The 144,179-nt window shown below is 44.0% G+C and overlaps 6 protein-coding genes across 11 annotated transcripts in view; 4 read left to right on the forward strand and 2 right to left on the reverse strand.

Annotated features, from left to right (window-relative positions):
* Positions 1 to 19,182: 19,182 nt before the first annotated feature.
* Positions 19,183 to 30,774, reverse strand: LOC121586889 (DNA-binding protein RFX5-like). Of its 4 annotated transcripts, none has more exons than XM_041903924.2 (11): positions 30,692 to 30,774; positions 24,409 to 24,558; positions 24,185 to 24,218; positions 24,002 to 24,084; positions 23,462 to 23,545; positions 22,793 to 22,918; positions 22,494 to 22,610; positions 22,055 to 22,133; positions 21,738 to 21,936; positions 21,379 to 21,476; positions 19,183 to 21,228 (listed from the first exon to the last, which is right to left on the reverse strand). In XM_041903924.2, exons 2-11 carry the CDS (start codon positions 24,516 to 24,518, stop codon positions 20,188 to 20,190), a joined length of 1,971 nt encoding a protein of 656 aa, XP_041759858.2. In that variant the 5' UTR covers positions 24,519 to 24,558; positions 30,692 to 30,774; the 3' UTR covers positions 19,183 to 20,187. The 4 variants fall into 4 exon arrangements, with proteins under 4 accessions (XP_041759858.2, XP_041759859.2, XP_041759857.2 ...); XM_041903925.2 differs by lacking the exon at positions 30,692 to 30,774 and adding an exon at positions 29,388 to 29,921 and having other exon boundaries at positions 21,382 to 21,476; XM_041903923.2 differs by lacking the exon at positions 30,692 to 30,774 and adding an exon at positions 29,388 to 29,921.
* LOC121586890 (proteasome subunit beta type-4) lies at positions 30,019 to 34,146 on the forward strand. Its single transcript, XM_041903928.2, has 7 exons — positions 30,019 to 30,169; positions 30,733 to 30,939; positions 32,406 to 32,552; positions 32,844 to 32,925; positions 33,311 to 33,427; positions 33,563 to 33,651; positions 33,922 to 34,146. The coding sequence occupies exons 1-7, from the start codon at positions 30,054 to 30,056 to the stop codon at positions 33,932 to 33,934; spliced, it is 771 nt and encodes a 256-aa protein (XP_041759862.1). The 5' UTR covers positions 30,019 to 30,053; the 3' UTR covers positions 33,935 to 34,146.
* Positions 34,147 to 58,822: 24,676 nt separating this feature from the next.
* On the forward strand, positions 58,823 to 75,719 carry LOC121585697 (retinol dehydrogenase 12). Of its 2 annotated transcripts, none has more exons than XM_041902021.2 (7): positions 58,823 to 59,085; positions 60,371 to 60,526; positions 60,809 to 61,000; positions 61,177 to 61,338; positions 61,430 to 61,549; positions 72,578 to 72,782; positions 75,251 to 75,719. In XM_041902021.2, the coding sequence occupies exons 1-7, from the start codon at positions 59,019 to 59,021 to the stop codon at positions 75,354 to 75,356; spliced, it is 1,008 nt and encodes a 335-aa protein (XP_041757955.1). In that variant the 5' UTR covers positions 58,823 to 59,018; the 3' UTR covers positions 75,357 to 75,719. The 2 variants fall into 2 exon arrangements, with proteins under 2 accessions (XP_041757955.1, XP_041757956.1); XM_041902022.2 differs by having other exon boundaries at positions 58,824 to 59,085; positions 60,392 to 60,526.
* Positions 75,720 to 76,079: 360 nt separating this feature from the next.
* LOC121586891 (vacuolar protein sorting-associated protein 45) lies at positions 76,080 to 99,523 on the forward strand. Its single transcript, XM_041903929.2, has 15 exons — positions 76,080 to 76,353; positions 78,042 to 78,176; positions 79,130 to 79,190; positions 84,132 to 84,211; positions 84,499 to 84,567; positions 84,750 to 84,887; positions 84,963 to 85,073; positions 85,760 to 85,894; positions 86,428 to 86,541; positions 86,764 to 86,931; positions 87,830 to 87,988; positions 88,431 to 88,538; positions 88,656 to 88,777; positions 89,002 to 89,133; positions 98,811 to 99,523. The coding sequence occupies exons 1-15, from the start codon at positions 76,261 to 76,263 to the stop codon at positions 98,896 to 98,898; spliced, it is 1,713 nt and encodes a 570-aa protein (XP_041759863.2). The 5' UTR covers positions 76,080 to 76,260; the 3' UTR covers positions 98,899 to 99,523.
* Positions 99,524 to 101,033: 1,510 nt separating this feature from the next.
* On the forward strand, positions 101,034 to 120,891 carry LOC121586892 (pleckstrin homology domain-containing family O member 1-A). The gene is given in 7 exon segments (XM_041903930.2): positions 101,034 to 101,300; positions 101,940 to 102,086; positions 109,749 to 109,889; positions 114,908 to 115,012; positions 117,377 to 117,478; positions 117,629 to 117,843; positions 117,845 to 120,891. Coding segments are annotated over 7 exon segments (1,806 nt in total). The 5' UTR covers positions 101,034 to 101,273; the 3' UTR covers positions 118,914 to 120,891.
* Positions 120,892 to 133,754: 12,863 nt separating this feature from the next.
* LOC121586893 (acidic leucine-rich nuclear phosphoprotein 32 family member E) overlaps positions 133,755 to 144,179 on the reverse strand; it is a 21,425-nt gene continuing 11,000 nt past the window's right edge. Inside the window, exons 2-7 of one of the 2 annotated variants that reach the window (XM_041903932.2) lie at positions 140,830 to 140,979; positions 140,524 to 140,646; positions 136,041 to 136,203; positions 135,830 to 135,951; positions 135,676 to 135,718; positions 133,755 to 134,503 (exon numbers count right to left, since the gene is read on the reverse strand). In XM_041903932.2, coding sequence (XP_041759866.1) covers positions 134,415 to 134,503; positions 135,676 to 135,718; positions 135,830 to 135,951; positions 136,041 to 136,203; positions 140,524 to 140,646; positions 140,830 to 140,979 — 690 coding nt within the window. In that variant the 3' untranslated portion in view covers positions 133,755 to 134,414. Of the gene's footprint in view, positions 134,504 to 135,675; positions 135,719 to 135,829; positions 135,955 to 136,040; positions 136,204 to 140,523; positions 140,647 to 140,829; positions 140,980 to 144,179 lie in introns of both variants that reach the window. The other variant, XM_041903931.1, reaches the window with a different exon arrangement.

Consider the following 144,179-nt stretch of genomic DNA (forward strand, 5'->3'; position numbering starts at 1 on the left):
TGTGCGGGAGTCAGGGTTCCAGCTGCAGCTCATTCACCATAATCACCTCAGCCTTTAAGACCCGGTCAAACTTTCCACTCATCGTCAGATCATAGTCAAGACAACCATGTTAGTCTCGCTGCCGACTCAACCTGTCTGTTTTCGTTCTTGTGTTTTTTGGACTGTTTATTTACTTTTTCTCCTGTGCCACAGATATTTGGAACCTGACTCCTGCCTCCGCTTCACTCCTGCCACCACCATCCTGCTCTCCACTATCGGGCCTCTCCTTTGGACTCACCACGGACACTAGGACATTACGGTACCACACCTGCCCTGACCTGGATCTGTACCCTCCCTGTAACCTGGACTTGCTCTTCCCCATTTATTGGAAACCTGGACTATTGAACATTATAATAAACCTGTTAAAACTTCTCTGGCTTGGTGTACTTGTCTGCATTTGGGTTCTATCCAGTTAAATCATAACAGTATGATCTGACCAACATGAACCCAGCAGACAGTAGCTCGGATACCACCCCAGAGTGCACTCAAATTTGGACTGCCATAGCCAATCAGGGCATTCTACTTGGCCAACATGATACCCTGTTTAAGACGATTGCTGAGGACAGTCAGGTGCTGCTTAATCAGGTTCAATTACTCACCAATCAAGTGTCTGCCCTTACTACCCCTTCAGCCCAGATCAGAGAGCCTTTTGTTCCTGCTCCAGAGCGCTATGACGGGAACATGGGAACCTGTGGCGATTTTTTTGACTCAATGCTCGTTAGTGTTTGAACAACAGCCCCTCACCTACGCCTCAGAAAGAGCCCGTATTGCCTACCTTATCAACTCTACTAGCGGTTCCGCTCGTGCCTGGGGATCCGCGGTCTGGGAGAGTCAGTCGGACATTTGCAACGCTTACGTGGCCTTCACCACGGAGATGAGGAAGGTTTTTGACCACCCCGTACGAGGCAAGGAGGCTGCGAAACGGTTGTTTTCTCTTCGGCAGGGGGCTCGTAGTGTGGCGGAGATGGCAGTGGAGTTTCGGACTTTAGCAGCAGTGAGTGGTTGGAATGACGAGGCATTACAAGGAGTGTTCATCAATGCTTTGTCTGAGACTTTAAAAGATGAATTGGTGTCATATGATGAATCGCCTACGCTGGATAATCTTATTTCACTCACTATCAGGTTGGATAATCGGATTCGGGAGCGCCGCCGGGAGAGGAGTGTTAGTTCCAAGCAACCTGTCTGTCATCAACAAACTCCTCCTGCATCGTCCCTACGGAGAGAGCCGTGTCTTCCCGAGTCGATACGAGGAGCACTGAACCCGAAGCCATGGAGGTGGGTCGTGCACGGTTGTCCTCAGAGGAGCGTGCACGTTCGTATTCAGGCTCGGGTCTGCCTGTATTGTGGAGAAGCTGGTCATTTCGTTCCTTCCTGCCCAGTTCGTCCGGGGAAAAGGGCCGGCTCATCATTTATGGGAGAAGTTTTGGTGAGCCGAGCAGCGGATTCTTCCTCTTCTCCCCGCATTCTGCTCCAGGCATCCCTCCAGTGGCAGTCCCAGAATTTCTCTGTTAGTGCGCTGATTGACTCTGGTGCCGACGAAAGCTTTTTGGATAGAGAGTGGGCTCAACAAATGGATTTGGAGACTGTTCCTATGGACTGTCCGCTGCAGGCTAAGGGTCTAAATGGACAATTGTTGACCCGCATTACCCATCAGACTGTTCCTGTTTGTCTTAGAGTGTCGGGAAATCATCAGGAGAACATTCAATTCCATATTATCGACTGCCCACAGACTCCCCTGGTCCTTGGTATCCCCTGGCTCATAAAACACAATCCACACATTGATTGGGTGACAGGTAGCATTGTTTCATGGAGCACATTTTGTCATGTGAATTGTTTGTGTTCTGCTCAGACTCCTGCCAGTACTGTGCCTCAACCTCCACTGGAGTCCATGGATCTTTCTGCTGTTCCTGACGTGTATCATGACCTGGCATCCGTTTTCTGCAAACACAGAGCTACTTCTCTTCCTCCTCACCGGCCTTACGACTGCGCCATTGACCTCCAGCCAGGAGCCCCGCTCCCCAGCAGTCGCCTGTACAATCTCTCCCGGCCGGAGACGGAGGCTATGGAGAACTACATTCGGGACTCCTTGGCGGCAGGTATTATGCGTCCTTCCTCGTCACCTGTAGGAGCGGGATTCTTTTTTGTTGCTAAGAAGGATAAGACCCTCAGACCCTGTATTGATTACCGTGGACTTAACAACATCACCATTAAGAACAAGTATTCTCTGCCTTTGATTAATTCTGCTTTTCCCCTCCTTCATGGTGCTACCATCTTTACGAAACTGGATCTACGAAATGCGTATCACCTGGTGCGCATTCGTAAGGGTGATGAATGGAAGACTGCCTTCAACACACCCTTGGGACATTTTGAGTATCGGGTTATGCCTTTTGGGTTGTCTAATGCCCCTGCTGTTTTTCAGGCACTAGTCAATGATGTCCTTCGGGACATGTTGAATCGGTTTGTTTTTGTCTATCTGGATGATATCTTGATTTTCTCAGAGTCCTCCCAGGAACATGAACTGCATGTGCGCCAGGTGTTGCAAAGGTTGTTGGAGAACAAACTGTTTGTGAAGATGGAGAAATGTGAATTTCATGTGTCTGAGACCTCTTTTTTGGGTTACATCATAGCTCAGGGGGAGCTGCGGATGGACCCAGCTAAGATCTCTGCTGTCACGGACTGGCCAGCTCCCTCTACCCGCAAACAACTTCAACGATTCCTGGGGTTTGCGAACTTCTATAGGAGGTTCATCAAGGACTACAGCCGCATTGCGGCGCCACTCACCGCTCTCACCTCCATCTCACGACCGTTCGCTTGGAATGAAGGGGCCGAATCAGCGTTCGAAGAACTGAAACATCGCTTTGCCTCGGCTCCCATTCTGATGCAGCCGGACCCCCGACCGCCAGTTTGTCGTGGAGGTGGATGCATCCGACACTGGGGTAGGTGCAGTGTTGTCACAACGTTCTCCTGAAGATAACAAACTGCATCCCTGTGCTTTTCTCTCAAGGAAACTTTCTCAGGCAGAGAGGAATTATGATGTTGGAAATCGTGAACTGCTCGCCGTTAAGCTGGCTCTCGAGGAGTGGCGACATTGGTTGGAGGGGGCGGAACAACCCTTCATCGTTTGGACGGATCATAAGAATCTGGCTTACCTCCAGTCAGCGAAGCAGCTCAACCCCCGTCAAGCCAGGTGGGCACTATTTTTTGGGAGATTCAATTTTTCTCTGTCTTACCGTCCTGGGTCACGCAACGTCAAGCCTGACGCCCTGTCTCGTGTTCATTCGGCTGTTGATACTGGTAGTAACCCGGAACCCATTTTGCCTCCTACCTGCAGTATTGCAGTCATCACATGTGACATCGAGGGGATTGTTAGACAGGCTCAACATCATCAAGCTGACCCTGGGAGGGGTCCTCCTAACCGGATGTTTGTCCCTGAGTCTGCTCGCTCCCAGGTACTTCTGTGGGCTCACTCGTCTCCCCTTACCTGTCACCCTGGAGTTTCGCGGACCCTTGACTTTGTGCGACGGAAGTTCTGGTGGGCCACGATGGAGGCGGACACTCGAGCCTTCATTGCTGCTTGTACGGTATGTGCACGAAGTAAAAACTCCACCCAGGCCAGCGCTGGTCATCTACGACCTCTACCTATACCCAGCCGGCCCTGGTCGCATATCGCTATGGATTTTGTCACTGGACTTCCCCCTCATCTGGTAAGACTGTCATTCTTACGGTGATTGATCGTTTTTCTAAGTTCGCTCATTTTTGGCCCTACCTAAACTGCCCACTGCCAGAGAGACGGCTGATATTTTGGTTGAACATGTGTTCCGCTCTCATGGTCTACCCACGGATATTGTCTCTGACAGGGGTCCCCAGTTTGTCTCCCAGGTGTGGAAAGCTTTCTGTAAAGCTTTGGGCATTACATCCAGCCTGTCCTCTGGATATCACCCCCAGACCAACGGGCAAGCCGAGAGAGCGAACCAGGAGATGGAGACCGCACTTCGCTGTGTCACTGGGTCTAACCCTGGGTCATGGAGCTCCATGCTCCCCTGGGTGGAATATGCTCATAACACCTTGACTAACGCTTCCTCTGGTTTGTCTCCTTTTCTGTGTGCTCTGGGTTATCAACCTCCCCTGTTCCCTTCCCAAGAGAGGGAACTTGCGGTACCCTCGGTGCAGTCCCACATGCGCCGCTGCTGCAAGGTCTGGAGGAAGGCCAGGGTAGCTCTGTCCCGAGCTTCGGCGTACATGCAGAGGCAAGCCAACCGTCACCGGTCCCAGGCTCCCGGTTACTCTCCTGGTCAAGAGGTATGGCTGAAGTCACGGGACCTTCCATTGAAGGTGGAGTCGAAGAAGATGGCGCCTCGTTTTATAGGACCGTTCAAGATACTGTCTATTGTTAACCCCTGCGCGGTTAAGCTACAGCTTCCTGCCTCCCTACGGGTTCATTCCACCTTTCATGTTTCCCAGATTAAGCCTGTGTCGGTTAGCCCTTTGTGCCCGCCCTCTCGTCCCCCTCCTCCGCCCATGATCGTGGGTGGGGGTCCGGTCTACACTGTCCGGCGACTTCTGGATGTTCGCCGCCGGGGTCGTGGTTTCCAGTACCTGGTGGATTGGGAGGGTTATGGTCCTGAGGAACGTTCCTGGGTGCCCAGGAGCTTCATTGTGGATCCTGCTCTGGTTCGTGAGTTTCATAGGTTACATCCTGATAAACCCTGTCGGCCGCCAGGTGGCGTCCGTAGAGGGGGTACTGTTAGGCCTACTGCTGCTAGGTAGCTCTCTCTCTGCTCTCCCCCCCCCCTCTGTCTGTCCTTGATTGCAGGAGTGAAGTCTGGTGTGCGGGAGTCAGGGTTCCAGCTGCAGCTCATTCACCATAATCACCTCAGCCTTTAAGACCCGGTCAAACTTTCCACTCATCGTCAGATCATAGTCAAGACAACCATGTTAGTCTCGCTGCCGACTCAACCTGTCTGTTTTCGTTCTTGTGTTTTTTGGACTGTTTATTTACTTTTTCTCCTGTGCCACAGATATTTGGAACCTGACTCCTGCCTCCGCTTCACTCCTGCCACCACCATCCTGCTCTCCACTATCGGGCCTCTCCTTTGGACTCACCACGGACACTAGGACATTACGGTACCACACCTGCCCTGACCTGGATCTGTACCCTCCCTGTAACCTGGACTTGCTCTTCCCCATTTATTGGAAACCTGGACTATTGAACATTATAATAAACCTGTTAAAACTTCTCTGGCTTGGTGTACTTGTCTGCATTTGGGTTCTATCCAGTTAAATCATAACAAATATAGTATACTTGGATCGGTGAATGCATAGATTTCACTCCTTCACATGCACAGATTCAATCGTATTCAATCTGTAGTGTTACTATGCAATGAGCAATTAATGGTATGTGGTTTGTGTTGAATACCTTGTCGTGGAAATTCTTACACAGGGACACTCAAAGTCAATGTTAAATGAATCATTGTTTATTGTCAGCGCGCTGGAGTGGTTCCAACAAACTCAATGCACCATAGTGAACGTCTGTCAGAAGCTCTAACGGGGCAGTCCCGTTAGTTCTCTTATATACTGTCAAGTTATATTTGCATGATTTAGCTTATTCATCATTCATAATTAATGTTTGCTTCATTCATGTGATGACCAATACTGGGTCATGCATGTGAAAGACCAATACCTCACAAGTCTTCTTCTCTCTAAGCTGAGACCTTGAAACTGAGATATCCCCTTCTCTAAACAAGTTTCTGGGCGTACTGCCAAATTGCAGATACTGATAGTGAGGATTCGTTCAATCAGTCACTTGCATGAACACAGAAATTGGTTTATAGAAAAGCCCAAACATAGAAATTGGTAAATAGAAAAGCACAAACATAAACATTTCCATCACAACCTCATTTCAGAACCCAAGCAGTACACCATTGAGAAGACAAGATAAGTGGTTTTACGTTGCTTGATTAACTACCTGGCTGAAGATGAGCCCTGAATTACATAAATTACAGAAAATACACAAATAAAAATAAAAATACTAAATGCAAGCAGAAAGAAAAACACAGTCATAAAAAACAGACTTTCATCAGTAAAAAGGTCCTCAATCAGCATTCTGAATTGCCCTAGAGGCAACAAAACATCAAATTTCAGAACATTTTGAAGATTGTTCCACTAATAAGGTGCAAAAAAAACTAAAAGCTGATTTACCTAAGTCAATAGAGACCAAAGGTGTGGTAACTCGTATGTCTAAAGTTTAGTAATGATGTTAGGTACAGTGGGACTTTTTGTAAAAGGGCTTTATAAATTAAAAATAGCAATGTATCAACCTACGTGACATCAAAGAGGGCCAACCAACTTTCTGGTAGAAAATGCAGTGATGAGTGCTAAAACTTTTGCCCGTAATAAAGCGCAGTGCTCTGTGATAAACTGCATCTAACGGCTTTAATGAAGTAGCAGCTGCATTCATATAGATGATGTCACCATAGTCTAGGACCGATAGGAACGTCGACTGAATAATCTGCTTTCTACTATTTATCGAGAGGCATGACCTATTTCTATAGAAGAAGCCCATTTTCATTCTCAGCTTCTTAACTAACTCGTCAATATGCTTTTTAAAAGACAGCTTTTAATCTATTCCGACGCCTAGATACTTGTAAGCAGGGACACGATCAATATGGACACCATCCAAAGTACATATGCTTAAATCATCAGACTTATTTTTATGCGCTCTAGAGAACAACATATATTTAGTTTACCTGCATTCAATACTAATTTCAGGTCAATAAAGTTTTTCTGCAATACAATGAAAGCAGACTGTAGTTCAGATAGAGCCTGGCCAACAGTGGGGGCAATAGCATACACAACAGCGTGTAGCTCAGTTGGTAGAGCATTGCGCTTGCAACGCCAGGGTTGTGGGTTCGTTTCCCACGGGGGGCCAGTATGAAAATGTATGCACTCACTAACTGTAAGTCGCTCTGGATAAGAGCGTCTGCTAAATATGTAAAATGTAAACAACAGTATCATCGGTATACAAGTGCAGGTTACAATTCTTTACAGACAAGTCGATATTGTTAATGTAAACAGTAAAAAGTACAGGACTCAAAATCGACCCATGCTAGACACCTTTAATAATATCCAGGAATTCTGATTTAACACCATCAGTAGATATACATTGAGTTCTAGCTGTCAAGTAATTTTTAAACCAGTTACATGGAGTCTGGTCTAGGCCAATTGAGGAAAGCTTCTGAATTAGCAGTGTGATCAACAGTATCGAAAGCCAGGTCAATGAAGAGGGCAGCACAATGTTGCATTTTATCCATACAATGGACTAGGGATGCAGCAGAGATAGTGCTATGACCTGGTCTAAAACCTTACTGATGTACATTTAGAATACATTTCAAAAATAAGAAAGATCTTAGATGATAATTAATTAAGGATTCTAATATTTTAGCTAGGCAAGAGGGTTTAGAAATAGGGCAATAATTATTTAGGTCGCAAGGGTCACCACTTTTGTGAAGGGGGAGTAAATCGGCCGCCTTACAAACCTTGGGGATAGTACCAGATATAATCGTCAGGTTAAAAATATGGGTTAATGATTCTGCAATCAGGAGGGCAAAGAGCTGCAGCAAAAACAAATCAAGCATATAAACCCCAGTGGATATTTTTTTTTACATCAATCTTAAGCAAGGCATCTAGCACATCACAGATAGTATATTGCTGAAATGAAATTAAAGATTCACTAGAAGTTTGCAGGTTAACCGTCGAGTCAGCTAGAGTCTGGCAGAGGGAAGAGCAGTCGATTGACTGACCAGGATCAACTACACCACAGTTTCTCTCAAATAAAAAGCCTGCTGAGATAAAATGATGATTAAAAGCATCACTTATCCCCTTCTTCTCAGTTATGATGCCAGAGTCAGACAGAACTTGGTTAGGCAGGGAAGAAGAGGAATTTGTACGCTTCAGTGAATTTACTGTTTTCCAAAATTTTGAAGGATCACCAGCAGAGTCAGAGATTAAAGAGTAGCTTGATTTAGCTTTCTTAATCGAGATAGTATATATGTTTCTCAATTGTCAGAAAAATTGCCAGTCTACTTCAGAGTCAGTTTTCCTTGCTTTGGCCCAGGCCTGATTTCTCATCTGAATGAGCTCAGATAGCTCAGAAAACCAAGGGTTAGATCCATCTTTCACTCTGAATTGTTTAAAAGGGGTGTGTTTATCTGCCAGAGAAATAAATATGGAAGAGACATTTTCGAGAGCCAACTCATGGTCAGGAGACAGTGGCTAAATCAGAGTAGAACATGTCATGTAAAAACCCTTGAGGAGAGAACTTTAGAAAATGTATCTTAATTGAACAAGGATTCATATTTTGCTGTTTCTTATCTCTAATACATACTATGGGACAATGATCACTGAGATCATATGCAAATACTCCACTAGACAAATATTTATGGGGGTTATTAGCAGAGGTGTGGACTCGAGTCATGTGACTTGGACTCGAGTCAGACTCGAGTCATGAATTTGATGACTTCAGACTCGACTCGACAAAATGTACAAAGACTTGCAACTCGACTTGGACTTTAACATCAATGACTCGTGACTTGACTTGGACTTGCGCCTTATGACTCGAGAAGACTTGCTACGAGGACTTGTAATGACTTGCAAAGGCTTGCTAAGAGGACTTGAAATGACTCGAAACTAAAATGTAGGACTTTGGACTCGACTTGAGACTTGATGGCTTTGACTTTTGACTCGACTTGGGACTTGCCTCATCTTTGACTCGACTTGACTCGGGACTCGAGGGCAAAGACTTGAGACTTACTTGTGACTTGCATAACAATGACTTTGTCCCACCTCTGGTTATTAGTAAGAATTAAATCAATCAATGAGGAGTTGTCACGATCGTCGTAAGGAATAGACCAAGGCGCAGCGTGATGAACGAACATGGTTAAACTTTATTATCTTTAGTGATAATAGACCACAATAACCAAAACAAGAAACGACTCGTGAAGTCCACGGTAACAATGACCAACACGGAACAAAAACCCACAAACACAAAGGGAAAACAGACAGTTTAAATATGGCTCCCAATCAGAGACAACCAACGACAGCTGACACTCGTTGCCTCTGATTGGGAGTCACTCTAGCCAACATAGAAATAAACACAACAGAATGAACACACCCTGGCTCAACATATAGAGTCCCAGAGCCAGGGTGTGACAGTATCCCCCCCTAAAGGCGCGGACTGCGACCGCGCCTCAACTTGAACAAAACAGGGGAGGGCATACCTCCTTGCCACCCACCCTCCAATAAACCCCCCATAGCGCCCCTGGTCCAGTCTGGCCCCGCTGGCTGGAGCTGAACTGGACTTAGCAGGAGCGGTTAGCTTCAGCTCCAGTGGAGCAGTTGACCGGTACCTTACCAGGCACCGGTGACCCAGGCACGGGTTGTGCTGGACTGACGACGCACACCCCTGGCTTGGTGCGTGGAGGAGGAACGGGCCTTACCAGGCTGACGACGCGCACCCCTGGCTTGGTGCGTGGAGGAGGAACGGGCCGGACCAGGCTGACGACTCGCACCCCTGGCTTGGTGCGAGTGGCAGGAACAGGCCGGGCCGGGCTGGCAACGCGCACCGTAGACTTGGTGGGAGTGGCAGGAACAGGCCGGGCCGGGCTGACGATGCGCACCATAGGCTTGGTGCGTGGAGCAGGGACAGGCCGGGCCGGGCTGGCGACAGCGCACCGGTAGACTTGGTGCGAGTGGCAGGAACAGGCCGGGCCGGGCTGACGATGCGCACCATAGGCTTGGTGCGTGGAGCAGGGACAGGCCGGGCCGGGCTGGCGACGCGCACCGTAGACTTGGTGCGAGTGGCAGGAACAGGCCGGGCCGGGCTGACGATGCGCACCATAGGCTTGGTGCGTGGAGCAGGGACAGGCCGGACCGGGCTGGCGACGCACACCGTAGGCTTGGTGCGTGGAGCAGGGACAGGCCGGACTGGGCTGGCGACGCACACCGTAGGCTTGGTGCGTGGAGCAGGGACAGGCCGGACTGGGCTGGCGACGCACACCGTAGGCTTGGTGCGTGGAGCAGGGACAGGCCGGACTGGGCTGGTGACGCACACCGTAGGCTTGGTGCGTGGAGCAGGGACAGGCCGGACTGGGCTGGCGACGCACACCGTAGGCTTGGTGCGTGGAGCAGGGACAGGCCGAACCGGGCTGTGGAGACGGATAGGAGACCTGGAGTGAAGAGCGGCCACAACCCGTCCTGGCTGAATGCCTACCCTCACACACTCTGTGTGAGGCATCCGCACAGGACGTACAGGGCGGTGTACCCGTAACCTGGTGGCCTTCTGAATCTGCCCCTTTTCTGCCTCCGTCAGCCCCGTCGTCCATGCCGTGTGCCCCCCCCTAAAAATTTTCTGGGGTTGCCTCTCGCCTGTCCGACGTTGACCCGTTTGGCGCCGCTGCTCCTCTCTACGGCGCGCCTCCACCGTCCCTTCCCACGGACGCCGATCCATCCCGGCCTGTATCTCCTTCCAAGTCCAGGATCCTTTCCCGTCCAATATCTCCTCCCATGTCCAGGCTGCCTGCTCCTGGACACGCTGCTTGGTCCTTGTTTGGTGGGTTTTTCTGTCACGATCGTCGTAAGGAATAGACCAAGGCGCAGCGTGATGAACGAACATGGTTAAACTTTATTATCTTTAGTGATAATAGACCACAATAACCAAAACAAGAAACGACTCGTGAAGTCCACGGTAACAATGACCAACACGGAACAAAAACCCACAAACACAAAGGGAAAACAGACAGTTTAAATATGGCTCCCAATCAGAGACAACCAACGACAGCTGACACTCGTTGCCTCTGATTGGGAGTCACTCTAGCCAACATAGAAATAAACACAACAGAATGAACACACCCTGGCTCAACATATAGAGTCCCAGAGCCAGGGTGTGACAGGAGTTAACAGGGTTTTTCACATTTAGCTGTGTGTGTTTTGAGATCAATTGAGTCAGATTAAAATCAATGCATATACATATTTGCATAAATTAATCTGAGGCCGGGGATATACAGTGGCTTGCGAAAGTATTCACCCCCTTGGCATTTTTCCTATTTTGCTGCCTTACAACCTGGAATTATCGTATTGTATCATTTGATTTACACAACATGCCTACCACTTTGAAGATGCAAAACATTTTTGTGTGTGAAACAAACAAGAAATAAGACAAAAAAACAGAAAACTTGAGTGTGCATAACTATTCACCCCCCCAAAGTCAACACTTTGTATAGCCACCTTTTGCAGCAATTACAGCTGCAAGTCTCTTGGGGTATGTCTCTATAAGCTTGGCATATCTAACCGCTGAGATTTTTGCCCATTCTTCAAGGCTAAACTGCTCCAGCTCCTTCAAGATGGATGGGTTCCGCTGGTGTACAGCAATCTTTAAGTCATACCACAGATTCTTTCTTTAAACAATGGCTTTTTTCTGGCCACTCTTCCATAAAGCCCAGCTCTGTGGAACGTACGGCTTAAAGTGGTCCTATGGACAGATACTCCAATCTCCGCTGTGGAGCTTTGCAGCTCCTTCAGGGTTATCTTTGGTCACTTTGTTGCCTCTCTGTTAATGCCCTCCTTGCCTGGTCCGGGAGTTTTGGTGGGCGGCACTCTCTTGGCAGGTTTGTTGTGGTGCCATATTCTTTAAAAAAATTTAATAATGGATTTAATGGTGCTCCGTGGGATGTTCAAAGTTTAAGATATTTTTTTATAACCCAACCCTGATCTGTACTTCTCCACAACTTTGTCCCTGACCTGTTTGGAGAGCTCCTTGGTCTTCATGGTGCCTGTTACGAACCCCATGGCTTTACACGTCTAGGGTGGATGGACAAGAGACCCGTAACATAATTCATGCAAATTAGAATCGTGACATGGAAACAGTGAGAACAAAAACTAAACGACAACCATAAACTACCGTCAAACATAAAATGTTTATTCTGAACACACAGTAAAGGTTTGGGAAAAAGGGCTGAGCAGGACCCAAGAAATGAAACAATAGTGTAAAAAAAAACTAAACTGATCTTGCCTGCCTCAAGAACCGCTAAGCTACTGCTAATCATACAAAAATTACAGTGGGTGGTCCGCTCAGGTCTAACTAGTGTTTTTAGACAGTTTTCTTCCTACGGGTAATGTATGCCCAAGGGCAACTTGCTTAAATCCCCCTTTTCCCAGAAACACACAACAAAGTTACCAAACAGAGTAACCAGCAAATGAGTGAGTACACAAAACACAGGACACCACAGTATTAAAACAATGGGATGTGTAATTGAAAAACCAGAAACAGGTGGTGCAATGCAGAGGAATGTCCACTTATTGGTCCACCTCAGCAATCAGCAGACACTCCAACGACCACCAATCAGGAACATACAGGACACCTGTGATTAGGGCAGAAGGAGAGGAAAAACACAAAAACACACAGGATACCTACAGTGGGGAAAAAAAGTATTTAGTCAGCCACCAATTGTGCAAGTTCTCCCACTTAAAAAGATGAAAGAGGCCTGTAATTTTCATCATAGGTACACGTCAACTATGACAGACAAATTGAGAAGAAAAAAATCCAGAAAATCACATTGTAGGATTTTTAATGAATTTATTTGCAAATTATGGTGGAAAATAAGTATTTGGTCACCTACAAACAAGCAAGATTTCTGGCTCTCACAGACCTGTAACTTCTTTAAGAGGCTCCTCTGTCCTCCACTCGTTACCTGTATTAATGGCACCTGTTTGAACTTGTTATCAGTATAAAAGACCCCTGTCCACAACCTCAAACAGTCACACTCCAAACTCCACTATGGCCAAGACCAAAGAGCTGTCAAAGGACACCAGAAACAAAATTGTAGACCTGCACCAGGCTGGGAAGACTGAATCTGCAATAGGTAAGCAGCTTGGTTTGAAGAAATCAACTGTGGGAGCAATTATTAGGAAACGGAAGACATACAAGACCACTGATAATCTCCCTCGATCTGGGGCTCCACGCAAGATCTCACCCCGTGGGGTCAAAATGATCACAAGAACAGTGAGCAAAAATCCCAGAACCACACGGGGGGACCTAGTGAATGACCTGCAGAGAGCTGGGACCAAAGTAACAAAGCCTACCATCAGTAACACACTACGCCGCCAGGGACTCAAATCCTGCAGTGCCAGACGTGTCCCCCTGCTTAAGTCAGTACATGTCCAGGCCCGTCTGAAGTATGCTAGAGTGCATTTGGATGATCCAGAAGAGGATTGGGAGAATGTCATATGGTCAGATGAAACCAAAATATAACTTTTTGGTAAAAACTCAACTCGTCGTGTTTGGAGGACAAAGAATGCTGAGTTGCATCCAAAGAACACCATACCTACTGTGAAGCATGGGGGTGGAAACATCATGGCCAGACGGAAGCCACTCTTCAGTAAAGTCACATGACAGCCCGCTTGGAATTTGCCAAAAGGCACCTAAAGGACTCTCAGACCATGATCTGATGAAACCAAGATTGAACTCTTTGGCCTGAATTCCAAGCGTCACGTCTGGAGGAAACTTGGCACCGTCCCTGCGGTGAAGCATGGTGGTGGCAGCATCATGCTGTGGGGATATTTTTCAGTGGCAGGGACTGGGAGACTAGTCAGGATCGAGGGAAAGATGAACGGAGCAAAGTAGAGAGAGATCCTTGATGAAAACCTGCTCCAGAGCGCTCAGGACCTCAGAATGGGGTGAAGGTTTACCTTCCAACAGGACAACGACCCTAAGCACACAGCCAAGACAACGCAGGAGTGGCTTCGGGACAAGTCTCTGAATGTCCTTGAGTGGCCCAGCCAGAGGCCGGACTTGAACCCGATCGAACATCTCTGGAGAGACCTGAAAATAGCTGTGCAGCGACGCTCCCCATCCGACCTGACAGAGCTTGAGAGGATCTGCAGAGAAGAATGGGAGAAACTTCCCAAATACAGGTGTGCCAAGCTTGTAATGTCATACCCAAGAAGAATTGAGGCTGTAATTGCTGTCAAAGGTGCTTCAACAAAGTACTGAGTAAAGGGTCTGAATACTTATGTAAATGTGATATTTCAGTTTTTGCAAAAATTTGATTTCTAAAAACCTGTTTTTGCTTTTTCATTATGGGTTATTGTGTGTAGATTGATGATTTAAAAAGTATTTAATCAATTTTAGAATAAGGCTGTAACGTAACAAAATGGGGGAAAAGTCAAGGGGTCTGAATACTTGAATCTGGCATAGTTTGCATTCGCAGTCAGCTACTTTATGCTACGGTTACTTTCACATTGATGTTGGTATCTGAACTCGGCCTTGATAGCGTGTATTGTGCATCTATTTCATGTTGCACTGTATGCACTGTTCCACAAGTAGGCTAAATGAGTCAACGTAGCCTATGTATGATGAGATTGAGTAGTACATTGTACACGCCATTCCACATTGTACACTCCAAACCTAATATATACAGTTGAAGTCTGAAGTTTACATACACTTAGATTGGAGTCATTAAAACTCGTTTTTCAATCACTTCACAAATTTCTTGTTAACAAACTATAGTTTTGGCAAGTCGGTTAGGACATCTACTTTGTGCATGACACAAGTAATTTTTCCAACAATTGTTTACAGACAGATTATTTCACTTATAATTCACTGTATCACAATTCCAGTGGGTCAGAAGATTACATACAAAAGCCAGACTACGGTTTGCAACTGCACATTGGGACAAAGATCGTACTTTTTGGAGAAATGTCCTCTGGTCTGGTGAAACAAAAATAGAACTGTTTGGCCATAATGACCATCGTTATGTTTGGAGGAAAAAGGGGGTCGCTTGCAAGCCGAAGAACACCATCCCAACCGTGAAGCACGGGGGTGGCAGCATCATGCACGGGGGTGCTTTGCTGCAGGAGGGGCTGGTGCACTTCACAATATAGATGGCATCATGAGGAAGGATAATGATGTGGATATATTGAAGCAACATCTCAAGACATCAGTCAGGAAGTTAAAGCTTGGTCGCAAATGGGTCTTCCAAATGGACAATGACCCCAAGCATACTTCCAAAGTTGTGGCAAAATGGCTTAAGGACAACAAAGTCAAGGTATTGGAGTGGCCATCACAAAGCCATGACCTGAATCCTATAGAACATTTGTGGGCAGAACTTTAAAAGTGTGTGCGCGCAAGGAGGCCTACAAACCTGACTCAGTTACACCAACTCTGTCAGGAGGAATGGGCCAAAATTCACCCAACTTATTGTGGGAAGCGTGTGGAAGGCTACCCGAAACGTTTGACCCAAGTTAAACAATTTAAAGGCAATGCTACCAAATACTAATTGAGTGTATGTAAACTTCTGACCCATTGGGAATGTGATGAAATAAATAAAAGCTGAAATAAATCATTCTCTCTACTATTATTCTGACATTTCACATTCTTAAAATAAAGTGGTGATTCTAACTGACCTAAGACAGGGAATTTTTACTAGGATTAAATGTCAGGAATTGTGAAAAACTGAGTTTAAATGTATTTGGCTAAGATGTATGTAAACTTCCGACTTCAACTGTACCTAATATTGAGGTGATAATGTCTGGGGGACATTTTTGTTTGTTTTTGCTGTTCTTCAAATAGCATTTTAGAGTTTTAAAATTGTGTAGAAGTACAGTAAATGAGCTTCAACTGGTGGGTGTATTTCTAATCACCCCACTTTGACATACCCTTGTTTTTTTTTTTGACAGTCATTGACTGAGTTTGACTCTTATGACTGTAGGATCTCCTCACCCTCCAGTGATAGCATCTGGTCTGAAAGATCGTAATATTGGTTCTGAAATTAGGACGAGCTCAAAACAGCTCCATTACCACAATAGAGTCAAAACTCTTTCCCTCCTCTCCCTCCCTTAAAGTCCTATGCCAGTCTCCTTTTCAGCTAATTTATCACCTGATTTACTTCTCAAAAGGCACATCTCAATAGGTGGTCCAGGTGTACTCTGATATGGTACAAGTGTGTTTTTTTGTTTTGTTTTTTTTCACCTTTATTTGTGTGTGTGTGTCTGTGTGTCTGGAGGCTATCCTCGTTTGTTCTGTATTGTTCCTCAAGCAACTGGGGAGGCCGATGACATCAGAGGGCACCATCAGACCAACTCCTTGAATGGCCTACTCCACTCTCACTCAAAACATATTTTTTTACCCTGAAGTTTGTGTACATTACTGTATTTATATGTGGGATATTGTTTTTCAACAGGAAAAGTTTCAAAATAGCTGGAGTGTGTCTTTAAGAGAAGAGTATAATAATGACACAGAAATGATCAACACCCAACATCTCTCCAGTTACCTTTAACAACATTTATTACAGTCAGCATAGGAAAATATATTCACATTAGTTGTTGTTGGCATCATTTTGTTTAGCTCTGTTTTTTTTAAGGAAGCATAGATGTAAATGTCACAACTCTGAGACGATGATTTAGAAAAAACTACTCAAACAATTTCAAACAAGGGCATTCAGAGTTGCACGTATAAAATCACTAACATGTAAGGTGCAATTCTTCATTATCAAATCAGGATTCTGTTTTTTATGTGCACACCAATTATAAATTATTTAATCTTCAGATATAAATAAAGTGCAAAACACAACCTGGGGGAATATAATGTTAAACTAAAATGGATAACTTAACACATCCCATTTTTAAACCCTTAGTCAATACATTTTATGTTTTGACGTATGATTTCTAAGCTAGGAGAGTAACCGTTTTTTTAAATAGAATCTTAGAATAATAGAATTAGTCACATAAAACCATGCATGGACAGATTTTTTAAAACTGGAAGTGTCTTTGAAATTCAAAGACATTCATGTTAAAACTGCACTTCAAATGACCTGTACAATGAATGAAACTTTAATGACTCATATCAACAAAAGCACATTTGATAAATAATGTTTTCATAGATTTGATAAAACAACAATAGCAAAATGACTAATTTGCAATCTTCTTATTGCATGACTCAAACAAACCGCAAAGCAAAGCTATGAAGCTACTTAACCACTACATAGCTAGCTGGGCTAGTTTACAGAGGGTTACCACCATCATCAGAGCATCTACAGAGCTTGACCGTGGTCGTCATGGTGTGGTTTGACCGCCAGTTAAGGTCAAGGCACCGCTACCCGGATCCCGATCCTTATCTTTGATTCTCTGACCCGTTTCTTTTGAGCACCGTGGCTCCACAGTGAAAGTTCTCCCACGCATTCACTTACTGCAATACTAATTTGACTGCACACTAAAGGACATGTACTTATTTAGGGAAGAGGTTACCCATGTGTGTCCCCTGGGCCTACAGTTTATCAGTAGTTTTCATTCAAAGTCAAACCCACCTCTTACTGATATTAATTGTCTAATACATCTCTGAGATAATTGCTAGCTCATACTCCAATGTCATCAACGAGGATAAGGTGAGTTACTATAACTATGCACATGTAATTAACAATTAACAGACCAATAGAATATACCAGATGAGGGGTGGCCAACCCTCCTCACAGGGAGCTACATTCCAGCTCTGCTCGAACACAACTGATTTACCTAATCATGAGCAGCTGATTAGTAGAATAGAATCAGGTGTGTAAGAACAGGACTGGGACAAAAGCCTGCCAGCAAGAAGGTAGCCACATGTATGTCTATGGTTGGTCACCCCCGTACTACATACTGGTCGGGGGAGAAAATCTATTAACAGGGTTTGAAGACAGACATAGGGAATCCCTGTTTTCCCGGGAAATAGTGTAGTGTGTAGACAACCTTGAGTCCTCACCATTACAGTACCAAATGTATGCACCATGAATTTACATCCAGTTTGTCTCTTCATAAGCCCATAGCTTACAGAAGGACAATAACATGGCATAGGCTAATAATAAAGTCAAATTCTGTAGTGCTTATTCTCAATGAAGTCAAATTTGACCATCAACTCAATTGAAAAATAAAGCTAACATCGCTTCTTCATGTTTTTAATCATTGTTTAATTCCTAGTAAATCACTACTATTATCAGTTATAACTAACAGGCTTTTCCCTTTTTGCTTTCTTCATATCAGCGCAAATATTCTTGTGATTTAATTCCAAAAGGGCTGAGGCTGGGGATTACAAATTGAAATCTCCCATTGTCAAAGGACGGAAAGTATAATAAACAAAACAAATAACCAGCCTATTTAAGGTTGATCATACTTTGGATGATATGCTGGGTTTGGATAGAAGGGTATCAATATCTTACATTATCATGTACTGCTTATGTATTGCAATATACCTCAGTTTAGCACCAAAGATGTACAGTTGAAGTCGGAAGTTTACATACACCTTAGCCAAATACATTTAAACTCAGTTTTTCACAATTCCTGACATTTAATCCTAGTACAAATTCCCTGTTTTAGGTCAGTTAGGATCACCATTTTATTTTAATAATGTGAAATGTCCGAATAATAGCAGAGAGAATGATTTATTCCAGCTTTTATTTCTTTCTTCACATTCCCAGTGGGTCAGAAGTTTACATACACTCAATTAGTATTTGGTAGCATTGCCTTTAAATTGTTTAACTTGGGTCAAACGTTTTGGGTAGCCTTTCATAAGCTTCCCACAATAAATTGGGTGAATTTTGGCCCATTCCTCCTGACAGAGCTGGTGTAACTGAGTCAGGTTTGTAGGCCTCCTTGCTCGCACACGCCTTTTCAGTTCTGCCCACACATTTTCTATAGGATTGAGGTCAGGGCTTTGTGATGGCCACTCCAATACCTTGACTTTGTTGTCCTTAAGCCATTTTGCCACAACTTTGGAAGTATGCTTCCAGGCACTGAGTTTGAAGGTAGGCCTTGAAATACATCCACAGGTACACCTCCAATTGACTCAAATGATGTCAATTAGCCTATCAGAAGCTTCTAAAGCCATGACATCATTTTCTGGAATTTTCCAAGTTGTTTAAAAGGCACAGTCAACTTAGTGTATGTAAACTTCTGACCCACTGGAATTGTGATACAGTGAATTATAAGTGAAATAATCAATCTGTAAACAATTGTTGGAGAAATTACTTGTGTCATGCACAAAGTAGATAACCGACTTGCCAAAACTATAGTTTTTTAACAAGACATTTGTGGAGTGGTTGAAAAAAACGAGTTTTAATGATTCCAACCTAAGTGTATGTAAACTTCCGACTTCAACTGTATGCACCCCTAGGCTGAAAGTTTGGCAAAGGGTGGCTAAGCAATAGTTGTCTCTGCCAGACAGTTTGAAAATGGTACAGCATCCAAAACGTATAAAAAAGGGCTTGGCAACCTACATTAGCATCAGGCTAAATCATTTACAAAATCAACGCAAAAATTTCAAAAGTCTCTTTGCCGCACTCAAGGTTTTACACTAGGCTCGCAGGTTTGTGCTTTGATGCTTTCGCCTGAGGTGATGTAAGTTCAAAATACAAAGGCCTACTTAACTACTGTTTGTCATAGTCTAGCCTATATGGTGTCTATGTTTTGTAATCTACGCTAAGTCGCTAACAGGAAGTGCTGTAATAATGGCATCATGCCCAGGTAAGTGCTCGCGTTGCGTCACACTCCAGCTTAGTGGGTTTGGAGAAGGGGGGCAATCTCACAATCTTGTCACACAATTTTTTACAACACTGTGGCAGACCCAGTTCTGATGCTTGACGGGGGGATCATTTAAATGCAGCTCCACCAGCAGCGAGTCATGCCTTCTCCTTTACTCTGGAAGTCTATTTGAAAGCACAACTACAAACATCAACATAACACAACCAAAGATATATATATTTTTTAAATGCTTTGAGGGGAGATCCTCTCAGGGAGAGTAGCACTTAGAACCTCGTAAGGTCCGAACCCGTAAATACCCCCTTGTCGTCATCAGAACTACAAAAAATCTGATCTCAGGAGTACGGAACCACCTTTATCGCTCTCTTCGCTCACAATTACAAAGACAAACATGCAGTTAGAGTCACAGCAAAGAGTTATAAATGGAAGGTCAACAGGGGTTAATAGTGTTTTGGCTTCATCGATCCTTCTTGGCTCTCTGCGCTGCCCATCTCGGATTTCCACCAATCGGGGAGAAGATGCTACCTGGGAGAAGATGATTGGGGGTGGTTATCCTCACCCTGAGGGTAGTATAAAGTCCCTTAGTGCTCCCTAGTCTCTGGGACAAGGAGGGTGAGGCTCGAGACTGGAAGGGCCAGGACTAGGTTCTTTAGAGCTGTCATCGGGCGTGGGGTGGCCCTCCGAGCTAGCCTGGGCGGTGGGGGTTGGCAGATCGTCCGAAGGCTCCACGGGGGTGAGGGTGATCTCCACCTCCCCTCGATCCTCCAGCACAGTGGACAGGGGCAGGCGGTGGTGGGGGGTAGACTGGGAGTTGTTGTTCTTGGTGATTGGTCTCGGGGCCCTCTGGATGACCTCTACCATGGCCCTGCCCATGTCCCAGTTTGTGTGACTGGTCCCTGGCAGCAGCAGCAAGGGCCGTGGGTCAGTCTCGAGCACCACGCCCCGATGCGCTGGGTCGCCGGTGTCCGCTACCGAATGCAGCTGGCCTAGCACCAAGGCCTGCTGGTCCTGGAATACGACCTCCACCACCTGGGAGGAGGAGGAAGAGCAGGCTTTCTGGATCACCCCTCCAGTGAGGGACCTCATGATAGGGGCTTGGTTGACCGAGGGTAGGGGTGGAGGGGGCGGCTGCGGAGGGGCGGTGTCTTCTGGCCGTGGCTTCCTGGGTCGTCCTCGTTTCCGTTTGGCCGGTGTGCCTCCTGGCCCGGGGCCCCGGCTGACTGCAGCCGGAGCCTCGGGGGCCCGTTTGGTCGCGGCGCGGGCCCTCTGCACCACCGACGTTGGTGCCATGGTGACCGGCGGGGCTTTTTCCCTATCGGGGTAGGAGAGGCTGACGCTCTGGGGGAGGATCATGACTGGGAGAGCGCCCCCTTGCTGCTGGGGCAGGGCAGTCATTGTGATGACCTTCACGCCACCTGCGTCTTTGGGCGCCAGCGACGGGGGTGAAGAGCGCACCGAAAGCTGGGACTTTTCCGGGACAGAGCTGCGAGGCAGGATTCGGGGCAAGTGCTTCATCAGAGCCTCAACCTGCGATTCGCGACCCCCCGGGCGTACCGACTCCACCCCTTTAGTTGGCTTGTCACTGGACTGCAGTTTCCCTGGCAACAACTGATCCCCAACTTCTTTATCCCTCTGAGAGAAACAACATCATTGTGTTACATAAACCCAATATGAGTAGATATGGCTCATTTTTACTAGCTACTATGATTACAACTTCCAGCCCAGCAGTGTGTTCATGTACTTTGCATTTAGTCTTTGAAAGGGTATTGTTGATGCACTCACTACCTTCGCTTCAGAGCTGCTCCCTTCCGTCTCTGGCCCACCTCCTTTGGATGGTACTGGGTTCTTCTTGATCACCTTGTGGGGCTTTGCAGGACCTCCTGTGAGACAGAGAAAAATCACAGATGATTACAAGAAATTCCAACCATAAGATGGTTGCGGATGGTATTGGAGATGACTGAACACAGTGTAACGAGGACGACTGAACACAGTGTAACGAGGACGACTGAACACAGTGTAACGAGGACGACTGAACACAGTGTAACGAGGACGACTGAACACAGTGTAATGAGGACGACTGAACACAGTGTAATGAGGACGACTGAACACAGTATGATGGAGATGAGGACACTGAGACTCACCTGCCATCGCGGCAGAAGTGACGAGTTCAGCCTGGCTGCAGCGCGGGTTGACGATGTGTTCCTGCACTAGAAAACGGGCGATCTCGACCACTGTGTCAAAGGAACGCTTGAGGATCTTCTGGGCCCAATCACAGATGAGCTCACAAGCCGCCTCCGTCACCTCTTGCTTGTAGGTCTGCACCAGCTCCGTCAGCTCCGACTACATGGACGCACAGCCTTAATCACTACTGACAGTCATTTTTGCACTTAGCTATAGCAAAAGCAATGGTAGTGTGCTATCATAGAACCAGGAAGTGCAGTTGGCTAGTCATACATACCGGGTCGTTTTTCAGGTCCAGGTTTGGCAACAATGGCATGTTTAGCACCGTCTTCCTGCGGATTCCACTATAACAATACGTGTCAGCGGAGGAGTTAAGGAAGAACTGTAGACAGAAAGGGGAACCCCACCCTCTCCACTTATCAATAAACTATGGTAATACTTGTTTGAGCCTTTGTACTCCAAGGCATCATTCTATCCACATTTCCCGCATTGTGCAACAATATAAAAATAGGATACAAATAGGATGCATTGAAGTATAGGTGAATCCCTGAATTCCATCCAGCATTCAGGGAGCTGCTTGAATACTTAATTGCAGGTGTCAATGCAGTTGTGCTTAATTTGCAGGTGTCAATGCAGTTGTGGCACACAAAAGTAAAATTGTGTTAAAATGCTTAAAGGGCCTCCCAAAACAACCTCCTGACAGACTGAAAGGATATTTGGATTGTCCCCTTCCACCGAGCCTCCGGGCTTTGATGTTGGGGAAGATGTCACGGATGATCTTCCCAAAGTTGGCAGCACTCAGAGGCCGGTGCTGCAGGTTTTCACAGTATCTCCTGGGGGATTAGAGGGCAAGAGATCCTAACATTAGCTGGGTCGTTTTCATTACGGCACACCGTAGCAAAGTGTTTGCAACGGAAAATGAAAATGAGCATTTATTATTGATGTCCAGGTAGTCCGGGTTCACAAGTACATTTGTAATTCACAGTCACAGCTGTGTCTCATGACATGAACTTACTTGTATGTCTCGTAGACGTCTTGCTTGGGCAGGCAGGTGTCTGCGTGTTCCTCCAGGTGGCTACGGATCCAGTTGCAGGTGTGCAGCTGGTCAGCTGTGTTGAATGAGCTGGGGTCACTGCTGCTGCTGCTCAGGACAAACACAACAAAGCTATCAGTACATCTCAGCAGCCATGTTTTGCTGATAAAACAATATATTTTTCTTGTGGCGGAAAAAAAGGGACAGTTCAATGTAGATATTTTGAAACAAGTTAAGTCGGTGAACATTAAAAAAAATTCAAAGAAGGAGATATGCACATCCCAAATGTCTCAACCGGTGCTGGGCCCCCCTCCCGAAAAAGAAAGGTGAAAAGCCAGCACACGGTTCATGTTGCTGCTCAAACATGCATTGCTGCACTGGCAATAATAATAATAATCAATGTGCACTCACATTTTGGCAAGCAACTAAATAACAATCACACAATTTCAATCATTGTGTTATAAACATTTATAACAGATTTGTAAACTATTAACTAAATCATTTAGAGTTTATAAAGTATTTATAATAGCATTTATGAATCGTTTTAAGTGTAAAGCGTTACTGGGGAAAAAGTCAGTATGTGACTGGGTTATTGAGCTTTGTATAGATGTTGACAATAACGCCCATGAAAACGTGGACCTCTTTCCTTACCTTGGCAGTGTTCTCTCCTCCAAAGCTGACATCGATGCAGAAATACACCACCGCCTAAGTTGTGCCAGCGGGGCCATTGCCAGACTGAGAAAAAGAGTTTGGGGAATTTGGAGATGCGTGCAGGTTCGAGATACATAGATCTGCATGATCTGTTGAATCTTTGCATCTCAAACGCACACAATAACATCCAGATCAAAACTAAACTCCTTGTCTACAAACCTTAAACCGCCAGTAGGTAGGTACAGTACACCCCCTATCTCTAACGGACTGAATGGAAATCAAACTAATGGAGGAAGGCCATCCACGGTGGGGCTGCACATCATGAAAAAGACCTCCACCATGCCACTGAGGACAAGCGGCAACAACGAAAGAAGAGGCTGAACATCACCCACTATCACCACACACACTGGCCTCTTCAGTGGGATTTGTGGGTCATAAATCAGCCTCTTCAGTCATCTGAAGAGCCACAAATATGTCCCTCCAGGAGGACAATCATACAGTGCTAGACCCAGAGTGATTGCTAATGATAATGATGCTCACCTTTTCTCCCCTGAACTGGGGCCAGAAGGCAGCTGGAGGTAAAGGTAGAGTTTGTCGTTGTCAGAGAAGCGCTGCACATCTTGCTGTGGGTAGGAGAGACATATGATAAAATCTGGGTCTTAAACCATTCATAGACAAGGCAATTCATACACCGTGCAATCCCAAAGATGTCTTGGCACTCACCAGGATAATGTCCACTTTGCCCTGTACATTCTTACTGCGAAAAAAAAAAAACTATTACAGTTAGACACAAACAAATTTCTGAAGACTTTCTAATGACACTGATGGATGAGCTGTATGAGATAAATGGCAGGAAATGTTGGAGAGGGTGCTGATACTACACAATACTTTATTGTCCATTTTGATGATTTAAGCAGTGGCTGTGTGGACAGAGGGGTGGGACTTACGAGATGTTGCTCTTTAGTTTCTGCAGCAGCAGGCTAGGCTCTGTGTCTCCCTCTCCTGAGTCCAGCCCCTCCCGCTTGGAGGGGTCCGCCTTCAACCTGTCCTCAGTCATTGTTTGCTCACACAGCGGTGGCAAACACACCCTGAGGCCTCTGAAATTAGGAGAGGAAGGTAAATGTGATAACACTGTTCTAAGCACTGTGGGATTTGCTGGGGGCTGTCATTTGACATTTTAAAAGGAACTTTTAGATTTAGTTGACGATGGAAAATCTATCCCTCCACATCCAATAATGCTGGTTATTGGACATGCACAATGTTAGTGAATTTTCAACTGATAAGCTGCCCAACAAGACAGAAGAAGCCTTCATTTCATTCCATTTAAATCGAAATGGAAACTGACAATACCAGCTTTTTAGGAAGGTAACACCCGAGGATCATATCTGACTATGATGATGGTAGTACTAATAGGAGTTAGTTTCTGATGAAATTCACCAACGGAGTGGAGCAGAGACCATGCTTTGTGGAATTCAGCTCCAACTACATCGATTCGCCCAAGGTCAATACTTTTAAAAAACAAGGCTATTGGCTACCTGACGGGCTCACTTTGCCGTTGAACTCGTCATCTTTCTTCTCGAATCCGCAGGACATAAAACAATATAGAGTTAAGATGGATATTGATTTTGAGACATGACATGTAGTATTTTCATATTTTAGTATACACTTTTCATTTTAATTCAATATTCCTGTTCTTTTTCCAAGATTTCTCACAAAAACAAGCGTATCTCTGTGAAATGTCAATGGAGCACTGAGCGTACACCAATATTTTTTATTTTCAAAGCCTTTACATTTAATTCAGCTTGTGTCATGCTAATTTTGCTTTTTGCAACCAGGGGAAACAACTTTGAATATGACGACCACAAAATCTAAAATACCCAAATGGGGAAACCTGCACCGCTATGTCAACAGAGCTCTGTGCTTATTATCGGATGTATTAGGTTACGAAATCCTACTTTTTGGATACAATGTTAATGATATGTTACAGAAAGACCCCACTGAACGATTCAGAACATGAATAATCATTATTATCTTGGTAAAATTTATTTTATTACATAAGGAAGTGACATTTCCTCACTAAAGTGGCTGGACATCCTAAATCAGGGTTCCTCAATTGGCGGCCCGCGGGCCAATTTGGCCTTCGGCTGATTTTATTTGATCCCCAACCTTTCTGATAAAAAAGAAAAAGACTGTAAAGACACCAGAAAAGCAGCTCTAACATGATGTCCAAACCGACTCCACGCGTGTGTCTGCATGTTGAGTTTGTCTATCCCCACCAGACGCGATCAGGACACAGAGGTTGAAATATCAAAACGAACTCTGAACCAAGTATATTCATTTGGGGACAGGTCGAACCATATGAAACGTTAATGGATATTTAGCGAGCTAGCTAGCTTGCTGTTGCTAGCTAATTTGTCCTGCGATATAAACATGGGGTTGTTATTTTACATTAAATGTACAAGGTCCTTTTTTTTAGCTGGATCTTTGTATTATATCGACCCAGTTTGAGTCACACAAAATCGTGTGTTCTCTACTTAGACAATTAATCCACAGATTAACCTAGTTAGTTTCTAGTAATCTCTCCTAGTTCAGTCATCTTATTCTTCTGTGGATTTTATATGGCGGTTGGCAACCAACTTTAAGGTGCATTACTGCAACTAACTGGACTGGAGTGTGGACCGCGTTCATCTTTCAATCACCCATGTGGGTATATGCTCCTAAAAACCAATGAGGAGATGGGAGAGACTTGCAGCGCGTCTGGCTACGCAGACGCTTGTTGACGCGCACGAGCAGTTTGGATGAAATTATTGAATAACATGCATGTGTACATATATTTTGAAACGCTCAGGCATGCAATGCAGCCGGTGTGGTCAGCATGTAAGTGATTTTAATTTTGGAAATCTGTTCCAAAGTATTATAAAATATCATATTATATATTCCCACGCATAATAGAGAGATATACAGTGCGGTCCCAAATTATTGACACCCTTGATCAAAATGAGCAATAATGACTGTATAATATAAATAATTCAAATACTGAGCTATATTGTATACAAAAATAATAATTGGGAAATTACAGTGCCTTTAGAAATTATTCACACCCCTTGACTTTTTCCACACTTTTGTTGTGTTAGACTGAATTCAAAATGTGCTTAAAAAGTCCCTTAATAAGTTGCATGGACTCACTTTAGCATGATTTTTGAATGACTACCTCATCTCTGTACCCCACACATACAATTATTTGTAAGGTCCCTCAGTCGAGCAGTGAATTTCAAGCACAGATTCAACCACAAAGACCAGGGATGTTTTCCAATGCCTCGCAAAGAAGGGCACCTATTGGTAGATGGGTAAAAATGTTAAAAGGCAGACATTGAATATCCCTTTGAGCATGGTAAAGTTAATAATTACACTTTGGATGGTGTATCAATACACCCAATCACTACAAAGATACAGGGGTCCTTCCTAACTCAGTTGTAGGAGAGGAAGGAAACCACTCAGGGATTTCACCATGAAGCCAATGTTGACTTTAAAACAGTTACATAATTTTATGGCTATGATAGGAGAAAACTGAGGATGGATCAACAACATTGTAGTACCTCCACAATACTAACCTAATTGACCGAGTGAAAAGAAGGAAGCCTGTATATAATAAAAAACATTCCAAAACATGCATCCTGTTTGCAGTGGTGTAAAGTAGTTAAGTAAAAATACTTTAAAGTACTACTTAAGTCGTTTTTTGGGGTATCTGTACTTTACTTTACTATTTATATTTTTGCCAACTTTTACTTCACTACATTCCTAAAGAAAATAATGTACTTTTTACTCCATACATGTTCCCTAACACCCAAAAGTACTCGTTACATTTTGAATGCTTAGCAGGACAGGAAAAAGGTGCAATTCATGCGCCTATCAAGACAATATCCCTGGTCATCCCTACTGCCTCTGATCTGGCGGACTCACTAAACACACATGCTTCGTTTTGTTTGTGTTTCAGATTATTTTGTGCCCAATATAAATGAATGGTAAATGTATTGTGTCATTTTGGAGTCACTTTTATTGTAAATAAGTTCAGAATATGTTTCTAAACACTTCTACATTACCCTAATGTGGATGCTACCATGATTACGGATAGTCCTGAATAGTTAATAATGATGAGTGAGAAAGAAAGTTACAGAGGGTCGAAGATCATAACCCCAAGACATGCTAACCTCCCCTGTTATTGGTAATGGTGAGAGGTTAGCATGTCTTGGGGGTATGATCTTTGACCCTCTAACTTTCTCACTCATTATTATTCACCATTCAGGTCAGGATTATTAATGAAGAATTGTACTGCAAAAGTGAAATAGAAGTTATTTTCATGTCAATGTCGTATCAATATGAGCATTAAAAAATAAAATTAGGGGGGGAATCAAAGTCTGGTGTGTACCGTATAGCCAAGATCAAGTATAGGGATACGTGCTACAGCTACAGAGAAGGGTGCAATTCGGGGCATTCCTGCATCTGCATTCCCTCCTTTCTATTGCAACATTTTAAAGCAATGACAGGCAGGAGCGCTCCAGTACAGTAGGTGGTGTTAATGCACAATAACGTTGGATGCCAGCCGCCAATAAACCCCACAGAAGAAGGGGCGGGGGCGACAACGGTAGCTAACTAGCCGAACACCGGTAGACAGTGTCCTTCGTCCCCACCTGTCATGTACTGTTTTCCTGCAGTTCTGTTAACGACGGTGAGGGCAGGTGGGAGCGAAGGACACAGCAGGCGGGAGCGACACAGTGTGCTAGCTAACACACGGTGTCCCTACCTAGCAAGCTAGCTAACACATGGTGTCGCCCCAGCCTCCCGCCTGCTGTGCTAGCGGAGGTGGAGGCGACCGGTAGAAAGTGTTCTTCGCCACCGCCTGTCGGCACACAGCAGAAAGCTGGGGGTTGTTCATGAAGGAACCATTGGTATGCTTGAGGGGTGGCGTTCCTGTAGGAATGACAACATGCAGGAACACCCCGAATTGCGGGCTGCAGTTGCACACTATTGCAGTTACAAAGCTGTCACCAAAATAGAAAATAAGTCAATCAGTTGAACAGCCAGGGACACTCCCACCGCACTATCAGTGTCTGGGTAAATAATAATACATGGGAGTAAAACATGAACGATGCTGTCTGCATTTCCAAAACATGACAAACTGGCGATTAAGTAGGATAATTAAAACAGAAGTGTTCCTTATTATATAGCTTGATAGGTATAATACAATGGCGCATTGAGCAATGTCAGAGTGCAGCCGCTGCCAAGCTGGCCCCACGGCTGTCATTAGCACCGTACCGAAATACTATGAGGCATGGTTTTGGAGTACCACACTACCTGCCATGACATGGGTCTTTTTCTCACTAGCATTGCAAGCTACTCGCTTCCCTCTCAGCTAGCTAGCGACTTCCATTATTTGAGACGGTTAACAATGGCCTTTTCATGTCACGCCGTATGCTATTCTATGGTCATGCGCTTTCAATTTGCATACTTCCCGCTTTCTCGGTTTATCGACACAACATGTTTCAATTCACTCTAGCTAGCTAGCCAGCCATCTGTCTAGCCACACAGTGGTGGTCAGTTTTCTGGGAAATAGAAATGCACATATAACAATTTTTTTAAAGCTCGTTTGACAGGCATTTTACAAATGTAGATTCGCTGAATGGTATTATTTAATCTTAGCAAGTGACTAACGTTAGCTAGTTAGCTAAACTTGATAGCTAGCCAGCTGGGCTAGCTTGAAATGCTAACATTAGCAAGCAATGAAACACCTTTCGAAACATGAATTGTAACAGAATTCAAACTTTTTCAACAATATATCAAAGTAATGTTTAAATTGCGCATATTATTCGGTTATATATATGATACAAACCTATTTGACTATTTATTTTGTAAAACAAAAAGAAAGTACCTGAGCCAAAGAGATACAGCAAAAATCCCCTTTCAGATTTTTTTGTGATTGGACAACTATGTTATGTCTGCCTGACTACAAAGCAAACGTAAATTCCAATTGGTGGATTGTTCTAATTCTACTCAGATACCAAGTGTAATTTAAATTCTATTGGTTCAATTGCTTTATTTTCTTGCTAAATATTATTCTGATAGGAGTCGTTATGGCTGGTCTGCCCAGTAACTGAGCTGATGGATCGTCTCCCTAGTGACAGACACTTGATTGGTTTACACATATATTAATATTTTCTTTCGTTTTGGGGCGGATTTACCCTATGCACAGATCTATAATCAGTTTACTTCTCCTCTATCCTAACGGCACCTACTAAACACTGGAAACGTAAACCTGACCTTGGATCAGCATCTAGTGCAACTTAACTCCACTCTGTTTCTACGCCTTTCATTTTGACTAAATCATCGAAGATTTATAATAAAACTAACACAGTTATTGTTGAGTTTCTTGTTTTATTGATTATACTGCGGGTTAAGGTTTACATGTGGTTATAAATAAGATATGTAATGTTAGGCTTTTATTGCAATTGTCTGCCTCCTGTATCCCACAATTCCATATTATTTGCAGCAGAACACAAAACGAGCAGCTGTGTCGTCACATCCGCAAATTTGTAACATGGATCCAGGCGGTTTGAAGCTCAATTTCTGGGAGAATGGGCCAAAACCCGGACAATTTTATTCATTTCCAGGCAGCAGTTTAGCCCCAGGATGCGGACCTATCAAACACACTCTGTAAGTAAATCCTTTTGAGTGGAGATCCCTAATAATGTCATCCCACTTTCGATTTCCTCTATACACTGCAGTGCTGTATCATCATGGTGGAGCTAGCCGAAGTAGTTAGCTAGTTATGTTAGCTCACTGACTACTGCACTGTTATTTAGTTGGGCTACTAGCTAGTTAGCTATCTAGTTAAACTTAATCTGTCCTCGCGCTTTCTTATTCTATTTCCAACAAATTGACTGACGTGCAAATTGCCCATCTATGCCTTGCAAGTTATCTACCTAATCATGTTGTGTTTATGGTAGCTAATGCTAGTATGACATGGCAGTGAGGTAGCTATCTAGTTAACAAAACTCACTATAATAAAGAATGCTGTAGAATCATAGAAGCATATTATGTAGCTAGTCCTACTCCCGCCATATATAATGTTTATATATGCGCGTGCATGAGTCTACATGTATGCGTCTAAATGGACGTTCAGCATGCATCCCTCTGTATTACATTTTTAGTGTAACGTTAGCTAATAAGACTTACCCATGACAAACTTTCTACATTTTTCTTTCCCTAAACTCTAGAAACCCCATGGTGACGGGAACATCAGTGCTGGGAGTGAAGTTTACAGGTGGAGTCATCATCGCAGCTGACATGCTGGGCTCCTATGGTTCCCTGGCACGTTTCCGTAACATCTCTCGCCTCATGAAGGTGAATGACAGCACCATCCTGGGAGCTTCCGGCGACTACGCAGACTACCAGTACATGAAGCAGATAATCGAACAGATGGTGTAAGTTTGAGGTTTCTTTCAGAAAAATCTGATATGCTGTCTTGGTCCTTTATGCTGAATATTTCCATTGATAATGGTATAAAAAATATGTTTGTTTGATCCATTTATTTTATTTTATTGTAGACTCTTGTTGGTTAAAAGGCACATACACAGCAAATAGAGTAGTTCATAATATAGTAGCATTCATAATAATAGTGTGGTTTTAGAAAGGAGAAACAGTGAGAGATGCCCTCGGCTTTGTATGCTTAACTCAGTGACATTGGCATACAGAGGCGTTTGCATATGCTAGTGTCAACATTTGTTTATATACAGATATTATCAATTGACAGAGAAGTATATGAATATACACTACATGGGAGTAAATAAATAAGGAATGAGGCTGCGTTAAATGAGGAACTCTAACTTTTTCCCCCAATCAGTCAATTGAAAGTGGCTTGGATGAGGTCTTTACTAGAAGGGAATACATTTCAGATGCAAGACCTCTTTTTCCAAGTAGTACCTTATGAAAGGGGTGACGACTGTTAAGCTTAGTTTCCCAAGGTACCCCATAAGCACTCCTAGCAAAACGTAATTGTAAGTAGAAAAATAACGAAGTGCCAGGCAGGTTGTGCTTTTGTTGGATGTCTTGGAATGCGCAGAGACCGTCATCCCCAAAAATGTCTGTACGTGTTTTATTCTTGTTTTTTTGTTCTTCCAGATACATTTGGAGATTAAGGAGTTAATTTTCTTCCAGTAGCCAATCAGGTGGTGCTACAGGGAGCATTGAACTGAGAAAATGTATTAGTGGAAGGATGTTCATTTTAACCATTGAAACACGCGATGGAAATTAATTAAACTGTCCATGTTTTTTTTACATCTTTAAGGACTTTGATAAAATTATTATTATTTAAAATATTTTGCAAGGAGGGATACATTTGGACACCCATATATCTAAAATGCTGGACCACTGGGATATTTAAAGGAATAGATGACTCTAGTCTATTGTTCAGTGGTAGTAATGCAGACTTCCCCCAATTGATATTGTATCCTGCAATTTTGCTAAAAGCCTTGGAAGATATCTAAAAGGTGGGGAAAAGAGTGAGAAACAATCTAGAAGAATAACATGTCATCAGTATAGAGATGTGATGTTTGGTGCCATAGATTGTAATAGGATCATAGCAGACTAACTAGGGGTTCGAGAGATAAGGCAAATTACAATGAAGACATCCTTGGCGTGCACTTCTGGAGATGGAAAACTAACTGGAGCCGATGTTTCCAGTTAGAACAATTGCAGATGAATTGAAGTATAGGGTCTGGATCATTGATGCAAAGTATAATAATGGGTTTTAAGGAGTTTGGGGGGGTCGCTTTGTTTGAATGGTTTCTGGCATTAAGGAATCATTTCCCTTAACTTGGGGTGCTGAAACCTTTGCTTGGTTATCTCCCTGAGGACCACCAGTTATCAGGTCTGTGTGTTTGCGTCCCAGGATCGACGAGGAGCTCCTGGGTGACGGTCACAGCTACAGCCCCAAAGCCATTCACTCCTGGTTGACACGGGTAATGTACAACCGCCGCAGCAAGATGAACCCACTGTGGAACACTGTGGTCGTCGGTGGATTCTACAATGGCGAGAGGTGGGATGAGTTTTCAGCGTCTTTGTCCTTATCAGAAGTCATGCCAAGAAGTGGAACTCTTGAAATTGATTAGAAATGTAGGAGTGCCGTTTACAATGTTGTCATGTTCGATCGAATAGTTTAACCATGACCGTGTTTTAAACCATAACCCTGGTTAGTTTTTGCCTTTAACAAACCTCATACCATGGTCTTGATGTTAACATCAAACTGACTTCAGACCTGCAGCTATAAATATATTGTAACTAGCTACATCAAATTAAATGCATAACTTGTCATCTTGTATTTCTCTAGCTTCCTGGGCTATGTGGACAAGCTGGGTGTGGCCTATGAGGCACCTACAGTGGCGACAGGGTTTGGTGCTTACCTGGCCCAGGTGAGGACAAATGAGCTAATGAACACATAAGGGGACTGCTACTGAGAGGCAGTAATACATTCTAAACTATGAAACGTGTAGAAATGGAAAGATAAGATGCCATAGTTTCTATTCGCATGATTGGCTAAAGTTGGCATTTATTTTTCAAGTCGTCAAGCTACACTTGTTCATATAGAAATAGTGGCAACCCCTTCAGGGACAAGAAACTGAATGAGTATAATTGGAAGTAATCTGTACTGCATGATGCGTCTGCATCAAATTCTGATGTTACTTCATGGTAATACTGTACGTAAAAATGTATGTTCCACAGTTGGAGTTCTACACGGACTCTTGCGGTATGTATGGGTTTGTTTAGTGTGTAAGGTTATTCTATGTGTCCATGCAGCCCCTGATGAGGGAGGTGGTGGAGAACAAGGTGGAGATCACTAAGGATGAGGCGCGGGCGCTGATTGAGCGCTGCCTTAAAGTGCTGTACTATCGCGATGCTCGCTCCTACAACAGGGTGAGTCGTTAGTCTCAGAACACTCCTGAATTTTTATGAGATTTCATTTTCGAAAGCACATAGGGAATGTTTCTGTTTTGAAGCTACCAGTCTCGTAGCTATTGTGAAAAATGACTGATGTTTGTCTGTTTTTAGCATGAGATTGCCATTGTGACAGAAGAAGGTGTGGAGATTACTGGCCCCATGTCCTGTGAGACCAACTGGGAAATTGCCCACATGGTCAGGTAGGTTATAGCCACATGACTCATTTTGACTGTCCAGTCAGAAGTGTCCAACAACAAGATCCATCAAGTTGGCATGTTTAGTGTACTTGTGTGTAGTATATCACTTGAGGAATATTCTGTTTTAAAGCTGCTGTCATATGTCCTAAATTGATCATAGCATTTAATTGAAAAGATACATTGTAGAGCTTGTGGAATATTTCACACAGCATGTGCCTGTATCTTATGTGATATGACAATGTAATAAGGATGTCATTTTCTTTTATTTTTCAGTGGGTTTGAATGAGGATGATGTTGGCGATTCAGGACTGTACGTTAAGCCACACTATTGGTCTGTTCCATGACATTCTAAAATGTTACTGCTTTGATAAGACTGCTATGTAACCAATTTAATTTTTCCCCTTTTGTAATATGAAAAAAATGTCAACTTCTGAATGGTTGAGTTATTTAAACTTGAATGACAGTCAGGCTTAAAATAAATATCTGGTGAAGTTCTGAGATTCTATTCATATACTGTAATTGGAAAGGTCCACACACAAGCAGAGATGAGGGCAAAAGTTATTGGGAGGAAAAATGACACTTAAACACTTTTTCTTTATATACCAACATCAAAAAGTGGTAAAAGAGGACCCTGTGTCAAAAGCAGATCTTGTCTGCTTCCATGTTAATCACAAATTATTTTTGGTTCAACCATACAGAACTGCACCTGACTATGCTGTTAGTACCACAAAGGAAAACCCACCATTAAAGGAGGCCTGACACTTTATTTCTTATTTAAAAATGGAGACTCATTCAGGTGATAAGGAAAGTAAAAATATGTAAATAACCTCCCGAGTGGTGCAGTGGTCTAAGGCACTGCATCACAGTGCTAGCTGTGCCACTAGAGATCCTGGTTCGAATCCAGGCTCTGCTGTAGCCGGCCGCAACCGGGAGACCAATGGGGCGGCGCACAATTGGCCCAGCGTCGTCCAGGGTAGGGGAGGGAATGGCCGGCAGGGAGGTAGCTCAGTTGGTAGAGCATGGCGTTTGCAACGCCAGGGTTGTGGGTTCGATTCCCACGGGGGGCCAGTATGAAAATAAAAAAGAATAATGTATGCACTAACTGTAAGTCGCTCTGGATAAGAGCGTCTGCTAAATGACGTAAATGTAAATGAGCCAAAAGGTAGGATGGAATCCAAGAGAAAGCGGTCAGTAAGGCATGGACATAATCTGTTATTATAAAAACATTTGTAAAGGTTATTTTATTTGGCATTTTTTATGATTATACAGGTAAGACAGAACAGGTACAGTGAGGGGGAAAAAAGTATTTGATCCCCTGCTGATTTTGTACGTTTACCCACTGACAGACATGATCAGTCTATAATTTTAATGGTAGGTATATTTGAACAGTGGGAGACAGAATAACAACAAAATAAATCCAGAAAAACGCATGTCAAAAATGTTATAAATTGATTTGCATTTTAATGAGGGAAGTATTTGACCCCCTCTCAATCAGAAAGATTTCTGGCTCACAGGTGTATTTTATACAGGTAACGAGCTGAGATTAGGAGCACACTCTTAAAGGGAGTGCTCCTAATCTCCGTTTGTTACCTGTTCAACGTCTCATTTATATCCAGAAATCTCAATTTCAGGCATGTCCAAAACGTGCAATAAAGTAGCAGGAGCCTGCTTACATCAGTCACAATTGGGATCTATTTCTGGTCTAATCTTGGATAATTTTGCCTTTGACCAATGCAGCCAATTTTAAATTGAATTACAGCATGTCTTTGACATATAGATTAAGAATATATTCTCTGAAGCATACTCTGGCAAGTTTCGTCTGAAAGTTGTTCACCTAAATCCTCTTCCCATTGGTTCTTAAGAGAGTTCAGGGAATCCAGATTGTGCGAGTTTAACGTATAGCTCAAGCTTATGCCCCCTTTGATATAAGGTTTCACTTTAAAAATAGAATCTAGAAGGGAGGTGGGTGGGCGTGATGAAGTGACTAGAGTATGAAGATACCTGCAATTGCGTAGTTTTGTATCTAAAGAAATGATCTAGGAATATCTAACTTTTGTACTAATTGTTCAAAAGATGCAAAATCCATATCAATACACAAGTAGTTCAATGAGATCCCTTTTCCAGAACAGATATGAAATGCCCGGTCTAATAATGATAGAGAGAATTTATGGTTCCTTAATAATGTAGAAAATTCACTTAGACCAAACGATCGCCTGAAGTGTTCCAGATTGAGAGAATGTTTCACAATAGGGTTTTTAGTGTATTTGGAAACAGGCTCAGCTAATGCAAGTTTTGAGCAGAGTAAGGTAGCTAAGGAGGTGGGGCCACAGGATGAGATCTCCAAGATCAACCATTTCAGGCCTGTAACATCAGGGATTTCTGTAATCCAATATAGAATGATTCTTAGATTAGCTGCCCAGTAATAATTTTGAAAGTTCGGAAGTGCTAGACCACCCTGGGGGCGAGATCTCTGCAATACGCTCTTACGTATCCAAGGGCTCCCGAGTGGCGCAGCGGTCTAAGGCACTGCATCTCAGTGCTTGAGGCGTCACTACAGACCCCCTGGTTCGATTCTAGGCTGTATCACAACCGGCCGTGATTGGGAGTCCCATAGGGCAGCGCACAATTGGCCCAGCGTCGTCCGGGTTTGGCCGGTGTAGGCCGTCATTGTAAACAAGAATTTGTTCTTAACTGACTTGCCTAGTTAAAGGTTTTTAAAAAATATATATATATCCAAGGGTTTTTTCTTGTTCCAGATAAAAGCAGATATCAGTTTATCCATGGAGATAAAAAAATATATTGTCAGAAAAATAGGAATACATTGAAATAAGTATAAACTTAGGTAATATATTCATTTTAACAGTTAATTCTTCCGCCCAAAGAAAGAGAAAGTAATCCCAGCGTTCAAGATCCTGTTTCAGGCGGAGTATCAAGGGAGGGAAATTGGCTTTATAGAGATCTTTGAAATTGTGGGTGACCCAAATATTTCAATTTCTATGTAGTCACTCTGAAGGGCACATTACTAAAATAAGTTTATGGCAGAAGGATTAATAGGCGTCAATTCACTTTTTTGTAGATTAACCTTATACCCGGATATTTTACCAAATGTCTTTAGTAGAACCTGGATCTCTGGATTACCAGTTAAAGGGTCAGACATATAATAGCATGTCATCCGCATAGAGTGAGACGTTATGCTCTAAGCCCCCTCTTCGAATACCTTTGATAGTGGTGTTATTACGTATTGCTATGGCTATTGGCTCAATTGCGATGGCAAACAGCTGAGGGGATAGAGGACAATCCTGTCTTGTCCCAGGTTGAAGTTGGAAATGGGTTGAAAGGTTGTGTGTGCACTGCAGCCATAGGGGAGGAGTAAAGGACTTTGATCCAGGGCTAAAATTGGGACCGAATCCAAATTGTTTTAGAGTATAAAATAGATAATCCCACTCCACCCAATCAAACGCCTTCTCAGCATCAAGTGATAACATCTCTGGAGTGTCAGATGAAGAGGGATTATATAGTATATTATAAAGACGTCTGATGTTGAAAATGAATGATGATTTATAATGAAACCAGTTTGATCTGTAGAGATAATGGAGGGAGGGAAGGACTGACTCAAAACGGCAGGCAATCATATTAGAAAGTATCTTTATCGCAATTCAGTAAAGAAATTGGCCTATATGAACCACACTCAGAGTTTTGTTTTCCTTTTTCAGAATAAGTTAAATACATGCTTGTCTCATTGTTGAGGGAAAGAGTTTGAGGAGAATGATTCCTCAAATACGGAAAGCACGTGAGGAGAGAGTTGATCTGAGAATTTAAAGAATTCGCTTGTAAATCTGTCTGGTCCAGGGGGGCATGGACATAAATGAGATTTTCTGTGAACAGCGTTGTTGGTTTTCTTGAGGTAATTTATCGCTGTGGACATGATTTCTTTAATGCCTAGCTCGCTTTCAGTACATAAACAAAAAGTACTTAAATTGAAGCAATGGTCAAATTATAAGGGATGGGCTATAATGTCTGTCTTAGCTAAATCCATCACAGCTTTATAAATGAGCAGTAGATTGGAAGACATGGCAGAGCTCTGGCATCATTTCCACTTAAGTGATAATGCCAGAGAAGTCGGTGTTTGGAGGATATATTGGCACGGGTGTTGTTAGGTGAAGCATACATTGTAGTCATTTAGCAGACGCTCTTATCCAGAGCGACTTACAGTAGTGAGTGCATACATTTTCATACTTTTTTCATACTGGTACCCCGTGGGAATTGAACCCACAACCCTGGCATTGCAAGCGCCATGCTCTACAAACTGAGCTACATGGGGCACATACAGAGCCATACATTCAAGTGAGTTAACAGTTAAATATATCAAACAATCCCTACTAGAAGTGACATTTTGAGCTCTAAGCCTATGAATGACACTTTCAATCAATTCTAAGAAATTAGAGTGAAAGTTATTTCCAAAGCCTTTAGTCTACAGTGTTGATGGGATGAGACAGTTTAATTGCATAAGACAGGTTGTTAGTCATATATAATATGATTTAACCTTATAGGGTTACACGTAAAACAAATACATTTATACAGCAGCTTGTCATAGAAAATGTACAAAAACACTTTGAATGCCACCCACAAAACAGCAAAAGTTACCTCACCTTCCCAAGTGAAAGGAACGAAAGAGTGCACACAGTTTTTAACAGGGGTCCGGTAACGTCTCCAGAGCTATACCATCTCGGCTTCAAATGTCATGATTCCCTTGGTTTAAAATAGTGTCGAAAGATCCAAGTCCGTAGTCTCTACTGTGAGGTGCGGGTCCGCAAATAATCAACAATCTCAGTTTCCTCAAAGCCGTGGAAAGATTCCAGATCGCTGTCCTTCTCAAACACTTGTTTGAGCGCTTGAGGGTTGGGTGGCGGCGAGGGCAAGGTGTACTCAGACGTAGTGTCCGAGACCACTCCTTTGTCCTCTGGCTCCACTTTCATTAGCACTTCAGAGCTCTTCTTTGCCGACGAAAGCCCGACCAGAGCCTCGGTCAGGCTCTGCACCAGTTCTGCCGGGCCTTCCTCTCCTTCCTCCTGTGGTGGTGTGCTGACCATCATGAAGGACTGCTGGAGGATCTTGGGCTGTGTGGCCAAGCATGAGAACACGTCACCCAGACATTCCACCAGCAGTAGGGCCAGGTCGCCCGGCCCCAGAGCCACAGCTCCTTCGTTCTGGGTGTGCATCTCGCACCAGCGGGCCTGCAGGAACTCCCTTATAACAGGCACTACGCACAGCTCCAGGGGCTGCAGGCGACAGGAGCAGCCGATGGGGATCACCGCCGGCAGGGTGTTGCTGCTGTTGAGGGCGGCCAGGAAGTCATTGGCCAGGTGGCCGTGGTGAGTGTCCATGATCAACAGACCTTTTCCCCCCGCCTGGGGGTTCACGTGCTTCTGCCACACCTTGGAGAGCCACAGCTGGAGCCGCTCGTCATCAGTAAAGCCCTCCGGGCACGCCTCCAGGAAGACAGAGTCCGGGATGGCCTTCTGGAGGTGTGGAGGGTTGCCTTTGAGGAACACCATGGTGGGCAGCATGGTGCCATCGGCCAGCCCTGCTAGGACCACCTCTATCAGGGGCTCTCCGGTGCCGATCAACTGGAACGCCTCAGGGCTCGTCTTGAGCTTATCCAGGTCCAGGAACACAGAGAGCTCGTCGATGCATCCGATTGAAGGCGGCCGGAAACCGACATCTTTGACCTGCTTGCAGACAAAGCGAGTGAAGATGCGGACACTCTCGTAGATGTTGCGCGGAAGCGGGCGCTTGGCCGAGCAGGTGGCCTGTAGGCTGAGGTTGTGGCGGAGCATGAACTCCACGGCCCACTCGTAGAACTCACCGATCTCGTGCGACTCCTCCAAGGCCTGCGTGGCTGTCTGGAGCAGGTTTTCCTCTGTGACTGGCAGCTGCTGCTCCCGTTGGCACATCACCCACTCTGCGATGCGGTCCGTGCTCCAGATCCAGTCCTTCTGGAGGCGCTGGATCTCCTGCTGCAGCATCCAGTCCTGGATGAGCTCTGGCTGGGTGCCAAAGCGCAGGGACGCCTGGGGGAAGCTGCTGCACAGGGCGTAGAGCAACACCTTCAGCTGGTGCACTGTCAATTTGGTTGCCCCTTCTTTCCTGGATTTGCCCATCCTGGCCTCTCCTCCATGGAACAGCTCTCCGTTGCTCAACCCCTCGGACCCATGGGACTCCACTGCCTGTGGTTCCATCACATGGCCCAAGCCTCCGACCTTGGGGGTTGTCCAGACACCTTTGGATGCAGCAGTGGGGGGCATGGTTTTATTAGGACCAAGGACCGTGATAGTCATGCTGGGCTTGGAGGATAGGAGCGGTTTGATAGAGAGCTGGGTGGAACTATTGCCAGCTGGTAGCAGATGGATGGGCACAAAGGACCCTCCTTGACCCGAGTTGATTTCCGTAATGACAAAGCTACAGGAGGAATGAAAAGAAACAAACATGTTCATTATTACAGTTTTCAGGAAGTTCAGTCATTGACACACATTTGATAAAGCAGCAATGGAGAGTCACAGTGCAACCAAAGTGTAACTAGACTTGAGAGCCAACTCCAGTTCTGTCCCAACAGTAAGTAATTTCACTCAATATGTAAGAAGATATTAAATACCTTTGAAAAGCCTCCTCAGGAACATCTGGATGGAAAGAAAAAAAACATAAGGTTGTCGTATAGAAAGGTTTGACCTTATACAAAGATACTTATATCAGAAGGTGGAACTCAAAACATTGCATTTATGGTCCCGTGTGGCTCAGTTGGTAGAGATTGTGGATTCGATTCCCACGGGGGACCAATACGAAAAAAGTATGAAAATGTATGCACTCACTACTGTAAGTCCTTCTGGATAAGAGCGTCTGGTAAATGACAAATGTAAATAATTACCTTCCACCTCCAGCTTGCTGAAGCTAGCAGCATCATGGTCTGGGTGATCCACCAGGTGGTTGGCCATCATATCTCCCACCTTGGTCTTGTAGTTACATGATGTGCACCTCATCTCATCGATTCTGAAATGGGACCAACAGAGGGTTTAGAACAGTCCGTATTAAAACACACTACATTCAGTTAAATACTCCTCAAAAAATTGTCTGAAGAAATGATTGTTACCTTGGGTATGACTCGTACATGGCCAGGTATTGGGTGGTGCTCTTGCGAGTCACATGGTTACTTCAAGTGAAAAGAGACAGAAAACATGTGTCATACACCTTTCTCCAAGCCCATATAATTTCAATGACCCTCTATGATGGAATAAATAATTTGGGAAATCTTTACATTAAAATCTTGAGTGTGAGGTGTTGAGCAACGTCACTCACTTGATCATGTGGTTTGCGTAGGCGCGGGAGCAGCAGGTGCAGTAACGACACAAGGAGCAGTGGACATAGGTGGGGAAGTGGTTGGCAAAGTCGGGAATCTTAAAGATGCACTCCATGCAGTTCTGTTGGGCCAGCGATGCACTGTGGGGAAGGAGGTGAAATGAAGGTAGAGGCAGGTTACCCATAGTGCACAGCAATGGAATTTCCAAGCTTCCCATTTTACATATTCCATTTCTATCTGCAGCATCCTAGAACCCTGCTCTAAATGATAAATTGTCAACAGTTTTACTATACGGCAAAGCTAAACACTTTGTTTACAGTATTTATTTAAACTCAATTGAGTCTGAATAAAGCTTGGAGTCAATTCCATTTCAAGTCAATCAACTCAGGGGGAAAAACATTAACCCTCTTCTACCTCATCTGGAATTTAGTGAGCAGCTTCATCAGGCTCTCGACAGACTTCTTCTTGGGCTCAGGTTTTTGGGGAGCAGACGGAACGTCTATCACTTTGGAGGGCCGGAGGTCTCCCCGGCCAGAAGATTCCTGATGGAAGTGCTGCTTGCCCTGCAGCGCATAGGCCCTGATGGTCACCTGGAGCACAGAGAAATATTCTTAGACCACTCTATTAATATACATTACTAGTATTCCCATTATGCACAGGGAAAACGCATAACAATCACACAGCAATAGACTTTCCCATCACTGAGAAAGTACAGACAAAAATGCTGATTTATAAACTGGGTGGGTCGAGCGATGACTGCTGATTGGCTGACAGCCGTGGTATATCAGACCATATACCATGGGTATGACAAAACATATTTTTACTGCTCTAATTACATTGGTAACCAGTTTTATAATAGCAATAAGGCACCTTGGAATTGTGCTAAATGGCCAATATACCACGGCTAAGGGCTGAATCCAGGCACTCCGCGTTGAGTCAAGCATAATAACAGCCCTTAGCCGTGGTATATTGGCCATATACCACACCCCCTCAGGCCAAATTGCTTAAATATCACATTCAAGCAATCACTCACACTTGCACACATACGGAAAGTATTCAGAACCCTTGAATCTTTCCACATTTTGTTACGTTACAGCCTTATTCTGAAATTGATTAAAGTAACTTTTTTCCTCATCAATCTATACACAATACCCCATAATAAAGCGAAAACAGGTTTAGACATTTTAGCAAATTTATTACAAATAAAAAACAAATACCCTATTTACATAAGTGTTCAGACCCTTTGCTATGAGACTAGAAATTGAGCTCAGGTGCATCCTGTTTCCATTGATCATCCTTGAGATGTTTCTACAATTTGATTGGAGTCCACCTGTTGTAAATTCAATTGATTGGACATTATTTGTAAAAGGCACACACCTGTCTATAAGGTCACACAGTTGACAGTGCATTTCAGAGCAAAAAGAAAGCCATGAGGTCGAAGGAATTGTCCGTAGAGCCCTGAGAAAGGATTGTGTCGAGGGACAGGGGTACCAACACATTTCTACAGCATTGAAGGTCCCCAAGAACACAGTTGCCTTCATCATTCTTAAATTGAAGAAGTTTGGAACCACCAAGACTCTTCCTAGAGCTGGTCGCCCGGCCAAACTGAGCAATCGGGGAAGAAGGGCCTTGGTCAGGGAGGTGACCAAGAACCCGATGGTCACTCAGAGAGCTCCAGAGTTCCTCTGTGGAGGTGGGAGAACCTTCCAGAAGGGCAACTATCTCAGCAGCACTCCACCAATCAGGCCTTTATGGTAGAGTGGCCAGACGAAAGCCACTCCTCAGTAAAAGGCACATGACAGCCTGCTTGGAGTTTGCCAAAAGGCACCTAAAGGACTCAAACCATGAGAAACAGGATTCTCTGGTCTGATGAAACCAAGATTGAGCTCTTTGGCCTGAATGCCAAGCGTCATGTCCCTACGGTGAAGCATGCTGTGGGGATGTTTTTCAGCAGCAGGGACTGGGAGACAAGTCCGGATCGAGGGAAAGATGAATGGAGCAAAGTACAGCGAGATCCTTGATGAAAACCTGCTCCAGAGCGCTCAGGACCTCAGACTGGGGTGAAGGTTCACCTTCCAACAGGACAACAACCCTAAACACACAGCCAAGACAACACAGGAGTGGCTTCTGGACAAGTCTCTGAATGTCCTTGAGTGGCCCAGCCAGAGCCCGGACTTGAACTAGGAGTGGGCGATATACCGGTTTGATAGTAAAAACCGGTATTGTGCCGCGCCATGATATGGATTTAGCAATATCATGGATACCGCGATTTATTCAGAATTCATAAATTCGAATTTTGCATCAATATTTTTTTGTTCCAAATTTCAACTGAGTGATAGTACTAAGTAGCTACATCTTTTTTTTTTTTTTTTTTATCCAACCTTTCTTGGTTCTTACGAATAAAAGAATGTATGTTAATATGTTGACCTATTTTTATGAGCGCACGTCGCATGCACTTGTTGCACGCATGTAGTGCTAGCAACAAAGAAGTGTGCAGGCAGCTGCAGTTAGGAGGCAGGTTAACTATTGGGGGAAAACTTTACAATCCAGGATGAGCGAAAACACAGAAATTGATGTTGCTCAAGAGCAGGAGGATAAATTGGTTAAGAAGAAAGGGGGCACCTCTGTTGTTTGGAACTGGTTTGGCTTTAAAATCTCCGACCCCGACCAAAACACTACCCTATGCAAGTTGTGTCGTCTTAGCAAAAGGTGGAAACACGACCAACCTGTTCAATCACTTAAAAAACATACATGTCCGTGAGTATGAACAATGCACCAGAATGCGTGAGACAGTAAGCCCAGGAGCTCGCCCGAAGACAAGCCAGACTCGCACTCAACAATCAATTATATCATCATTTGCTGCCGGTACTTGCTATGAGAAGACGAGCAAAAAATGGATAGACATCACAGCTGCGATTACAAATCACATAGCGAAGGACATGGTACCGATTCAAACTGTGGAGAAAGAGGGGTTCAGAAAGTTGATTCAAACTCTGGACCCAAGATATGAGATCCCGAGCCGCAAATATTTTAGCCAAAAATGCCTGCCACAGCTTTACACAGAATGCTGGGACAGAGTTTACAGTGAGATAAATAACATTCCATTCTTCTCCACTACTGCCGATCTATGGTCAAGTCGTACCACAGAACCTTATATAAGCCTCACAATCCATTACATAGACGGTGACTGGAAACTGAAAAGTAAGTGCCTACAGACGTCTTATTTCCCAGACGACCACACCGGGGAAATAATTGCAGGTGGGCTGAGGGACATACTGTCGTCCTGGGGATTAAAAGAGTCGCGTCAAGTTTGTATGACGACCGACAGCGGATCGAACATGATCAAGGCATTGCAGCTGAACAAGTGGGCAAACCTTGGATGTTTCGGGACACAGGCTGCACAATGCTATTGGTAAGTTTCAGGACTGTAGCCTAGGCCTACCCTGTATGATGCTTATTATTAAGAAAAAATACAGCTCACATCAGCCATGTACCGTAGGCTAAATCTAAGCACATCAGATTTGTAAAATGTGTAACAGTTGAATGTAAATGCCGTAAATCCTCAAACAAAGATTAAAAGTTATATTGTATTGTGATTTCTATATAAAAATGCATTATTATTAATTATTATTGTATTGTGATTCGATTATTTTTCACCCTATTATTTTGATTTCTTATTCCCAATTTCCAGAGAGGAGTGTCCAAAACGCTCCCGGGCCACAGGGGTGTGCGATTTCCCGGGCCACAGGGGTTTGCAAAAAGGTGGTTAGCACGTTCTCATACAGCTGGAAAAAGCAGAAGGCCCTGATGACAGCACAGAATGAACTAAGCCTGCCCCTGCACAAGCTCATCACAGAATCTCCGACAAGGTGGGGATCTCGTCTGAAAATGATGGAAAGAGTCCTGGAGCAGGAAAAGGCCATTACACAGGTCCTGGCAGGGGACAAAAAGACACGGCACCTTGTACCTACCTGGCAAGACATCCAGGTCTTGGAATCAGTCACAGCAGCACTGAAGCCACTCCAGGACTTTACAGATGCCCTGTCAGGAGAAGCGTATGTGAGCGTGTCCTATTTGAAGCCTGTCATCAATCTGTTAAATGCAGAGGTTCTAAATCTGAGCAAGGACGATACAGAACTGACCAAAGAGATCAAGATCAAGGTTCTTGATTACTTGAATAACAAGTACACTGACCCTGCAACAGATGAGCTGCTCTCCATGGCTACCTTTCTAGATCCAAGGTTCAAGACCAGGTACATGTCCGCTGAGAAACTGGAGGACATTAAGGTATTTATTCATTTGTTCTTGTTTTATTGCTTCAAATGTAAAGCACTTTGGGCTGCATTTTATGTATGAAAGGTGCTATACAAATAAAGTTTAATTATTTTCATTTTTTAAGGTGAGAGCTGCCTCAGAGACCGAAGCCCTCCTGGTGGAGAACACAGCCCTGGGAAAATCGTCTCTTGCAGAGGATCACACTGACAGGGAGAAAGAAGCTTCCACTGCTCATCAATCAGGCAAGAAGCCCAAGAAGAGCCTTGGGAGCTTCTTTAAGCAGACCAGCAGTGCACCTGCCTCATGTTCAGAGAGGCAGATCATTGAGCAAGAGCTGAATAGCTACATTCTGGCAACGGCAGCAGACAGCGAGTCTGATCCTTTGGAGTGGTGGCGATTTCACGGATCTAATTTTCCACGTGTGAGTTGTCTGGCAAAGAAATACTTATGCATCCCTGCCACAAGTGCCCCCTCTGAGAGGGCATTCAGCACTGGGGGGCAATGTGGTGACATGTCACAGGGCAGCACTAAAGCCAGAAACAGTCAACATGCTGGTATTCCTGGCACGGAACTTGTGAAGAAAGTTCTAGTGAAGATTTGTTGATATTGTTGATAATTGATGGTTGAGGCTTGAAAGGTTTAGTTTCAAACGGTTAGTTTTTTACATATCTACGGACCGTAGCCAAAACAAACACACGTATTTGAATTTGTAATTACCTTATTTTCTTTATCTCCTGTTATTTTTTATTTAATTTTACTTAATATCTAATTTATATATATATATATATATATATAGGCCTACCTACCTCATGTTTACGGAATGCATGTTTGCACAATACAAATAAAAACTTTTCAGGTCCATACGGTCCAATGCCTCACTCTTTCTGGTTATATAAGGTTCAAATACATATTTTTCCTTAACTAATATAATTTAACCAAGAAGGGATATTAAAATGTGATTCATATTTTTTTACGTCATATATCGTGATATCATATCGATATCGTCTGGACAGTGGAAAATATCGTGATATGAATTTTAGCTCATATCGCCCACCCCTAACTTGAACTCGATCAAACATCTCTGGAGAGACCTGAAAATAGCTGTGCAGCGACGCTCCCCATCCAACCTGACAGAGCTTGAGAGGATATGCAGAGAAGAATGGGAGAAACTCCCCAAATACAGGTGTGCCAAGCTTCATACCCAAGAAGACTCAAGGCTGTAACCACTGCCAAAGGTGCTTCAACAAAGTACTGAGTAAAGGGTATGAATACTTCTGTAAATGTGATATCCATTCTTTATTTTGAATACATTAGCAACATTTTCTAAAAACCTGTTTTTGCCTTGTCATTATGGGGTATTGTGTGTAGATTGAGGAGAAAAAATAACAATTTAATCAATTTTAGAATAAGGCTGTAACGTAACAAAATGTGGAAAAAGTGAAGGGTCTGAATATTTTCCGAATGCACTGTACATACACACACACACACACACGCCTCACCTTAGTCCCAGGCTTCAGGCCCTCCAGCTGCCATGGCTTGAGGTGGGTCTTGTGATACTGCACCTTGTGCTCCGCCCGGTCCTTGGCAAAGAGGAACTGCAGCCGGCACCGGTCGCATTGAAACACTGTTTTTTTCTGCACACAAACACATAGGAATAAAAACACAAGGAGGCAAATGGGTTTCTGAAAGAAAATGGAGTGGAATAGACTGGCTGACAATGGCCGAAGATGTAGCCTCATTGGGTTTACCTGGTGGCGGCTGTAGTGGTTCTGGTAGTTGCTGCTGGAGCGGAACACCTTGAGGCAGTAGGGGCACAGCAGATTGGCCGTGCCGTTGTGGACCTCACGGAAGTGGGCGAAAACGTCCACATACAGGGACGAACGGTAGTCGCACACCTTCACAAAGAGGAAGAGGAGGGGGGTGCAATGGAGCAATTGAAACCATTTTAAGGGTGAATTGCATTAGGAGACATGTTGATATAGTGAGCATTCCCCCAGGACAGGACAGGACATTGCGTCTGAATATATGGACTTGGTTTGGACATTTAGGCTTAGCCTTGAAGTTCACACTGAAGTTAAATTGTGTAATAAAACAGCTCTCTCAAGTGATTAACGGAGAGTGAAAGTAAAAGAGAAAAGGGTGCAGAGAGATTCGGTGTGTGAAAGGAGGGTGAGTGGAAGAGACGGTATTAGTAATGACCAAGTGGGCAACGTTTACCTGGCAAATGTAGGGCATCTCTCCCGGTTTGTGGGTGCTCTTCATGTGCTGCAGGAAGACAGGCTCGCTCTCGTATGCCCACTCGCAGATCTTACACTTAGCTGTGATGAACACAGAAAAAAAGCCAGTGTGTCACATAAGCATTCAAAGTGCTCAGTCCTCTTGCTGTATGCACTTACTGAACGTCACGCTGGATAAGAGTGACTGTTTCCTAGAGTGGCAACGAAATGTCTGTATCCCTCTTAAATTCACCCAATTCCCAACAAGGTAATATATTTCAGCACCCAGTGCTGATTCAATGTGATTTGACTGTGTGGGTGCGTGGTAGAATGTTGTTGGGATGGCAAGTGCTGATAGATTCACTTTCTTTTAGCGACTATGTGGTATGACACTGACTTGTTGGTGGGCGAGTGGGGAGCGAGCTAGTACTCACCGGTGGACTCCAACTGGCTGTGGACGCTCTCCACGTGGCACTGCAGGCGGAAGGGCGTGGCCAAGTTGCGGAAGCAGTGCTGGCAGGCGGTGTGCGTGTCCACCTCACCGTTCTGCTGCGCCGTCATCTCCACGTGGTGACGCATGTGGTTCATCAGCCTGGAAGAGAGGAGGAGAGGTGGAAGATGAAGGACAAAGAGTGTGAGGGGAAGATTTCAGTCAATTCAACAAAACATAAATCGTTTAAAAACAACATGAATTCCTGTTTCCCACACTCCACCACTCACTTGATGTTAGTCTTCAGTGTCTTTTCGCAGTGGATGCACTTGAAGATGCCCGGCGGCTTCTCCACTGGTGCGCCACTCAGGTTGCGGCCCTTGTCCACGCCGTAGTAGAAGTCCTCCACCAGCATAATGAGCTTGCCCTGCTGGTCGGCCTCCAGGATGGGGCTGCCTTCCTCCTCCACATACACCGGTCGCACCGGCGTGGTGAGTGGCTCCTTGGAGGCCTCCTTGGAGGTCTTGGAGAAGGACGAAGAGGAGGAGGAGGGAGAGGAGGCGGTGGCTTTGGATGACTTGGACTTGGATTTGGAAGATCTGGTGGGTTTGGAGGAGAGCTTGGCAACGGCATTGATGGCATCCAGGCTCAGGGCGATCTGCTTGCTGCAGAGCTAGAAGGTAAGAAGGACCAGTTGGGTAAAGATCAATATTCATACATCTATTACCATTATAAGAGTGTAAAATACTTCACAGGAAGCTTTTAGGGTAGATGTCATAATAGCAGAGGATTTTGCCATATCAGGAGAAGCTTTTAACAACAGTCCTTCACGGTCAGGCCTGGGCTAATAATATGAATATGTCACCCAAAAATCCACTAAATAAGTTATATACATTTCCCAAAGAAAGTTTAAAGTACACCTAAGGCACACTTACACAAATGAAGCCCCGGAGGGCGTTGACCAATTTGTACTCAGATCCACAGCGCTTGCACATCTTAGGCTTGGCGGGGGCTGGTGCAATCACTGCAAAGGGAACACAACAGTACTCTGGATAAGAAAACGATTTAATGTGCCAAATCAAAGAACACAACAGGGGACTTGGTCAGTGGTAAATTACCTTTGACTTCAATAGGATATTCTATTAGTATGGATCATTTCTTGTTTGGAGTGGTGAGAAAAACTACAGGCTACACAGTAGTAATATCTGAAAGATGAATGCAGTACCAACCTATTTCTGTTAGCTATTACAGGAAAGAAAGACTACTAACCTCTGAGGGGTGCACTAGGAGAGGGAGCAGTGCTCGGACCACTGGTAGCAGGGGACCTGGTAATGCTGGGAGCTGGTTGCAGGGTCGGCTGCTGCTGTATTTTGGGTGAGACGGTAAGGGGTGCAGTGCTCACAACATGGCTTCCTGCTGCACCTGAAGAACTGGCTGACACAATCCCTACACACACAAGAAAGTGGGATTAGTGTCCCAAGACAAAGCAATGATTCATCACAGATAACACAAATCAGAAGGTGGGTTTTTTAACAATAAATATGGCCTTTACTCTACGAGACTAGACTTAAATTCATACTGACAATTATTTGCTGAGACTGCAATTTAACTTATAATCCCTGTGTTCAACTTTTGGAGAGACTGATGGCCCACAAGGACTAGAGCCTTCCTTACCTGTGACAGATGGGATGGTGGTGGGGAGGGCCGCGGGGAAGGATGAGAGGGTGACCCCGCCGGAGGCCACAGTGCTGATGGTCTGGACTCCGTTGGTGGTGCGGATGGTGAGGGTGACGGGTATCCGCACTGTGGTGAAGCCGCTGGCGGCCGACCTGCCCCTGGGCTGAGACAGCACCTGCTGGGGCGGTAGCTGCAGCTGGGTTCCCTGGCCTGGAGGAGAGACAGTAGTTAAGAGCCGCTCACAATAGGCAGGTTTTCATTGACAGGTTTATTCGACAAAAGCAACGTTGCAAAAAAATTGCTAAGAGTGTAATGGAAACGGCACCTATAGGAGAAACGTTCTAAAGATCGACAACATTTGTATCTGTTCGACAGGGGTGGATTTTTCTTTTGTCAAACTGTCTATTTCTACAAATGATGATGGAAACCGGTTTCCCAAATAAATTTGTATTGCTGAATAATTTTGATCGTATGTGGGGCACGTGATATCATCACGAAGGCCTATCTATAAAGCTCCACTCCACATTTAAATTCTAAATGCCTACAACTTGCTAAATCTATTTTTTCAACTATAAAAATAATGTTTCTTTGCAGGACAAGGATTGTCCTGACTTTCAAGAATGCCTAAAATTGCTAAGCCTTGCTTTTCTGGTTGGCTGGATGCAAGTTTCACCATCCAATGATTTCAGCTCTACAGGAGTGCAAGTTCCACCATGGCACGGACTGTGGCGATATGTTGGCACATGACAATTACTAGAATATAGCAAATATTCTATTCAACAACAAAAAAATCACTGGAATAATAATGGAATCATACAGTAGCTATTGTCTATTTGCATTTTACAAAACACTTCCCACCGGATAAAATATAAGTTTCCGTTCTATTATGACCCAAAGTTTGCATGACAATTATAGAAAAACACTGTCACATTTCTCTGGATCCCACTAAAGGTGGTTACTTCTAGGTTTTGAGGTGGGCTGTGAAATACTTCATTAGCTATCAGGACATCGATACGATAATAGACATGTCTAATGCAGTGGAGGCTGCTGAGGGGAGGACGGCTCATAATAATGGCTGGAACGGCGCGAATGGAATGGCATCAAACACATGGAAACCATGTGTTTGATCTATTTGATATCATTCCACCTATTCCGATCCAGCCATTACCACAAGCCTGTCCTCCCCAATTAAGGTGCCACCAACCTCCAGTGGTCTAATGTTAGCTACTTACCACCAGGCAGCACGGTGATGGGCTGGCCACTCAGGATATATCCTACCGGTTTGGCACTTATAGTCTGTGTCGCCCCTTGAATGTTCTGCACCACAAAAAGAGAAAGATCACAGCAATGACTTGAGGCTCATTATTCCTCTAGAAAAACTAAAGTCCATGAAGCACTGCCTTGTCCACTGTTGTCAACCTAAACGTTCGCTGCTCAGCAGCAATCTAATGACAACAATCAGGGGAGGGTTCAGATAGAAATATATGATGAAGAACAAACATGTCTCTCTCTCGTCTGCGTACCTGTGTGGTGAATATGATGTTCTGGCCAGTGGTGCTGCCTGTGCTAGGCAGCATAGTGGTTGGCATATGCAGCATCTGAGGCATGGCGGTCTGAAGAGGCTGCAGCACTTGAGTCATAGCCTGCGTCAAGACCATTGCTTTGGGTAGTAACGGTGCTGCAGAGATCGGCAAAAGTCAATATCCTCCCTATGAGGCTTACACCGATTGGTTACATGTGTCCATTGAACCATGTTTTATTCTACGGTGACTACACGTCAGTAAGTAAAAAAATAAGCGAAGTCAAAACTGTTGCCAAAAGTATACGTGTAACTGCCAAAATAATGGAAACACTTGAGTAAATGAGGGATACAAATTATATTGAAAGCAGGTGCTTCCACACAGGTGTGGTTCCTGGATTAATTAAGCTATTAATATTGCTTCATGCTTAGGGTCATGTATAAAAATGCTTGGACGGCCATTATTTAGGCTACCATGGCTATGTCCTCATAGGATGAAAATAGACCCATCCACAGGGCACGAGCATGAAAATTATGTAAACCATATGCCATGGCCGTCTCAGTCACCAGATCCCAACCCAATGTAACACTTATGGGAGATTCTGGAGCGGCTCCTGAGACAACATGTTCCACCACCATCAACAAAACACCAAATTATGGAATTTCTCGTGGAATAATGGTGTCACATCCCTCCAATAGAGTTCCAGACACTTGTAGAATCTATGCCAAGGCGCATTGAAGCGGTTCTGGCTTGTGATGGCCCAACGCCCTATTAAGACATTTTATGTTGGCATTTCCTTTATTTTGGCAGTTACCTCCTATTCCTATATTTGTTTTAGTACACTACATGACCAAAGGTATGTGGACACCTGCATGTCGGACATCTCATTCCAAAATCATGGGCATTAATATGGAGTTGGTCCCCCCTTTGCTGCTATAACAGCCTCCACTCTTCTGGGAAGGCTTTCCACTAGATGTTGGAACATCACTGCAGGGACTTGCTTTCATTCAGCCACAAGAGCATTAGTGAGGTCGGGCACTTATGTTGGGCGATTAGGTCTGGCTCGCAGTCTGCGTTCTAATTAATCCCAAAGGTGTTCAACTGGGTTGAGGTCAGGGCTCTGTGCAAGCCAGTCAAGTTCTTCCATACCAATCTCAACAAACCATTTCTGTATGGACCTCGCTTTGTGCACGGGGGCATTGTCATGCTGAAACAGGAAAGGCCCTTCCCCAAACTTTTGCCACAAAGTTGGAAGCACAGAATAGTCTAGAATGTCATTGTATGCTGTAGCGTTAACATTTCCCTTCACTGGAACTAAGGGACCAAGCCTGAACCGTGAAAAACAGCCCCATACCATTATTCCTCCTCCACCAAACTTTACAGTTGGCACTATGCATTGGGGCAGGTAGCGTTCTCCTGGCATCTGCCAAACCCAGATTAATCTGTCGGACTGCCAGATGGCGAAGCGTGATTCATCACTCCAGAGAACACGTTTCGACCGCTCCGGAGTCCAATAGCGGCGAGCTTTACACCACTCCAGCCGACGCTTGGCATTGGCAATGGTGATCTTAGGCTTGTGTGCGGCTGCTCGGCCATGGAAACCCATTTAATGAAGCTCCCGACGAACAGTTATTGTGCTGTCGTTGCTTTCAGAGGCAGTTTGGAACTCGGTAGTGAGTGTTGCAACCAAGGATAGACGATTTTTACATGCTACGCACTTCAGCACTCGGCGGTCCCGTTCTGTGAGCATGTGTGGCCTACCACTTCGCGGCTCAACTGTTGTTGCTACTAGACTTTTCCACTTCACAATAACAGCACTTACAGTTGACCAGGGCAGCTCTAGTAGGGCAGACATTTGATGGACTGACTTGTTGGAAAGGTTGCATCATCCTATGATGGTGCCACATTGAAAGTCACTGAGCTCTTTAGTAAGGCCATTCTACTGCCAGTGTTTGTCTATGGAGATTGTATGGCTGTGTGCTCGATTTTATACACTTGTCAGCAACGGCTTTGGCTGAAATAGCCAAATCCACTAATTTGAAAGGGTGTCCACATACTTTGATATATATAGTGTACCATGCCAGAGCACTCACCAAGGGCAGGCATGGGTTTGGTTGTGATGCTACTGCCATCGTTGAGGGGTATCACTGAAGTGTCATCTTGAGGTGCTGGTACTGGGAAGGCGATTTAAAGAACCATGAACTGACGATAGAATATGACAATGATACTGATAATACAGACTCACCATTTACAGTTGTCTATTTTGAAACTGTTGCATATGAGAATTGAGTCCCAAAACATACAGAATGACATGACCCAGGGAGGCAGGTTACATTGAGTCTGCACACAGCACACTCACCTTTACTGGGACCCTTGCTTGTTTCTTCCATTTCCTCTTCTGGTTGCTGTTGCCACGGCGTCAGATCCTCCTCCACACACTCCATGTGGAGCTCTGAGTCAGTCACATTGACCTCAGAGTCTGTCATGTTGACATCTGAGTCCGCCATGCTCATAACTGTGAAAGTGGAGGATCAACTCTCGCTCCTTGTGTATGTTATTCACTGTTTATGTGTTGTCCAGTTTTAAATGGAAAGCCATTGTGGTTGTAGTTAGAGTGGAAGAGAAAATAAATGTTATTTGTATTGTCTTTACCAAATTGTATGCATGAACCGTGTATAAATTCCATTAATATAATAATTAAAATATATTAAAACATACTAATGATAACAAATAGTGAGGCATTCCACTGAACAGTTTTTATTTATTTAAACATGCCAATTAAATAATAGAATAATGTTAAACAAAATGTACAGTATATTGTAAAATCTGTTATTTGTAATGTCTCATTTAACATTATTATCAAAATGTAATCTCATTAGCATGACGCCACCATGTTCTCTGTAGAGGGCAAACAGCACAGCGTTGATACTTCAACTTGAATTATTCATAAGCAACGATCAAGCTTCAGTTATTAGCCGGCTACATTCGTTGGAAATAAAACATAGCCAGATTTTGAGTTAGCTAAATTTAGCTAGCTGGCTACCAGTAACTCGTGCACGCTGGTCTAAGATCAGCTTCCTGTCTTCTAATCTTCACTTTCCCTACAACAAGTACTTCAAACTAAATTGTCCTGGATCAGTAGCTTGTGACGTTCGGATTGATTCCTGCAGCCCACTCCGCAACATGACTCCATGCAAGCAGCAAGACGTGAGCTTGAGCTAGCACCACTGCTAGCTAACTAGTTAGCAAGCAAGCTAACTGAGTTCAACAACTAGCAACATCTAAATCTATTAACGAAGCGTGCCATGACTCTTACCTTGTTCACTCTATTGCCAAAGTTAAATAAAACGGATGAAGTACAACAACGTGGAGATATGTTACGTACCTCACCATGAAGTGAAAAACAAAGATCTAGTGGCTGCTACCGTTTTTCCCTTTTCGGCTCGCTTAGGACAGCGCAAGCAAATGGCTACGTCACTTCCAGTTTTTGATGTAGACGCTCTGATTCGCTACGATCTTAAAAACAGGGGCGGGGTGCCCATCTCCATCATGAAAAGCAGACGATTATAACTTTGTTGCCATCTTCCAAAAATCTACTTTGTTCAAATTGGATTTGCAACTCCTAATACACCCGCAGATATATATTTTGATAAATTGGTGTAAATTGTATGATTATCTCCACATTATGCATATTCAAATTCGATGCGTTTCTTAGTACAAGTTGTCAGACATTTTGTTACAATGTTACAGCCAATGTAAAAGTCTCACCACTTTCGCTTTCAAATAGTCGCACAAACTGCGATTACCAGAAGCAATAGTAGTATGCCAATCCACCTTCTAACTAACGTTAATTTAGTAAATATTGTATTTCTACATGTTTTTAAGAATTATCTGTAAACTATTAAGTTACTTGCACGACCATGTTAACACCAGCACTGCTCTCAAACGCCAACCCGCAATATAGTTAAGGCCCCACAACCAAACTAACGTTCGTGCTTGTCCGTGGGTGCATTGAAATAGACGATGACGTAGCCACTAGCTATCATTCGACTGCCCGAACTCTCCCCCTCACGTTTCCGATCTGCATATCTTGCTAGCTAACTAACTTTAGGTATCTGGTGTTCGCTAATTTAGCTAGCTAACAATCTGTATGTAGCCTCGCGCACCAGTCCATCTACCCGATAAGACCAGGGTCGAGTGACACCTGGAGGTATTACCAGTGGCTAGTTAGCTAACAAACTGACAAAGCTGTTTAGCAAACGGATAGCTAGCTAACATCATTGCTAACAATTCACGTATCGAACTGGCTGGATAACGACGGTATAACTAACGTTAGCTAGCTGAGCTATTTATCTAATATTGTTCTGCCTGTGAACATGAACCGTAGCTAGCGATATAGGCAACCGCCTAAAACAAATATAACTTTCCCTGGCTAGGCAAAGCGAAAGCTAGCTAGTAGCTATGTACCTGTAAGCATAGCCTTTCGCAGTAACGTTACGTGGCGGCGCCCGTATACGTACAGGAGCGCCCCCTCTGGTAGACGATGGGTTTAGCTCAGCTAGCTATCTAAACTAAATTACGAAATTCAGTGATTCAATCAAACAATGCTTACGCATATTTCCTCAATGTTGCATTTGATTAGATTCTTTCCAAATTCACCACTAGCTCAATATCGATATGAGTGTAGCCTGCCAATCAAACGTCAACAGTACGATTACCAGATTTTTACTTATAGTAAAATAACTTACATTAATTATGAATAATTAGCCAATGCAAAATTGACTATCGCTCTTTTAAAATGGTAGCCCTACAATAGGCCAGTAGGTGGCACACTAGATCCTACCCAAACCTCAGTGGGTCCTACCCATAGACTTGGTCCTACCATGTGTCATCATAGCAAAAGTTGAAGTAGTAGTACACTCAAATACAGGGAGAGCATGCTGTTCCCCTGAGAGACAGGGACTATGCCACTACTGCTACCAATGTAGAAATTGAGGGGGAGCAGCTGGACCAGGGTTTAGACAATCTCACGGGACCAGAGCTAGACAAGCTCTGTCATTAAGGTGCCCTCTTGACAAATATAAAGACACCACACCCACTGCAATTAATTTTCAAGGAGGAAAACCATACTGGTGTCATACTAGTGGTGCACCATTGACCACGTTTACATGTGCACAGTATTCCGTATAGTAACTCATATCCCGCTTAAGGTCTTATTCAGGATAAGCTGTTTAAATGCACCTTTGATATCCCGTTCACGAGTATCTCTATATCTGTGAATAAACAGAATCAAATCAAATTGTATTTGCCACATGCGCCAAATACAACAGGTGTAGACATTACAGTGAAATGCTTACAAGCTCTTAACCAAAAATGCAGTTTTTTTTAAAGAAAAAGTAAAAGAAAAAAGTGTTAAGTAAAAAAATTAAAGCAAATAACTAAAGAGCAGCAGTAGCCATGATTAGCTGTTCATGAGTCTTATGGCTTGGGGGTAGAAGAATATTCCTAATTGAAGTTCATATGGGTTAAATGGTATAGTAACTGAAATATGGAAACTGACTATAGGCCTATAACCTCTCACATGTAGTGTAATATAATATTAACTCCTGCAGAATTATGAATTTTTTTTGCAGTAAAATGATACAACAAATGTTAATTTTGTCTCGGGAACAGCAGTGAAGAAATATTATTTATTTATTTCAGCATCACTTGAGAAAATGCTAAGGGCGTGTAAATGTGTGTCTTTGACACTGTTATGCAAGCAGACAGTGTTTCAAATAATAGTGCCCAAGACGAACTGAAGTCTAATCAGAAACGTGTTTCATTGTTTTCTCAGCTTTTAATTTCCTTAAAACTGGTCAAACTGATTACATTGGACATTTTGCACAGGATCTTTCCACTGTTTTGGAGTTATTGCGTTTTCTCGCAGTCCCTAAATGAAACAGACAACTTTACCGGTGTTAACTAGATTATTCCATTCATTCTATCGAAGTAAGACATTATTCTGGTGAGCACTACTTTATTTAGTCTTCTAGGGCAACAAGTAATGACAGAAGTCCTCTGTAGCTCAGCTGGTAGAGCACGGCGCTTGTAACGCCAGGGTAGTGGGTTCGATCCCCGGGACCACCCATACACAAAAATGTATGCACGCATGACTGTAAGTTGCTTTGGATAAAAGCGTCTGCTAAATGGCATATTATGTTTATTATTATTAGAAGAGAAGCTGCATGTATCTATACTGAACAAAAATATAAACGCAACATGTAAAGTGTTGGTCCCATGTTTCATGAGCTGAAATAAAAGATCCCAGAAACTTTCCATATGCACAAAAAGCTTATTTCTCTCAAATGTTCTGCACAAATTTGTTTACATCTCTGTTAGTGAGCATTTCTCCCTTGCCACGATAATCCATCCACCAGACAGGTGTGGTATATCAAGAAGCTGATTAAAGGGCATGATCATTGTCCCCTGTAGCTCAGTTGGTAGAGCATGGCGCTTGCAACGCCAGGGTTGTGGGTTTGTTTCCCACGGGGGGCAGTATGAAAATGTATGCCCTCACTAACTGTAAGTCGCTCTGGATAAGAGCGTCTGCTAAATGACTAAAAATGTAAATCATTACACAGGTGTACCTTGTGCTGGGGACAATAAAAGGCCACTCTAAAATGTGCAGTTTTGTCACAACACAATGTCATAGATGTCTCAAGTGTTGAGCGAGCGTGCAATTGGCATGCTGACTGCAGGAATGTCCACCAGAGCTGTTGCTAGAGAATTGAATGTTAATTTCTCTACCATAAGCCGCCTCCAATGTCGTTTTAGAGAATTTGGCAGTACGTCCAGCCGGCCTCACAACCGCAGACCATGTGTAACCACGCCAGCCCAGGACCTCTACATCTGGCTTCTTCACCTACGGGATCGTCTGAGACCAGCCACCCAGACAGCTGATGAAACTGAGGAATATTTCTGTCTGTAATAAAGCCCTTTTGTGGGGAAAAACTCATTCTGATTGTCTGGGCCTGGCTACTCCGTGGGTGGGCCTGGCTCCCAAGTGGGTGGACCTATGCCCTCCCAGGCCCACCCATGGCTGCGCCCCTGCCCAGTCATGTGAAGTCCATTGATTAGGGCCTAATGAATTTATTTCAATTGACTGATTTCCTTATATGTACTGTAACTCAGTAAAATCGTTGATATTGTTGCATGTTACGTTTATAATTTTGTTCAGTATAAGTATAGTTGACAAACAAATGGCCTTCAAATGTCGGAAATTGTAAGCAGAAACTGGAAAGTAGCCAGTATGCTATATGGTCCAAAATGGAGTATCAGCAAAATAAATGGTTATGGTGGACCAAACTGCGCAGGTAGCTTACTTTTTGGAGTGATTTGTTTGACAATCAGATGAAAACATCATCACACAACACCATAGACTGCACAACACCCATGATATGCGCAACTGAGCCTGCGCAGACCGCGAAAAACAACATTAAACGGGATAAGATGTTTACATGCCACAGTAACATCAGCGTATCCCAGGCATCTTATCCTGGTTGCACATAACCGGGAAACAAGCTTTTTCGGGTTATTGTAAACGGGATATGATGTTTATATGCATCAACTCAAAAACAGAATACTTGAGTATTCTGAATAATAACGGGATATTGGTGTGCATGTACACGTGGTCGCTGACTGGTCAAGGGAGTAGTCCTGGTTTAATCTGTCTATAAGACTTTAAACCTCGTATGTAAGATACTTAGACCTATTCATAGCTACTCGATCTGTATCACTGCTTGTGCTATAACAACATTCAAAACAACACAGTTCAAGAAGAAGAGCCAGACTTGATAAACTCATGATTTACTAGGCTTGTCTGGGATTATCAAATTGTTCTGGCAACAACAGCTGATAAAATGTGGAAAGAGTTGAAGAAAAACCAGCTAGTCAAGTACGGCGCTGTGACCACAGTGTCAACCATCAGTAAGTCACAGCTCTACTGCTTTGCAAGTTATCTTGATCTATTGTAGGTCTCAGACCTCCTTTCAATTACTTTTACAGTTTTCTGTAATGGTAAGATAGTTTCTAACATTTCTACATGGACATATAGTCTAGGGAAATAGTAGCCTAATTTCAACAAAACCAGGTTAACACTACTAAACCACCCGCAGAGAGGATTGTATATAAAAACTGACTGCATGTTGTGACATATGGGATGTAAAATTCTTCAGATTGTATTGTTTAGTGGGTAAGAGCGTTGTGCCAGTAACCGAAAGGTCTCTGGTTCTAATCCCCGAGCCGACTAGGTGAAAAATCTGTCGATGTGCCCTTAAGCAAGGCACTTAACCCTAATTGCTCATGTAAGTCGCTCTGGATAAGAGCGTCTGCTAAATGACTGAAATGTAAATTGTACATTTTTCTTGATTTACATCAGAATCACTGAAGGATGACTGACCGTGGTATGTGGTAATGCTGTATTGTAGTGTCTATTTAAGGTTTGTGATTTTAAACGTGTTTATTCCCTGTAGCTCTAAGATCCTGATATATACTATTATGTGTGTAAATACTTTACAATTGCACATACAGTATATGCTACCTTTTCCATGAAGTATGTTAACAATTCCTACTCCCACAACAAAGGGTCTATTGAATAGACTTGAAAAATGTTAAACCAGGATTAAATCTCATTTGGTTGAGAGATTTTAATTGTGATAGATTAGGGCTTGTGAAATTCCTCCCATGTGGAACCAGTGTCACTGTCTTTTGAACTGTTGTCTCAATAGCACTTATTTAGACATTGTCCCATATCGGCCCTATACTTTTTTACACAATGCCAATAACAAAGGTTATGCCCTCAGTTGCTCTTATCCAGAGCGACTTACAGGAGCAATTAGGGTTAATTGCCTTGCTCAAGGGCACATCGACAGATTTTTCACCTAGTCGGCTCGGGGATTAGAACCAGCGACCTTTCGGTTACTGGCACAACGCTCTTACCCACTAAGCTACCTGCCGCCCTTCCCTGTCCATGGATCGATCACATTGGTGCGCCAAAATAAGGACGTTTACTTTTCCACATATAGTCCCAGGATTGAAAGTGACGAGTACCAAAAGCATTGTGGGCCAATGTGACCAATGACCATGCTTTCTATTCCCATGAGTGAGGCGGCCGACCTTTCAGTTCTTACACACCCAATCAACAGGCAGGGTGCCTCTAGTGCAAGGTTCATAGGTCAACATAAGAAGAAGTAAGAGTGATATTTTGGCTCAGTGCCGTTTGTCTCCAAACCAGGCTATGTTTTACTGCGAAAGTGGATCGCCGGTGGGATATGCCGCAGTCGTGCCAAGCTGCATGGAAGGACTGTGGTGATCACTGGTGCCAACACTGGTATCGGCAAGGAGACGGCCTGGGATATGGCCATGAGAGGTACAGTAGGCCTATGCCACTTCTCTATTGGACTGTAACTGTATTGTGATTTACATTACCTTTCATGGGATGTCCCTTTTGAACACAAACAAGTTACAATGCAATCTGAGGAAAATTGGGGTTTAAGGGCAACTGTGGGGGCTTTTCAATGGAAGGCATGAGGATAGGGGTGTGGTAGATTTGTGGATGTTGTTCAGCTGATGATAGGGCTGATCCTATATATTCTATTGGAATGGAAAGTGATGAGGGTGTTCTCAAACAGACCGTACTGTGTGTTCTCAGGAGCCCGGGTGATCATGGCTTGCCGAGACCTCAGCAGGGGAGAGGCAGCTGCAACAGAGATCCGCAGTTCCACAGGAAATACTAACGTGGTGGTGCAACAACTAGACCTGGCCTCCCTCGGGTCAGTACGACAGTTTGCCAGGGAATTCATTGCCACAGAGACCCGTCTGGACATACTTATCAACAACGCAGGTGAGACTGATGGTTTTACCCAACATGCTTTGAGAGCCTGAATTGTGTTGGTGTTGTCATCAAAGATCCTCCTTACTCTGGGTATGCTTCGAACTATAGCATGTTTTTCATTGTCAACGTTGTGGGCTTGATCTTTTTGAACCATCCCTTAAATACTCTCCCTCTACTCCTCACAGGTATAATGCTGTGTCCCAAAAGCTTCACAGTGGACGGTTTTGAGAGTCAATTTGCTGTCAATCACCTAGGACACTTCCTATTGACCAATCTGCTCCTGGACATGCTGAAAGCCTCCACCCCCAGCCGCGTCGTCAATGTGTCTAGCATCGCTCATCAAGGCGGTAAGCCCATCCTGACCAGATATTTTTGTAATAAAACAAATATAATCAATTGAGTTATAGCTTTATCTGGCTCTACCTCATTCTCTTTCAGGAAAAATCCACTTTGATGACCTTAACTTTGATAAGAAGGGGTACAACTCAGTAATCGCCTACAAGCAGAGCAAACTGGCCAACCTCCTCTTCTCCAGGGAGCTGGCACGAAGGACCAAAGGTGATGGGTTGCCTTATTACAGCTGTATTACGTATTACTACTCATAAATACACTACCAGTCAAAAGTTTGGACACACCTACACATTCAAGGGTTTTTCTTTATTTTTACTATTTTTTACATTGTAGAATAATAGTGAAGACATCAAAATTATGAAATAACACATATGGAATCATGTAGTAAACTAAAAAGTGTTAAACAAATCAAAATATATTTTATATTTGATAGTCTTCAAATAGCCACCCTTTGCCTTGATGACAGCTTTGCACACTCTTGGCATTCTTTCAACCAGCTTCATGAGGTAGTCACCTGGAATGCATTTCAATTAACAGGTTAATTTGTTGAATTTCTTTCCTTCTTAATGCGTTTGAGCCAATCAGTTGTGTTGTGACAAGGTAGGGGGTTATACAGAAGATAGCCCTATTTGGTAACAGACCAAGTCCATATTATGGCAAGAACAGCTCAAATAAGCAAAGAGAAATGAAAGTCCATCATTACTTTAAGACATGAAGGTCAGTCAACACGGAACATCTCAAGAACTTTGAACGTTTCTTCAAGTGCAGTCACAAAAACCATCAAGCACTCTCATGAGGACCGCCACAGGAATGGAAGACCCAGAGTTACCTCTGCTGCAGAAGATAAGTTCATTAGAGTTACCAGCCTCAGAAATTGCAGCCCAAATAAATGCTTCACAGTGTTCAAGTCACAGACACATCTCAGCATCAACTGTTCAGAGGGGACTGTGTGAATCAGGCCTTCATGGTCGAATTGCTGAAAAGAAACCACTAATAAAGGACACCAATAAGAAGAAGAGACCTACTTGGGCCAAGAAACACGAGCAATGGACATTAGACCGGTGGAAATTGTCCTTTGGTCTGGAGTCCAAATTGGAGATTTTTGGTTCCAACCGGCGTGTCTTTGTGAGACGCGGTGTGGGTGAACGGATGATCTCCGCATGTGTAGTTCCCACCGTAAAGCATGGAGGAGGAGGTGTTATGGTGTGGGGATGCTTTGCTGGTGACACTGTCTGTGATTTATTTAGAATTCAAGGCGCACTTAACCAGCATGGCTACCACAGTATTCTGCAGTGATACGCCATCCCATCTGGTTTGGGCTTAGTGGGACTATCATTTGTTTTTCAACAGGACAATGACCCAACACACCTCCAGGCTGTGTAAGGGCTATTTTACCAAGAAGAAGAGTGATGGAGTGTTGCATCAGATGACCTGGCCTCCACAATCCCCCGACCTCAACCCAATTGAGATGGTTTGGGATGAGTCAGATGGCAGAGTGAAGGAAAAGCAGCCAACAAGTGCTCAGCATATTGTCACGGGTTGCTGTAGGTAGGTGTGGTGTGGAATCAGGCGCAGGACGCAGAAGTAAAGTCCAACAAAATACTTTAGTAGATCACACAACAATAATCCAAAACTAGCCCGGAGGCGAGAAAAGCGCGCACAGGCGTACACAAACGGGCGCACTAAACAAGTGCGTAATCTTCTCCTAAATACAAAACAAGGAGGTAAGCTACAAAATAGCGCACCAAAATACAGGTAGCGCAGCAACACGACAAGGAACAATTACACACAACACCTAACTAACAACAAGGAACTAAATAGGGTGCTTAATGAGACATAACACAAAACAGGTGTGACAAACAGACAAAACCAATCAAACAAGAAACATAGAACGGTGGCAGCTAGTACTCCGGAGACGACGACCGCCGAAACCTGCCCGAACAAGGAGGAGGGGCCGCCTCGGCCGAAACCGTGACAGTACCCCCCCCTTGACGCGCGGCTCCAGCCGTGCGCCGCCCCCGGCCTCGGGGACGACCAGGAGGTCAAATCAAATCAAATCAAATCAAATCAAATCAAATTTTATTGGTCACATGCGCCGAATACAACAGGTGCAGACATTACAGTGAAATGCTTACTTACAGCCCTTAACCAACAGTGCATTTATTTTAAACAAAAAAGTAAGAATAAAACAACAACAAAAAAGTGTTGAGAAAAAAAGAGCAGAAGTAAAAATAAAGTGACAGTAGGGAGGCTATATATACAATAGAATAAAGTGACAGTAGGGAGGCTATATATACAGGGGGGTACCGTTGCATAGTCAATGTGCGGGGGCACCGGCTAGTTGAGGTAGTTGAGGTAATATGTACATGTGGGTAGAGTTAAAGTGACTATGCATAAATACTTAACAGAGTAGCAGCAGCGTAAAAAGTATGGGGTGGGGGGCAGTGCAAATAGTCCGGGTAGCCATGATTAGCTGTTCAGGAGTCTTATGGCTTGGGGGTAGAAGCTGTTGAGAAGTCTTTGGACCTAGACTTGGCACTCCGGTACCGCTTGCCGTGCGGTAGCAGAGAGAACAGTCTATGACTAGGGTGACTGGAGTCTTTGACAATTTTGAGGGCCTTCCTCTGACACCGCCTGGTATAGAGGTCCTGGATGGCAGGGAGCTTTGCCCCTGTGATGTACTGGGCCGTACGCACTACCCTCTGTAGTGCCTTGCGGTCAGAGGCCAAGCAGTTGCCATACCAGGCGGTGATGCAACCAGTCAGGATGCTCTCGATGGTGCAGCTGTAGAATTTTTTGAGGATCTGAGGACCCATGCCAAATCTTTTTAGTCTCCTGAGGGGGAATAGGCTTTGTCGTGCCCTCTTCACGACTGTCTTGGTGTGTTTGGACCATGATAGTTCGTTGGTGATGTGGACACCAAGGAACTTGAAGCTCTCAACCTGTTCCACTACAGCCCCGTCGATGAGAATGGGGGCGTGCTCAGTCCTCTTTTTTTTCCTGTAGTCCACAATCATCTCCTTTGTCTTGGTCACGTTGAGGGAGAGGTTGTTGTCCTGGCACCACACGGCCAGATCTCTGACCTCCTCCCTATAGGCTGTCTCATCGTTGTCGGTGATCAGGCCTACCACTGTTGTGTCGTCGGCAAACTTAATGATGGTGTTGGAGTCGTGCCTGGCCATGCAGTCATGGGTGAACAGAGAGTACAGGAGGGGACTGAGCACGCACCCCTGAGGGGCCCCCGTGTTGAGGATCAGTGTGGCAGATGTGTTGTTACCTACCCTTACCACCTGGGGGCGGCCCGTCAGGAAGTCCAGGATCCAGTTGCAGAGGGAGGTGTTTAGTCCCAGGATCCTTAGCTTAGTGATGAGCTTTGAGGGCACTATGGTGTTGAATGCTGAGCTGTAGTCAATGAATAGCATTCTCACGTAGGTGTTCCTCTTGTCCAGGTGGGAAAGGGCAGTGTGGAGTGCGATAGAGATTGCATCATCTGTGGATCTGTTGGGGCGGTATGCAAATTGGAGTGGGTCTAGGGTTTCTGGGATTATGCTGTTGATGTGAGCCATGACCAGTCTTTCAAAGCACTTCATGGCTACAGACGTCAGTGCCACGGGTCGGTAGTCATTTAGGCAGGTTATCTTAGAGTTCTTGGGCACGGGGACTATGGTGGTCTGCTTGAAACATGTTGGTATTACAGACTCAGTCAGGGACATGTTGAAAATGTCAGTGAAGACACTTGCCAGTTGGTCAGCACATGCTCGGAGTACACGTCCTGGTAATCCGTCTGGCCCTGCGGCCTTGTGAATGTTGACCTGCTTAAAAGTCTTACTCACATCGGCTACGGAGAGCGTGATCACATAGTCGTCCGGAACAGCTGGTGCTCTCATGCATGCTTCAGTGTTGCTTGCCTCGAAGCGAGCATAGAAGTGGTTTAGCTCGTCTGGTAGGCTTGTGTCACTGGGCAGCTCGCGGCTGTGCTTCCCTTTGTAGTCTGTAATAGTTTTCAAGCCCTGCCACATCCGCCAGTCCTGGAGTCTGGCGGAGCAGGGCGCGTAGGATGCGGAGCAGGGCGCGTAGGATGACCACGATGGAATTCGGTCAGCAGGGACGGATCCAGAATGTCCCTCCTCGGCACCCAGCACCGCTCCTCCGGACCGTACCCCTCCCACTCCACGAGATATTGGAGACCCCCCATCCGGCGTCTCGAATCCAGGATGGTCCGAACAGTGTACGCCGGAGCCCCCTCGATGTCCAACGGGGGCGGAGGAGTCTCCTCAATCTCAAAGTCCTGGAGTGGACCAGCTACCACCGGCCTGAGGAGAGACACATGGAACGAGGGGTTAATATTCTTGTAATCAATGGGCAGTTGTAACCTGTAACACACCTCGTTCAATCTCCTCAGGACTTTAAAAGGCCCCACAAACCGCCCGACCCAGCTTCCGGCAGGGCAGGCGGAGGGGCAGGTTTCTGGTTGAGAGCCAGACTCGATCTCCAGGTGCGTACACTGGCCCCTCACTGCGGTGTAGGTCGGCGCTCGTCTTCTGTCGACGGATGGCTCGCTGCAGATGGACGTGTGCAGCGTTCCACGTCTCCTCCGAGCGCCGCACCCACTCATCCACAGCAGGGGCCTCGATCTGGCTCTCATGCCAAGGTGCCAGAACCGGCTGGTACCCTAACACGCACTGGAAAGGGGTTAGTCTAGTGGAGGAGTGGCGGAGAGAGTTCTGTGCCATCTCGGCCCAGGGCACATATCTCGCCCACTCCTCCGGCCGGCCCTGACAATATGACCTCAGAAACCTACCCACATCCTGGTTGACTCGTTCGACCTGCCCATTACTCTCCGGGTGGTAACCCGAGGTAAGGCTCACCGAGACCCCCAACCGTTCCATAAAGGCTCTCCAGACTCTGGAGGTAAACTGGGGGCCTCGATCGGACACTATATCCTCGGGTACCCCATAATGCCGGAAGACGAGTAAATAGAGCCTCAGCGGTCTGTAGGGCAGTAGGAAGACCCGGCATGGGAAGGAGACGACAAGCCTTCGAGAACCGATCCACAACGACCAGGATGGTGGTATTCCCTTGTGAGGAGGGAAGGTCGGTAACAAAATCCACCGAGAGGTGAGACCAGGGTCGTTGTGGAACGGGCAGGGGTTGTAATTTACCCCTGGGCAAGTGTCTGGGCGCCTTACACTGGGCACACACTGAGCAGGAGGAGACATAAACCCTCACATCCCTGGCTAACGTTGGCCACCAGTACTTCGTACTAAGGCAGTGCACTGTCCGGCCAATACCTGGATGTCCAGAGGAGGGTGACGTGTGAGCCCAATAAATCAGCCGATCCCGGACCTCGAGCGGGACGTACGTCCGACCCACCGGACACTGTGGAGGGCTAGGGTCGGTGCGTAATGCCCGCTCGATCTCCGCATCGACCTCCCACACCACCGGTGCCACCAGACAAGACTCCGGTAGTATGGGAATGGGCTCCACGCACCTCTCCTCCGTGTCATACCGCCGGGACAGGGCATCTGCCTTCCCGTTCTGGGACCCAGGGATGTAAGTGATCTTGAACACAAACCGGGCGAGAAACATAGTCCATCGAGCCTGGCGAGGATTCAGTCTCCTAGCTGCCCGAATGTATTCCAGGTTACGGTGGTCGGTCAGAATGAGGAAAGGGTGTTGAGCCCCCTCAAGCCAATGCCTCCACACCTTTAGGGCCTGTACTACGGCTAACAGCTCCCTGTCCCCTACGTCATAATTCCGTTCCGCCGGACTGAGCTTCTTAGAATAAAAAGCACAGGGGCGGAGCTTAGGTGGTGTGCCGGACCGTTGTGAAAGAACTGCCCCGATACCGGCCTCAGATGCGTCCACCTCTACTTGGAAGGGTAAAGCGGGATCCGGGTGCGCCAGCACTGGAGCCGAGGTAAACAGGTCCTTCAGTCTCCCAAAGGCCCTGTCCGCCTCAGCCGACCACTGCAAGCGCACCGGACCCCCCTTCAGGAGAGACGTTATGGGAGCTGCCACCTGTCCAAAACCCCGGATAAACCTCCGGTAGTAATTCGCAAAACCCAAGAACCGCTGCACCTCTTTAACCGTAGTTGGGGTTTGCCAATTACGCACGGCAGACACTCGGTCCACCTCCATTCTCACCCCTGACGCAGACAACTGGTAACCCAAGAAGGAGACTGACTCCTGAAAGAACAGACATTTCTCGGCTTTGACATACAGGTCATGCTCCAACAGTCTCCTCAATACCCTGCGCACCAGGGCTACATGCTCGGCCCGAGTAGAACTGTACACAAGAATGTCATCTATGTACACCACTACTCCCTGCGCCTGCATGTCCCGGAAAATCTCATCTACAAACGATTGGAAGACTGATGGAGCATTCATTAACCCATATGGCATGACGAGATACTCGTAATGGCCGGAGGTAGTACTAAATGCTGTCTTCCACTCATCGCCTCTCCCTAATGCGCACCAAGTTATATGCGCTCCTGAGGTCCAATTTTGTGAAGAACCGTGCCCGTGTAATGACTCCGTCATGGTCGCAATCAGCGGGAGTGGATAACTATATTTCACAGTCACCTGATTGAGACCGCGGTAATCAATACACGGACGCAAACCTCCATCCTTTTTCTTCACAAAAAAGAAGCTCGAGGACGCGGGAGAAGTGGAGGGTCGTATGTATCCCTGTCTCAGAGACTCGGCAATGTAAGTCTCCATTGCCCTTTTCTCCTCCTGTGACAAAGGATACACATGGCTCCGCGGGAGCGCAGCTCCTGTCTGGAGGTCTATCGCACAATCCCCCTGTCTATGAGGCGGCAACCGTGCCGCTCTGGTCTTACTAAACACGAGTGCCAAATCCTCATACTCAGGCGGAATGTGCAGTGCTGGCATCTGGTTCGGGCTCTCCACCGAGGTCGCCCCTACGGAAACACCCAGACATAGCCCCTCACACTGAGCAGACCACCCTTTAAGAGCCTTCTCTCGCCACGAAATCGTAGGATCATGGGTAATCAACCAGGGAAGCCCCAGTACCACCGGATACGCAGGAGAGTCGATCAGATAGAGTTGAATCGTCTCCTCATGACCCCCTGCGTCATCATCCTAAGTGGCGCCGTGACCTCCCTAATCAACCCAGATCCTAACGGACGACTATCTAAGGCATGTACAGGGAAGGGCTTATCGACTGGAAGGAGGGGAATCCCTAACTCAACACAGAATTTACGATCTACAAAATTCCCAGCTGCGCCTGAATCGACTAGCGCCTTATGCTGGGAACGAGGTGCAACCTGTGGGAAACAAACAGGTAATGTAATGTGTACGACAGAAAGCTCTGGGTAAGTAGGGCGCCTACTCACCTGGGAGGACTCCCCAATGTGTGACCTGCCATCTCCCTCACCAGGAGACCCTCCCCAGCACCTAGCCGCGGTGTGCCCTCCGCGGCCACAGTTGGTGCAGGAGACTGCCCCCCTCGGGCTCCTTCCTCTCCTCCCTCTAGCGCCAGCACCTCCAAGCTCCATCGGGCTCGGCTCGGAGGCGCTGGAGGGTGGAATGGGAGGCCCCCACCTGGGACGTCCGCGGGTCGCGAGCAGGGTGTCCAGCCGAATGGCCATGTCCACCAACTGGTCAAATGTTAGTGTAGTATCCCTGCACGCTAACTCTCTGCGGACGTCCTCCCGAAGGCTACATCTAAAGTGGTCTATGAGGGCCCTCTCATTCCACCCTGCATCTGCCGCTAGAGTCCGGAATTCCAGCGCAAACTCTTGAGCGCTCCTCATCCCCTGTCGGAGGTAGAATAGACGCTCCCCCGCCGCCTTCCCCTCTGGTGGATGGTCGAATACAGCACGGAAGCGGCGGGAGAACTCCGCATAGGTGACTGTGGCGGCGTCTATTCCCCTCCATTCGGCGTTGGCCCACTCCAACGCCTTGCCGGTGAGACAGGAGATGAGGGCGGAAACGCTCTCGTATCCCGAGGGCGCCGGGTGTATAGTGGCAAGGTAGAGCTCCACTTGTAATAGGAACCCCTGACACCCGGCAGCGGTGCCGTCGTACGCCCTCGGGAGCGAGAGCCGAATCCCACTGGGTTCCGGTAGTTGGACGGGCGGGCTGTCCGATGGTGATGGTGCGATAGGTGGGGGTGTGGGTACCCCGCTGGTCTCCCATCGATGGAGGGTGTTCATGACGCGGTCCAAGGCGTGCCCGATCTGGTTGATTCGATCCTCTTGACCACGAAGACGCTCCTCCATGCCATCGGTGGGTGCTCCTGCTGATTCCATATGTGGTGTGTAATTCTGTCACGGGTTGCTGTAGGTAGGTGTGGTGTGGAATCAGGCGCAGGACGCAGAAGTAAAGTCCAACAAAATACTTTAGTAGATCACACAACAATAATCCAAAACCAGCCCGGAGGCGAGAAAAGCGCGCACAGGCGTACACAAACGGGCGCACTAAACAAGTGCGTAATCTTCTCCTAAATACAAAACAAGGAGGTAAGCTACAAAATAGCGCACCAAAATACAGGTAGCGCAGCAACACGACAAGGAACAATTACACACAACACCTAACTAACAACAAGGAACTAAATAGGGTGCTTAATGAGACATAACACAAAACAGGTGTGACAAACAGACAAAACCAATCAAACAAGAAACATAGAACGGTGGCAGCTAGTACTCCGGAGACGACGACCGCCGAAACCTGCCCGAACAAGGAGGAGGGGCCGCCTCGGCCGAAACCGTGACACATATGTGGGAACTCCTTCAAGACTGTTGGAAAAGCATTCCAGGTGAAGCTGGTTGAGAGATTTGTTTAACACTTTTTTGGTTATTTTATAGTTTTGATGTCTTCACTTATATTCTACAATGTAAAAAATAGTAAAAATAAAGAAAAACCCTTGAATGAGTAGGTGTATCCAAATTTTGACTGGTACTGTATGTAGTTAGAAATTAGACAAATTCAAATGAATTAACCTAGATATGTGTAGGAAATTAGGTAATGTAACTAGGAGGTTTTTCCATTTCCACTGCATATCCTGTTCAATGGCTAAATGTACTGTAATGGTAATGGACCCCAGCTCTTTAAATGGAAATACATTAACAATGGGCCATAACTTTGTGCGCATAAATGCTCCAACACATACACTGTAGTTCTACATTTATTGGTTAACAATGAAGTTGGATTTTACCGTAGTTATGGATGGATTTTACTATAGTTTATAGTGGTTTAGCAATGCATGGCTAAAGATAAGGTAACTAATGTTTATTAGTATAAGATTCAAGTCCATACCAGCTGGCTGAGATGGGTGGTGTCAAGGCTTATCTTTTGTTTTTGTAATGTGCATTGGGGTGCACAGTGATTTGAGGCCTTTGTTACAGAGTATTCATCAAGTATCTTGGAGTTAACCGTAAAAATAATCTGACCTTTTCAATTACTGTATTTCACGGTTCTTTACCTATTAATGCTGTTTTCCCCCATTCTCCCCCATCAGTAGCAGTCTTAGTATGTACTAGTGAGGGAAAAAAGTATTTGATCCCCTGCTGATTTTGTACGTTTGCCCACTGACAAAGAAATTATCAGTCTATAATTTTAATGGTAGGTTTATTTGAACAGTGAGAGACAGAATAACAACAAAACAATCCAGAAAAACGCATGTCAAAAATGTTATAAATTGATTTGCATTTTAATGAAGGAAATAAGTATTTGACCCCCTCTCAATCAGAAAGATTTCTGGCTCCCTGGTGTCTTTTATACAGGTAACGAGCTGAGATTAGGAGCACACTCTTAAAGGGAGTGCTCCTAATCTCAGTTTGTTACCTGTATAAAAGACACCTGTCCACAGAAGCAATCAATCAATCAGATTCCAAACTCTCCACCATGGCCAAGACCAAAGAGCTCTCCAAGGATGTCAGGGACAAGATTGTAGACCTACACAAGGCTGGAATGGGCTACAAGACCATCGCCAAGCAGCTTGGTGAGAAGGTGACAACAGTGGAAGAAACACAAAATAACTGTCAATCTCCCTCGGCCTGGGGCTCCATGCAAGATCTCACCTCGTGGAGTTGCAATGATCATGAGAACGGTAAGGAATCAGCCCAGAACTACACGGGAGGATCTTGTCAATGATCTCAAGGCAGCTGGGACCATAGTCACCAAGAAAACAATAGGTAACACACTACGCCGTGAAGGACTGAAATCCTGCAGCGCCCGCAAGGTCCCCATGCTCAAGAAAGTACATATACAGGGTCGTCTGAAGTTTGCCAATGAACATCTGAATGATTCAGAGGAGAACTGGGTGAAAGTGTTGTGGTCAGATGAGACCAAAATCGAGCTCTTTGGCATCAACTCAACTCGCTGTGTTTGGAGGAGGAGGAATGCTGCCTATGACCCCAAGAACACCATCCCCACCGTCAAACATGGAGGTGGAAACATTATGCTTTGGGGATGTTTTTCTGCTAAGGGGACAGGACAACTTCACCGCATCAAAGGGACGATGGACGGGGCCATGTACCGTCAAATCTTGGGTGAGAACCTCCTTCCCTCAACCAGGGCATTGAAAATGGGTTCGTGGATGGGTATTCCAGCATGACAATGACCCAAAACACACGGCCAAGGCAACAAAGGAGTGGCTCAAGAAGAAGCACATTAAGGTCCTGGAGTGGCCTAGCCAGTCTCCAGACCTTAATCCCATAGAAAATCTGTGGAGGGAGCTGAAGGTTCGAGTTGCCAAACGTCAGGCTCGAAACCTTAATGACTTGGAAAAGATCTGCAAAGAGGAGTGGGACAAAATCCCTCCTGAGATGTGTGCAAACCTGGTGGCCAACTACAAGAAATGTCTGACCTCTGTGATTGCCAACAAGGGTTTTGCCACCAAGTACTAAGTCATGTTTTGCAGAGGGGTCAAATACTTATTTCCCTCATTAACATGCAAATCAATTTATAACATTTTTTACATGCGTTTTTCCTGATTTTGTTGTTGTTATTCTGTCTCTCACTGTTCAAATAAACTTACCATTCAAATTATAGACTGATCATGTCTTTGTCAGTGGGCAAACGTACAAAATCAGCAGGGGATCAAATACTTTCCCCCTCACTGTACAACAAACATTATACAAACAAATAATGTTGCTTCAAAATCAGGTTATAACTGGTGTACAGTGCACTGCTCCCTGCCACATGATGTCTCTGAATGTCCACATTCTAAGTTTAGTGGCCCTATCCCTACACTCACCCTATCAGGTACTGGAGTGACGTCGTATTCCCTGCACCCCGGGGTTATTCGGACAGAGCTGTGGCGCCACTCGCAGTCAAAGTACCCCACACTGAGTTCCATGCTGTCAGCCCCCGCCTGGCTCCTGATGAAGACCCCCAGGGAGGGGGCCCAGACCACCATCTACTGTGCCGTCACTGAGGGGCTGGAGGAGAAGAGTGGCTGCTACTTCAGGTACCACTTTGAGTTTAGCATCCCTGTGTGTAGAGTGAATTAGTCTAAATCAATCTCTCTCTGTGTGTGTCTGTTTGTGTGTTAATTGGAGGGGGATGATTTTAATTTGTGTATGTGATGGTTAAGTATCCCATCAAGAGTATGTGTGTACAATGCGGTATACAGTGGGTAGAACAAGTATTTGATACACTGCCGATTTTGCAGGTTTTCCTACTTACAAAGCATGTAGAGGTCTTCAACTGTGAGAGACGGAATCTAAAACAAAAATCCAGAAAATCACATTGTATGATTTTTAAGTAATTAATTTGCATTTTATTGCATGACATAAGTATTTGATCACCTACCAACCAGTAAGAATTCCGGCTCTCACAGACCTGTTAGTTTTTCTTTAAGAAGCCCTCCTGTTCTCCACTCATTACCTGTATTAACTGCACCTGTTTGAACTCATTACCTGTATAAAAGACACCTGTCCACACACTCAATCAAACAGACTCCAACCTCTCCACAATGGCCAGAGAGCTGTGTAAGGACATCAGGGATAGAATTGTAGACCTGCTCAAGGCTGGGATGGGCTACAGGACAATAGGCAAGCAGCTTGGTGAGGAGGCAACAACTGTTGGCGCAATTATTAGAAAATGGAAGAAGTTCAAGATGAAGGTCAATCACCCTCGGTCTGAGGCTCCATGCAAGATCTCACCTCGTGGGGCATCAATGATCATGAGGAAGGTGAGAGATCAGCCCAGAACTACACGGCAGGACCTGGTCAATGACCTGAAGAGAACTGGGACCACAGTCTCAAAGAAAACCATTAGTAACACACTACTCCGTCATGGATTAAAATCCTGCAGCGCACGCAAGGTCCCCCTGCTCAAGTCAGCGCATGTCCAGGCCTGTCTGAAGTTTGCCAATGACCATCTGGATGATCCAGAGGAGGAATGGGAGAAGGTCATGTGGTCTGATTAGACAAAAATATAGCTTTTTGGTCTGGAGGAAGAAGAAGGATGTGTACAACCCCAAGAACACCATCCCAACCGTGAAGCATGGAGGTGAAAACATAATTTTTGGGGATGCTTTTCTGCAAAGGGGACAGGACGACTGCACCATATTAAGGGGAGGATGGATGGGGCCATGTATCGCGAGATCTTGTCCAACAACCTCCTTCCCTCAGTAAGAGCATTGAAGATGGGTCGTGGCTGGGTCTTCCAGCATGACAACGACCCGAAACACACAGCCAGGGCAACTAAGGAGTGGCTCCGTAAGAAGCATCTCAAGGTCCTGGAGTGGCCTAGCCAGTCTCCAGACCTGAACCCAATAGAAAATCTTTGGAGGGAGCTAAAAGTCTGTATTGCCCAGCGAAACCTGAAGGATCTGGAGAAGGTCTGTATGGAGGAGTGGGCCAAAATCCCTGCTGCAGTGCGTGCAAACCTGGTCAAGACCTACAGGAAACGTATGATCTCTGTAATTGCAAACAAAGGTTTCTGTACCAAATATTAAGTTCTGCTTTTCTGATGTATCAAATACTTATGTCATGCAATAAAATGCAAATTAATTACTTAAAAATCATACAATGTGATTTTCTGGATTTTTGTTTTAGATTCCGTCTCTCACAGTTGAAGTGTACCTATGATAAAAATTACAGACCTCTACATGCTTTGTAAGTAGGAAAACCTGCAAAATCGGCAGTGTATCAAATACTTGTTCTCCCCATTGTATATTCTGAGTGTAGACAATATACACTGAACAAAAATATAAACACAACATTTAAAGTGTTGGTCCCATATCATGAGCTGAAATAAAAGATCCCAGAAATGTTCCGTATGTACAAAAAGCGTATTTCTCTCAAATTTTGTGCAAACATTTCTTTACATCCTTGTTAGTGAGCATTTCTCCTTTGCCAAGATAACCCACCCACCTGTCAAGTGCTGATTAAACCGTGACGAGATCCTGAGGCCCATTGTTGTGCCATTCATCCGCCGCCATCACCTTATGTTTCAGCAAAATGTCCCAGTTCTTCCATGGCCACACTCACCAGACATGTCACCCATTGAGCATGTTTGGGATGCTCTGGATCGACGTGTACCAGTTCCCGCCAATATCCAGCAACTTCGCACAGCCATTGAAGAGGAGTGGGACAACATTCCACAGGCCACAATCAACAACCTCATCAACTCTATGCGAAGGAGATGTATCGCGCTGCATGAGGCAAATGGTGGTCACACCAGATACTGACTGGTTTTCTGATCCACGCCCCTACTTTTCTGTGACCAACAGATGCATATCTGTATTCCCAGTCATGTGAAATCCATAGATTATGGCCTAATACATTTGTTTAAATTGACTGATTTTCTTATATGAACTGAAACTCAGTAAAATCTTTGAAATTGTTGCATGTTGTGTTTATATTTTTGTTCAGTGTAAATAGCTATGTGTTTAGGTGAGGTTTAAGTTAGAATGTGTTTGTTTCTCAGTGACTGTCAGGTTAAGGAGCCAGCTCCTGAGGGGAGAGATGATCTTGCAGCACTGAGACTATGGGGCGTTAGCGCCGGGCAAGTGGGACTTAATAAGAACAACTGAACAACTCGCCTTGCAACACAGTGACACTCCCAACCCCACCTGCCAGAGCCCCCCGGATACTGCCATATTTTTTTTTACGTTGGCTCTTAACTTTCATATCAGAAGAAATCCAGTATTCTATACATTTTCTATATTCTATCTTTTTGGATGTTGTATTATAATACAGTATGTTCTGATCACAAAAAACAATTATGTATTGTATTGTATTGAAGTTTATTCTCGTTACAATGGTCTTCATGCTGTTGAATAGATTGACGAATCTAATAAATTCTGTATTTTTCATGTTTTCATAAATAAATAAAATGTGTTGTTGTTTTGCTTTAGAAGTCTTTGCGTGAGTAATAGTGTCATTTTATGAATAGTAATTTTACACCCCAGTTATTTTATCAATGTTTAGCTAAACTTCCTTTGAAAAGTGTTACTTATTTTAAAGACTTAATAAATGATATGCTATTTGTACATCTCAATATTTAGCAATGTTTTCAGAAGTTGCTTGCATGCATGACATATTTCTCAAAATAACAAAATATCTGTTTCATTTTAATGGTCTGCCCTTACCAGAATGGCGTCCTCGTCGTGCAACTATTAGTGGTGCATTGTGGGATATAACAAACACATGCTGACTTCGGATCAGTGAAATGCATGCTCAGTTTATGCTTTTTCCTGTTCTTTGCTCTACAAACTGGTCGTAGATCATTCGTTACACTCTTCAGTTGACCAATTCTTCACCCGGAAATGTAACTCGAGTTCATTTCGAAGGTGAGCTGAATATTTGTCAACAATAGACTAATTTGACATAAAACGAATTGAAGCGTTGCCTGGTGCAAGATATCTTTAGTTAATAGAAATCGGCCTTTGGGTATTTTTCAAGCTGTCATCATTAGAATTTCACGACGTTGTTAAAATGAATGTGACACTTGCTGTCAAGCAGTATATCTCCAAAATGATAGAAAACAGCGGGCCAGGGATGAAGGTTCTGCTCATGGATAAAGAGACGGTAAGTCATGTAGCTAGGATGGTTACAATGTAGTGGTTCTAACGATGCACAATGGTTACAATGTATCAGGTTACATTTGTAAGTATGTGGACACCTGCTCGTCGGACATCTCATTCAAAAATCATGGGCATTAATATGGAGTTGGTCCCCCCTTTGCTACTATAACAGACTCCATGCTGCGGGGGCTTGCTTCCATTCAGCCACAAGTGCATTAGTGAGGTCGGGCAATTAGGCCTGGCTCGTAGTCGGCGTTCAAATTCATCCCAAAGATGTTTGATGGGGTTAAGGTCAGGGCTCTGTGCAGGCCAGTCAAGTTCTTCCACACCGATCTCGACATACCATTTTTGTATGGACCTCACTTTGTGCACAGGGGCATTGTCATGCTGAAACAGGAAAGGGACTTCCCCAAACTGTTGCCACAAAGTTGGAAGCACAGAATCGTCTAGAATGTCATTGTATGCTGTAGCGTTAACATTTCCATTCACTGGAACTAAGGAGCCTGAACCATGAAAAACAGCCCCATACCATTATTCTTCCTCCACCGAACTTTACAGTTAGCACTATTCATTCGGGCAGGTAGCATTCTCCTGGCATCCGCCAAAGCCAGATTCATCCGTCGGACTGCCAGATGGTGAAGCATGATTCATTACTCCAGAGAACGCATTTCCACTGCTCCAGAGTCCAATGGCGGCGAGCTTTACACCACTCCAGCTGACGCTTGGCATTGCGCATGGTGATCTTAGGCTTGTGTGCGGCTGCTCAGCCATGGAAACCCATTTCATGAAGCTCCTGACGAACAGATATTGTGCTGATGTTGCTTCCAGAGGCAGTTTGGAACTCGGTAGTGAGTGTTGCAATCGAGGACAGACCATTTTTACGCACTACAGCACTCGGCGGTCCCGTTCTGTGAGCTTGTGTGGCCTACCACTTCGCTGCTGAGCTGTTGTTGCTCCTAGATGTTTCCACTTCACAATAACAGCACTTACAGTTGACCGGGGAAGCTCTAGCAGGGCAGGAATTTGACGAACAGACTTGCTGGAAAGGTGGCATCCTATGACGGTGCCACGTTGAAAGTCACTGAGCTCTTCAGTACTGGCCATTCTACTGCAAATGTTTGTCTATGGAGATTGCATGGCTGTGTGCTCGATTTTATACACCTGTCAGCAACGGGTGTGGCTGAATTAGCCAAATCCACTCATTTGAATTGGTGTCCACATACTTTTGGCCATTTAGTGTATGTGTTGCCTATCTGAGACAGACACATTGAAGGACAGAACCTTGAATTGTTCAACAAATCCTGATTTTATAAAAACATGTGAAATCACAAAAAAAGTGTCTGGACCTGTCTATAAAATGCCATTTATATCAAAAATAGAGATTTGGTTGTAAAAAAGGAAACTTCTCCTTTAATTATATAGATAGGAGAACCAAGCTTTTGATAATGTCATACTGTCAGCAGCTACTCAGAGAGGTATTCTGATGAGGAGGATACAAAAATGTGCATGAATCATTTGGACTCAATACCATATTCAGGACTGTAACCTTTCAGCTGTAACAAACAGTAATGGTAGCAAAATAATGAATCTCATTCATCTCTCTGCAAAATCTCTGGCTCATGTAGAAACGAATTTACTGCATTACAGTTACGTTTGGTCATCATGCCTATTTGTTTGTGCTTGTCCCATCAGACCAGCATCGTCAGTGTGGTCTACACTCAATCCGAGATCCTACAGAAGGAGGTCTACTTGTTCGAAAGAATCGACTCACAGAATCGAGACAACATGAAGCACCTCAAAGCCATCTGCTTCCTCAGGCCAACCAAGGTGCCCCAGTCACTGTATGCACATTGTAGCCAGCCTTTGCTCTGCATTAAAGGTCCAATGCAGCCATTTTTATCTCCATATCAAATCATTTCTGGGTAACAACTGACTACCTTACTGTGATTGTTTTCAATTAAAATAGTCAAAAATAAACAAAATAGCTTCTTAGCAATTTCTAAAGCAGGGCAATTTCTCAAGCATGAATTTTGCTAGGACTGTCTCGGATTGATCTGAATGGAGAGGAGAAAACAACTGAAAATGTGCTGTTATTGGCAGAGAGGTTTGGAACTCTTTCTTATTGGTCTATTAACACATTTACTGCATGGTGATGTCACCATGGAAGGCCAAAACTCCATTCCACCAAAACAGACTGAAATTTCAGGCTGTCTTTTCAAACAGCTGTTACACTAAAAATGATTATCATTATGTTCACAATTTCACAGTATTATTCCAACCTCATAGTGTGGAAATATAAATAAAACACAGGAAAATCACGTTTTTGACTGCACTGGGCCTTTAAGACCAGCAGGTCTTAGTGGTTAAGACAGGGCGGCAGGTAGCTTAGTGGTTAAGAGCGTTGTGCCAGTAACCGAAAGGTCGCTGGTTCTAATCCCCGAGCCGACTAGGTGAAAAATCTGTCGATGTGCCCTTGAGCAAGGCACTTAACCCTAATTGCTCCTGTAAGTCGCTCTGGATAAGAGCGTCTGCTAAATGACCAATTATTATTTATTATTATTATAAGACTTTGTAGCCTACATGCTCTGTATCTACTGGATTGTGTCCATCCACAACTGTATGAATGCATATGTCAACTTCTTCATTGTACCTATACTGAATGTACACTGCATATTGCATTGCATCCATACACTATGCGCTATTTGGAGGCAAAGTACTTTAGTTGTGCTCAGTTTTGGATTTGCATGACACCCCCGACTTTCTCTCTGCCCTCTTTACAGGAGAATGTGGAAAATCTGATACAGGAGCTCAGGCGACCAAAGTACAGTGTCTACTTCATCTGTAAGGACTTCTGCACTGTTGTTCAAATCATATGGTTCTCTGTTCTGATTCTTGTGCAGGTTTTTAGATAGATCGGATCTACCAAATACAGATAAAGAGGACTAAGATTTTATGTCCCTGGCTCGTTTATATGGTTTAGACCTAAAGACTCAGCATTTATTGACATTGCGATTGACCATGCATCAACATTTCATGGTGGCGGCAATTGCCCATACGGAAAAATTATATATTTACATATATTTTAACAACATGTATGTCAATTACAGATATCTAAATATTTAAATATATGGACATATTCCAACATTTTCCGTTTTCAAATACACTCAGTGGTCAGTTCATTAGGTACACCACCCCGTTCACGAGTTTTCTCCTACAGACAGTGAGTCATGTGGCCGTGGCTTGCTATATAAAGCAGGCAGACAGGCATCGAGGCATTCAGTTACGGTTCGATTTATCATTAGAATGGGCAAAACTATTGGCCTTTGAGCGTGGTATGATCATCGGTGCCAGGTGCACCAATTTCACTATCTCAGAAGCGGCCGGCCTCCTGGGCTTTTCACGCATTACAGTGTCTAGGGCAGGGGTCTCCAACCTTTTCTAGCATTAGAGCTACTTTTTTAAAATTAAACATGTTGTGAGCTACACATTTTTTCTAGCTTTCAAATAGGCACATTCTTATCTTCTTCTCTCCCCTGCAACTCTTACCCAGGTCCTTAGTGTACAAGAGAAAGTAGTGCACTATGTTTTCTGTCATTATATATACCTCATAAAATAAGGGGGGCCTTATAAAATGTTTTTTTTTCTTCTCCAAATTAGGTTCACAGTTACATTTTTCCTGGTTTTAGATTTGTTTAGTTTTTCACTCTTAAAATTACAATTTATCCTAGAGAAAAAGTGAAATTGGATGTTATGAGTCCATGTCAATGCTTAAATCACATCAGAAGACACATTTTATTTAGGTCTGAAAGAAAACATTTCGATTTGAGTGTAATTCCCCTTTAATTGCGCATCTGGCCCTTTAATTGCGCATCTAGCGAGTGAGGAATGTGCGTCTAATGTGCCGGTCTAGCGATGGTTCTGTACTGCTGCTGCTCATTTCATGGCAAAGTTAGCAAATAATAGATACAAATTATATACTTACTCATAAGATAAGGTGTCACTAGTAGAGAGAGCCTGCAGAGCTCTATCATACTATCCAGGTCTGTGCCCAAACAGTTTGAGCTTCTACTTCTAAAAATCCACCTTTCCAGAAATAAGTCTCTCACTGTTGCTGCTTGCTACAGACCCCCCTCAGCCCCCAGTTGTGCCCTGGACACCATATGTGAATTGCTTGCCCCCCATCTATCCTCAGAGTTCGTACTGCTTGGTGACCTAAACTGGGATATGCTTAACACCCCGGCCGTCCTACAATCTAAACTAGATGCCCTCAATCTCACACAAATTATCAAGGAACCTGCCAGGTACAACCCTAAATCCGTAAAAAATGGCCACCCTCATAGATATCATCCTGACTAATTTACCCTCTAAATACACCTCCGCTGTCTTCAACCAGGATCTCAGCGATCACTGCCTCATTGCCTGCGTCCATAATGGGTCCGCGGTCAAACGACCACCCCTCATCACTGTCAAACGCTCCCTAAAACACTTCAGCGAGCAGGCCTTTCTAATTGACCTGGCCCGGATATCCTGGATGGATATTGACCTCATTCCATCAGTAGAGGATGCCTGGATGTTCTTCAAAAGTGCTTTCCTCTCCATCTTAAATAAGCATGCCCCATAAAAAAAAAATGCAGAAATAAGAACAGATATAGCCCCTGGTTCACCCCAGACTTGACTGCCCTTGACCAGCACAAAAACCTCCTGTGATGTACTGCATTAGCATCGAACAGCCCCAGCAATATGCAACTTTTCAGGGAAGTCAGGAACCAATATACACAATCAGTTAGGAAAGCAAAGGCTAGCTTTTTCAAACAGAAATTTGCATCCTGTAGCACTAACTCCAAAAAGTTTTGGGACACTGTAAAGTCCATGGAGAATAAGAGCAGCTACCCACTGCACTGAGGCTAGGAAGCACTGTCACCACCGATAAATCTAAGATAAAAGAGAATTTCAATAAGCATTTTGCTACGGCTGGCCATGCTTTCCACCTGGCTACCCCTACCCCGGCCACCAGCTCTGCACCCTCCGCTGCAACTTGCCCATGCCCCCTCCGCTTCTCCTTCACCCAAATTCAGATAGCTGATGTCCTGAAAGAGCTGCTAAATCTGGACCCCTACAAATCAGCTGGGCTAGACAATCTGGACCCTTTCTTTCTAAACCTAGCCGCCGAAATTGTCACAACCCCTATTACTAGCCAATCACTCTTTCGTATCGTCTGAGATCCCCAGAGATTGGAAAGCTGCCGCGGTCATCCCCCTCTTCAAAGGGGTGACACTCTAGATCCAAACTGTTACAGACCTATATCCATCCTGCCCTGCCTTTCGAAAGTTTTTGAAAGCCAAGTTAACAAACAGATCACCGACCATTTCGAATCCCACCGTACCTTCTCCGCTATGCAATCTGGTTTCCGAGCTGGTCATGGGTGCACCTCAGCCACGCTCAAGGTCCTAAACGATATAATATCCGCGATCGATAAAAGACAGTACTGTACAGCCGTCTTCATCGACCTGGCCAAGGCTTTTGACTCTGTCAATCACTGCATTCTTATTGGCAGACTAAATAGCCTTGGTTTCTCAAATGACTGCCTCGCCTGGTTCACCAACTACTTCTCAGATAGAGTTCAATGTGTCAAATCGAAGGGCCTGTTGTCGGGACCTCTGGCAGTCTCTATGGGGGTGTCACAGGGTTCAATTCTCGGGCCGACTCTATTCTCTGTGTATATCAATGATGTCGCTCTTGCTGCTGGTGATTCTCAGATCCACCTCTACGCAGACGACACCATTTTGTATACATCTGGCCCTTCATTGGACACTGTGTTAACAAACCTCCAAATGAGTTTCAATGCCATACAACACTCCTTCCGTGGCCTCCAACTGCTCTTAAACGCTAGTAAAACTAAATGCATGCTCTTCAATCGAACGCTGCTTGCACCTGCCCGCCCGACTAGAATCACGACTCTTGGCGGGTTTGGCTTAGAATATGTGGACAACTACAAATACCTAGGTGTCTGGTTAGACCGTAAACTCTCCTTCCAGACTCACATTAAGCATCTCCAATCCAGTTAAATCTAGAATCGGCTTCCTATTTCGCAACAAAGCCTCCTTCACTCATGCTGCTAAACATGCCCTCGTAAAACTGACTATCCTACCGATCCTTGACTTCGGATGTAGTCTCACCCCCATATTGTTATTTACATTGTTATTTACTTTGCTAATTTGCACCCCAGTATCTCTATTTGCACATAATCTTCTGCACATCTATCACTCCAGTGTTAATACTAAATTGTAATTATTTTGCACTATGGCCTATTTATTGCCTTACCTCCATAACTTACTACATTTGCACACACTGTATATAGATTTTCTATTGTGTTATTGACTGTACGTTTTGTTTATTCCATATGTAATTCTGTGTTGTTGTTTTTATCGCACTGCTTTGCTTTATCTTGGCCAGGTCGCAGTTGTAAATGAGAACTTGTTCTCAACTGGCTTACCTGGTTAAATAAAGGTGAAATAAAAAAAATAAAAAAATAGCTAGCTAGGAGGCGGGGGCGACCAGTAGAATGTGTCCTTAGCCCCCCGCCTGTCGCGCACTGTTTTCCAGCAGTTTTGTTAACAACGGTGAGAGCAGGTGGGAGCGAAAGACACCGTCTACCGCTAGCTAGCAAGGAGGAGTCCTGTAGGCAGGGGCGAAAAAACTAAGTTAATACTTTAAACTAACCTCAGTCTTCAAGTATTGTGGTGGCAGCATCATGTTATGGGTATGCTTGTCATCAGCAGGGACTGATGAGTTTGTCAGGATCCAAATAAATATGAAAGGAGCAAAGCCCAGGAAAAAAGTTAGAGGAAAACCCACCTCAGTCTTCTGAAAACCTTTATTTTTCAGCGAGACAATTCCAAACAATTTAATACCAAATACACACCGGAATCGCTTTCCAAGAGGTGTTGAGTGTTCCTAAATGGTCTAGTCTCAGTCCTGACTTAAATCTGCTTAAAAAATCAGAGACACGGTTTAAATATCACTGTCCATAAATGATCCCCAACCAAATTTACTAAGCCTGAGCAATTTTTGCAAAAATGATGGAACATGACAAATTGTGATTGAAAATATATTTGAATTTATTTTCAAATATATTTACAGATATGTTCTACATTCAAGTGTCTTTTCGAAATAAACACCTCATTTATTTTTTACTATGTTTCATAACTGGCAGGTAGGCTATACCTCAATAGCTGCAGAATTTATTTTCAATTACAACTCAATGATCCATCTTTTGCATGCCAAAAAACTATTTTGGAACCTAATGCTCCCGAGTGGCGCAGTGGTCTAAGGCCACTAGAGATCCTGGTTTGAATCCAGGCTCTGTCGTAGCCGGCTGCGACTGGGAGACCCATGGGGCGGCGCACAATTGGCCCAGCATCGTCCAGGGTAGGGGAGGGAATGGCCGGCAGGGATGTAGCAATGCCAGGGTTGTGGGTTCGATTCCCACGGGGGGCCAGTATGAAAAATTTAAAAAATAATGTATGCACTCACTAACTGTAAGTCGCTCTGGATAAGAGCGTCTGCTAAATGACTAAAATGTAAATGTAAAAATGTTCCAGGGGTCAATAGAGACTCAACATTGGGGTAGAGAAGGTTGTGAGGTGTGAGCGTGTATTTATTTATTTATCTATTTATATATTAGAAAAATACATTTCCCCAATATATTTAAATTTTATTTAAATATATTCCAATATATTATTTTTCCCATTTGGGTGACATCCTCCTCATAATCCTTTCTAGACTTCAGCAACGTCATCAGTAAGAGTGAGATAAAAGCCCTGGCCGAGGCGGATGAACAGGAGGTGGTTGCAGAAGTGCAGGTAAGTTAACGCTAAGGGCAGTACTGTAGGACAGTATCCATCAGTTAGGTACCCAACTATTAATATTTGTATGAATTGTTTTACTATTCTGGGATTTTCTTTTTATTGTTGTTTTTGGTGGAATGATGGTCCACCGGTTTTTCCTACTAGTCCTGATTCCACATGTTTATCATTTCTGTTTCTAGTTATAACCACTTTATAGTACACGTAGTCTTGTAATAGCCAGGTAATCCTTTGACATTTAAACTGGAAACGAATAATTCAATTTCTCTCTTATATGACTGCAGGAGTTCTATGGAGACTTCATTGCTGTAAACCCACACCTTTTCTCCCTCAACCTCAGTGGTGTGGCAAGGGTAAGACATGCAAATATGCCATGACGCTTTGGATATGTGACAATTTATATTGTGGTTTATTATTCATCTGCATTGATTTTAGTTTAATGTTTTATATTTGTCTCTGCATATGTCATATTCCCTCTGTATTTTGGATCTATTTACAGAGTGCATTCCCATCTCATACTGTGTGTGTATTGCAGGGTCGTAGCTGGGAGCCCACTCTCCTGCCACGTACCACCCAGGGTCTGACCTCGGTGCTGTTGGCCTTGAAGAAATGTCCCATGATCCGCTACCAGCTGTCCTCAGACATGGCCAAGAGACTGGGAGAGAGCGTGAAGGTGAGTAATATCACATGCACACCTATCACATGCACGCGCGTACGCGCCAATCTCACTACCCCTCTCCTCCCCCAGCAAATCATCACCAAGGAGTATGAGCTGTTTGACTTCAGGAAGACAGAAGTGCCTCCTCTCCTGCTCATCCTGGACCGCAGCGATGATGCTATCACCCCTCTACTCAACCAGGTCAGAACTAAGAGTCAGGGTGATGATGCCATCACCTCACTACTCAACCAGGTCAGAACTAAGAGTCAGGGTGACGACGCCATCACCCCACTACTCAACCAGGTCAGAACTAAGAGTCAGGGTGATGATGCCATCACTCCACTACTTAACCAGGTCAGAACTAAGAGTCAGGGTCGTGTTCAGTATGCACAACAGAAGAAAACTAAGTGTTGTCTGAATATTTCCAATAACAAATGTCCGTTGGAACTAATAGTCAGAAGATACATTTCAAAGATAATCAACCTGTTTTCTAGCTTGGTACCAGACTGAGCATTTTATCAGTCGGGAACCCAGGCTACATTTTTACAAAAAGGTAGGCAATGACCAAGTCATATATACTACGTACTTGCAGCATATTCACATCATTCTGATGTGTACTGCAGCCTCTGATCACTTGGGGGCAGCAGAGTCTTATACATACATTTACCAAGCCTGCAACCTGCACAGTGAACTAGCTCATGTACTCAAGGCCCTTTGTGTCACACATAATGTACCAATCTTTAGCGCACATTAGAAAAGCTAATCAACTGGCGAAAACCTCATATACCCTTCATCACTGAATGGAATTAGTAGAGATTAAGTTAACTTTATTTGAATTGTAGGTTTCATTGTTTTGGTTTCATTGTTTGTTGCCCTGCTTTCTCTAGTGGACGTACCAGGCCATGGTGCATGAGTTGCTTGGCCTCAACAACAACCGTATTGACTTGTCCCGAGTCCCAGGGATCAGCAAGGAGCTGAAGGAGGTGGTGCTGTCTGCAGAGAACGATGAGTTCTATGCCAACGTGAGTCCCAGTCTCTAGCCCTGGTTCCAATTCTACACAAATGTTCCTTTTTGCATTGAAACGGTCCCATTTGGGCAGGCTGGCAGGTAGCCTAGAGCAGGGTTCCCCAACGGGCTGAATTTCAGCGCCAAGTGATTACAATTTTGGAAATCTGTTCCAAAGTATTCCCACGCGTAATAGAGAGATGTGATCATATACAAATGTAAGCAAGATTTGAAATGATTATGTTTGAATCAAATGTTATATCTATTTGGGCTTCTTGCGGTCAATTTGCAGTCTACAAATTATTTGTAATTATGTTCCGGCCCCCTGACCATCCGCTCAAGAAAAGAATCGGCCCGCGGCTGAATCTAGATGATGATCCTTGGCCTAGAGGTTAGGAAGGCGGGTCAGCAACCCTCTGTAAGAAGACTCTGAAGGAAAAGATCTGGCGGAATGTGTAGCAGTTGGTCAATGAGGGAAGGTTAAAGAATTCCGACAGGGCCAGACGTTGGCTGACAACTTCCAATTCACTCACACATTCTCTTATTCAGAATCTGTACCTGAACTTTGGAGAGATCGGCACAAACATCAAGAACCTGATGGAGGACTTTCAGAAGAAGAAGCCCAAGGAGCAACAGAAGCTGGAGTCCATCTCTGATATGAAGGTGAGAGCTGGGCACTGTAGTCCCACAGGAACTCAATTTCCCAGCATGTCCTGTAGCAGTTGCTCATTTAGGACCACTAACACATCTCAGCCTCATTAGTTAATAACCAATCGCAATTAGATTAATTATCTCTTAATTACAATAATGATACAAACTTTAAATAATTGCTGCAAGTTTGTTTTCTTTCTACTTTTTAATCTTTCCCTCTGTTTTTCTCTGCAGGCGTTTGTGGACAACTACCCCCAGTTCAAAAAGATGTCAGGCACAGTGTCGAAGCACGTGACTGTGGTGGGCGAGCTGTCTCGCATGGTGAGCGAGAGGCACCTGATGGAGGTGTCAGAGGTGGAACAGGAGCTGGCCTGCCAGAATGACCACTCAAGCGCATCACAGGTAAGGGATACTTTGGGATTATGTTAACGAGGCCCTTTATCTACTTCCCCAGAGTCAGATGAACTAGTGGATACCATTTTTATGTCTCGGTGTCCAGTATGTAGGAAGTTAGAGTTAGGTCTGCAAACCAATGCTAACTAGCTTTATTTTTTAATTTACCGGTAGGAAACACATTTCTATTATTCCCAATAGAATTTCCTGAAATTAATCAACACTCCAATCCTGCTCTGCATTGACTTGATGCCAGAGACTGACTAGAAATACACTACTATATATATAGATGTAAACACAAGTCAAATATGAACCAGACAGAGGCTAGACACTGACCAGACACAGTACTGAAATAGACATGACATGTGGTAGACAAAGAGCAGACACTGCCCAATATGTAAATGTAGGGGGTCCTATCACTGTCATGTGACATTACATTTGAGTCATTTAGCAGACGCTCTTATCCAGAGCGACTTACAGGAGCAATTAGGGTTAAGTGCCTTGCTCAAGGGCACATCGACAGATTTTTTACCTAGTTGGCTCGGGGATTAGAACCAGCGACCTTTCGGTTACTGGCACAATGCTCTTAACCACTAAGCTACCTGCCGCCCCCCTAACATCACATGTTTTTTTTTCTGGGGGGGGCCTACAGCTCAATGTTTTATTATACAATAACACCAATAGTTTACATGAAAGCATTCAGAAAGACACACAATATTCTCTGTACTTTGTGTTGGTTGAAGAAGAGGACAGCCCACTGCTGTATCGTGTGTATAGACTTGGCCACTTATAATAGTGACTATCAGAATACACTTAAACACTGCACATAGAAACCATAGTGAAGTATAATTACAAAATAAAGATTTTATTCAACGCTATGTAAAATGTACTCCCTGTTTCTCCACAGAATGTGCGTCGGCTGCTGCAGAACCCGCGGGTGAGTGAGCTGGACGCGGTGCGCCTGGTGATGCTGTACGCACTGCGCTACGAGAGACACAGCAGCAGCATCCTGCCGGGCCTCATGGAGGAGCTCAACAGGAAGGGCGTGTCAGAGAGGCATCGCAGGGTAAGGGATCATTCTATACTGTCCCACTACCTGGCCCTTGGGCCAACATGAGGACTGTACACTGTTGTTGTACTTGTCTTATATTATGTAGAAGATGTTATTAATTTGGGAGTTTTCAATGCCCCTGTGGGGATAAATAAATATACATTCAACTCAACAATGTACATACAGTATGTTGGTATGTTTACATTTGACATTTTAGTCATTTAGCAGATGCTCTTATCCAGAGCGACTTACAGTTAGTGAGTGCATACATTTAATTTTTAATTTTTTCATACTGGCCCCCCGTGGGAATCGAAGCCACAACCTTGGCGTTGCAAGTGCCATGCTCTACCAACTGAGCTACACAGATGTTTGATGCATCTGTCTTATTAATCTAGACAGGGTTAGAATAATCAAATTATGCCTTTTTATCCTGTTTAACCGGCATCTTTTACCTCAGATGGTAACGTCCATGGTGGAGTATGGAGGAAAGAGGGTGAGAGGAAGTGACCTCATCAACCCCCAAGACGCAGTCGCCATCACCAAACAGTTCTTCAAGGGGCTGAAGGTACACCATTCTCCCCATAATTTAGACAGATACTAGCTGTAGTTTTGTGTCCATCTAGCCATTTTCAACCAGATTCTAATAAAACACCTTTTGTTTTGTGTGCGTGCGTGTCTCCAGGGAGTTGAGAATGTGTACACACAGCATGCACCGTTACTGCAGGAGACCTTGGACCAGCTGATCAAGGGGCGGCTGAAGGACAGTCAGTTCCCCTACTTAGGACCCAGCTCCCTTAGAGACAGGTAGGGTGATACACACACACACACTTACTTAGACACACTTAAAGACACAACCTCAGACCCTACACCTGTATAGCCAAACACACGCAATTCTACACACTATCAATGATACGTAAAAAACACACATTCTGTGTGTATGAGCACATAAGCCTACAGTTCATCACCATTATTGGATGACCCCAACCGGATGCTAGCCTATCAGTGATTACCATGTATTTCCTCTTCAGGCCACAGGATATCATAGTGTTCGTCATCGGAGGGGCCACCTATGAGGAGGCGCTGGCGGTCTACAACCTGAACCGCACCATGCCAGGGGTTCGGATCGTACTGGGCGGCACCACCATCCACAACACCAAGAGGTCAGAATCATCAAACACTCCTCGTGACCTAGTCGCCTCAGTCAAATTACATCCAGACATAGCCATTAGACATCCATTATTTTTTACCAGGTCAATACATATGATCAAAATGGCTTAACCCCCTAGAGTCGATGTCCGCGCCCCCGCGGAAATCTAATTAGCATAATACAAAAATCCCCATCAAAATCTGTCTGTTTAATCTAGAGATTTCTGTTTTTGCATGGGCTACGTCTCAATCCATTGCATACGCCAATGGCGGCCTTCCGCATCTGCGGTGGAAGGTGGCTGAGCTACAGCGGTGTTTGTCAGACCATGAGTCATCCCGAAAATCGGTCTTCTCACGAATATGTCTGTAGCGTCCCAACGGTTTGGCCTAACTAATATGACCACTCCATGGAAAGATGAGACTCTCCCGAACACGATGGTGTTCTCCGTTTTGCTATTCATCTCATTGTACACACGCTCACTCACCAAAGCTCTTCCATTCTTTCCCATGCTTACTATGATAAGGCCATTTCCGAGAGACAAATCTGAATGACATCATCGTTCATTAGTGGTGATACTGTCAGGTTCATGCACATGTTAATATGGCCAAGCTTCTCCAGGACATTTAGGCCTAATACAATGTGCTATGACATAGCCTACTGAAGCTCACAACATGTCCATTTGTCTTGCATTACAAATAGTCCCAGCCATAGCTTCGGGAAGATATTTTGAGGGGGGTGCTGGAGGTGAGGAAGAATGTTTTAGGCCTACCAGATTTAATCTAACGATATAATGCTTATCTTTATTTAAAAAATATTCTTATAGAAAAATTACGAATTAGCCTCTTTCTGTATGCCTATATCTGTAACAGCAGAGGCAGTAGCCTATCTGACAAGCATAAAGAAGTACATGTTTGTGTCGTAGCATGCCACTGGCATATCTCTCTCTCTCTCTGGGGCTAGGCCTAAGCTTCTCTTCCTTTTATTATATTTATTTTTTAAATATTCATATCATACAGCCTATAGGCCTATGTATGCAATGCCCTGATGCATTTAGTGCTCAAATCTCTGACAGCTAAACCGTGAGGTGGACAATTATTGTTTTAGGAAAGTAAAATCCAATAAAACAATAAGCTATACAATTTTGCAAGGAATAGTGTTTTTGTAATTTGTTATAGGCTGTTTTTAAGGAAATGTAAATGTCTCATTTGGCCAATATCCTTAGTTTATTGATGATGCTGGCTGTGTGGGTGGACGCTCTAATGGGTTATGCACCCAATGCATGGATGACCGGTACATTTCTCAAATGTCCGATGAATTAAAATCTTCCTCAGTCACTTGTCCGGCGCCGAGTTTTCCTGACGGAAACCCTTTATATACAGTGTATATATAATATAGGCTACAGTAGGCTAGAAAATAAACTTTCCAGTGACACTATTGGTGGTAGATGGGTAAATAAAAAAAGGCAGACATTGAATATCCCTTTGAGCATGGTGAAGTTACTAATTACACTGGATGGTGTATCAATACACCCAATCACTACAAAAGATACAGGCGTCCTTCCTAACAGTTGCCGGAGAGGAAGGAAACCGCTCAGGGATTTCGCCATGAAGCCAATGGTGACTTTAAAACAGTTACAGAGTTTAATGGCTGTGATAGGAGAACTGAGAATGGATCAACAACATTGTAGTTACTCCACAATACTAACCCAATTGACAGAGTGAAAAGAAGGAAACATGTACAGAAAATATTCTAAAAGATGCATCCTGTTTACCCGCAAAACACCAGTCTCAACGTCAACAGTGAAGAGGTGACTCTGGGATGCTGACCGTCTAGGCAGAGTTGCAAAGAAAAAGTCATATCTCAGACTGCCCATCTTAATCTTTTCTTTTTATTGGCCAGTCTGAGATATGGCTTTTCCTTTGCAACTCTGCCTAGAAGGTCAGCATCCCGGAGTCGCCTCTTTACTGTAGACATTGAGACTGGTGTTTTGCGGGTACTATTTAATGAAGCTGCCAGTTGAGGACCTGTGAGGCGTCTGTTTCTCTAACTAGACACTCTAATGTATTTGTCCTCTTGCTCAGTTGTGCACCGGGGCCTCCCACTCCTCTTTCTATTCTGGTTAGAGACGGTTTGCGCTGTTCTTTGAAGGGAGTTGTACACAGCGTTGTACGAGACCTTCAGTTTCTTGGCAATTTCTCACATGGAATAGCCATAATTTCTCAGAACAAGAATAGACTGACGAGTTTCAGAAGAAAGTTCTTTGTTTCTGGCCATTTTGAGCCTGTAATCGAACCCACAATTGCTGATGCTGCAGATACTCAACTAGTCTCAAGAAGGCCAGTTTTATTGCTTCTTTAATCAGCACAACAGTTTTCAGCTGTGCTAACATAATTGCAAAATGGTTTTATAATGATCAATTAGGCTTTTAAAATGATAAACTTGGATTAGCAAACACAACGTGCCATTGGAACACAGGACTGATGTTTTCTGATAATGGGCCTCTGTACGCCTAGGTAGATATTCCATTAAAACTTTTGAACGGTAGTGTAAATCAGCATGTAAATCTATGGCAAGACCTGAAAAATGGTTGTCTAGCAATGATCAACAACTTGAGAGCTTGAAGAATTTTGAAAATAATAATGTTGCACAATCCAGGTGTGGAAAGCTCTCGGAGACTTACCCAGAAAGACTCGCAGCTGTAATCGCTGCCAAAGGTGCTTCTACAAAGTATTGACTCAGGGGTGTGAATAATTATGTACATTTGTAAACATTTCAAAAAACATGTTTTCACATTGTCATTATGGGGTATTGTGTGTAGATGGGTGTGAACAATATATTTAATCCATTTTGAATTCAGGCTGTAAACACAACAAAATGTGGAATAAGTCAAGGGGTATGAATACCTTCTGAAGGCACTGTAGCTACCGACAGGAACATTAAGCAAGCCAAGACTAACAACACAAACAAACTGACTATATAGCTACAAATAGTGAGTGAAGTTACAAACTCCCTATATTAAACAAGTTAAATGTCTTAACTGTGAACAAATGTTTTCCACACACATAGCTAAGTGTAGCCTACTTGGACACTTCCCACTCTCCCACGCCGAATAGCCTGAAGCCACAGGGCTCTTCTCGCAGGCTTTATTTCCCTACGTGGGAGCACTGCGAACCGTAGGTCGGGATTTCTGACCTGGTTACAGGTACATTGAACAACACAGTAGCTTTTTGACATGTTTGTTATTTCTGTATAACAAGAAATTGACAACGAAGTTGGGAAAGAATGTTTGTTTTCCCCAATTTGTTGGCATGGTCGAGGGGAATTCCTTCTTATGACGTGAACATCGACTCAGTCACCTGGGAGTCAGTGTTCTGTTCTGTACATAAAGTTTTTGTTCAATTTACTGAGATGACTTCACTAATTTTAAAGGGGAATTTTACTCGATAACCATTTCACTCATTAAAATCTTTTTTGTTGTTGTTGTAAAATGTCCCTTTGATATGTAACTTTTCTACTCATGGGGGTTCACTGTTCAGGTGATGACTAAGGATATTAGTTGTCTTCGGTATGGTTTACATTTAAGACATTTAGCGTTTACTATGTCCATGTTATCCCTTGCTTGAATGGAGTGGCCTAAAGAGTAATTCAGCTTGCATACCTTCGTCTTTTGAACCTTTAGTTGTTCTTTGTGTTGCATGAAAATGTGAAATCAAGGCCCTTCCTCGGAAAAGCAGTTCTTGCTTGACCAGGCATTTACCGAATCGCGACTCCTCTCTCTCGTTCTCTCTCTCTCTTTCTCTCTGACTGTGTTTGCTGAATGAAGATTCTCTCTACTCACGGCCTCTCTCAGCCTCTCCCCCTCTTCCTCTCTCTTTCCCTCTATTGCTCTCTCTCTTTCTTTCTCTATCTCTCTCTCAGGCTGAGCTGAATAGAACATTGTGTGATCACGTAACACAGGGGTGCTCAGGAGATGCGTCAGCGCTCTTTTTGCAGTGCCCCTTCTGACACTCCTGTGTGGGATCGCCACTGTTCTCTTTCATCATGGGGTCTGGAAACACAGAAACACACCCACACACAGACGTCAAACACAGACGTCAAACCAAACATTTATTTCCCGGTTATATGACAACTTAATGCTCCTCATCAACCTTTTATGAGATTCCAACCTGAGCAGGTTGAGATTGACCAGGTCTTACACGAGAAGTGATTTAGGCAAGAGAGACCAACGGTTCCGGTTTGCAGTGCTATTACATTACCTGGGTTGCTAAGCAGCACTTATGTGCTGAGTGATGATGCTCCTTGGCCGTGCCTTTGACATTTTATAGCGGAGCGCTTGCTGATGCAGCTCAAGTGAAGTGTCTCTCGCTCTGGGCTATGCAACACCATCTAACAATTTCTACCTCTTGGAATTGAACTTGCAACCTTGCTCTGATCCTGAGGAGTTTCGTGTTGTACTGCAGCACTCCCTCTTGTGCTGCCAAAGATGATAGGTGCACCTGTGTGTGTTGTGAGGTTTATTTTTAACGTGCCATTGCTGTCCCATGCTAGCGAAATGCTGATGCTCGCTATATATGGCTTGTTTACATTTTTTGTGTCTTGATGTTGTCTCTGTTGTGTCTGTCACAGGCTTGTTTATATAAGCTGACGTTGACATACTGCCACGTTCATATTTCAGTTCTCTGATGCTAGCTGTATTTTAATTGTTACGTTTTCCTTGATTCTAAATTCCGACTGTTTATATTTTAGCTCTTAGGGCAGATTCTAGTGACCCTAGATAGATGCCATCTAGATGCCGTCTCCTGCTGTTGTGACATTGAGTAAGGCACTTAACCCGTAGGTTGCAGAGGGGGGCAGGGCAAGGTGTTGCCCTCCTGCCTGGCTGACCCTGGCTTCCAACTCTTTCAGGGTTTGTGTGTGTTGGTTGGGTTAAAAGCTAAAAAAGCCTATGATCGGAAAATTACAATGCACATTGAAGTACTCTTCTAACATCTACTTGCCCATTATTTATCCTTTTAATGTTGGCTGTGACGGCACGTCCCATGCTTTTTTTTAGCTCATAGCGCAGTGTGGTGCATTTGGACCATGATCTACCCCCTCACCCACAGACGCACTGTAAGCCAATATGAATGGGGCTCTTTAATGCGTCTTTAAGCTTCTCCTCTGTGTCTTTCCACCCTTTTGTACTGCATGAGTCGCTCGCTGCCCATAGGTACTTACTCACAAGTTGTTTTGTGATAATGCTCCCTGCAACCAGCCACACAAAGACACAGTAAACCCCTTTGGGGGATTTGTCCAGGCCACCCTTTACTACTGTGTACCGCCTCAGTGGACCAAAAGCTGCAGATACAGTGCCTTCAGAAAGTATTCATACCCCTTGACTTATTCCACATTTTGTTGTTACAGCCTGAATTCAAAATTGATTAAATATTCTTAATTTTTTACCCATCTACACACAATACCCCATAATGGCAAAGTGAAAACCAGAATTTTTTGCACATTTATTAAAAATGAAATACAGAAATATCTAATATACATAAGTATTCACACCCCTGAGTCAATACATGTTATAAGCACCTTTGGCAGCGATTACAGCTTTGAGTCTTTCTGGGTAAGTCTCTTAACAGCTTTGCACACCTGGATTGTACAATATTTTAACATTATTATTTCTGAAGTTCTTCAGGCTCTGTCAAGTTGGTTGTTGATCATTGCTGGACAGCCATGTTCAAATTTTGCCATAGATGTTCAAGCTGATTTAAGTCAAAACTGTAACTCGGCCACTCAGGAACATTTACATTTTAGTCATTTAGCAGACGCTCTTATCCAGAGCGACTTACAGGAGCAATTAGGGTTAAGTGCCTTGCTCAAGGGCACATCGACAGATTTTTCACCTAGTCGGCTCGGGGATTAGAACCAGCGACCTTTCGGTTACTGGCACAACGCTCTTACCCACTAAGCTACCTGCCGCCCCATTCAATGCCGCCCCATTCAATGTCGTCTTGGTAAGTGTATATTTGGCCTTGTGTTTTAGGTTATTGTCCTGTTGAAAGGTGAATTTGTCTCCCAGTGTCTGTTTGAAAGCAGACTGAACCAGGTTTTCCTCTAAGATTTTGCCTGTGCTTAGCTCTGTTACGTTTCTTTTTATCCCCAAAAAAACTCCCTAGTCGTTGCCGATGACAAGCATACCCATAACATGATGCAGCCACCACAATGCTTGAAAATATGAAGAGTGGTACTCAGTGATGTGTTGTGTTGGATTTGTCCCAATAATAATGCTTTGTATTCAGGACATAAAGTTAATTATTTTGCCACATTTTTTGCAGTTTTACTTATCGCAAACAGGGTGCATGTTTTGGAGTATTTTTTTATTGTATACCGGCTTCCTTCTTTACACTCTGTCATTTAGGTTACTATTGTGGAGTAACCATCCTCAGTTTGGGGGGTACTACTAAGCTATATGGAATTGTTTTAAGAAGGTCATCCCAACAATCATTTTGCTATTTGATTTAGAATTTTAAGACCCCTTGAAGTATACATTATATTTGTAATTTCTTTAGCTGCATTTGTTTTTGGTGGGCCTTACTGCTATTAACCCATTAAAACGCATTGAATAACAGATTCTATAGTCCCCCCCAAAAAATCTAAAGGAAGTTTGTTCTGAAGTGTCTGTCCTATATCTGAGAGATATAAGAAAGATCAGGAAACATTTTTTTATTATTACATTTTTACATGTATTTAACCCCTTCTTTTTGGCACTAAACAGTCTCCATATATACTGTACTTCCATAAATTTTTTCAACTGGTACCGAGGGGACCTTCAGATGAGTCTTGTGAGGCCTATGTGCGTCCTAGAGCAAAACACCAACATATACGTGTTCGTGAGAGTCACCTTTACTCATATTAGTGTGTAGCCCAAACTGTTCGGACACTACAGACAGAAGTTGGCAGATCGGCTGTACCGACTTTAGACGAGTCCCAAGACGCTTGTGGGGGTCGTAGAGCATAACAGAGAATGCCATAGTGTTTGTGAGAGTCTCATCTTCGTTTCTAGGCCAAACCGTTCGGTAGCTACAGACGATTTTATGAGAAGACCAATTTTCGGGATATCTCATGGTCTGACAAACACTGCTCTAGCTCTGTCCCCTTTCACCGATAGATTGAGACGCATCCAATGCTAATGCTAATTCTATTTCCGCAGGGGCGTGGCCATCGACCTTAGGGAGTTTTAAAGTCACCATTGGCCTCATGGTGAAATCCCTAAGCGGTTTCCTTCCTCTCCGGCAACTGAGTTAGGAAGGACGCCTGTATCTTTGTAGTGACTGGGTGTATTGATACACCATCCAAAGTGTAATTAATAACTTCACCATGCTCAAAGGGATATTCAGTGTCTGCTTTTTTTTTTTTACCCATCTACCAATAGGTGCCCTTCTTTGCGAGGCATTGGAAAACCTCCCTGGTCTTTGTGGTTGAATCTGTGTTTGAAATTCACTGCTCGGCTGAGAGACCTTACAGATAATTGTATGTGTGGGGTACAGAGATGAGGTAGTCATAAAAAAATCATGTTAAACACTATTATTGCACACAGAATGAGTCCATGCAACTTATGTGACTTGTTAAGCGAAGTTTTACTCCTGAACTTATTTAGGCTTGCCTTAACAAAGGGCTCGAATACTTATTGAGCTTTTCAAATTTCCACTTTGACATTATGGGGTATTCTGTGTAGGCCAGTGACACAAAATCTCTCAATTTTATAAATTTTTAATTCAGGCTGTAACACAACAAAATGTGGAAAAAGTCAAGGGGTGTGAATACTTTCTGAATGAACTGTAAATGCCTACCAATACAGTAAATGCCTACCACTACCATCGTCACCGCAGGGGTCGGAATCTGCCTTTTGATAACCAGGACTGATATTGAACTCTAGTTGAATGAGACCCTATCTAGACAGCTTTGTTTCGAAATAGCCAGGGCATATTTATGACCTCAAGGTTGTAGGTTCAATACCATGTTGCTCACTTGTGCCCTTTGAACTTTAACCTCAGGATTTAAAAAAACTCTGATTACAACACTAGATCACAGGGTTGGTTAATGCTGGAGACTCCACGTGTATCCACAGAGTTGGGTAAATCTGCCTTTTCCTACCAGGCCCCTATCATGTGGAATAATCTCCAAGTAACATTTCATTTGGATGTGTTGCTGTCTAAGGGTCAGTTTAGGAGAAAGGGATTTTTACATTGATAAATGTGTTTGTTTTGTTTGATTTGTTTATTGTGTGTATAATATTTGCTATTTATTTAATTTTGTGTTTTAAATTGTGTATAATTTTCTTTTCTGTATTGTTCCCAGGGCACATTTGCAAATGAGACCTAGGTCTCAATGTGTTTTCCCCTGGTTAAATAAAAGTTAAATTTTTAAAATGTAAAAATACGAACATGGCAAATTAATTAAAAAGGTGTACAGCAAATGTCCAATTAGAGGATCTGGCCCGCCTTCCTTGTCTCCATTTTATTCTTCTAGATTGGTCTTTTGATTTGCCCGTTAATATTTATTCCACCCAGGAACTTTAACTTGGATATTCTTGATGGACCTTTGGTTTCCAATGTAGCTTGAGACAGACTTGAAAAATATGAAATGGAATAATTGTATAATGTCACTGTACTGTGTAGTGATTTGGCTTCTTTAACCAACACATTTCCAGCTATAACTGGAATATCCTGCATGCAGATTGATACATGTTCCACCACCATGGGATTTTCAACTCAGTGCATTTATATTAGCCGGTTGCCAGTGATGCATCTCCAGCCCAATCCTGGCTGGTTTGAGGGTAATGATGAGAAGCTTGTTGTTTCTGCCCATCTCTACCGCACCGTTCTGGGATGCCATGCTGCTCTGAGCTCCTGATGTGGCATATTAGTCAGGACAATCGTTATTAAGCACATTTCAGGCTCAATTACCAGACAAATGCACAGCCATCAAGGCTCCACCAGATCCCAACAGATGGCTACTGTTTTTTTAGTACTTGTGTGGATGGTAGGCTATCTGACCTAGGTCCCAGACCATGTGTTTAGTCACTCATTGATATAGGCTAGTCACCCAGAGCAGGCTGCATGAATGGAAACCCACTGCGAACAGATGAGCATTAACATCGGCAAATGTCACACTGGTATCGCTGATATATCACTATAGTACTCTGTAATTACTGCTCTATCATAAGTCAAAATTACATTTTTATAAATGAGCGTCTTTCATTGGCAGAGGTCTGTAAGAGAGACAAGATGGCTGCTCTTTAGAACCTTGCCTTTCAGTGACAGGAAGCCTAAATCTCTCGTGTCGTTTGCAATGACACCTTGAAATGTCTTGGGTTGAACAGCTAACAGAAATAGGTATTTTGACATTTCTCTAGAGGGTCTCTTGTTTTTTTTGCCTTGTCTCAGCCCTATCCTTGCTTTACAGACCGAAATCCTAGTGACACACACTGACACAATAATTGTGTGTGTAACACAGGGCTAGGACTGAGGTATTCATGTCTGCATGTATACCACTGTATATGGGCTTCTGTTTGTAGATGAAAACATATTTTGTGAGTCACAGAGATGATGTTGATGTACCGGCAGTACTGCTCATGCTTCTCTCAGCCTCATGAGGAACTAACGGAATGATATCATAATGTCCCTTTTCTACCCTCTCTCACAGCTTCCTGGAGGAAGTGACATTGATGGCGGGTGCGAGCCACGGCGGCGAGAGGGTACAGAGGGCGGGTGGTCATCCCAACAGACGTTGAATGTTTGTTGACACACACACTCTCACTAAATGTTGTGTCTGTTCCTTATTGTTATCACTAGCCCATGCTTTAATTCATGGATGTGTCCCACTAAAAACATTCCAGTGCTCTCAGCTGTCACTGCCACACAGCTGGACTCTTTATCGACCCCTTAAAAACTTGTTGTAACTGGGCCAATTAACTCCAACCAAATGAACATGTGACCCAATTTGACAGCCAGGTTACCTAACCCTGGGTACCAAAGCAATCTGTTCCCCACGTAACTGACTTGTGACTGAACAGAGCACAACACTCTCAATGTTAGTGTCCAATATTTGAACAAATTGCAGTGTAACATTTCCCCTTAAATTGGAGCTAAGTGGAAAACTCCAGTCTATTAGACCTTTATTTAATTCCTGAAAACAGAAGTGGCGCGAAGACTTTAGAGTCTTGTTTATCTTAAAAGTTCATATTTGGGCCCAGAATATAAAAAAATATATATCTCTAAGACAACATTATGTACAGTGTATGTTTTCCTTCCTTGCCTATGTACATTTCCCCATGCTATATACATGTCGTCCAAACCTACTGATTTTGAAATGACTGAATATTTTGTGGAAAATACCAATAAATGTAAAGAGTGAAATGTTGTGTGTTCCTTGTTTATCTTGTACACGTTTCCTGTTATGGTGTAATTATTTCCCATAACCCATTTCTTGTGGCAGTTCATGGAAGTAGCCCTCACTGTTTTGATTTCATTCATGTTATTGTGCACAACTTTCCCCCTTAGATCAATAATGATAACATAATCATCTTCCTCCGTTCAAGTCCATTATGCTAAGCCACACTCTCTCCGAATATCTTTGAGAAATTCCCCTCTGTTGTACTTTCGTTTGGACAGTATTTCCTGCACCATGTTTCTGCTATGACTTGAAAGTACAGTTCGTAAACTGTATCTACTGCTGGCTGTGTTTGGTCTTTGTTTGTGGGCTAGTGTGATTGCTCTGGTTCCACTCAGTGATTTCATGTTTGGGTAAGGAATTGAATGCAGAAAGTCTTTGGGTTTTCCCCCTCACACAACAAACAACCAAAATGTTTGGCAGCCCATGTTTGGCAGTTGATTGATTCTTTGCCAAGTGCCTACCCCCATTGCCAGCCACATGGACCACAGATATTCAGCCTGCCTCTCTATAAAACCTCTCCATACCACCACCCCCAAATCAGATCCTCTAATCCTCCGCAACAACAACATTGCCTGGGTTATGTTCATAAGGAATACAACAAAGTGTTTTCAACAGGAAATGAAAATGAGTGTTTCTTAATGTAGTCTCTCCATGTTTAAGTACATTTTCTTCCGTTTGCTGCCTAAGGAACAAGATGCTGTTCACCATAACACAGCAGCAACTCCACAGTCAGAGTGCATTCCCTGGAGATTCTGGGTGTGTGTTCTGAGAGATCTAGGGATCAGGAAAAGGCTCAGAGTTTGTGCTCTGAGCAGCTTAATGCCGAATACTTACACAACACTGCTTTTTCTTATTTGAGGTCCAAAAAGCGGGGTTCAGTTGTTTCCGTTTATTTAGAGGATAAGGAGATGGGAATATGAGTACTAGGTAAGTTGCCCCAGGATGTCTCTAATTGGCCAACAACCTCCATCTGAACCCAAGAGACATGAGTCATATGACAGGATAATTTGCCCAATTTGTGTTTGTTTGAATGACCAAGGTCAGTCTGACTCTGAGCAGTCATATGTACAGCATTTGTGTCTTCTCACTTGTGGATCTGTATGTTGAGGAGAGGAGAGGGAATCGGCACAGCTGAAAATAGAGTACAAAAATAGATGACGAAAACTACTAGCCTACTGTCTGGGTTTCATGTAACAGTAATTTAAAGATCTCCAACATGAGACAACGTTGTGGTCTCCTAGAAATATCAATTGTGGATTTTAGTTTATAGCCCCCATATGGGCAGGTTATGGATTTTGAGTTTGATTCCTCTCAACTGACCCTTGCTCTTCTATTTCCCTAACATACTGTAAGAGCGCTTTGACTTCCTCCGTATTGGTGACATCACGGCAACAGCGCAATAGATGGAGCTGTCGAGCGCTTTATTAACAGGAATACCCTTTTAGCCCGCTTGTTTGAGATCAGTGTAGCCTACCTACCGAGGTGGAGGGACGATGCCACCGTCTCATAATAACAGACAGTGCACGAACTGACCGCATCATCGAAATTAAGAATATAAACCGTTATTAAGACAGATTGAGGCAATAGAACAGGGGAGAAAAGAAAGGGAAAGACAGTTTATGCAGTTTAAAACATCTCTTCTCCGAAAGAAAGGAAAATACTTGGAACTGTAGGAACTCCCTGGCTCACATCCACAAAAGTGATTCTGTCATTATGAAGAAGAGCAATTTAGCCAAACGGGTAAGATATTGCTTTTCTTTTCAAGTATTGGGTGCAAGTTTTTTGCCATGCATCTTTGCATTAGGCTATACATTTTCTAGGATATACCTGGTAATATGCCCAGAATCGGGCATTACGCGCGCTTTGACACCACAGCACACATTGGCGGCTATATCACACACATTATCTATATCACACATTTGATAGCCTACAATTCCTAAACAATGGTCGTTTGGCACCTCCTTATGCGCGCCACATTCAATGTGTAGCCTATCAGTTTCCTTGTGTGCCATTACACGGATTTCCTCAACATTCCGATTCAATCTTCCAGTGAAGAGTACAAAGTGTTTTATTTACATTAGTGTGCCATTGTTAGATGCCCCTTGCGCTGTATCAGTTGGTAGCTTTCAGATATTTTATTTGCCACACCCTGGATGTTATAAGACCTGCAATTAAATTTTAAGCACAGAAGAGCGCACCATTATCATTTTTGGGAAAAGACGCTTGGAGACTCATAGTTGCCAGAGTGGACTTACTGGGGCTGAGATGGAAAAGGCATTTGCCTTTGAAAGAGCTATTATTCTCTCTGTACTCTCACGAACATCTTGTTACCTAAGATAAACTAGGTTTTAACGGATTTATTCCACTTTAAACATGCAGGGTCCTCAAGATGTCAACCAGCTGTCGTCGCAGCCAGACAAAGTAGGCTGGATCCGCAAGTTCTGTGGCAAAGGGATTTTCAGGGAAATATGGAAAAACCGTTTCGTGATACTGAGAGGAGACCATCTGTACATCTCTGAGAAAGAGGTATGGACTTCTCTTTTACCTCCACAGTGGAGGCTGCTGAGGGGAGGACGGTTCATAATAATGGCTGGAATGGAGCAAATGGAATGGCATCAAACCATGTGTTTGATGTATTTGATACATTTTACATTTATGTCATTTAGCAGAAGCTCTTATCCAGAGCGACTTACAGAGTGCATTTTTTTTTCATGATACCATTCCACTAATTCTGCTCCAGCCATTACCACGAGCCCGTCCTCCCCAATTAAGGTGTCACCAACCTCCTGTGCTCCAATATTATGTGGAGGCCAGTGGAGGCTGCTGAGGATAGGACGGCTCATAATAATGGCTGGAATAGAGACAATAGAATGGCATCAAACACATCAAATACGTGGTTTCCATGTGGTTGATACCACTCCATTGACTCCATTCCAGCCATTATTATGAGTCGTCCTCTCCTCAGCAGCCTCCACTGGTGTAGGCTATAATTGTGTCTACATTGAGCGCACCTGTACTTGAAATTGTTAAACGGCCAACCTGGCTGCCTTTGTTTGTGTGTGTGTGCATGACTGACTGTGCTCTTGTGTGTGTGTGTGTGTGTGTATGTGTGTGTACTTATGAACATTTGATTTAGTTTGCCTGTACTGCCATAGACATTTCAGGTTTCCTTTGTTGCAGGCTCGCTCCCCTTGCTCAGTAGAGATGTTTGTGTGTGTGTCTGTGTATGTGGCTGACTGTGCACTACACAGTTGAAAACCAGTTAACCACAAATACCACACAGCCTGTTAAAGATGCACCATTAAGATTACAGCATTGACGGCAAACATGGATGTCACTTTTTGGCCTGTGGAAGGACATCTTGGGTTTCTCTGAGGAACTTGTTTTGTGAAAATATCCTTTAATGTAAGCTACACATGAGCTCTCAGCTCTTGGTCTGTTGTTTCCAGCAGATGTTGTTAGAAGTCTAGAAATCAAGGCTAGGGTCGCCATGGAAAGGGCACTGTTGAAAATAAATAGGCTAAATTGTCAAATCTAAGCACAAATCACCATGCAAGCGCAAAAAAAATGATGTGCTGAATTCGGATTACTTTCACTGACGCAAACGTGCCCAACTTCTGAGGTCAATAAAATACCCACTGGGCACAGACATCAATTCAACGTCTATTCCACATTGGTTCAACATAATTGAAATGTGCCTAGTGGGTACTACTATGGGCATTGGTGGCAGATGGTGACTCAGTATCATTGTTGGGCAAATTTAGAACACTGTCCATTACAATACAACAGGTTTTGGCCATGGCATAGAGACATAGCTATTTTGTTTGACTGAAAGTAATGGCTTATGTCCAAGTGCTTTTATCACATGAAAGGTTCTAGTGAACAGCTTCATTATCAGTACAAGTTTCGAGATCATATGGCCTAGGTGTTAAACCTTTAGCTGTAGCGAATTCATTCTGTCGAAAGGCACTGAAGCATCATATCTGGGGAGTAGCACTGGTATCTATTTTTGTTGATAACGACCACACTATAGGGCATGGACAGAATCAGCCATCCATCTCTGTATTCTTTATTATTTTCTGTGTTCTTTGTTTTTGAGGTCAGATTCTGTTTAATATCACTGTTTCAATACTCCCCCCCCCCTCCCCCCAGCAGTAACCATGGAGATAAACGCTACTGACAACTGAGAGGGCACAGGTCTTTCTGAAAGCAGAATAATGCCCTTTAAATTATTCCTATAAGGGATTCTCAGAACAGCAAATTAAAGTTCCACAAAAGGGTCTGCATCGCTCTATTGCTCTAATGAAAGACAAACATTTGAAGATAATAACTCGTAGACATGCACTGGGTTCAGTTCAGGTTCAGTTAAGGCTAACCTTGTTAGTCATTTATCTCTGGTTCAGTTGTGGATGTAGGTGTTACGCTTGCTAATGAAACAAACAAACCTATGACAACATTACTGGTTCACTTGATGATTCAGTCACATGCAATGCCTCTCTTGCCTTATCTTCAAGCCCCAAAGGCCTGACTGAGTTTTGAGTGCTTCGCTGTCCGTTTCTGAACCCTGAACAAGACCCTGAACAAGGCTCCAACAGGGTACCCACAGGCTTCCCTTGAAGGGAGAGAGTGGGACTGAGGGCTCCAGCTGCATGCAATGCCAGTTTCCCCAATAATTTTAGAACCAAAGTTTAAAAAGTGTTTTTTCTTCTGTGCCCTGCTCCCTTACAGCTTGCTGGATGAGCAACAAACACGTGTCAGAAACTCATAAGACCATGGCTGACGCAGCTGCGCCTCTCACTGCCTGAGGATCCCTAAGCACCCAATGCCCCCACCCCTCAACCCTACCCCACACACACACACACACACACTCAGCTGAGGTTCAGTTGCTTTGTAATGCCATTACCATCCTCACCTGTGGTACAGAACGCATCAATTCAGCATAGTTAACTTTAGTTCTCTTTCTTTCTCTCACACATGCTCTTTAATTTCTTGGATGTTATAGTTCTGTTATGTAATGCACCTATGGCTCCTTTCACACTTAATACAATTCTATTTTTGTTAAGGAGATATTTTCATATTATGTATATTGGTATGTGGCATGCTAGCTATTTGTCAGGTGAAGGTAACTGCTCCCCCAGTGCTGTTTGACCAGCGTGTCATGTGCTCCGCTGCAACTTCTTAACCACGATTAATGGGGGTGCATTATTCAAATGTGAACTTTGAAAAGACAAGCACGCTGTTCATGAAGTAGGCCAGAAGGCTAAGATGAACACTGAGGCTTTTGTAACTCCAACGCTCAGCGTAACTACAGCTGAACGGCCTCTTGGGGCCCGGGATAATCTTTTCATTTTCCTATAGAGTGCCCTCTTTGAGTTTGATTTAATGGCTTATAGACCTTGAGTGCTATCATGTCGTTAGTGAGTTACAGCACAATTTACGCTTTTGAACCATATTCACTGAATTAATTGCCTCTATCATTTCTATTAATCACAGGCGAAGGACAATCATAATGTGGGTTTACTCCAACATTTTATACTGTATTTCAAGGCAGGTGTGGTTTTGAATCAACATAATCAAGCATCCGCAAAATATACAACCTGCGGGAGTATTTGTTTAAATGTGTTAAACACTTGCGTTAAAACGTGACCAACATTGCGCTTTAACTTTATCTGCAATTGATTGAATTGTGGCATGAGTGTGCAAGCTGGACAATTGCCTGCTGCCTCATAAGATTAGCTACATAAGCTCGGGGATGCACAGTAAGCAGGTATACTGTTCTATTACCTCGAAGCATCCTCACATGGGGCACCAGTTCGATGTGTGAGAGATTCTCATAAGAGGATTTGCAACCATGCAACTGGGACTCTGAGACGTTAACTGCTGGTGACGTTACTCTGTACTACCCCAGATTCAAACTTACTTCATAATTTGACCACTAATAAGAGTGCAAATATCTATCTATCTATCTGTTCTCCTGTCTTTTACGTTTGATTGTGAAGGAGAAAAGGGGGGTGATACTGTATTTAGAGGAAAATTCACAAAGAGAAGTAAGGCGTAAACTGGGATGAACCCCTGCCGCAGGAGGGCATATAGTCTGGAGGTCAGCAACTCTACCACCAGACCCGACCCCGGCACAGAACACAAATATACACTGAGTGTACAAAACATTAGGAACACGACATGAAATAGACTGACCAGGTGAATCCAGTTGAAAGCATTATCCCTTATTGATGTCACTTGTTAATTCCAGTTCAATCAGTGTTGATGAAGGGGAGGAGACAGGTTAAAGAAGGATGTTTAAACCTTGAGACAATTGAGACATGGATTGTGCCATTCAGAGGGTGAATGGACAAGACAAAAGATTTAAGTGCTTTTGAATGGGGTATGGTAGTAGGTACCAGGCGCACCGGTTTGTGTATGTCAAGAACTGGGTTTTTCACGCTTAACAGTTTCCTGTGTGTATCAAGAATGGTCCACCACCCAAAGGACATCCAGCCAACTTGACACAACTGTGGGAAGCGTTGGAGTCAACATGTGCCAGCATCCCTATGGAACGCTTTTCGACACCTTGTAGAGTCCATGTCCAGACGAATTGAGGCTGTTCTGAGGGAAAAATGGGGTGTAACTCAATATTAGGAAGGTGTTTCTAATGTTTTGTACACTCAGTGTATTTTAAGACTATTGAATTTCATCACCTCCCAGTTACTTTGCAGTGTCAGGGGAAACTATTCAGGGAACAGCTCCAGTATTCTAGTGTTGAACATTTCAAGATATCGTTAAAGATTTCATCATCTCAAAGAGCCTGTTAACTGCGGTGTATTTTTCATATTATGCCCGCTCAGCTACTGCTCAATGCAAGATTTTGAATTATTTTTTATCATCCTCAGCTCAAGCTTCCCATAATAGGCTACAGAGCCAGAGCTCTGAGAGCCTCAATTCGCCAGACAGGCATGATGCTACAAGAACGTGGATTACACAACACAGGAACTGCATAGATGCGTGTGTTACAGTGAGGTCTGTTCGTCCATAAAAGGCTGTTGTTGTGTGTGAAGTGTACACTAACGTATGTTGTCATAGTTGAGAATAAGATGTGTGTCTGTGTGCTGAGAGTGTATGTTATGGAGGTGTGTGCTCCTGTCTCTGCTCCCACGATATCAACCCTGTATATTGCTCTGCTCTTATCTTATAGCTGTGCTATTGACTGCAGGTTACGCACATCATACAACTTTCATAAGAGCACTCTCTGTTCTCTTCTCTAGTCTTTACACGTGCAGACAGAGATGCTCCTGTAGAATGCTCAAAGTGCTTCCACTGAAGCACTCAATCTTTGATCTATGTGAATCATTTATGGGATTTCCGCCTATGTTTCTGTACTGTGTATATATAGAGTCTTTATGGTTTTCAATGGTGACGTGCATGGCATATGAAAGAGGACACTAAAACAAAACAGGATTTAGCGCGAGAGAGTGAGGGAAGCTTGTTTTCATCAGATACTGTATGACCTAGGCCAGGAGGTTCTTGAGGGAAGATTTTAGGCCATGCATTGAAGAAATGTGGTGACGCAGTTGGACAAGTGTTTTGTAGTTGGTCAAGATCTTTGTGATTGATGTAGCTTACAGATACTGTTGCAATGTGATTGACTCAACATCTGTGACAGAAAGCGAATGTGTGACAAAGTTTTGTGGTTGATAGAGAAACCCTGTGACTGGAGGAGCTTAGCATAAAATTGGACTAACACACCTCTGAAATTGGTCAAGGACCACACAAGTGTTGTTACTGGTCCAACAGATCAGTGGAGTTATTGGTGAAAACTGTATGTAATTGGAAATAGTGCAAGATGACTGGTCATTAAGCATATCATATGGTCAATGTAACAAAGCTATATGATTGGTGCAGGAAGGCCATGGTGGTTTAGCTTTCCATTCTTGTTATGCTAGTTATTTCAGGAAAGCCTACTGAAATATAGTATTACATTATAAATAAACCAGCCTCTTTAAACTCCCCAGCTCTAAACTGCATTACATTTTCCGCAGTGATTGAAAAGATGCTTTTAATCCATTTCACCTCTTAATTCCAACCTGGTTTATATAAAAATCAAATCCTCTAGGGCTTGATTACAGGGTATTACCGGCATGTCGACCAGATTTTGGAGTGTGACCAATCGGACATCGCCTTTCCATTCACTCTAGGGTTTCCCCCTGCATTTTACTGTTGGATGGGCTGCCACCGGCTAGTATAGACTTTATGTATCTTTGCGTTACAGGGCTGTATGTTACTGGGTCATTCTCAGTGGTGGGCATTTAACCCCCACTACCACCCCCCAACTCTGCTTTTCCATATACGTAGCAGGAGGGGAGTGAAATATTGATGGGATGGTGAGGTTCCAGAATGGGTCCTCAGGGCTTCTTTTGCCCCATATTAGAGTTGCGAGCCTCTCTCTCTCTCACACACCCACACACACACATACAGCTCATGCTTATCTTTTACATTTTAAATGCAGTTTGGGTGGCTAACGAAGAGGTAGCAGCATGCGGTGGGACACAGTTTGGATCTGTGTTTTATCAGGAAGAAATTGGACTACACTTTTGACGTATTTATTGTCCTCATACAGTATACTGTATATCGCTAGGCATAATAAAGTTCCTCACTGAAATTAAAAGACACAAATGGTCAAATGTAGCCCTAACAAGTGCATTTCAGGCTGCTAGTGGTTTAATAGTGGTTGATACTAGGCTGCAACACATTTTTAAATGATACCGTATGTGGTGGTTTCTTTGATCACAGAAACTCTCAGAGTTGCACCGCGTCTCGTTCTAACGTTGGCAGATTCCTCTGATGCAGGGCTCTGTTGCTGTGGAAAATCTCTATGCATCAAGATGAAAGTGTAACACCCTTCCCAACACACACTCACATCCACCCACATTGCTATGTGTACCAATGATGTTCAACCTTATCTCTCTGCGTCTCCTTAGGTTCTCACAACAGACCTACACATAGGCTTGTACCCATGTCAATAACCAACCCCCAACACCTCCAAATACACACACACCGCACCATGACCCCCATTGACCCCGTTGATGTGTAGAATCTAATGGGGCCCTCTGGGAGGTCCCACCACCCTTGAGGTTGTATGTAATCACCTGTCAGTCAGGCTGAATGAAGGGGTCGATGTCTCTGCCCCAGCGCTGTTGATTACAATTGATCTGCGATTAAATGAGACACTTTGCTGCGGGGCCACGAGACCAATAATGGGAGGCAGGGGAGTAATACAGGAACACCCGCTCCAAGACTAAATTTCTCAACCAATTTGTCTGGCTATTGCTTTTGGGCGGCATTGGGAAGCAGGTTTTGAAAATAAACACATATTTCAATGCTCTGTGTAAAAGTATGATCATAACTTGGTAACATTCTGATGTCAGGCCTGTAATGGAATTTTTAAAGACATTTGGACTTGTCCTAAAAAGGCAGTCAGTACACCTACAGAAGTGCTTCTGTATGGGCATTTAAGGCCTGATATTCCAGAGAATTTCATTTGAAACCTCAATAACATAATGGATGATACGAATGTGAGAAACTGATGATTTTTACCCAGGCACTGTGGTGTGTCTCTGTGCTGTTGAAAGCTGCTGGATAACAGAGAGTGGTAATTAAGCAATAATTACCACTCTCTGTTACCACGGCTAAGGGCTGTTCTTAGGCACGACGCATCGCGGAGGGCCTGGATACAGCCATTAGTCGTGGTATATTGGCCATATACCACAAACCCCTGAGGTGCTTTATTGCTATTATAAACTGGTTACCAACGTAGTTAGAACAGTAAAAATAAATGTTTTGTCATACCCATCATATACGAGCTTATATACCACGGCTGTCAGCCAATCAGCATTCAGGACTGGAACCACCCAGTTTATAATTAGTATTTTCCCTTTGGTTAAACTCAAGATGACTTGCTGTAATGCACAGTAGGTTGTTCTGTGTGTGTGTGTGTGTGAGGGAGTTTGAGCGTGTGAGTGTGTGTATGTGTGTGTGTGTGTGTGTGTGTGTGTGTGTGTGCATATGTGTGTTTTTGTGGTAGACAGATAGTTTAAGGTTCAAAACAAATTGACAAAGCTCATTTGCCAGTGCCATCTTGCACATCTGTATAGACCTGAGTTGTAACTACTTCCTGTTTTCTCTGTGTGTTTCCAGGTGAAGGATGAGAGGAAAGTCCAGGAGTTGTTTGACCTGGCTGACTATGAACGATCTGAGGAGCTGCGCAAGGCCAAAAGCCGCAGTAAGAAGAACCACAGCAGGTTCACCCTGCTTTGCTGCAAGCAGCCTGGGAATACGGTGAGTCCTTCTGCCCAGGGAGAGTGAAGGAGTCAGGCAGGGAGGCTGCGCATGGCCTGGGGTGTGTTGCCCTCAGTGGGAAGCCCTTACTGCAGGTGTCGATTTTAGCTGAAAATGCACTTAGAAGTTTTATTTTGCTGAAAACTTAAACTTGAGGGAAGTTTATCCTCAGACATAGTTTGTGGTTTTCTGTAAAGAGAGAGTATGAGATATAGAGTACATGTTCAAATCAAATCAATCATATTGTATTTGTCACATGCTTCGTATACAAGAGGTATAGACTAACAGTGAAATGCTTCCTTACGGGTCCTTTTCTAACAATGCAGAGTTAAAGATAACGGAGTACACAGAGTTTTTGTATCTCAATAGAGAGAAATATAATGGCGTCTTTTTGTAGGAACACTGCCATGGTTCATTGGACAAAGCCTATGGGGAAGTGAATGGCGTTTTGGGATAAACGCTGAAAATAAGGTATATGGTAAACACAGGCTTAGGAGATCTTGAAGCATTTAAGTCATTTTTTAAAAGCACATAAAGGCTTCATAATTCATAAAGGTCATGTTAACTGACATATTATCTCATAAAACAAAACGTATAAGATCTCCTAAGCCTGTATTAACCTCAGACCTTGTTTTCTGCTGTGCCCACTCCGCTACCTACGTAGTTGCTGTGCTTACTGCTTCGCTGCCGGTCCCCCTCCTTGATCGCCTTTGTCTGGTCACTGGTGTAGCCTACAAACTTCATGTTGTACACAAAACTGTTTGCACTATTGCATTCCCTCAGCAGGCTATTAAAGCATAAGCGCAATTTCCTACAAATTTAATGTTGTACACAAAACTGTTCGAACTACTGAATTTCATGCCTCAGTAAGCATAAGTGGGGTTTCATGTTATTTTTTGAGGGGAGTAGGCTACATGTAGCTATTTAAATGTTTTACACAAAATACATTATCGACATGTACAAACTTTGTTGTCAGTATTGTAAACATAAGCACGACAACCTTAAGAAAGAGGTTTCCGGCAGGGTGGGCGGGGGCGGGGTGTGGGCTCTGTATCCATAGCCACGGCCTAAAGATAAAAACATAAAAAATAGTGACACGAGGAATAAATACACAGTGAATAACAATAAAAAGTAAAAATAACATGGCTAAATACAGGGAGTACCAGTACCGAGTCGATGTGCATGGGTACGAGGTAATTGAGGTAGCTATGTACATATACAGTGGGGAGAACAAGTATTTGATACACTGCCGATTTTGCAGGTTTTCCTACTTACAAACCATGTAGAGGTCTGTAATTTTTATCATAGGTACACTTCAACTGTGAGAGACGGAATCTAAAACAAAAATCCAGAAAATCACATTATATGATTTTTAAGTAATTAATTTGCATGTTATTGCATGACATAAGTATTTGATACATCAGAAAAGCAGAACTTAATATTTGGTACAGAAACCTTTGTTTGCAATTACAGAGATCATACGTTTCCTGTAGGTCTTGACCAGGTTTGCACACACTGCAGCAGGGATTTTGGCCCACTCCTCCATACAGACCTTCTCCAGATCCTTCAGGTTTCGGGGGCTGTCGCTGGGCAATACGGACTTTCAGCTCCCTCCAAAGATTTTCTATTGGGTTCAGGTCTGGAGACTGGCTAGGCCACTCCAGGACCTTGAGATGCTTCTTACGGAGCCACTCCTTAGTTGCCCTGGCTGTGTGTTTCGGGTCGTTGTCATGCTGGAAGACCCAACCACGACCCATCTTCAATGCTCTTACTGAGGGAAGGAGGTTGTTGGCCAAGATCTCGCGATACATGGCCCCATCCATCCTCCCCTCAATACGGTGCAGTCGTCCTGTCCCCTTTGCAGAAAAGCATCCCCAAAGAATGATGTTTCCACCTCCATGCTTCATGGTTGGGATGGTGTTCTTGGGGTTGTATTCATCCTTTTTCTTCCTCCAAACACGGCGAGTGGTTTAGACCAAAAAGCTCTATTTTTGTCTCATCAGACCACATGACCTTCTCCCATTCCTCCTCTGGATCATCCAGATGGTCATTGGCAAACTTCAGACGGGCCTGGAAATGCGCTGGCTTGAGCAGGGGGACCTTGCGTGCTCTGCAGGATTTTAATCCATGACGGCGTAGTGTGTTACTAATGGTTTTCTTTGCGACTGTGGTCCCAGCTCTCTTCAGGTCATTGACCAGGTCCTGCCGTGTAGTTCTGGGCTGATCCCTCACCTTCCTCATGATCATTGATGCCCCACGAGGTGAGATCTTGCATGGAGCCCCAGACCGAGGGTGATTGACCGTCATCTTGAACTTCTTCCATTTTCTAATAATTGAGCCAACAGTTGTTGCCTTCTGACCAAGCTGCTTGCCTATTGTCCTGTAGCCCATCCCAGCCTTGTGCAGGTCTACAATTTTATCCCTGATGTCCTTACACAGCTCTCTGGTCTTGGCCATTGTGGAGAGGTTGGAGTCTGTTTGATTGAGTGTGTGGACAGGTGTCTTTTATACAGGTAACGAGTTCAAACAGGTGCAGTTAATACAGGTAATGAGTGGAGAACAGGAGGGCTTCTTAAAGAAAAACTAACAGGTCTGTGAGAGCCGGAATTCTTACTGGTTGGTAGGTGATCAAATACTTGTGTCATGCACTAAAATGCAAATTAATTACTTAAAAGTCATACAATGTGATTTTCTGGATTTTTGTTTTAGATTCTCACAGTTGAAGTGTACCTATGATAAAAATTACAGACCTCTACATGCTTTGTAAGTAGGAAAACCTGCAAAATCGGCAGTGTATCAAATACTTGTTCTCCCCACTGTAGGTAGGGGTAAAGTGACTAGGCAACAGGATAGATAATAGACAGTAGCAGCAGCGTACACTCAGTGGCCAGTTTATTAGATACATAACCCCGTTCACGAAAATGGTTAGCTCCTACAGACAGTGAGTCACGTGGCCGTGGCTTGCTATATAAAGCAGGCAGACAGGCATCGAGGCATTCAGTTACTGTTCGATTGAACGTTAGAATGGGCAAAACAAGTAACCTAAGCAACTTTGAGCGTGTTTATGATTGTCGGTGCCAGGCATGCCGGTTCCAGTATCTCAGAAATGGCCAGCCTCCTGGGCTTTTCATGCACGACAGTGTCTAGAGTGTACCGAGAATGGTGCAGCAAACAAAAAACATCCAGTCAGCGGCAGTCCTGTGGGTGAAAACAGCTCGTTGATGAGAGGTCGAAGGAGAAAGGCAAGAATCGTGCAAGCTAACAGGCGGGCCACAAACAGGCAAATAATGGCGCAGTACAACAGTGGGGTGCAGAACAGCATCTCGGAAAGCACAACCTCGCCGGTCCTTGTCACGGATGGCCTATTGCTGCAGACGACCACACCGAGTTCCACTCCTATCAGCTAAATACAAGAAGAAGCGCCTCCAGTGGGCACGCGATTCTACCAGCTCTCACATTATCACGTTAGAATTAGACATTCATCCATGTTTCTCAAACGTCAAATTTCGAAGTGTTTAAGGTTAAGTTTAGGCATTAACTCAGAATTTTAAAGGTTAGGGTTAAGTTCAGGCATTAACTCCAAATTCTTAAGGTTAGGCATTAACTCCGAATGGTAAAGGTTAAGGTTTGGGATAGGCTTAAAACAAAAATATCAAAAACAATTGCTGATTTCGAACTTGCAACCTTTAGAATCAGAGGCAGGTGCTTACACCCATCTGCCATCCCCCATACCCCATACCCGCCCACAATGCTCTAGCAAAACTGAAACCTACTTGAAGGTAACAGCACTCACTGTTGCCCCTTGTGGCCGGTTTCCACGTCATCTCCCGACGTCCTCAGACATGAATGGACGTTGAATACTGACTTGTATCACAGGTCACCAACACTGGACAATTGTGTGGAAAAACATCGCCGGGTCTGACGAATCCCGGTCCCTGTTGCGTCATGCTGATGAATTTTGCGTAAGCAGCATGAGTCCATGGCTCCATCCTAGTTGGTGTCAATGGTACAGGCTAGTGGCAGTGGTGTAATGGTGTGGTGTATGTTTTCCTGGCACACGTTAGGTTCCTTGATACCAATTGAGCAACCTTTCCATGCCCTGAAAAATTCCGGCTGTTCTGGAGGCAAAGGGGGGTCCGACCCGGTACTAGATAGGTGTACCTAATAAAGTGTGTGTGTATGTGTGTGTTTGGGTGTCAGTGTGTGGGTAGAGTCCAGTGTGTGTGCATAGAGTCAGTGCAAGAGAGTTAGTGCAAAACATTTGTCTAGCTGATTATTTATTTTTCTCTCTGGGAGATTATATGGTTGTGTTGCCACATTGGATTGGACAGTAACACACTCCCACCACAGACCGGGATTGGTGGATTTCTCCAGAAAGACATAATCCATAGAATCCCATTAACACTGAAGAGGCATTCTCTGTAACGCACAAATCCTATAGAGATTCCACCCACAGTTGTCGCTTCTGACCCACTGCAGTTCCTTTAGATCTCGGCACCAGCTGCTGGTTCATTTTACATAATTGTTCACTGTCTTAGTGTGATATTCTATAATTACGTTTCAGGAATGGAAGGGGGAAGTGTGTGTTTGAGAGAAGATTGCAATTATATACAAGAAGATGTAACTGGATTAAGGGCAGATGCTCAATTTACCTGTTTTTGTCAAGCTTTGCAGAGATTCTTCCTCCAGCTTACAGCTTAGACCCTGCTCTAGATAAGAACCATCTTTAACATTTACTGAGGCGCAATCTCCTTTTCTTGGCGATTTAGGCAAAGCCGCCCCATTAAGCTTTCTGTCCCCCTCTCCATCTCTCACACATTGGCTACATTCTGACTCTCCCTCCAGCCAATGCTTACACTACATTCTAACTCTCCCTCCAGCCAATGCTTACACTAATGTATTGCTTTTAAATCCATGATTAGAGTATGCAAGTACACACTTAGGAAGAAGGGTGAATATTGGGAGTATCCCTTTCTCATCTTCTTTCAACCAATCAATCGATTCTTTCCTTTCCTCAGGTGCCCAATCTTGTGTTTTTGGCCGTTAGCCCCGAGGAGAAGGAGTCATGGGTCAATGCCCTCAATACAGCCATCATCAAAGCCAAGAACCGCATTTTTGATGAGGTAGGTCAGTCACTCTCCTCCTCTCCATCCCTGTCCCTATGTCGCTAGCTCTCACTTCTCCTCAGATTTCTACAGCTTTCCTTCTTTTTCTCTCTCTTTAGCATGTCTCTCATGCAACATTTATTATTTTAAATGAAACCACCACCACTCAAAACGCCCCCACAGCCAGCCATAAAAAGTTTCCAGACAAATGTAACCTTGCCGTTACTAAGCACACTATGTACAGTTGAAGTCGGAAGTTTACATACACTTAGGTTGGAGTCATTAAAACTCGTTTTTTCAACCACTCCACAAATTTCTTTTTAACAAACTATAGTTTTGGCAAGTCGGTTAGGACATCTACTTTGTGCATGACACAAGTAATATTTCCAACAATTGTTTACAGAAAGATTATTTCACTTATAATTCACTGTATCACAATTCCAGTGGGTCAGAAGTTTACATACACTATGTTCACTGTGCCTTTAAACAGCTTGGAAAATTCCAGAAAAGGAGCTTCTGATAGGCTAATTGACATAATTTGAGTCAATTGGAGGTGTACCTGTGGATGTATTTCAAGGCCTACCATCAAACTCGGTGCCTCTTTGCTTGACATCATGGGAAAATCAAAATAAATCAGCCAAGACCTCAGAAAAAAATTGTAGACCTCCACAAGTCTGGTTCATCCTTGGGAGCAATTTCCAAATGCCTGAAGGTACCACGTTCATCTGTACAAACAATAGTACGCAAGTATAAACACCATGGGACCACACAGCCATCATACCGCTCAGGAAGGAGACGCATTCTGTCTCCTAGAGATGAACATACTTTGGTGCGAAAAGTGCAAATTAATCCCAGAACAACAGCAAAGGACCTTGTGAAGATGCTGGATGAAACAGGTACAAAAGTATCTATATCCACAGTAAAACGAGTCCTATATCGACATAACCTGAAATGCCACTCAGCAAGGAAGAAGCCACTGCTCCAAAACCACCATAAAAAAGCCAGACTACGGTTTCCAACTGCACATGCAGACAAAGATCGTACTTTCTGGAGAAATGTCTTCTGGTCTGATGAAACAAAAATAGAACTGTTTGGCCAAAATGACCATCGTTATGTTTGGAGGAAAAAGGGGGTTGCTTGCAAGCCGAAGAACACCAACCCAACCGTGAAGCACGGGGGTGGCAGCATCATGCTATGGGGGTGCTTTGCTGCAGGAGGGACTGGTACCCTTCACAAAATAGATGGCATCATGAGGAAGGAAAATGATGTGGATATATTGAAGCAACATCTCAAGACATCAGTCAGGAAGTTAAAGCTTGGTCGCAAATGGGTCTTCCAAATGGACAATGACCCAAAGCATACTTCCAAAGTTGTGGCAAAATGGCTTAAGGACAACAAAGTCAAGGTATTGGAGTGGCCATCACAAAGCCCTGACCTCAATCCTATAGAAAATGTGTGGGCAGAACTGAAAAGGCGTGTGCGAGCAAGGAGGCCTACAAACCTGACTCAGTTACACCAGCTCACCCAACTTATTGTGGGAAGCTTGTGGAAGGCTACCCGAAACATTTGACCCAAGTTAAACAATTTAAAGGCAACGCTACCAAATACTAATTGAGTGTATGTAAACTTCTGACCCACTGGGAATGTGATGAAATAAATAAAAGCTGAAATAAATCATTCTGTCTACTATTATTCTGACATTTCACATTCTTAAAATGAAGTGGTGAGCCTAACTGACCTAAGACAGGGAATGTTTACTAGGATTAAATGTCAGGAATTGTGAAAAACTGAGTTTAAATGTATTTGGCTAAGGTGACTTCAACTGTACAATTTGTGAATTTAGACAAAAGCACAGTCTACATCTTTCAATACGGGAAACACGTAAGTGGTATCTCCCCAGGCAAGGATGAGAGATCAAAGAGTTTCCTCGCTGACTCATCCATCTCCGTCGGGAACAGAGTCCTCGTTAATGCTCCGTCCCTGCCGACGCCCACCTGTTTTCCTCGTGCCTCTCGATCAAACAGTGGCTCCCTCCCCAGCACACACTATAGGGTGAAAATCCATCTTCCGTAGTTAGAGATCGTCGGGAAGTGAGAATGAACTCTGCAGCATGTCTGCCACCCCGATAGTGAGAATGCTCTCGAGTATCAAGCAAAAGGTGTGAAGTGCCTGCTTTAGCACAGCAGGTTGAATTCCAACACCCAACAATGTACTCTACTCTAATGTACTCTACTGTTCTCTACATTACATCTTTAGCTCATGGGAAGGGGAAGTTACTTGTTGCACTTACAACCTCCTACTCTTTCATCCATTCCCATAACTCTCCCTCCACAAATATACATTTATGTTATTCTGCATGTAAAAATAAATATCTTTCCATAGGTCACAATTGAAGAGGACAGTGTCCTGGTGCACCCTACACGTGATCGTGCCAAGATTCCCCATGCACGGCGCTTGCCCACCCGGGGACACCTCATGGCTGTGGTGGGTGTTGCTAACTTGGCTAACACTGACATTTCAGTTCCAAGTCAATATTATATTTGTGGAAGGCAAATAAGGAATTGTACTGTTTGTATTGTAAGGATTAACCTGGTCTGTTGCATTGAATTCTAAACTCTCTTGTGCTCTCCCTAGGCATCCACCTCTTCAGACGGAATGTTGACCCTTGACCTTGTCCACGAGGAAGATGACTCCACCCCAGAAGATGAGGAAGAACGCTTCTGGGAAAATAACTTCCGGGTTGACCTAGACAAACAGACCACAGGTCGTCAGCGTTCTGGCACAGACGTCTCCAAACTCTGTGTCACAACAAGGGACCCAAGGGTACCCAAGACGGGCAGCCTGCCTCGGGAGCGAGCTCTCCTGGGGCCATGCGCACCATCTTGAGGCTCAATCCCGGACCCCTCAACCAGGGAAGAGGTTCAGTGCCCAGGGTAGGAGCCGCTGCGCCTCCATGGACGAGGTCCTTTCCTCACGGCCAGCCAGGGGTGTCCTTCGCCCTCGCCCCACAGATGAACCTGTCCAGCCTGTTGGACAACTGCAGAGTCTTATCGCCCAGAAAATGCAGAGGGCTCAGGAACTGCTGGAAGAAATGCGATTGGAGGAACTGCAACATGCAAAGGGATTTGACTCGCCCTATCTGAAGGGCATTGACTCGCCCCGCTTGCACCATCTGAGAGGGTCTGAGTCTCCTCACTCCAGGGCCTCAGGCTCACCTCGCAGTAAGAGTAGTGACTCCCCTCGTTTGAGGGTAAAAGACTCACCTCGTTTGAGGGGGAAAGACTCACCTCGTACGAAGGGCAAGAAGTCCCGCTCAAAAGGTACAGACTCACCCCATTCAAAGAGTGATGACTCTCCTAATTTGAGGGGTAATGACTCCCCCCGTCTCAGGGTTACTGACTCTCCCCGTCTCAGGGTTGCTGATTCTTCCCGTTTCAAGGAAACAGACTCGCCAAGTCGGAAGGGTTCTGACTCTCCACGTCTCAAGAACATTGGTTCACCCTTTTCAAAAAGTTTTGACTCATCTAGTCTGAAGGGTTCTGACTCGCCTCGCATCAAGGATACTAATTATCCTGTTCTGAGGGTTAAGGACTCACTAAATATCATTGGTAAGAATTCTCAGAGTCTGAAGAGTATCGTCTCACCTTGTCTGAAGGGTGCTGACTCGCCCCATCTGAAGGGTAATGACTCGCTCCATAGTAAGAGTGCACACTCACTTCTCAGTGACTGTGATTTGGAGAGTAGACGGGCGGAGGCGGAGCGTCTTCTGCAGGAAGCCGTCTCCTCCTGGCGTCAGGCTAAGGAGGTGCTGGAGGAGGTGAAGGAGCTGCAGACGCAGTCACTAAACCGCCGCTCCGAAAAGAAAACAATAGACAGGCCCCCAACACCGCCACAGGACTATAGGCTGGAGGACCAATGACTCTGTCGCACCACAGCTGAAAAGCATGCTGGCTTCTCTCCAAACAAAGACAATAAAAAGAGCACTAGGGGCATGGAGTACATACAGTACATTTTCTGTCACGTTTTTGTTGTCATTACTTGCCAGTGTTGAAGCACAAAGCTTTTAGGCTTTACTGCTCCCGTTGCACTTTCCTATCTTGATATTTGTTTATATACTGTATACTAGTCAAATTAAGCTGAGAAAGTAATGACAGAATAATTTTATTACCACTGCTGTTTGCTTGCTGGTGTGAATAGGTTAGATGGACCTTGACCCCATAATATGATTCTGTGCATTAGATTTTGTTCCCTTTGTCAAAGGCTCTGTGTTCCACTCTGTTGATGGAGGGATGAGCTTCTGGGCTGTAGGAGCAGAGCATGGTTTATGGCTTAATCCTGGTTCGTGGATGGGGGGTGACTCAGACTGAGAGGCATAAACAGGGCTAGAGCGGAGGTGCTGTGCCTCGGTGACACTGACACACCCAGGGAAAGTCATATATTTACATTTATTATCCACCAGAGGTGGATTAGGTTTCATTGCAAAATGCTTTGTACTTTAAATATAAACATGAAATGCTTTTTTATAATGGACGAATGGAATGAAAATGTTTGCGTGGAAACATTGTCTGAGGAGCATTATTTCAGTGTGAAATGCATATATGGAGAAGATGCTCTCTTTCGGTTAGCTTCAGTTATTGACAACTTGCAGTCAAGTCCAATGACCTTGAAACATCAAGGATTTCCCCAGTTTCTCGGTGTCAGAAACCTAGTATTGTAGTTGTTGGTCTTCTCAGAGACCGAATACAAAGGCAATCTTCCTCTTACTGTGAGCTTGTTATTTCCTCTTCCCCTCTGTGTCCTAAACTGAGCAATAGTATTCCACGGACAGATTCAAGATGCCTGTTAACATTATGCAATCAAACTGATTTAAACTCACTAGTTGGATTCCCGACATTTATAGCTAAAACTCATAGACCACAAGGCCACTTTGATTGCAAGGATATCAAGTAACACCACTTTGTTTTATTAAATGTACTTTTATTTTCGGGTCATGTAACGTGGTCTCTTGCTTGTACTCAGAATTCCTCTATTGTTTTGGTTAATTGGGGTTCTGTGATCTACAAAAGCCTGCATGTGAGTGATTCAGCGGAAGCGAGCAAGAGAACATGCTCATTAACTCTGATCAGCTTTTGAGGAGATATGCTATTATGGGATTATAATTGCAGGCGTCATGTTGAGTCTCTGTAGTGTTTGTTGCACTTCTAATCAGGTGGGCAGATGATTTCAACAGTTCTTCTGTCTCTCTTCCAAAAGGTGCACAGGGTAATCTCACAACAAGAGGATACATTATTTGATGAGAGAGAGATGATTAAAGCTTCTGAAAGGTTTTCCGGGCACAAAGATATTACATTTGGAGATTTGAAGATGGGTTGGTTGCACTGCACTATTTCATACCAAAATAGGGTGGAAATCAATGTTCTTAGTATCATGTCCTGGTTTAGTCACATGGTCAGTATTTCCTGCCATGTCATTGGCTGACTGCCAAAATATGACTCATAGGTCACTGAGTTGATATTAACATGCACAGTGCATCTAGGACAGGACAAACATCGCTCCATTACACCAGGCTCACCTCACATATGGTTACAATCACTCATGTATGGTTGCAGTTTATCGGTTTATTTGATTATGTGTATGTGTGTGTCCCTTCAGCAGTAATTATATGCCTTTGGTGCACATGACAACATGCAATACAGTAGGCCTAATGTTGATAACGAAAGAGATATCCACCACCGCTTTGTAATCTGAGCTAAGCCAAAGACCAGTGTAAAGCAACTCTGCCAGAAATAAGTGAAAAGTGGTTAGAATGTCTCAAGCAATCTCAGAAATTGATTTTATTAACAGCAATTGTGAAATGACTAGTGTATGCATAAGTTAAATAAATAATTTACACTGAATTCCCTTTGTCTTTCATCACTTTCCTTTTAACTACTGATTTGCGTCTCTAGGGGCAGAATTGCATTTTTATCATATTACCCAATAGGACTGAATTAAGTATTCAAATTTAATTATACATCATTACGAATGTGAAGCACGGCTCCATCTTTACTGCTGTGCAATCGCAATGAGGATTCCATTCCTTTTACACCCCATCCATTTTGTATTAGAGGAGTGTTACTGTATGTTCTTGCCAGTAGCCCTGTTTAAGCAGAGGGATTAACAGTTTAAAGGTTATATGGTTGAGCAGATGTGACTGTGTGGAAGATTCCTATCACCTGATTCCTCTGTTAGAGGGGAGGGAGAGAGAGAGAGTAGAGGAGTATGGGTTGTGGGGGGAGGGGCTGCTCCGTGCTCCATTGTGACTCAATAGCCTTGCAGCATCTGGCTATAGCGTGGCCCCACTGAATCAAACGGATTAATAAGGACGCTCCAGTGATGGCATTAGTAATACTGGAGCCTGGAGCAAGAATGCTACTGCCTGGCCCCCGTTTTCAGCAGTTTCTTTTATAGGAGAGGACTTCATAATGATTATAGCTAAATATGACCCAAATGCATGTGAATGGATGTAAGATGACAAGAGTACAGTAAGAGTAAACATAACAACATCAGACAGGTAGTTATTGTACACTACTGGAGCCATCAAGAGTGGGAATACTGAAGCACAACATCAGGTCCTAGCATGTATAAAATAACCCAACAACAACATTGGGATGCAGGAGAGAGAAAAATAATTTCCTCACGCACTGCTCCACGTTGCCATGCTTGCCTCAGAGGAGGAGAACTTGTTTGTTTGGAGGAGGGAGGTTGCAACTTGCTCCTTGTCATGGCCCAGCGAGGGACGTTAGCAACAGCACTAAAAATACATCCTGCTTATTACAACCACAACACAACAAACCAACGGCATGTTCAGAAGCTGTATAGGAGGAACCAAAGCTCAGAAGCGAATGTGTCTTTCCTTTGCAGATGAACGCACAGCGCACATGGTTGCTTATAAAAATAACATGACAACGAAAGGCTTTTAGGGACACGAGGGACTTAATATTTCAGAGGCAGTAACGTGGGACTGCGGCGATAGGATTGCATGCTATCTCTGGTGTTATAAACCCCTTGATGTGGCTCAGATATGAGAATGCTCAGCTGGCCGGTCCACTCACTTCAGACGGGCTGGGCATGTTCTATTGTGCATTGGCTGACACTAGGCCAAAGGCATATTTCAATTGTGCCGTAGACCTACTGTCCTACTCTTATGTTGACACAGGTTAATTACACCATAGTCTTGTCCCAGCATCTACTTAATGACGGTTTAAAGTTCTTTCTGCACAGTTAATTCAACTGCTATGGAGTCAAATGTAATACTATTTTGGGGTTTATATGTTCCTATCCCCATTTTGTGTTAAAACGACTCTGGTCATGGTGTTGATATTTTTGGAGTTAAAATGACACTAAATGGATTAAATATCCAACTCTCAGAGAGTTGCTTAAATGTAACTCCAATTGCCATTTTACTATTTTCAGTGTCATTTTTAACCAACTCCCTTGCCATTTCACTTTTCTGTGTTGTTTTACATCAACTCCGGCAGAGTAAATTTATCTTTCAGTTTACTTCCTTTGAGTTACAAGGGTGTACAGCCTTATTATATTTCTTAATGTGTCACATTATGGTGGTTTGCAATGTGATATTCAATCTCTGATGAAAGCCAATTTACAGCAAGACATCCAGCCCTCACAACTTGCATTTAGAGTAGGGACTAATGCCTGTCAGAGTAGGGAAGAAAATACAGTACATGAAGACTACCTATAGGGCATTCGGAAAGTATTCAAACCCCTTTTTTAGCGTTACAGCCTTATTCTAAAATTGATAAAATTGTTTTTTCCCCTCATCAATCTACACACAATACCACATAATGACAAAGCAAAAACTGTTTTTTAGAAATTTTTGCAGAATGAAATAACAAAATAACTGAAATATCACATTTACATAAGTATTCAGACCCTTTACTCAGTACTTTGTTGAAGCACCTTTGGCAGCGATTACAGCTTCGAGTCTTCTTGGGTATGACGCTACAAGCTTAGCACACCTGTATTTGGGGAGTTTCTCCCATTCTTCTCTGCAGATCCTCTCAAGCTCTGTCAGGTTGGATGGGGAGCGTCGCTGCACAGCTATTTTCAGGTCTCTCCAGAGATTTTCGATCGGGTTCAATTCCGTGCTCTGGCTGGGCCACTCAAGGACATTCAGAGACTTGTCCCGAAGCCACTCCTGTGTTGTCTTGGCTGAAGTTATTTAGGCTTGGCATAACAAAATTATTGAATACTTATTGACTCAAGACATTTCAGCTTACATTTTTTAAAATTAATTTGTAGACATTCCCCCCACCCAAAAATCCACTTTGACATTATGTGGTATTGTGTGTAGATCAGTGACACACAATCTCAATTTAATCAATTTTAAATTCAGGCTGCAACACAACAAAATGTGGAAAAAGTCAAGGGGCGTGAATACTTTCTGAATGTACTGTACAGATTGGATTAGTGTAGAAAAATTGACGTTTCTTATCTTTGTGTAGCATAAGATCAAAAACAATCAACGTAGTGTTCATGTGAAAACACAGATATTGAAACAAACAATGTAAAAAATCTACCTTCAACAGAGCATGCTGGGAAATATGACAATGAGGCCCCTCCCACATCTGTGGATAACTCCATAGATTTACCTCCCTGTCTCTGGTTAATCTTAATGGAATTAAAAGTACTCCGTCCCAATGAACTCCAGTTATCAACACTAACTCCAGGGAGCATGTTACTCTCTTGAGGGTTACGATAACTCCCAGTAGAGTCAATTTAACTCAAGAAAATGTATCACTGTGATTTCAACTATCCTTGATGTACTGTGTGTTCTAAAGTACTTTCTGACACGACTGGAGTGCTCAACTCCCTATCCACAAAGCTGTATTGTGGAGATAGATTGATGTACAGGAGCTGATTGTGGACTTCAGGAAACAGCAGAGGGAGCACGCCCCTATCCACATCAACGGGACCGCAGTGGAGAAGGTAGAAAGCTTCAAGTTCCTCGGCGTACACATCACTGACAATCTGAAATTATCCACCCACACAGACAGTGTGGTGAAGAAGGCGCAACAGTGCCTCTTCAACCTCAGGAGGCTGAAGAAATTTGGCTTGGCCCCTAAGACCCTCACAAACTTTTACAGACGCACAATTGAGAGCATCCTGTCAGGCTGTATCACCGCCTGGTACAGCAACTGCACCACCCACAACCGCAGCGTTCTCCAGATGGTGCTACGGTCTGCCCAACACATCACCGGGGACACACTGCCTGCCCTCCAGGACACCTACAGCACCCGATGTCACAGGAAGGCCAAAAGGATCATCAAGGACATCAACCACCCGAGCCACGGCCTGTTCACCCCGCTATCATCCAAAAGGCGAGGTCAGTACAGGTGCATCAAAGCTGGGACAGAGAGACTGAAAAACAGTTTCTATCTCAAGGCCATCAGACTGTTAAATAGCCACCACTAGCCGGGTACTACCCGGCTACTCAACCATGCACCTTAGAGGCTGCTGCCCTATATACATAGACATGGAATCACTGGACACTTTAAATAATGGAACACTAATCACTTTAATAATGTTTACATACTGCTTTACTCATCTCATATGTACAGTGGGGAAAAAAAGTATTTAGTCAGCCACCAATTGTGCAAGTTCTCCCACTTAAAACGATGAGAGAGGCCTGTAATTTTCATCATAGGTACACGTCAACTATGACAGACAAAATGAGAAAAAAAATCCAGAAAATCACATTGTAGGATTTTTTATGAATTTATTAGCAAATTATGGTGGAAAATAAGTATTTGGTCACCTACAAACAAGCAAGATTTCTGGCTCTCACAGACCTGTAACTTCTTCTTTAAGAGGCTCCTCTGTCCTCCACTCGTTACCTGTATTAATGGCACCTGTTTTAACTTGTTATCAGTAAAAAAGACACCTGTCCCCAACCTCAAACAGTCACACTCAAAACTCCACTATGGCCAAGACCAAAGAGCTGTCAAAGGACACCAGAAACAAAATTGTAGACCTGCACCAGGCTGGGAAGACTGAATCTGCGATAGGTAAGCAGCTTGGTTTGAAGAAATCAACTGTGGGAGCAATTATTAGGAAATGGAAGACATACAAGACCACTAATAATCTCCCTCGATCTGGGGCTCCACGCAAGATCTCACCCCGTGGGGTCAAAATGATCACAAGAACGGTGAGCAAAAATCCCAGAACCACACGGGGGGACCTAGTGAATGACCTGCAGAGAGTTGGGACCAAAGTAACAAAGCCTACCATCAGTAACACACTACGCCGCCAGGGACTCAAATCCTGCAGTGCCAGACGTGTCCCCCTGCTTAAGCCAGTACATGTCCAGGCCCGTCTGAAGTTTGCTAGAGTGCATTTGGATGATCCAGAAGAGGATTGGGAGAATGTCATATGGTCAGATGAAACCAAAATTGAACTTTTTGGTAAAAACTCAACTCAGCATTCTTTGTCCTCCAAACACGACGAGTTGCATCCAAAGAACACCATACCTACTGTGAAGCATGGGGGTGGAAACATCATGCTTTGGGGCTGTTTTTTTCTGCAAAGGGACCAGGACAACTGATCCGTGTAAAGGAAAGAATGAATGGGGCCATGTATCGTGAGATTTTGAGTGAAAACCTCCTTCCATCAGCAAGGGCATTGAAGATGAAACGTGGCTGGGTCTTTCAGCATGACAATGATCCCAAACACACCGCCCGGGCAACGAAGGAGTGGCTTCGTAAGAAGCATTTCAAGGTCCTGGAGTGGCCTAGCCAGTCTCCAGATCTCAACCCCATAGAAAATCTTTGGAGGGAGTTGAAAGTCCGTGTTGCCCAGCGACAGCCCCAAAACATCACTGCTCTAGAGGAGATCTGCATGGAGGAATGGGCCAAAATACCAGCAACAGTGTGTGAAAACCTTGTGAAGACTTACAGAAAACGTCTGAAGTTTGCTAGAGTGCATTTGGATGATCCAGAAGAGGATTGGGAGAATGTCATATGTTCAGATGAAACCAAAATATAACTTTTTGGTAAAAACTCAACTCGTCGTGTTTGGAGGACAAAGAATGCTGAGTTACATCCAAAGAACACCATACCTACTGTGAAGCATGGGGGTGGAAACATCATGCTTTGGGGCTGTTTACAGGCCTCTCTCATCTTTTTAAGTGGGAGAACTTGCACAATTGGTGGCTGACTAAATACTTTTTTCCCCCACTGTATATACTGTATTCTATTCTACTGTATTTAGTCAATGCTACTCTGACATTGCTTGTCCTAATATTTATATTTTTCTTAATTCCATTCTTTTACTTTTAGATTTGTGTATTGTTGTGAATTGTTAGATACTACTGCACTGTTGGAGCTAGGAACACAAGCATTTCGCTACACCCGAAATAACATCTGATAAATATGTGTATGTGACCAATAAAATTTGATTTGATTTGATTTACATGAATGGGCATTTAGTCACAGGTGCATTTCTGGTGTACCTTTTAGAGCATGAATTAATATCAAGTCCCTGTTTGCGTTAACAGGCTGGCACCTTCTAATTTGTACTTCACATATTATGCTACATTGGCCTCACATGCAACGCACCACACTATTTATTTCAAGTTTCAAGTTTTTAATATCACTTGCACAAGTACAGTTAAATGCCATTCTTGTATTCTCAAAACCAAACAATGCAATAATCAATAACAATGTAATACTAGAAAAAACACACGAGAAATATGAAGAACACAATAAGTAAGTAAGCATACTATATACAAGGTCAGATCCAATACCATATTTACGATGTGCAGGGCTACTGGAGTGATGGAGGTAGATACTGTATGTATAGGGGTAAGGTGTCTAGGCAACAGGATATAAGATCAACAGAGGAGCAGCAGCTTGTATGTGTGTGGGTGTGCGGATGTGTAGTCAGAATAAATGTATGTGCATATTATGTGTGAGTGAGCAGATGGTGGAGTGAGTGTGTGTGTGAGCGTGTAGGGCCCTGTGAGTGTGCATATAGACAATGCAAAAATAAAAATAAAAGGCCAATAAAGATACAAGGTTAACTCAGATAGTCCATGTAGCTATTTTGTTAGCTATTTATCAGTATTATTGCTTGGGGATAGAAGCTGTTGGTGTCAGACTTGATGCACCGGTATCGCTTGCCGTGCGGAAGCAGAGAGAATAGTCTACGGCTTGGGTGGTTGGAGTCTTTAACAATTTTCCGGGCCTTCCTTCCACACCGCCTGATATAGATGTCCTGGACGGCAGGGAGCTCGGCCCCAGTGATGTACTGGGTTGTCCGCACCACCCTATGTAGCGCCATGCGATCGAGGGCGGTGCTATTGCCGTACCAGGCAGTGATGCAGCCAGTCAAGATGTTCTCAATGGTACAGCTGTAGAACGTTTTGAGGATTTGAGGGCCCATGACAAACTTTTTCAACCTCCTGAGGGGGAAGAGGCGCTGTCGTGCCTTCTTCACGACTGTGTGCTTGTGTTTGGACCATTTTAAGTCTTTAGTGATTTGGACACAGAAAAACTTGAAGCTCTTGACCTGCTCCACTGCAGCCCTATCGATGTGGATGGGGGCGAGCTCGCTCCCCCGTTTCCTGTAGTCCATGATCAGCTCCTTGGTCTTACTGACGTTGAAAGAGAGGTCATTGCTCTGGCACCACACTGCTAGGTCACTGACCTCCTCCCTGTAGGCTGACTCATCGTTGTGTCGTCAGCAAACTTGATGATGGTGTTGGAGTCATGCGTGGCCACGCAATCACGGGTGAACAGGGAGTACAGGAGGGGACTAAGCACACACCCCTGTGGGGCCCCTGTGTTGAGGGTCAGCGTGGCGGATGTGAGGTTGCCTACCCTCATCACCTGGGGTCAGCCTGTCAGGAAGTCCAGGATCCAGTTGCAGAGGGAGGTGTTCAGACCTAGAGTCCTAAGCTTCACACCACAGTATAATGGGTAATTTCTCCATCCCCGCTCTTCTCCCCATCATCATAATCATCATATCATGTTCTCTCAGGGATTTAATTGAGGTTATTATGCTTCATAGGCTGAATTTCCCATCCATCACACCCGAATTGGAGCACGTCCTCTAAACACTGAAATCTGACGGCATGCACTCCAGAATCCACATTGAGTTGCAGAGAAATCAAATGTGTGTCTGGAGCGTGGCAGTGGATCAATTGGTAATGAGAGACTGGCTTGGAGATTGACAAACTAGTCCCGGGGTTCTTTAGATTCCTTAGGCTCTTCTCACATGGTGTCTCATCATTCACATAACATAAACCTATTTCATAGCACACAAGGAGGCACCCTCCTGCAATGGCTCCAGTGGCAAAAACCCTTGAGTTTTTAATTTTATATTACACCTTTGACCTTTACATAGGTTGAAGTATGAGAGGACTTCTGGTGCTAGCCTTGAAGTTTGTAGCATAGCTTTTGTCACTGAAACTTGCAGGCTTTAAGCTGAAATCCTCTTATAGGTTTACCATTGAGATAGAATGTAGCATCCCTTACTATTAGTAGTTGTTGACTGTCGGGACAGTTGCTATCACTTTTTAATCAGAAGTCATCACCTCACCCGATTGACCTATGTCAGTACGCTAATCTCTGATTGATGTTTTGGTAATGCCTTTCGAAGGGGCTGATAGTAGGGCTGGGAGATACCAGGTGGGGTCCAGTGCAGTGATTGGGTGTGGGAGGGAGAAGGGTGTAGTGGGTTCCCAGGGGAATGGTGGCAGGGGACTCTTGAGGGTAGTAATGGAGGGGGATGGGGTGTCACAGCTGTTTGGCTTTGTCCCTTAGTGCCTCGTTGGATCATTTATCTGGGGCAATTGTCGTCAATTTAGACATTTGGGCTGTGATTAACATACCCTTAAGTGGTATCTCTAATTGCATGCTGCTTTTTTACATTGCATTATGTATTAGAAGTCTTTAGATTTAATTACCCATTATCTGCTTGAGTGCAGCTTGAGTGCAGAGTGCATTAGGGTACGTTATGTACGTGTGTCCATATGAACAGTAATCTTCAGGATTAGTGAAAAAGTTTCATCCACACTGTTAAACAGGAAAACAGTGTTGTCTTAGTCTTGCTATGCTGTACACATCACAATACAAAATCATCTCAAATGTTCAACTGTAGGTCTATGGTGTCCCTGAAATAGGGATTATGTGATATCCTCATGGGAAGCGTGAAGAGAGACGCTGTCACACAACAGAAGCCAAATGGCACACTTTACCGATTGAGCGATGCATGCCCATTACAACCTAGACTTTCAATATAAGGCATAAAGAGGCCCTTTCTCTTAAAAAAATACCATCGAGAGAGAGAGAGAGAGAGAGAGAGAGAGAGAGAGAGAGAGAGAGAGAGAGAGAGAGAGAGAGAGATTTGGTAATGCCTGGTAGCTACAGCAGGTCAAAACAGCAGGTCTGGGACAAAGTAGCACATCCGGGGGAACAGGTCAGGGTTCCATAGCCGCAGGGAGAACTGGATCGGCAGCACGACCGGGTGGACTGGGGATTGTTGATCTATTTGGATTTCAAAATGTAGGTTTATTTAATGTCACGTCATTTTAAAATAGGCTTATTGTTGGAATATGGTCCAGTAATCATCTGGACATATGTTGAGTTGGCAAATACAAGGTCTCTAGTTTGCTCCCAGCTGCTATCCTCCAAATTTGCTACAGTTTGAAGGAAGAATATCAAACCAGGATAAACCACCTATACCTGAACCTCAGGTGTTGAGCCGCTATCTCTCCCTCATCCAACAAACCCCAGGGTAAGAGAGGCGGTAACAGAATGGTTACAGTGCCCCCCATGGGTTAAGACAAGCACAAATATGCCAGTGAGGTCAGGCCTCAATAAACATAAACTTCACACAAACAAACCTAGGCAATGACTATATACTGTAAGTATAAAGCAACCCAACCAAAAAAATTAAGTTGTGAAAGTAATTAGCCCAGAAATCACCCTTTACTATAACAATCAAAATAGATCAAATAAATCAATTTGGATGGGATAAATGAGAACCTGGGATGACCCACATAACCTTTCATGTCAATATTGTTTATCAAGCCTGAGCAGCAAAACCCAAACACCTTTGCACTTGTTTATGGTCACAAGTTCACTACCCTTTACACAAGCAAAACTACAAACAGAACAGATGCTGTTTGAGTAAAATTTACCCAAAACACCAAGGCAAGGCTTATCACCAGCTGCTTTGACATCAGAAGTGGTAGCCATCGGTTACAGCACCGACCATATTGCCATCTAGTGGGACAGTAAAGACAATACTACATGGGCTTCATTCGTAGCCGGCCGCGACCAGGAGACCCATGGGGCGGCGCACAATTGGCCCAGCGTCGTCCAGGGTAGGGGAGGGAAGGGAATGGCCGGCAGGGATCTGGCTCAGTTGGTAGAGTATGGCATTTGCAACGCCAGGGTTGTGGGTTCGATTCCCACGGGGGGCCAGTATAAAAAAAAATATATATATATATCATGTATGCACTCACTAACTGTAAGTCGCTCTGGATAAGAGCGTCTGCTAAATGACTAAAATGTAAATGTAATTCTGGATTCAGTTTAATTTGTTTTTAAACATGGAACTCACTCCACATTTTTCAACATGGTTTAATAGTATTGTATTTCACTTACTGTGATGGAGCTTAGGAGAAATGCATTTATTAAATTACACTGAACAAAAATATGAACGCAACATGTAAAGTGTTGGTCCCATGTTTCATGAGCTGAAATAAAAGATCCCAGAAATGTTCCATACACACAAAAAGCTTATTTCTCTCAAATGTTGTGCACAAATTAGTTTACATCCCTGTTAGTGAGCATCTCTCCTTTGCCAAGATAATCCATCCATCTGACAGGTGTGGCATATCAAGTAGCTGATTAAACAGCATGATCTTTATACAGGTGCATATTGTGCTGGAGATAATAAAAGGCAACTCTAAAATGTGCAGTTTTGTCACACAACACAATGCTACAGATGTCTCAAGTTTTGAGGGAGTGTGCAATTGGCATGCTGACTGCAGGAATGTCCACCAGAGCTGTTGCCAGAGAATTGAATGTTAATTTCTCTACCATAAGCCGCCTCCAACGTTGTTTTATAGAATTTGGCAGTACGTCCAACCAACCTCACAACCGCAGACCATGTGTAACCACGCCAGCCCAGGACCTCTACATCCGGCATCTTCACCTGCGGGATCATCTGAGGCCAGCCACCCAGACAGCTGATGAAACTGAAGAGTATTTCAGTCTGTAATAAAGCCCTTTTGTTGGGAAAAACAGCCAGCTGGTTTGATGTTTGATAGCCTCTCTGGGGCTAGTTAGGGACCGTCAATAAATTACACAATGTAAATGGGACAATATTTTAATGTTGCACATTTTTTTGTCTCATTAAATGCTTTCAATATTTTTTTGTGAATTTCTACAATTTATAATTGGTTTGAGGTTAAGTCATTGAAATTTGGAGCTATTGACATATTAAAAAATATTGTCCCATGTACATTGTGTAATTTACTGATGGTCCCTAACTAGCCCAAAAGGGATTTTGAATGTCAAACCAAATTGACCATGGGCATTACAATCAGGTCTCATGCTGCTTCACTCAGAATGGATGATTACTTGGGTGCTGCCAGCTGTGGGCATGTGGGTAGGATTGAAATAAACCCAACACAAGGAAAACTGTTACGGTACCCTTCATTCCGTGACATACCATTTTTTTCTATCATCTCTCAAATCCTATTTACACTTTGTAGTCAATTTTGATACTAGAATATATGTTCCTGGCTTATAAATCGATGCCATATAGGCCATTTTCAAGACGAGAAGTTGCTTTTTAGGAACAGTCGCTCTAAGTTCTGTGGTTTTGATTATTGCTAGAGGAAAATCTGAGGTGTTTCTTACTGTTAGCAATAAAACAGCAATTCCCCTAACAAGCCCCCCATCTGTACGGCACTAAGCAACCTTAGATCAGTATAATACATTGTTCATGGCATGTTCCAGTGGCCCCACCCCTGCATCTCTGACATAACCCCACCCCCTTCATGTCCAGTGTGCTCTAACTCCCAAGACCTCCCTCATGAATTATTCATGCTTGTGACACCCAGCAGATGGCACCTGTGTGTGATATTAGACGCTGAGCCAGCAGACTGTTCGTGAGGAACTAACTCATAGGCCTTATGTGTCGCATTACACTCCCACTCCTCACTAAATACCTTTAGAGTTGACGGTTTTGTGAAACATTTCTCATACATGAATTGGTGACGGCCAAAGAAGTTTGGAGTTTGGTCCTGCCAATGTAATCTGCTGAATTTCTCACTCCTTTGGTCACTTTTTGGTAAATTGTACATCATTTGTACATAAATTGTTGCTACATGTGATATAATATCCCTACTACTGCGTAGCAGTGAATGACATTTGTGTAATTATGTAATCATTTTCTGAAGAAAAAAAACAATCAATACATTTATTTCAAAGCATTCTCCTTTCTGTTTATATATTTTTTTTATTCAAAACCCTTCAAGATGTTTACAGCACACAAAACACCAAACAACTTGTCACAACAGCCAAGGATGGAAAATAATCTATATTGAGTGTGTTGGGTCAGAGTTTGGCTCATTGACCTGTGCTTTACATTAAAACAAAATGACGAAAATGTCATAAAAAAAAACAAAAAAAAACATGAAACATCAAACTCTTAGAACTGAAACTATTTACATATTGCCTTACAAATAATAGATTAAAGTTCCTGCTATGTAAAATACTGGTACAATTATAAACTAACTTGCATCAACAGCAAGACAAAGGTAAAAATGTACTTCGGGCTGCGGTTCATTCCTACACCGAAGCGGTTTGACCTTAACTTTTTCAATGAAAACATTACGGCCGTGCCACTCTGTCACCTTTACCGCGACAACAACATTAATAGTCGGGTTACAGTATTTAAAGCTGTAAACAGATATGGCCTGTTGAACCAGAAGGAAATATATTGGTTTGCATCTGTTATGGACGGATAAGGTTAAGGCCAAACCGCTAGGTTTGATTTAGAATACAGATTACCAGCCCCAGTCCTGGAAAGCCACAGCTCTACGGCCTTCACAAATGTTTTGGGGTCGGTTTGTACATCAGTTGGTAATGCGACTCCCCAGGGCTAATGCTGGTATTGAAACTGCTAGACTACTTTCCTGGATCTCCCCACATCCCACTATTTAAAAAAAATCCTAAAACAAGTAATATACTGTGTGAGGGATCGAACACAGTCTTCGCTATGCTTACGGGAGACAGGACTTTCATTGATGGTTGGAAACTATCTGGTACAAAATGCATTGGGGGAGACAGTGATGACGGTAGAGGTTCCGAAACTTCCTGGTGCCTCTTTTCTAGCCTGGTATCCCTGGCCGCCTGAGTAGTGAGGGTGGTTCTTGTAGAGTGTTGTCCTGTAGGGGGCATTCTCTTCTCACAGTGGCCCAGAGAGGTAGACGAGACTTAGCTGGGCCATAGAGAATGATAGAGGCCTCTAGTGGCCAAAAGGCTGTGTTAGCATGGGTAGCATCATTGAGGGCTTCCACCATTTTAATGTAGTCAACTGGGTAGAACTTCTAACTTCATTGGCTGATCCCTCCTGGTGACCCTGTTGGTATCATGTCCAAACGGGTCATCACGAGGGATCAGCCAATCGTGAAGAATATAAACTACTTCAAAATGGAGATTTGTATTTTTCTTTAATTTAACTAGGCAAGTCAGTTAATAACAAATTATTATTTACAATGACGGCCTACACCGGCCAATCCCGGACGACGCTGGGCCTATTGTGAGATTGCCTCAATTGCGCTGCCCATGCAGTCACAGATGCTATAATGGCACAGATACAAAGATGAGTCCTCTATCTCTATGGGCTGGACTGGACTCTGGGCTGCCTGGAATGTTGTGGGTCTTGGAACGTCACTGGAGGTTTGTTGAACATGGATGTCAACGAGGGACAGCATGGGCCACTTCTGTTGGCTGGTCATTGTTGCGACAGCACTTCTTAAATGAGTCCATAACACACCTCTAGTTGCAACTGATCATATCATTGGCAAGCACTTTGAGCAATCCAGCCCCAGCACCACCCACCCCCTCCATCCATTTATTTTAGACTCCCTGCATATTGAAGAGATTTTTGGGGTGGTAATTTAACTTAGAATGATTAACAAATTATTTGCCAATAAAATCTCCTCTTCGTATAGTATCTCTCTCATTCATTCTTATATATATATATATATAAAGAAACATAGCCTCTACAGTGATATCTATTGTATATAAAGAGAAACAATCTGCAAGATCACACTTTTTTGTGGTTATTGTTCTACAGCTTGGATCTGGATCCAGAGGGTCGCAGGGGAAAGACAAGCCTAGTCGTCATCATCATCATCATCATCATCCTCCCCTTCGTCCTCAGCATCCCTCTTCCTCTTCTCCCCTTTGACTCCTGCCTTCTCCTCTGCACAGGACACAAGCCAATCAAAATGTCAGAATTTGTCTGATTTTTAAAAAGGTGGCGAAAATCACGGCAATCAAATCCAATTGGCATTTCCTTTAATTCAGAATTCGACATCCTTATAATGAAATCGTATCCACAGGCAATGTGGGAGTTGATACAAGACCCACTGCATGTTCCGCCCACCTACCAGTCTCAAAAACACCAGAGAGGGAAAACAAACACAGTACCACCAGTATACATCTGTCACGTAACAAAGGCCACTCTGTAGACTGAATTACCATTAGCGAAACACTGTAAGAGAGGCTAAGGAGTCCATTTTGGTTTCATGTTAATGCAGTTCTCTTACATCAAAGTCTACTTTCAAAGGATCCCCAAGACCTCAGATCTACTGCATATGTATGATATAGCGGCTAAGTATTTTCCCTGGCATGTTATAGAGGGAGAGGACTGATTTATACTCCTTGCACACACATGCGAGTGTGTTGCTTACTGATGTCATCTCACAGTAGGCACAGCTTTCGACTCAGAGTGCAGAAGGAGTAGTTCACGTATACACGTGGGGACTTTAGCTGCATTCACAAGGTAACAACTAAATGGCCTGAACCATCTCTGGATTACATGTACACAACCTGCGATACATTTACATTTTAGTCATTTAGCAGACGCTCTTATCCAGAGTGAGTGCATACATTTTCATACTGGCCCCCCGTGGGAATCGAACCCACAACCCTGGCGTTGCAAGCGCCATGCTCTACCAACTGAGATTACAGATACCTGTAAAGTCGAAAGGATTTATCTGCCTACGGTGTAGGGAGGTATTCTAACCTTGTTTTAAGTGTAGAAGGAAGACCTAGCTTGGCTCCAAAGGTCAATGCTAGCGACTGCTCTCAATGGGGATTACACATGGATCAGTGACAAATCAATACAAGTCACACAGGGCTGAGGAATGGATCAATAGAAGTCAAACCCTCCTGAGTCAAAGAGCCTATGCCCCTTTGCTCTGAGTCACTGTCACAAATGGATTAACAGCCAGCATGGAATCAATGTTAATATATGGTTGACTACATCAATAGATTGGTGTCAGACAAACATATCTGCCACTTCCAGGCTAGAGTCCATGTACTTGGGTTTGATTACTAGTGACAGGTCAACACAACAATTCTTGTTCTCACCTTCTTCCTCCTCCTCTGCGTAGTCATCATCATCCTCTTCGTCCTGTGTGTGGGGGGATGGTTAAGATTATTTAATTAAGCGTTGACTCACGTGTTCAGAAATAAAACATTATGACGTTCCGATAAAACATGACCAATATTGCAGTTGTCTCACCTGGATCTTTTCCTTCATCAGGTAGGAGAGCCCAACCTCTCCTCCTTCCGAGCCCTCCTCATCCTCATCTTCATCCTCATAATCCCCTGTGGGTCCGGCTCCGTCCTCCCCCTCATCATCATCATCTATGAATGAAGAAGTACTTTGTTCAAGAAAGTTCCGCTGAAATATCACTAACAGCACCATGTTGTGTTGTGGTAGCCATGCTCACCATCGTCGTCTGCCTCCGAGTCAGGGGCCTCGTTGTCCTCCTGGTCGAAGCCGTCCAGGTAGGTGACCTGAGGCAGCAGCTCGAAGATGCTCTCCCGGTACTCCTCCAGTGTGGTGATCTCACAGTTAAACAGGTCCAGGCTCTTCAGGTTCTTCAGATTTTGCTATGGTTTTAGAAAGCAGAGGTTAGAGCACAACATCTTATCAGACAACCCTTAACAAATTCTCTCCAAGTCAAGGGTGGCATGCACAGCCACATACACTGCTCAAAAAAATAAAGGGAACACTTAAACAACACAATGTAACTCCAAGTCAATCACACTTCTGTGAAATCAAACTGTCCACTTAGGAAGCAACACTGATTGACAATACATTTCACATGCTGTTGTGCAAATGGAATAGACAACAGGTGGAAATTATAGGCAATTAGCAAGACACCCCCAATAAAGGACTGGTTTTGCAGGTGGTGACCACAGACCACTTCTCAGTTCCTATGCTTCCTGGCTGATGCTTTGGTCACTTTTGAATGCTGCCGGTGCTTTCACTCTAGTGGTAGCATGAGACGGAGTCTTCAACCCACACAAGTGGCTCAGGTAGTGCAGCTCATCCAGGATGGCACATCAATGCGAGCTGTGGCAAGAAGGTTTGCTGTGTCTGTCAGCGTAGTGTCCAGAGCATGGAGGCGCTACCAGGAGACAGGCCAGTACATCAGGAGACGTGGAGGAGGCCGTAAGAGGGCAACAACCCAGCAGCAGGACTGCTACCTCCGCCTTTGTGCAAGGAGGAGCAGGCGGAGCACTGCCAGAGCCCTGCAAAATGACCTCCAGCAGGCCACAAATGTGCATGTGTCTGCTCAAACGGTCAGAAACAGACTCCATGAGGGTGGTATGAGGGCCCGACGTCCACAGGTGGGGGTTGTGCTTACAGCCCAACACCGTGCAGGACGTTTGGCATTTGCCAGAGAACACCAAGATTGGCAAATTCGCCACTGGCGCCCTGTGCTCTTCACAGATGAAAGCAGGTTCACACTGAGCACGTGACAGACGTGACAGAGTCTGGAGACGCTGTGGAGAACGTTCTGCTGCCTGCAACATCCTCCAGCATGACCGGTTTGGTGGTGGGTCAGTCATGGTGTGGGGTGGCATTTCTTTGGGGGGCCGCACAGCCCTCCATGTGCTCGCCAGAGGTAGCCTGACTGCCATTAGGTACCGAGATGAGATCCTCAGACCCCTTGTGAGACCATATGCTGGTGCGGTTGGCCCTGGGTTCCTCCAAATGCAAGACAATGCTAGACCTCATGTGGCTGGAGTGTGTCAGCAGTTCCTGCAAGAGGAAGGCATTGATGCTATGGACTGGCCCGCCCGTTCCCCAGACCTGAATCCAATTGAGCACATCTGGGACATCATGTCTCGCTCCATCCACCAACACCACGTTGCACCACAGACTGTCCAGGAGTTGGCGGATGCTTTAGTCCAGGTCTGGGAGGAGATCCCTCAGGAGACCATCCGCCACCTCATCAGGAGCATGCCCAGGCGTTGTAGGGAGGTCATACAGGCACGTGGAGGCCACACACACTACTGAGCCTCATTTTGACTTGTTTTAAGGACATTACATCAAAGTTGGATCAGCCTGTAGTGTGGTTTTCCACTTTAAATTTGAGGGTGACTCCAAATCCAGACCTCCATGGGTTGATACATTTGATTTCCATTGATAATTTGTGTGTGATTTTGTTGTCAGCACATCCAACTATGTAAAGAAAAAAGTATTTAATAAGATTATTTCATTCATTCAGATCTAGGATGTGTTATTTTAGTGTTCCCTTTATTTTTTTGAGCAGTGTATATCCTTGTGAATGTACCGATTTTGTCCTGGGGCGGAGAGAAAATGGTGCAATTTTATAACACATTTCCTGCAATTCTACCAATTTTGCCATATTTTTTGCACAAAGTCAAATGGGGGCCGCCTGGATGTCAGGGGCACTAGTAATACACGGGTTGACTCATAACCCGCAGTCCATGCAGTCATATCCGTGGGGAGGACGGCTTTAGGGTCATTAAATATTGTGTGGATGAAGGGCGGGTGGATGGCAGGCTGGTTGAATAAAGAGAAAACAATACCGGAAATTCATAATTGTAACATTAATTTTTCATGATAGTATGAGGGCCAGATTGGGAATTTAGCCAGGACACCGGGGTTAACGCCCCTACTCTTACGATAAGTGCCATGGGATCTTTAGTGACCATCATTCTTGTGCAATTTCCACAGAGTATACAAAAGATTAAGAACACCTGCTCTTTCCATGACAGACTGACCAGGTGAAAGCTATAATTCCTTATTGATGTCACTTGTTAAATCCACTTCAAATCAGTGTAGATGAAGGGGAGGAGACAGGTTAAAGGACTTTTAAGCCTTGAGACTATCGAGACATGGATTGTGTATGTGTGCCATTCAGAGAGTGAATGGGCAAGGCAAAATATTTAAGTGCCTCTGAACGGGGTATGGTAGTAGGTGCCAGGCGCACCGGTTTGTGTCCAGAACTGCAGCGCTGCTGGGATTTTCACACTCAACAGTTTCCCGTGTGTATCAAGAATTGTTCACCACCCAAAGGACATCCAGCCAACTTGACACAACTTTGGGAAGCATTGGAGTCAACATGGGCCAGCATCCCTGTGGAACGCTTTCGACACCTTGTAGAGTACATGAATTGAGGCTGTTCTGAGGGCAAGGGGGGGATTTGGTGAAGTGGTAAAAGTGGATGATAGAAGTGCTGGCTATGTTATGTGTGATGATTGTGAGGCGCTATACAAATTCTATAGTCACAAGACAGGGACTTCAAATAGGCCTATAACATGTCAAGGGAACTGTAGCCTACAGTTCAGATGGGTTAAATGGAAACTGAAATCTGGACACTGTCTGTAGGTCTATAACCGCTCACATAGCCTTAATAAGTAACTCCTGAAGAATTATGCATTTCTTGCAGTAAAATGATACAAAAGGCACCTAAAGGACTCTCAGACCATGAGAAACAAGATTCTCTGGTCTGATGAAACCAAGATTGAACTCTTTGGCCTGAATGCCTAGCATCACATCTGCAGGAAACCAGGCACCATCTCTACGGTGAAGCATGGTGGTGGCAGACTCATGCTGTGGGGATGTTTTTCAGCGGCTAGTCAGGATCGAGGGAAAGATGAACAGAGCACAGAGAGATCCTTGATGAAAACCTGCTCCAGAGTGCTCAGGACCTCAGACTAGGGCGAAGGTTCACCTTCCAACAGGACAACAACCCTATGCACACAGCCAAGACAGCGCAGGAGTGGCTTCGGGACAAGTCTCAATGTCCTTGAGTGGCCCAGCCAGAGGCCAGACTTGAACCCGATCGAACATCTCTGGAGAGACCTGAAAATAGCTGCGTAACGATGCTCCCCATTCAACCTGACAGAGCTTGAGAGGATCTGCAGAGAAGAATGGGAGAAACTCCCCAAATACAGGTGTGCCAAGCTTGTAGCGTCATACCCAAGAAGACTTGAGGCTGTAATCGCTGGCAAAGGTGCGTCAACAAAGTACTGAGTAAAGGGTCTGAATACTTACGTAAATTGTTTATTTAAGTTTTTATTTTTAATACATTTGCAAAAAAATATTACAAACCTGTTTTTGCTTTGTCATTATGGGGTATTGTGTGTAGATTGATGAAGGAAGAAAACTACTTAATCAATTTTAGAATAAGGCTGTAATGTAATGGGGCGGCAGGTAGCTTAGTGGTTAAGAGCGTTGTGCCAGTAACCGAAAGGTCGCTGGTTCTAATCCCGAGCTGACTAGGTGAAAAATCTGCCGATGTGCCCTTGAGCAAGGCACTTAACCCTAATTGCTCCTGTAAGTCGCTCTGGATAAGAGCGTCTGCTAAATGACTAAAATGTAAATGTAAATGTAAAACGTGGAAAAAGTAAAGGGGTCTGAATACTTTCCGAATGCACTGTATCTAATTATAGAAAAGTTGAATAAAAATAGCCTACCAAAATGTTGGAAATTATAAATAGAAACATATCTAAATCAGGCAACAACAAAAACTGCACCCACTGTAAAAAAAAAAAATTCTGCCGTCTTTGACAGTAGCCTACAGCGCTTTTTCTATATTAACGGGTTAGGTTCGGGTGCAGGCCATAGATTTTCACTTTATCACATATAGGTCGGGCAGTTGCGGATGGGTTATTAGCAATTGCGGGTGAACAAACAGCTGACCCGCGCACCACTACCGGGCACGTGTCGTGCATGCCCGGTCGGTATTCGGCCATGATTACTACAAGTTTAGATAGCTGGCTAGAATATCTTACAATCTAAAAATTGTTAGCTGACATGGCTGATGCACAACCAAATTTCAAAAACTGCACCTTGTGTATTCTACCTCTCAACAGTAAGTTGAGACCCCGACTGAGTTCTAAAAGTAGCCTTAACAACCGGCCCTGAGTAGCCTTAACAACTCTACTAACCAGGGCTTCAACGTTGTTCAGCTCCTTGATCTTGTTGCCACTCAGGTTTAGATATGTCAGGTTGGGGCACTTCTCTGAAAGTGTCTCCAAATGACCTGAGATGTTGTTGTCGCTCAGCTCCAACTGAGGAAAGAACACAAATAATTTCTAAATGATTCATCAGCAAATTATGGAATTAAAAAAAATGTAATCCATATCAAAATACTGGTCATTGGGAGTAAAGCCAGAGTGGTTTATAATTCTGCTAACTAAATTATTCTGATTGAGATAATCGATTGCTCAAAAGGATCCGGCTTCCCTATTCACCTTGCGCAGTTTGGGCAGCGAGGGTAGTTTGGCCAGGGAGGTGAGTCCAACGTTGACCATGCTGAGGAATTCCAGCTCCTTGAAGTCATCTGTCAGGCCCTCTACTTCACCATCACTGGTGCGGCAATTATCCACCACCAGTTCTTCCACCTGTAATAATAGTCATCAATATCAATTGGACACTTGAAAATGAGGTGGGGAATCAAGAGATTTTATCCTCCAAATTAAATACATAGCTAGTTTGTTGCATTTTTAATGACACGGGGAAAAATGCATTTGTTTGGGTTAATTCACCAGGTAATTTTGTAATCTTATTACATGTTGATTGGAAAAGCTGACCCTTGACCTAAAGTCCGCTGTTACCTGTGAGAGCGCACGCCTTTTCAATTATTTTCTGCTTGAATGTTTTGTAGTGTGGACACAAGACGGAGGACCTGTGTCTGAAAAACACCAAGGCTGGAGTAGCTAACTAGCTACAAGGCTTCAACAGAGGGAACAATATAAAATGTGCAAACCAATGTGTATAAACCCTGGGTGACTGACAGTGGGTGCTGTTTTGAAGCCGACAAAGCCATCTTGGCACTCCTCCATTGTAGAAAAGATTTGAAGCTATAAATATGCATTTATTGATGTCTACATTCATTTGATACATCTATTCTATTAGACACCTTAATGCATACTTAATTATATTATGTGAGCTAAACATAAAAAATTATGAAAAGATATACACTGAACAAAAACATAAATGCAACAGTTTCAAAGATTTTACTGAGTTACAGTTCATAAGGAAATCAGTCAATTGAAATAAATTAGGCTCTAATCTATGGATTTCACATGATTGGGAATACAGATACGCAGATCAGAAAACCAGTCAGTATCTGGTGTGACCACCATTTGAATCATGCCTACGCGACACATCTCCTTCGCATAGAGTTGATCAGACTGTTGATTGTGGCCTGTAGAATGTGGTCCCACATCAAAGGCTGTGTGAAGTTGCTGGATATTGGCGGGAACTGGAACATGCTGTCGTACACGTCAATCCAGAGCATCCCAAACATGTTCAATGGGTGACATGTCTGGTGAGTATGCAGGCCATGGAAGAACTGGGACATTTTCAGCTTCCAGGAATTGTGTACAGATCCTTGCAACATGGGGCCATGCATTATCATGCTGAAACATGAGGTGATGGCGGCGGATGAATGGCACGGCATTGGGCCTCAGGATCTCGTCACGGTATCTCTGTGCATTAAAATTGCCATTGATAAATTGCAATTGTGTTAGTTGTCCATAGCTTATGCCAGCCCATACCATAACCCAGTCCTTCTCAAATAGTGGGGCGCGCCCCCCTGGGGGGGCTCGGAGCGATGCCGGGGGGGCGCGTGTGACCCCGGGGAACATGCTTTTCTTTGCCGCAGGGAGTAGGGTTTTTTTGCACCGAACAAGAGCACACAGCACAGAGCAGGAGATATGAAGTGCAGATAACAAACCCTTAGGAGACACCATGGAAAAATATTCAACAGGGATGAAAAGAAAGGCGGAGAGAGACGGAGATACTGAGACAAACGTAAGTCTCCCGAAAGCTAAGACGAGGAAATATGATGAAGCGTATGTAGCGCTTGGCTTCACTGTGACTACGGTGGGAGACGAGGAAAGACCGGTATGTTTACTGTGTCTAAAAATGTTGGCAGCGGAAAGCATGAAGCCAAATAAATTAAGGCGTCACTTAAAGACATTACACCCCAATCACGCTGATAAGCCGCTTGAGTTTTCAGCGAAAACGTGCCGAAAATTGCAAACAATCGTCCCGCTCGCTACACGCGGACGTTCCAGGTGGGGTTCGGCCATTCCACCCTCCAGCACCTCCGAGCCGAGCCCGATGGAGCACTGTTAGCATCATATCCCTCTGTCCAATGACACTGTCGCCAGACGTATAAATGACATTGCTAACAATCTTAAAGAACAGCTGGTAGATAAACTCAAAGACAAACGTTTTGCCTTACAGTTCGATGAAGCAACTGACAGCAACAAAGACTGTTTGTTTATCGCTTATGTACGTTTTGACATGACAAACTCCCTGTGTGAGGATCTACTTTTTCGTAAATATGTCAGAGACAGAGCCACAGCTGAAGAGCTATTCAAAATGCTGGACTGCTTCCTGACTGAGAATGGGCTAAAGTGGGAGAACTGCATTGGTGTTTGCAGTGATGGTGCAAAGACCATGGCATGGATGAGAAAAGGACTTCGGGCACTCATCAAGAAGGCCTCACTTAATGCTGAGTGGACACACTGTGTTATATACAGAGAAGCACTGGCATCAAGGCACCTTTTCTCTGAATTAAGTGAGGTTATGACTGACATTGTAGGTGTAGTCAATTTTATAAAGACCAGACCACTAAAAACAAGAGTCTTCTCTGCTATCTGTGAGGAGATGAGAGCTGAACATCAAGCTGTGCTGTTTCACAGTGAAGCAAGGTGGCTGTCACGAGGAAAAGTCTTGTCCCGAGTTTTTGAGCTCAGAGAGCAGATAAGAATGTTTTCGGAGCAGGAGCACAAGTATGACCTCGCAGAAAAATTTTGTGATGAGAACTTCCTGGCAAAACTGGCCTACCTGAGTGACATATTTGGAAAGCTAAATGAACTAAATCTACTGCTTCAAGGGAAAGATAAACACCTCCCTCAGGTCACAGACAAGATCAGCTCTTTCACTCGAAAGCTTGCAATGTGGGGCAGGCGACTTGATGAAGGAAATACTGATTCATTCGAGAACCTGCATGAATTTGTTGACACTACTGACTATGATGCCACCTCAGTGATTCCATATATTAAGGAGCATATTTCATCACTGATGGCATTCTTTAAAAAGTACTTCCCAGAAAACAGTTCCCAATATGACTGGGTGAGAGATCCTTTCAATGCACCAGCTCCAACTGGTTTCAGCTCTGCAGAGGAGGACCAGTTCATTGATATGACGTCTGACTCCACATTGAGACTGAGGTTCACATCACAGACATTGAGTGAATTCTGGCTGAGTGTAGAGAGGCAGTATCCACTCATAGGGCAGAGGGCCATGGGCATTCTTCTTCCTTTTGCAACATCTTATCTTTGTGAGACTGGCTTCTCTGCTGTTGCTGCACTGAAGACCAAGTACAGGTCCCAGCTAAACATTGAGCAGGAGCTGAGAATTGCAGTATCATGCTTCAAACCCCGCTTCGAAAAGCTGTGCACTGCAAAACGTGCTCATTGTAGCCATTAATCCTGACTTCCTCATTTTGATTTAAAAAATAATAATAAATCAGCACAAATTGTTTTATTCATTTTTGTTTTATAGGTCAAAGTGTTTCATATATTGT

This window comes from Coregonus clupeaformis, chromosome 17, assembly GCF_020615455.1.
Source record: "Coregonus clupeaformis isolate EN_2021a chromosome 17, ASM2061545v1, whole genome shotgun sequence".
NCBI classification, from domain to species: Eukaryota; Metazoa; Chordata; class Actinopteri; order Salmoniformes; family Salmonidae; genus Coregonus; species Coregonus clupeaformis.

What these genes read in the sequence shown, in the direction of transcription:
- LOC121586889 (XM_041903924.2), bottom strand. Translation starts at nt 24,518, where the DNA reads ATGACTGAGGACAGGTTGAAGGCGGACCCCTCCAAGCGGGAGGGGCTG. An exon ending in GAGGAGAGAACACTGCCAAG is followed by an intron (nt 22,919 to 23,461) that starts GTAAGGAAAGAG and finishes TGTCCTGAGCAG; the next exon opens with CAGCAGCAGTGACCCCAGCT. An exon ending in CACTTCTGCCGCGATGGCAG is followed by an intron (nt 21,477 to 21,737) that starts GTGAGTCTCAGT and finishes TCTGTCTCACAG; the next exon opens with GAGGTCCTGCAAAGCCCCAC.
- LOC121586890 (XM_041903928.2), top strand. Translation starts at nt 30,054, where the DNA reads ATGGATCCAGGCGGTTTGAAGCTCAATTTCTGGGAGAATGGGCCAAAA. An exon ending in CAGATAATCGAACAGATGGT is followed by an intron (nt 30,940 to 32,405) that starts GTAAGTTTGAGG and finishes TTTGCGTCCCAG; the next exon opens with GATCGACGAGGAGCTCCTGG. An exon ending in GGATTCTACAATGGCGAGAG is followed by an intron (nt 32,553 to 32,843) that starts GTGGGATGAGTT and finishes GTATTTCTCTAG; the next exon opens with CTTCCTGGGCTATGTGGACA.
- LOC121585697 (XM_041902021.2), top strand. Translation starts at nt 59,019, where the DNA reads ATGTGGAAAGAGTTGAAGAAAAACCAGCTAGTCAAGTACGGCGCTGTG. An exon ending in GACCACAGTGTCAACCATCA is followed by an intron (nt 59,086 to 60,370) that starts GTAAGTCACAGC and finishes ATTTTGGCTCAG; the next exon opens with TGCCGTTTGTCTCCAAACCA. An exon ending in CTGGGATATGGCCATGAGAG is followed by an intron (nt 60,527 to 60,808) that starts GTACAGTAGGCC and finishes GTGTGTTCTCAG; the next exon opens with GAGCCCGGGTGATCATGGCT.
- LOC121586891 (XM_041903929.2), top strand. Translation starts at nt 76,261, where the DNA reads ATGAATGTGACACTTGCTGTCAAGCAGTATATCTCCAAAATGATAGAA. An exon ending in TGCTCATGGATAAAGAGACG is followed by an intron (nt 76,354 to 78,041) that starts GTAAGTCATGTA and finishes TTGTCCCATCAG; the next exon opens with ACCAGCATCGTCAGTGTGGT. An exon ending in GCTTCCTCAGGCCAACCAAG is followed by an intron (nt 78,177 to 79,129) that starts GTGCCCCAGTCA and finishes CCCTCTTTACAG; the next exon opens with GAGAATGTGGAAAATCTGAT.